Source organism: Somniosus microcephalus, chromosome 17, assembly GCF_052327205.1.
Source record: "Somniosus microcephalus isolate GS21.2 chromosome 17, FLI_Smic_1.0, whole genome shotgun sequence".
Taxonomy (NCBI): Eukaryota; Metazoa; Chordata; class Chondrichthyes; order Squaliformes; family Somniosidae; genus Somniosus; species Somniosus microcephalus.
In genome coordinates, this window is record NC_141003.1 from 55,423,435 (window position 1) to 55,567,613 (window position 144,179).

Consider the following 144,179-nt stretch of genomic DNA (forward strand, 5'->3'; position numbering starts at 1 on the left):
GGGTTTAGGGAGGGAATTTGAGTGTGGGCCCTAGGTGGCTGAAAGTATGGCCACCAATGGTGGAGCAAAGAGGGAGGGGAATGCACAAGAGGCCAGAGATGATCAGCTTCTGCTATCTCCACCCTAGCTTCCCTCAGTAACCTAGGATGCATCGCATCCGGACCGGGTGACTTGTTAACTTTGAGTGATGCCAACCTGTTTAGCACCTCCTTTCTATTTTGTTTTACTATTCAATATCGCTACTCCTTCCTCCTCTACTGTGAGATTAACTTCATCCTATTTTGTGAAGACCGATGCATAATACTCATTCAGTACCTCAGTCATGCCCTCTGCCTCCACAAGATAATTCCCTTTTTGTCCATAATCAGCTCCACTATTCCTTTAACTATCCTTTTACTATTTATATGTTGACAAAAGAGTATTGGGTTCCCTTCTAATTTTTTCTCTTACTCTTTGCCCTTATTTTATCCTTTCAATTTCCCCCTAGGCTCTCTCTTCTGCCTAGTTTTCTGTACCTGACATTTGTCATAAGACCTCCCTTTCTGTTTTATTTTAACCTCTATTTCTTTTGTCATCCAGGGAGCTCTAGCTTTGAATGCCCCATATTTCCTCCTCCTGGGAATATGCTTGGATTGTACCTGAACTATCTCCACCTTGAAGGCCTGCCATTGCTCACTTACTGTTTTCCTGGCCTATCTTTGTTTCCAGTCTCCCTGTGCTGGAACCCTTCTCAAATCACTGAAATTGGCTCTCTTCCAGTTGGTATTTTTCCCTTTCTGTAACTGCTTTAAACCTAATTATATTATGATCACTATTACCCAGATGTTCTCCCACTGAAACACACTATACTCCCCTACTTCAATCCCCAGAATTAGATCCAACACTGCTTCCTCGTTGGGGGGAGGATCACCGCACCTTTTCTAAGGATGTGAATTTTAAATTGGAGGCATTGGGTGACCGGAAGCCAGCGTAGGTCAGCAAGGGCAGGGGTGATGGGTGAACGGGACTTGTGCAAGACAGGATACAGACAACAAAGTTTTGGTTGAGCTGAAGTTTGCAGAGGGCGCAGGATGGGAGGCTAGCCAGGGAGCATCGCAATAGTCAAGTCTGGCGGTTATCTCAACAATCAACGAATGTGTTCCACAGTGTGATCGCTGTGTCTGCAATTATTTGCTTTCAGTGCCACAAGCCGAACCCTGCTCCATTAGCAGGTACAACGTCCTTGCAGTTTGCACCTTCTGCTGATAGTGTTATCCACTTATTGCTGCCTCATTGCAGTCACATCGCGTGCATGGACTAAATTTATCTTGCATTTACAATCTTAGATTGTAAATATATGTATTTTTTAAAATCTGGCCACGCGTTTCACAAAAAGCTCGACCTCCGTTTCACCCTCTTTACTCAACACTGAACTTGTGGCATAATTTAAAGGGCCAGTTTTATAAATGAAATCTTTTTCAAAATTCACACGGAAGTATGGGGCTTACTTTTTATATGCGCTGCTGGAGGCAGTTGTAACCAGGACAGCTGTCTGATAAATTTGATCCTGATCAATACTGTGAGCTTCGAAAGAGTTGGAAGGAATTCCCCCTTTTTGAGAGGCTTATGATTGGACGCTGTAGAGATTTCCTTTTCGTGTCCGAAAAGTTGTCGTTTCAATATTAGATTTAATTGGCCGGATGGTCTAAATCCCATCGCTCCTTATTGTGGGTTGTGAACAGTGGAAATGCCTTTTGTGTTTCTACAGTTGAAAAATCACAAAAGCTTAACAATATAATTAGGTTTAAAAACTAACATAGTGGTTATGTTACTGGACTAGTAATCCAGAGGCCTGGACTAATGATCCGGAGATGTGAGTGCAAATCCCACCACGGCAGCTGAGGAATTTAAATTCAGTTAATGAAATAAATCTGGAATAAAAAGCTAGTATCAGTAATGGTAACCATGAAACTATCAGATTGTCGTAAAAACCCATCTGGTTCACTAATGTCCTTTTAGGGAAGGAAATCTGCCGTCTGTCTGGCCTATCTGTGACTCCAGACCCACAGCAATGTGGTTGACTCTTAACTGCCCACTGAAATGGTCTAGCAAGCCACTTAGTTGTACCAAACCACTACGAAAAAGTAACTCCCTCCCTAACAGCACTGTGGGAGTACCTTCACCACACGGACTGCACCTTCTCGAGCAATTAGGGATGGGCAATAACTGCTGGCCTTGCCAGCGACACCCACATCCCGTGAATGAATTAAAAAAATCCGACAAAGTTAATTATAAACTCTCAAAAACGACATGAGCTGATGAGCAGAGTGTTTTCCTATACTTTTTCCCCCTTCTATGCTACTGACTGTAATTCACTTAGGATTTCATCTCTGAATTATCCCGTTAGCACTATTCTTGGACGTGAAAATCATATTTCACAGGGTGGAATTGAGTAGCCTCCAAAACACGACTTGAGACTGACCCTATCTCCCTTGTGGTGAGAAAGAAGATACTTGATGAAACTGTGCTCATCGCACATGAGTCAGCCCTGAATAATTTACATCTAACTAACACTGTTTAATGTTCTATCAAGATTTATTCACTTGTTTTGTTTTTCTTAAATGATCTCACTGTTTTTATTTGTTCTGCGGATGTGGGTAACGCTGGCAAGGCCCCATTTATTGCCCGTCCCTAGGTGGCCTGAGAAGCTGGTGGTGGGCGGCCTACTTGAAACGCTGCAGTCCTTGCAGTGATTGTGCTCCCACAATGGTATTAGGTAGACAATTCCAGCGATGTTGAAGGAATGGAGATGTATGTCCAAGTCAGGGTAGTGTGTGTCTTGGCGGAGACCTTGAATGTGTTGGCGTGAAATTGCAACACTTGACCACCTTGGTGGTAGAGGTTGCAGGGGAAGGAGCTGCCGTCGCGGTAATCTTAGTGAATTGCTCCGGTTCATCCTGTAGCTGGGACATGCTAAATCCACCGTGTATTGGTGATGGAGGGGGAAGGATCAAGCAAACTGGCTGGTGTCAAGTCCCCTGAGTGTTGCAGCTTCACCCATCCAGACAAGTGGTGGCGACTGACCTGAGCCTTGCAGATGGTGGAGAGGCTTTGTGGGGTCAAGAGGTGAACTCTCATTGTAGAATACGCACCCTCTGCCCTGCTTTTATAGCCAGGGTGTTACAACAACATTAGAAGGGAACTGAGTGGGTGTCTTGTCACCTGGGAAATGCTATTTCTCATCTTTCTTTACTGGAGGACAAAACAAGTTTATGTTTCCAGGCGTCTCCTGCTGCCCAACTACGAGTACAGAATGCTCCTTCTCATTCCTGATGAGCTGCATTCTTTAAAACAAATCTACCCTCTCATGTAAAATAACTGTAGAATCCCATTCAGGGCCCTTTTGCTGCTGTGCCTCTTGCAGTATGTTGTCTGTAGGTGCCAGGGCCTGCTTTGGGATTGCCAAACTTGCACCCAGAATCCAAAAAGAGGAAGGTGACGTACTGATTGTTTTTGCTGAACAACCAGTCACAGCATTTTATCTGGCTCTTTTCAGTTATTTAACAGATTTATGCTTAGACTCCACATGGTTGGAAGTAAGTGACTGAAGAATCAGTCTAGAATCAGGCTGGGGTGGTTCATAGAACCTTTCAACACTGAAGGAGACCATTCGGTCCATGGTGCCTGTGCCGGCTCTTTGAAAGCTATCCAATTAGTCCCACACCCCTGCTATTTCCCCATAGCCCTACAAATGTTTACTTTTCAAGTATTTCGCAAATTCTCTTTTGAAAGTTATTATTGAATCTGCCTTTTCAGTTGGTTTTGTTGCCGAGTTGACTTAGTCATTTTGCTCAGGAACAGTAACGTGCTTGGCTTGTCTGACAGTATTTGGCATTCATTTTGGTTGTGATTTCTTGTTTGTTCTTACTATTGCTGCTGTTGCAACTAATCTGATCACATACCTGTCCTACACTTGTGACTTGTCAAGTTCTTTGGAACCGAGGAGACTGAGGGGAGATTTAATTGAGGTGTAGAAAATTATGAGGGGCTGAGATTGAGTAGATAGGAAGGACCTATTTCCCTTAGCAGAGAGGTCAATAACCAGGGACCATAGATTTAAATAATCGGTAGAAGGATTAGAGGGGGGTTGAGGAGAAATGTTTTCACCGAGTGTGGTGGGGGTCTGGAACTCACTGCCTGAAAGGGTGGTGGAGGCAGAGCCCCTCATCACATTTAAAAAGTACAGTAAACTCTTTCGTATCCAGCACCTACGGGACCGGGATGGTGCTGGTTGATTTAAAAATTCCGGATAACGGAGAGGTATACCTACCAAGGTACGACAGCCCCGGTTACACGGCCACAGGTGCAGGAGCCCCGGTTACACGGCCACAAGTGCTAGAGCCCCGGTTACACGGCCACAGGTGCAGGAGCCCCGGTTACACGGCCACAGGTGCAGGAGCCCCGGTTACACGGCCACAGGTGCAGGAGCCCCTGTTACACGGCCACAGGTACTGGAGCCCCGGTTACACGGCCACAGGTACAGGAGCCCCGGTTACACGGCCACAGGTACAGGAGCCCCGGTTACACGGCCACAGGTGCAGGAGCCCCTGTTACACGGCCACAGGTGCAGGAGCCCCAGTTACACGGCCACAGGTGCAGGAGCCCCGGTTACACGGCCACAGGTGCAGGAGCCCCGGTTACACGGCCACAGGTGCAGGAGCCCCGGTTACACGGCCACAGGTGCAGGAGCCCCGGTTACACGGCCACAGGCGCAGGAGCCCCGGTTACACGGCCACAGGTTCAGGAGCCCCGGTTACACGGCCACAGGTTCAGGAGCCCCGGTTACACGGCCACAGGTGCAGGAGCCCCGGTTACACGGCCACAGGTGCAGGAGCCCCGGTTACACGACCACAGGTGCAGGAGCCCCAGTTACACGGCCACAGGTACAGGAGCCCCGGTTACACGGCCACAGGTTCAAGAGCCCCGGTTACACGGCCACAGATCCAGGAGCCCCGGTTACACGGCCACAGGTGCAGGAGCCGCAGTTACACGGCCACAGATCCAGGAGCCCCGGTTACACGGCCACAGGTGCAGGAGCCGCGGTTACACGGCCACAGGTACAGGCGCCCCGGTTACACGGCCACAGGTTCAGGAGCCCCGGTTACACGGCCACAGGTGCAGGAGCCCCGGTTACACGGCCACAGGTGCAGGAGCCCCGGTTACACGGCCACAGGTCCAGGAGCCCCGGTTACACGGCCACAAGTGCTGGAGCCCCGTTACATGGCCACAGGTACAGGGGACCCGGTTACACGGCCACAGGTGCAGGAGCCCCTGTTACACGGCCACAGGTGCAGGAGCCCCGGTTACACGGCCACAGGCCCAGGAGCCGCGGTTACACGGCAACAGGTGCAGGAGCCCCGGTTACACGGCCACAAGTGCTGGAGCCCCGTTACATGGCCACAGGTACAGGAGCCCCGGTTACACGGCCACAGGTGCTGGAGCCCCGGTTACACGGCCACAAGTGCTAGAGCCCCGGTTACACGGCCACAAATACAGGAGCCCCGGTTACACGGCCACAGGTACAGGAGCCCCGGTTACACGGCCACAGGTACAGGAGCCCCGGTTACATGGCCACAGATCCAGGAGCCGCGGTTACACGGCCGCAGGAGCCCCGGTTACACGGCCACAAGTGCTGGAGCCCCGTTACATGGCCACAGGTACAGGGGACCCGGTTACACGGCCACAGGTACAGGAGCCCCGGTTACATGGCCACAGGTACAGGGGACCCGGTTACACGGCCGCAGGAGCCCCAGTTACACAGCCACAGGTGCAGGAGCCCCGGTTACATGGCCACAGATCCAGGAGCCCCGGTTACACGGCCACAAGTGCTAGAGCCCTGTTACATGGCCACAGGTACAGGGGACCCGGTTACACGGCCACAGGTGCAGGAGCCCCGGTTACATGGCCACAGATCCAGGAGCCCCGGTTACACGGCCACAAGTGCTAGAGCCCCGGTTACACAGCCACAAGTGCTGGAGCCCTGTTACATGGCCACAGGTACAGGGGACCCGGTTACACAACCACAAATATACAGTAAAACTTAACTTTGGGTTCCTGAAGCTACTGCTGAATTTTGCAGGTTATTAGAGAATTCCAGATAATTAGATGCCGTTTAAATGAGAGTTTACTGTACTTGGGTATGCACTTGAAGTGCTGTAACCTACAAGGCTACGGACCAAGTGCTGGAAAGTGGAATTAGGCTGGATAGCTCTTATCGGCCGGCACTCATGATGGGGCTGTATGACCTCTTTCTGTGCCATACATTTCTCTGATTCTACGAATGTAAAACCAAACATTTGAAGTTAGAGAGTTTTCTACACCAAAAAAGGAACTGGGTGGTCAGCATAATTGGTCCCCTCAGTCTAATCACAGCTTAAAACTAGAGATTCCAGATATTTTATTTTTATGGGGTTTTTTTCAGGTAAAGGAAGAAAATGGCCAGAGTTGCATTCCAGACCGATTTGTGGCACAGCCCATTGAATCCGATCACTCCAACTTCACAAATGTGACTATCCTGAAATTGCTGCTCTGGCTGGTGCTACTCGGCCTCTTCATTGAGCTGGAGTTTGGCCTGGCATATTTTGTACTGTCAATGTTTTATTGGATTTACCTTGGAACGCGAGACCCATCCAAAAAGAAGCAAGGAGAAGTTAGTGCCTACTCTGTGTTCAACCCTGGCTGTAAGGCTATTGAAGGGAGCCTGACCGCAGAACAGTTTGAGCGTGACCTTCAGTACAGACCCCTGGCTGGCAGATGACTCGGGCCTGTGGAAAACATTGTTTTTTATTGTACTTGATACCTATTGGGGTTACATGTACCTATTGTAACCAGCACCGTTCTCCGTGTGTTAATGCAGTCTCTTTCACTACGTAGGTCAACGGCTAGTAGTAGGTATCATCCACACTGCAGATTACCCCACATGTATCATGGACAAGGGATTTTGGTGGTATTTAAATACAATAAAAGGCAATAATTAAACTGACATTCTTTATTTGCAAAACCGTTTGTATTTTGCTGTAATTCTGCTGATTCCAGTCTCCAGATTAATACTGGAATACTGTACAGATGGCATTGTCTCTCCAGTCTTTAAATGAAAGTGTGATTGCCTGGAAAAAGCCAGTTGTCTTCCAGTTTAGTTCTGTTTTAGTACGTAGATTGGGTTACAAAACAGCAATAAGTCGTCGTTCACATGACCTTATAAATCATGAGTGAAACTCAGGTAATTTATTGCTATTACCTGAGCCCTACAAAGCACGTTTCCACCTACGATGTTCTTTACAATAGCTATAGACAATAAAGGACATTTCTTGCCTTTTTCAAAACAGAAGTACGAGAAGTTGCAGATCGGTACAGTGAAAGTAGCTTTGTTTCAGCCAGATGACAAGCTCTCACCGCTATCGCATGATTCAAGCTGAAGTGATATGTCATGCACCTGACACCTCCGTGACATAGTTATATATCAAAGCTAGTGGGAAGCAGCACCTTCTAATGTTCACCCTCTAAATGTTGTGTAATATTATCCACACTGATTAGTTTCTCAAAAAAAAATAACATCACAAATTGCTTTTTAGATTGCTGCAGGTGTGCATCCACTTCCTAAATTGACCATCAGCAGAGTTAAATAGCAAATGTGACCCAGACTGTTATTACCCCAAAGGCCTCTTCTATTCTACATTCCATTCTCTTAACAAAGCTTTGTTTTCAGGCTACAAATGGCAAATGTCAGTGTGTAGGTGAGTTGCTGCTGTTCGCGTCGGCATTCTGCAACACATCACTCGGCATTAATAGAAAAAGTTCATGTTCAGATGCGACTTGAGGAAAAGCTTTTTACGCAACGAGTGGTTCGGATTTGGAATGCTCCGCCTGATAGGGTGGTGGATACAGATTCAATAATAGGGAATTGAATAAATATTTGAAGAAGAAAAAAGTGCAGGAATATGGGGAAAGAGTGGGACAAACTGGATTGGTCCTCGAAAGAGCAGGTACAGACTCGATGGGCCGAATGGCCTCCTGTGCTGTATTATTCTATGATTCATCTTGTCACTCTCCAGTAAGAGGAAAATAAGAAGGGACTTCCATTTCTATAGCACTTTGAAGTGTGGGCAACCGTGGCAGCCAATTTGTACACAGCAAAGTCCCACAAAAAACACTGAAATAAATGCCCAGATAAACTGCTTTTGTGGTGTTGGTTAAGCGATTAAGTGTTGGCCAGGACACTGGGAGAACTCCGCTCCTCTTCGACAAGAGCGAAGAGACCTTCTACATCCACCCGAGATGGCAGACTGTTTAATGCCTCATCCACAGTGCAGTACTACTCAGTACTTCACTGAAATGCCAGCGTCTAAGTGGAGCTTGAACCCACAACCTTCTGATGTGGAGGCAAGATGCTGCCACTGAGCCAAGGCTGGCACTCAAGTAAGAAAAGGCTATTCTATTATCCATCGTATGAGTGGAAAGACTTGCCACTACTAATATGCAGAAAATACTTAAGTTATAAGGTTCATTCATTCAATGATACACTCGATTGCTACAATGCAAGACAATACTAGGACTGTACTGGAAGAGGTACAAACCAAGCTTGGATGAAGTTGTACAGTTGAATCTTTGATTCAAGATTAACATAAGCAGATAAAATAAACGTAAACATGTTGTGTCCGTGTGTTAATAGAGACACTGAAGGCAGGAGTTGGTTTCACAGGTGTTTACTGAACAAAGTCTGGAGGTGAACTAACTGATACAACACATTATACAGGCTTATATAGCCCGAGTGGCCATTACCGGCATTACAGTACACAGGGGGCTCTTAAAGGCACATACACTACAATTCCTCCCCTTTTAGCCAACCAGTACATAATACTTTAAGTAATCATTAATTACATGTTACAAGAACAATAATCTACACATTGCTGCAGTTAATCAATTATAAGTCAGTCTCTCTGGAGGCTTCCTGACTCGGTCCGGATAACGCCTAGTTTCTGGTGGTGTAGTAGGTTCTTTTGGCAAGGCTGATTCGGCTTGAATGCCAGTATCGGGTTCTAGTATCACCAGATCGGAGGTAGATACTATGGGTATCTCTACTTCATCATTAGGTGTATAGAGTTGTGTAGGTTGTCCCTTTTCGGATGACTCTATGATTTGGTCAGCATAGCGCCTTATTATGCTTTCTCCAATGTCCACGGTATACATCAGCGGTCCTAGTCGTGTGCAGATAGTTCCAGGCTGCCATTTCTCGGTACGGTAGTCCCGGGCCAAAACTTGTTGACCTATCTGGAAGGTTCTAGTTGGCCTTTCATTCATGCCTTGAAATTGCCGGTTCTCCACGTCCCTTCTGATGTTTGGCTTGATCAAATCCAGCCGCCATCTTAGGCTTCTATTGAAGAACATCATGGTGGGAGTTTGGTTTGTAACCATGTGTGTTGCATTCCTGTATGCAAACAAGAAGTTATCCACCTTATGCTGAAGTTTTATGTCTTCATTACCCATGGCCTTCTTGAAGGTCTGGACAAACCTTTCAGCCAATTCATTGGTGGCGGGATGGTATGGGGCGGACATGTAGTGCTTAACCCCATTGTTTTTTAAGAACTTCCTGAATTCTTCGGACACAAATTGCGGTCCATTATCAGAACAGATCTGTTCAGGCAGCCCATTCCTGGCAAATATGGTCCTTAATACTGTGATGGTTTTTTCTGTGGTGGTGGAGGACATCTTTATTACCTCCGGCCACTTGGAGTGCGCATCAACCGCGATTAAGAACATTGAGTCCATAAATGGACCAGCAAAGTCGATGTGTACCCTTTGCCAGGGAGATGAGGGCCACTCCCATGGATGTAGAGGGGCTTGTGGTGGAGCGTTTTGGACCTTCTGGCATCCTAGGCAGCTCTTGGTCATTTCTTCGATGTCTCCATCGATACCTGGCCACCATACAAACGCCCTGGCTAGGTTCTTCATTTTCACTCCATCCAGATGCCCCTCGTGAAGCTCCTTTAGAACTTTATCCTGGAGTTTGGGTGGAATCACCACTCTGGATCCACACATCAAGGTTCCTCGGCACACTGACAGCTGTTCTCTCCTTTGCGAGAATGCTGGCAACAGTGGTTCGCCATGTGCTGGCCATCCCTTCACTGTTAAATCGTAGACTCGTGAGAGAGTCGGGTCATTTCTAGTTTCCCTTTCAATGGCAGAATTTGTTACTGGTAGACATTCGACTATGGTAGAGTGGAAAATCTCCACTGGGTCTACGGTAGGTGCCTCTTCTACCATTGGCAACGGTAGGCGCGATAAACCGTCAGCATTCCCATGCTGTTTTGATCCTTTGTATTCTATGTTATATTGATGTGCCCCTAGAAAAAGGGACCACCTCTGTAGCCTTTGTGCTGTCATAATGGGAACACCCTTTTTAGGGTTGAATATGGAGATGAGGGGTTGATGGTTAGTCAACAAGGTAAATTTTTGTCCGTGTAGGTAATGGTTGAATTTCTTCACTCCCCATACCAAGCTGAGTGCTTCTCTGTCAATTTGGGCATAGTTACGCTCAGCTGAGTTCAATGAGCGTGACGCAAAAGCTATCGGCCGTTCCGAGCCATCAGGGAACCTATGCGATAATACCGCTCCTACGCCGTAAGGGGATGCATCGCACGCCAGTCTGATTGGCAGTGATGGGTTGTAATGAGCCAAAACTTCTTTGGACGTGATTAAGTCTTTGCATTTATGGAAGGCACGTTTACAGTCTTCGCTCCATTTCCAAATTACTCCTGTTTGTAGCAGTTCATTAAGAGGGTGCAGAAGAGTTGATAAGTTCGGTAAAAATTTATGATAGTAATTTATTAATCCCAGGAACGACCTTAATTGTGAAACATTTTCAGGTGCTGGGGCTTTTATGACCGCTTCAATTTTTTCAGGTGACTTATGCAACCCTTATTAATTATGTGGCCACAATATGATATTTGATTCTGGAAAAATTCGCACTTGGGGCGATTTGCTCGTAGGCCCCGTTCTTTCAGCCTAGTGAGCACCTGCTCCAAATTGGCACGGTGCTCGTTGTCGTTTTCTCCTGTTACAAGGATGTTGTCTAGGTAGCATTGAGTCCCCGGAATCCCTTGGAGGACTTGCTCCATAGCTCTTTGCCAGATAGCTGGAGCGGATGCTACTCCGAAAACCAGTCGATTGTACTGGTACAGGCCTTTGTGTGTATTTATCGTGAGATACTTTTTAGAGGCCTCTTCAACCTCCATCTGTAGATATGCCTGTGCCAAGTCAATTTTGGTGAAACGTTTTCCTCCGGATAGTGAGGCGAAAATATCTTCTATCCTCGGAAGAGGATACTGTACCGTGTGAAGGACCGGGTTTACAGTCACCTTGAAGTCTCCACAGATGCGAATTTTTCTCTGTTCTTCAGATTTATCATTATTCAATGTTTTTTTCATGACCGGGACGATGGGTGTTGCCCACTTGCTCCAATCTATTTTGGATAATACGCCTGCCTTTTCCAAATTCTCCAGCTCTGCCTCGACTGCTGGACGAATTGCGTATGGCACCGGTCTTGCCTTAAAAAACTTGGGAATTGCCGCATCTTCCACTTTTATTGAGGCGGTGATGCATTTCAAGGTTCCTAGTTTCTCTTGAAACACTTCCTTGACGTTGGCCAAGATGTCTTTTAATCGTTCAGGTATGACGTCATCATTTTTTTCCTTACTGGTCACCGTCAGTGCCTGAATGGAGTGCCAGTCTAAACGTATTTTCCTGATCCATTCACGTCCCAACAGCGGTGGACCACCATCTTGTAGAACGTATAAATGCAACTTCTGTATTTCCTTGCCGTTGTATACAACAGGCACCCTTATTTTTCCTTTGGGGTATACTTTCTGCCCCGTATATGTTTTCAAGATAATGGGTGTGTTTTTTAAAGGTATATGCGGAAATAGCTGCTCGTAATCCCGTCTATTTATGACGGTCAGCGCTGATCCTGTATCTAGCTCCATTTTAACTGGGGACCCTGCTATCGTGAGGGTAACCCAAATGGTCTGGTAATCTTCTTTGGCAATTACATTATGTAATTTGAGACAGCTGTGTCTCTTGTTCTCGGAGTCGCTATCGCTCTTCTGGTCTTCGGAGCTACTGTCCGTCATCATTTGTACCTTTCTGTACTTTTCTTTATTGATTTTTTTTTACTGTCCGTGGATTTTTTTTGTCCAGATCGGCATACCCGTGCAATGTGTCCAATCTTTCCGCATTGCCTGCATGCTTTGTCCTTGAACCAGCAGTCCCTCTGGTCATGGGTGGATCTGCCGCAGCGATAACATCTCTCGAAACCCTGTGTCATTTCATGGGTGCCGAAGTCCTGTGTCTTTTGTTGTATCACTGCAGCTCCTCTTGCGGCTGCTTCGTATGATACAGCCATACTGAAAGCCCTGTCCAGTGTCAAATCTTTCTCAGAAAGCAGCCTTTTCTGTGTTCCTTCACTTAGGAGACCGCAGACGAATTTGTCTCGAAGATAATCTGCTAGTCCTGCCCCGAATTGGCAGTGCTTTGATAGCTTTCTTAATTCGGTGAGGTAATCAGCGTTACTTTCATTCTTGTGTTGATTTCTCTTGAAGAATTTGAATCGTTCCGCTATCAGCAGCGGTGTTGGGTTTAAGTGCTCCGGGTATCAACAATTTCCTTAAAATTCTTGTCCTTTGGTTTGGCTGGAGTGATTAAGTTTCGTAACAGCCCGTATGTCTTTGCGCCCATTAGATTTAGAAGTACTGACGCCTTTTTATCATTTTCTGTTCCATTTGCGGTGCAATATACCTCCACTCTTTCCACATATGTGGTCCAATCCTCTATATCGTTATCAAAAGCATCAATATTGCCAGCCTTAGGCATCCTGGAAAAAAAATGGCGCTTCCCGCGCTTTTCTTTCTTTCCTGCAGAAAAGATATGGCACTTCCCGCGCTTCCCCGCCGCTGCTGCCGATGACGACGCTGTTTTCCGCATTTTTTTTTTTAATTTACAGGTGGAGACTCGTTCCCGCCGGACTCTCTCTGCTAGGTCTGAACGCCGACCTGCTTGCAGCGCCGGCCGTCTCCCGGGTGCTCCCTCCCCGTCTGTTACTGCTTGCCTCCGCCTTCGCTGCTTGGCCTCGCTGCAGAGCCAGCCGATGGAGCCCCAGCCCGACGCCCAGGAAGGATTATTGCAGTACCTGCCACCAGCTCGGCTAGCTGGTGAAACCACAGCTTTTTCTTTTTCTTGCTTTTCTTCGACTTTGGACGTCTGAGGAATCGATGTCCTTGAGGTGCTGCCGAATTGCAGGTAAGTCCGTTTCCAATTCGTCGCCACTGTTGTGTCCGTGTGTTAATAGAGATACTGAAGGCAGGAGTTGGTTTCACAGGTGTTTACTGAACAAAGTCTGGAGGTGAACTAACTGATACAACACAATATATAGGCTTATATAGCCCGAGTGGCCATTACCGGCATTACAGTAGACAGGGGACTCTTAAAGGCACATACACTACAATTCACATATACCCCAATATTTCATCAGAGAATTTAAAACCATGGAACTGAATTCGCTATCCGTGCTCAAATTCTGATCGCAACCAGCACAGTCTCTTGTTACTTTCAAGTTGTTTACTTAAAATCTCTGGATAACTAACATTTTGGGGGCACAAAAAATAACTGAATTAACAGGAGTAGACTGTATAATATACATGTTTAATTGAGGTTCTGGCTGTTCCTGCCTCTTGTCGCTCAAATGTACAGCCCAGGAATATTTTAGAAGGGCAGTATTTTGACAGGAAATGGAGGTGGGTGAGAATAACATGCACTCTTTTTTTCTCCAGTAGCACAGGTCAGCTTTTTAATGTGTTTCTGAATTTTCTCATTCATCCAAATGAGCCTGTTCCTCTTTTTTTGGAAGTGTTGTTCAACAATCTCTTCCAATCGGTTTCCTTTAGGTATTTCCTCATTTTATTGAATTTAACCTTTCTAAATTAATACACCTGGCTCCTGCACTTTCACATATTTTGGACTCTCAGATCAGGTTAAACTTGATCACTCTGTGGTTGCTGGCTTCCATTCCCTGCATGTTTCTAGGTCTTGGGTTTTATGAATACCAATGCTAAACTGCTGGAAAACTAGAGGAACCTTCTGCCTCTAATGTTTATAGGGAAGAGTTTCTGCTTTGGTGCACCTGATAAATCAGAGGCCAGTGCGCTGTACTTGATTGAAATTAACTAGCAAGCACCATAACAACTGGTATCATCACAGCAACCAATTATGTACGTGCTGTGACTGCCAGATATGAGCGGCTTTCCACTTCTCATCCAGATTTATATCTAGAATGGTATTTGCAGTAATCGTGAGGATGTAACTGATTGTTCAATCACACTTGTGCTAAGAGCTGGCCAGCCCTTTCAGAATTCTTTCTAGTAGTGGTTCTCTTGTTTCAACTGAAGTGTTCATGTGGTAGGATTATGGGAGAAGAGTACAATCCATCACTTCAGAGCATTGCATGCCAAGTGTCCTGATGTATGGCAGACAACAACAACATCTACAAAAGCAAAATACTGCGGATGCTGGAAATCTGAAATAAAAACAGAGAAAGCTGGAAATACTCAGCAGGTCAGGCAGCATCTGTGGAGAGAGAAACAGTTAACGTTTCAGGTCGATGCCCTTTCGTCAGAACAACAACATCGACGTTGTCCCTTCTGAAATGCTCAACTGTAGTGTCAGCCATGGCTCACTTGGTAGCCCTCTCGCCTCAGTCAGAAGGTTGTGGGTTCAAGTCACACTCCAGGGACTTGAGCACAAAGATCTAGGCTGACACTCCAGTGCAGTGCTGAGGGAGTGCTGCATTGTCGGACGTGCCGTCTTTCAGATGAGATGTTAAACCAAAACCCTGTCTGCTCTCTCAAGTGGATGTAAAAGATCCCATGGCACTATTTCAAAGAGGAGCAGGGGCGTTATCCCCGGCGTCCTGGCCAATATTTAACTCTCAATCAACATAACAAAAACATTATCTGCTCATTACCACATTGCTGTTTGCGGGAGCTTGCTGTGTGCAAATTGGCTGCCGTGTTCCCTACATTACAACAGTGACTACACTCCAAAAGTACTTCATTGGCTGTAAAGCGCTTTGAGACGTCCGGTGGTCGTGAAAGTCTCTATAAATGCAAGTCTTTCTTACAAGCTAGCTCTTTGGAAAGCATAAAATGTCATCTGGGCTGCTCTTGACAGTGATGGTAACAGCTCATTTCACCACTAGGAATATGGATATAACCTTTTGAAGGATCCTTTGCCTTCAGAGCATTGAAGTCATATGAATAGCAGTGAACAGGGGAGGAGTAATGCTTGCCTAGTTTCATGGCAAAATACATTGGGTCTATAATCTCTGGATCCTAAAACACTAGTAACACCCAATTGTTCAGTTGAAATGGAAATATTTACTTGGCTATAGGCAATAATCTCAGTGCTATATTCCACCTTCAAAGATATGCAGAGATGGAATGGTGATAACCCAATTTTACGATGGACAAAGGGCACCATTTCCCAGCATTGGGATGCCTAATCTGATACAATAAAGTGATCATTTATCACTTTTCAAAGCAGCCGAAACTTGGAAATGTAGTGAACAATGAGGAGGATAGTAACAGACTTCAGGAGTAGATAGACAGACTGATAAAATAGGCAGACACATGACAGATAAAATTTAATGCAGAGAAGTGCAAAGTGATACATTTTGTAGGAAGAATGGGGAGAGGCAATATAAATCAAATGATAGTTTTAAAGGGGGTGCAGGACTATGTTCCCTGTCATTTATTTTGGCTCCGCATGGCCCCTTTAAGCTGCTCCACGGGCCATTCAAAAAACCACGCATGCGCGGTTTCTACATTGAAATGCCGGCAGCGTGGGTTCAGGGGAGCAGTGCGCAGCTGTGCAGCTTACAGGGAACACTGGTGCATTAACAGAGAGATCTGGGGGTGAATGTACACAAATCTTTGAAGGCGGCAGGACAGGTTGAGAAATCTGTTAAGGCAGAAAATGCTGGAAATACTCAGCAGGTCAGACAGTATCTGTGGAGAGAGAACAAAGTTAACGTTTCAGGTCGATGACCAGTTCTGATGAAAGGTCACAGACCTGAAATGTTAACTCTGTTTCTCGCTCCATAGATGCTGCCTGACCTGCTGAGAATTTCCAGCATTTTCTGCTTTTATTTCAGATTTCCAGCATCTGCAGTATTTTGCTTTTTTGTTAGAAAAGCTTATGGGATCCTTGGCTTTATTAATAGAGGCATAGACTACAAAAGGAAGAAAGTTATGCTGAACCTTTAGAAAACACTAGTTAGGCCTCAACTGAAGTATTGTGTTCAATTCTGGGCACCACACTTTAGGAAGGATGTCAAGGCCTTGGAGAGGGTGCAGAGGAAATTTACTAGAATGGTACCAGGGATGAGGGACTTCAGTTATGTGGAGAGACTGGAGAAGCTGGGGTTCTGCTTAGAGCAGAGAAGGTTAAGAGGAGATTTGATAGAGTTGTTCAAAATCATGAATGGTTTTGATGGAGTAAATAAAGGGAAACTGTTTCCAATGCAGGAGGGTCGGTAACCAGAGGACACAGATTTAAGGTGATTGGCAAAAGAACCAGAGGCGACATAAGAAAGCACTTTTTTGCACAGCGAGTTGTTGTGATCTGGAATGCACTACCTGAAAGGGTAGTGGAAGCAGATTCAATAATAACATTCAAAAGAGATTTGGAGAAATACTTGAAGGGAAAGCAATTTACAGGGCCACGGGGAAAGAGCTGCGGCATGGGATTAATTGGATAGCTCTACCAAAGAGCCAGCACAGGCATGATGGGCCGAATGGCCTCCTGCGCTGTATACTCTATGAATGGCTAGAAGCAAGGGTGAAGCTGATCGGAAGTATAGGAGTCGATTTTATTGTCCCTTTCGCTAATTCAAATAATGGTCCTATTGCCATTTTAGGATGGAACTGGTTGGGTGTGCAGAATACACCGCAAGTGGGCGCAGCCTGATTTGCCTGGCACTGTTCTGTTGGTCCTCCTCTTCATCCAAAGAGCACTAGTAGAGAGGGATTTCTGTTGGGAAATCCATTGTGCCACTAAGGATGGCTAAAAGAAAAACAGCTGTGCTAAAATTTCTACCATGTCTCTTGCCCACCCAAACTGGAACAGCAGGGGGGAAAAAAGCACAATAAGAAATGTTAATATCCAAAATGCTCGCAGCAATCTCCACAGAGGATGATTCCTGTTCTGAGCAATTTAGTTCAGCCTGTTTCCTTTGAAGAAGTGACTCTGAGGTTGTCTAGTTGACATTTTCAAGATTCTGAAGGGAATTGTCAAAATTGATCCATGCAAAATTAATTCCAGCAAAAATTGATTCAGGGAATTGACAAAATTGACCTTGTTCGTTGTAGTGAAAGGATAAAACACCAGGGGATATGTTAAAAATTAGGAAGTTAGAAAGAACTTGCATTTATATCATGCTTTAAATTACTTAAGGACATTCCAAACCACTTAACAGCCAATTAAGTATATTTTAAAGCATAATTGCTTTTGTAATGCAGGGACTGACAAGTGAGTGTTTCAATATTTTCAAAAGTATGTTTCATCAACAGGTACCGGTTACTGTTGGTACAGTATTACAATGACAACATTTTGAACACTAAAGATCTTTGTAAAAACTTGAGGCTTCATTCTGTACTTGGTCAACATTTTCTACAAGATATTGTAATGCCAAGTAGAAATTCACTAGGGAAAAAGTACTACATACTATAGAAATCAAAGTTACAAGCAGGTATTAAAACAGCCGGCTATCCAAAGATTAATGAAAGCCCCAACAGTCCTGAACTACTTTTTTTATACAAAGACGGACATGTTGCTACTTGGGTACATTCTCACCCAGTATGTCAATGAATTAAGTTATTTGTTGAAGGAAAATTTTGAACAGTTAACGAGTTTGAAGAATGGAGTACAATTTACATATGACAATGCTAAAAGTATCAGAGCACTGCATCACCTACTAGTTAGATAGACAGTGGCAGAAATAACTTTCCAATGCTGTTAAACCCACCTTGGTATTCTGGAGAAGCTATTGAGGAGTTCTTGACTATTCCAAGTCTGGTTGCATTGGGATGAAGATTTAAGTCCATTATTGGGATCTCCACTGGCTGTCACTTAATTCATTATTAGGACTCCATGTGGAGCACGCTGGCAGCTGCCATGACACATTTATACTCCAGCAGTTGAACATCCTGTATGACTTTCTCATCTTTTGAAGACTGTAAACATGAATGTAATTGTACTGTGTTGACTTGTCTCGTATCCATAAAGCTTTAGTTAAAAGATTATGAAAAGAACGCCACAATTTTGGAAACTTCGTCACATTTGAGACAGTTAAATGTATTGCGTAAATCCAACAATATATCGCCGATTATCTACTGTTTTCCTTTTGCTTCTGTGTAATTAGAATTCTTGTAAATAAATTTGACTGAGTTTTAGCCTGAATGATATGGTCTGACAACGTGGCATTTTTCTCTTTTTATAATGGACAGGATTGTATGGCAGGCATCCTATCCCGAATGAACTATTGCAGTAAAAAAAGAATTGGTAATCATGTGGTATGCCTTTCCATTCACAGCACACGTGAGTGTAACTTTCAGATCATAGGAGATGCAGATCAGCTGCATTTGGAACATGAAAAAAGAGAGTATGGATAATGTCTGAATAAGTAAAAAAAATACATATTGTAACCTTTTACTGAGTAACAAAATGTTCCATTCTAGTAAGTGATGGAAACAACAGCAACAGAAGAAATGTTTCAATCACCAGGCAACATATAGAGTGCTGCTTCTGAGAGGCTGGGATGTGCCAGTATTGATTTCTCACATGTTTCTCCATCTGGATGTTGACAGATTCTGGTCACCATAATTGTGTATCCCCGTAATCTGATCCCAGTGTAACAGAAAGGAACTATTATTACACAGACTGCTGTGCAACAAAAGGTATTGGGCATAATCAACTTACCATCCACCAGAAGTGAAGCCGAACGCTCAGCCACACAGCTGTCAGTGCTGTAGCTTTAGAAAGCGGACAGGTACCAATTGTTAAATTTCCAAATTGTTTTGCTAATGTATGCCACCGGACAATTTTTGGAGTAACCTTGATATTCTATGGGAGAGATGGTGACTGCAGCCGTGAAATGTCATAGCCTTGATTATAATGTTATCACATGTTAAATTAGTAGTTTCAAGGTAATGGAAAAACAGATTTGTGCTAATAATTTTGAATGCTGATTTAATTCTAATGTGACAAATATCACCTTTTTTTATGATTCATTTTCGGGACGTGGACATTTATTGCGCATCCCTAGTTGCCTTTGGGAAAGTGGTGGTGGGCCGCCTTCTTGAACCGATGCAGTCCGTATGGTGAAGGTGCTCCCACAATGCTGTTAGGTAGGTTGTTCCAGGATTATGATGCAGCGATAATGAAGGAACGGCGATATATGTCCATGTTGAAAGGTCGGCAAAGATAGCGGCGTGCCGGTGGCAGGAGCTGCTGCAGGGAGGCATTCTCTCTCCAGTGGCAGCCGTCGCCCTCCTGCGAGGCCCGGCCAGCGGGGCCAGGAGCACGGTCGCCCACTCAGAGCGCCTTCCTCCAGCCTTACTGCGGCAGGAGCAACCTGTATGACCATGTGAGTGATGGCTACTCCGACAGGCCCCGGCTAGATATAGGCTCTGTCTGCAGCCACACCCGGGCTGTGCTGGACAATGTGCAGAAGTGCAAGGGGGAGCTGACCGGGGAGGAAGTGTCTGACATAGTAGGTTCACTTGCCTCTATTCCCCCTTTAAACCAGTGCATGCTTTCTAAGCAAGGAAGTTATGATGAACCTGTATAAAACACTGGTTTGGCCTCAACTGGAGTATTGTGTCCAGAATTCTGGGCACCACACTTTAGGAAGGATGTGAAGGCCTTAGAGAGGGTGCAGAAACGATTTACAAGAATGGTTCCAGGGATGAGGGACTTCAGTTACGTGGATAGACTGGAGAAGCTGGGGTTGTTCTCCTTAGAGCAGAGAAGGTTGAGAGGAGATTTGATAGAGGTGTTCAAAATCATGAGGGACCTAGACAGAGTAGATAGAGAGAAACTGTTCCCATTGGCAGAAGGGTCAAGAGCCAGAGGACACAGATTTAAGGTGATTGGCAGAAGAACCAAAGGCGACATGAGGAAAAGCCTTTTTACGCAGCAAGTGGTTATGATCTGGAATGCACTGCCTGAAAGGGTGGTGAAGGCAGATTCAATTGTGGCTTTCAAAAGGGAATTGAATAAGTACCTGAAGGAAAAAAATATTGCAGGGCTATGAGGAAAGGGCAGGGGAGTGGGACTAGCTGAAGTGCTCTTGCAGAGAGACGGCACAGGCTCAACAGGCCAAATGGCCCCCTCCTGTGCTGTAACCACTCTATGATTCTTTGTGGAACTTGGAGGTGATGGTGTTCCTATGCACCTGCTGGCTTGGTCCTTCTAGATGGGAGAGGTTGTGGGTTTGGGAGGTGTTGCTGAAGAAGCCTTGGCAACTTGCTACAGGGCATCCTGTAAATAGTACATACTGCAGCCACGGTACACTGGTGATGGAGGGCGTGGATGTTTAATGGATGAAATGCCAATCAAGCCGACTGCTTTTTCCTGGATGGTGTCGAGCTTCTTGAGTGTTGTTGGAGCAGCACACATCCAGGCAAGTGGAGAGTATTCCATCACACTCCTGACTTGTGCCTTGTAGGTGGTGAAGAGGCTTTGATCCTTTATCAACAGGCAGATTTTTTTTAAAGGCTTTCTTCTTCTCTTAGGCAGTCCCTCGGAACCAAGGATGACTTGCTCCCACACTAGAAATTAGTTCTCAGGTGACTGATGAGTCCAATGCGGGACCTACAGGGCTGGATTTTGTGAATGGAGGTGAGACAGCTGCTTGTCGTGTCAATGTCCCGCCTCCATCCTCACCTGACCAACCAGAGCGATTTTCCCCTGATTGAGCTTGTTAAGCCCGCCCTGCGGGCTCAGCAGGCCAATTAGGGAGGAAGTCACTGACAGATCACGTCAACGTCAGACGTGCTATCTGTCAAGACTTCTTGAAAAAAGAAATGACAGCGTTTGACAGCTCTGTGAAGCTGTCAAACACTGACATTCTCTTTAGTTTGATGAGTCCTTGTGTTGAGAACTCATCCAACCTTTCAAATTTTTAAATTTCACATGTCTGTAGGTACCGAGGTTCCAGCAGCCATTCTGTGAAACTGACAAGCAGGATGTCGGCTCTCCCCATCCAGCGCGGCTAAAGGCTGTAGGAAGAAAACAAGGTCAGTGCACACTTTTTTAAATTTATCACTCACCTTGCATACTTACAATTCCACACTTGCACCCATCACTCACCTCTACACCTTACTTCCAGGTGCCTCCGACCACCGCAGGCCTCCACCACGTCTCCTCCAACCCAGCGGGGTTCTCCGAGGTCGGGAAGCCTTCACCTGTGAAGGTAAAATGGCACTAATCCTTTTTTCTGCCTGTTAACTACCTGTTAACAGGCAGTTAAAAGGATTAAATGCCTTTCCCGCCTCCAGGAGACGGGACCCGAAGCTGCACATCTTCCCGCCTCCTGGCAAAAGGGCACGGAGGCGGGATGGGGGCGGCTTTGCCATCCGCCCCCACTTTCTCCGAGTTTACCGGCTGTCCCACCTCCATGCCCGCCTCCTCGGGGCTTGGAAAATCCAGCCCACAGTCTCTGTCACAGGTGGGGCAGACGGTGGTTGAAGGGGCGGGTGGGTGGGGTACTTGGGTTGACGTGCGCTCTTTCCGCTGTTTGCGCTTGGCTTCCGCTTGCTCCAGGCGAAGAGACTCGAGGTGTTCAGCACCTTCCCGGATGCTTCTCCACTTTGTGCGGTCTTGGGCCAGGGATTCCCAGGTGTCGGTGGGGATGTTGCACTTTTTCAAGGAGGCTTTGAGGGTGTCCTTGAAGCGTTTCCTCTGCCCACCTGGGGCTCTCTTGCCGTGTCGGAGCTCCGAATAGAGCGCTTGTTTTGGGAGTCTCGTTTCAGGCATGCAGACGATGTGGCCCATCCATCGGAGCTGATCGTGCGTGGTCAGAGCTTCGATGCTGGGGATGTTGGCCTGAGCGAGAACACTGACTGTCAATGGATTTGATCCTTTATCAACAGGCAGATTAAAAAAAAAGGTTTTCATCCTTTATATTTTTCAGGCATTTAAAGCATGAATGATTTGTTTTTTTGACACCTCTAAGTTTTGACTTTGCTAATACTTGACAGACATTACAAATACGTAGCTTGGACCTAAATAGCTAATGTAAATCTCCTCTCGCAGAAGCAACTTTGCACAAATTAACATTTCATAAGCCTGAGGTGCCAGGCCAGCTGTTGAGGGACAAAGACATAAATAAAAGCAAATACTTCAGTATCAAATCCTCAGTGTGTGTTTCCTGTCCATCAAGCTCTTGAATCAAGACAAAGGAGAAGGGAGGTCTTATCCGAGGCAGTAGCCACAGCTTACACTTTTAAATTAGTGTCTAGAGCTAGCTTTCATTCAAGTGAAAAGATACAATACAGAAATATTTTATAATTTAAAAGAGCACACTTGTTCTATCACAGTTACAAATTATTCTGGCAGGACAATTGTTTCAGGTGTTTAGCTGTTCTTGAATTATTTACAGAACATTAGCTGCTCTCATTTTTCTTTACTGTCCAGCTAAAGACAATTGGGCAGGAGAGCAATACATTAATGTAACTAAGGAACATCAAATTATTCTGACTTTACGCAAAATATCTACAATAAGTACACTGGAAATATGCAGTGGGTTTCTGTTGTTAAAAAGAGCATAATATCCCTGTTATATTACTGTCCACCTTGGTGTTATAGGGCTAGTTACCTGCTGCTAGTTATACTCATACAAACTAGACAAGCCAAATAGTTAAATTATTCAAAATGTTGTTTCGTTTGAAAAATCAGAGTGAAAGTCTAGTCTCAACCTCAACACAGATAAACTGTATTTTTATCTGTTATTTTTAAGTGTGCAATTAAAACTCTGAAAGAGCTACTAGTACAGGGAGATACAACATTTGCTTTTAGACCTCGGCTATAAGATGTGTTTAACTGTTCATTGGAGCTGGGTTAGCTGATAGAAAGATCTGAAGAAAAAAGACTTGCATTTATATAGCACCTTTCATGACCTCAGGATGTCCCAAAGTGCTTTACAGCCAATTAAGTACTTTTTGAAATGTTGCCACTGCTGTAATGTAGGACGTACAGTAGCAAATTTGCACACCTCAAGGTCCCACAAACAGCAATGTGATAATGACCAGATAATCTGTTTTAGCAACATTGGTTGAGGGATAAATGTTGGCCAGGACACCGGGGAGAACTTCTCTGTTCTTCCACGAAATAGTGCCATGGGATTGTTTACGTCCACCTGACAGGGCAGATGGGGCCTCAGTTTAACCTCTCATCCGAAAGACAGCATATTGACTTGGAGTTAGCCAAAAAAGTAAAGGAGCAATACTTGCAAGGTACTATTTAGTCTTTGTCATTTGCGTCGATTTCCACTGTGAAATGATGAAACCAAGCAAGTAACAAATTCAGCTTCAATTTTTCCTAAGTTATTTTCTCTTCTTTCCCCTGGTTTCACCACTGAGGTGAGGAGGAACGTGGTGATCTGATCTGAAGTGATCTCTAGGAGCTACATGAGAACAGCCCAGTGGTGATTGCCCCACTAATTTGTCACTCCTTTATGGCACAGCAAAGATCAAGTACTAAGTGATGTGGAAAACTGCAGTTGTAAACATCCAACCATTTTATACTGCCACACACTGGTGCTCCATAAATCCGATCATAATGCTGCCCCCAAACCGTTTTTATTTCTCTCATGGTTTGAAGCCAAATATACATTTCCCTATTTCCTGCTTATTCAAGTGTCATCGCCCATCACCCCTGTGCTCACTGACCTTCATTGGCTCCCAGTTCAGCAACGCCTCAAATATAAAATTCTCATCATTGTGTTCAAATCCCTCCATGGCCTCGCTCCTCCCTATCTCTGTAACCTCCTCTGGCCCTACAACCCTCCGAGAACGCTGCCTTCCTCCAATTCTGGCCTCTTGTGCTTCCCCATTGTTGTTGATTTCTTCCCCTCATTGGCGCTGTGCCTTTAGCAGTCTATGGGGAAAAATTGGGTATCGCCCATTTTGGGGTGTTAATTATCGCCTCCGACTGCAAAATTCACCTCTATTTGATTTGAGCGCTAAATCAGGAGCTACACACCTCTCAAGGCGCAAATGTCGGGGAGCGAGGCGCTACTTCAGAACGCAACCGAAGCTCAGGTGATGTCAGTTACCAGGGAAGCCAGACAGACTGGCGCTGTGCAGTTCTTAAAGGGGAGGGGCCATCTTGCTGGCCAGTCACACCTTGCTCATTGCAGCCTTGAATCTCGGCCTGGAGAGACCTCAAAAGCAATTGTGTTGGATGCACTAATGGATAGGCACAGGGAAAGAGCTTGGCGCTTAGGAACCTCAAAAGTGGTGCTGAGGATCAAAACTCCTTAGGACAGTGTTAAATCTTTCTGGACGTGTCTCTCTCTCTGAACTTGCGCGTACCAAAAACTTTGCCGACAAGAAAAGGCAGGAAACGCCCGCCTTTAAATAGCGCTCACCCAGCTGCTTCCCGATTTGAAAGTGTTCCCCTCTATCTGTCATTCCTAGCAGCAGGCGCTAAGGCAGGGGGCGCGACTCAATATCCGGTCCGGGGCACTACCGGGGCATTGCACGCTCGACTGATGTCATGATCTGCGGGCGCAGGAGATCATGGCGGTAGTGTTCAGCGCCGCCACAAAACAAGTGGCGCTAAAATCATTGTGCTCGGGTGCTGAAGTCCTAGCGCCCTGTTAGCGCCCTCCAGAGGTGCTAACGGGAGGCGCTAACCAACCACATTTTTCCCCCTAAGCCCCAAAACTCTGGACTTCCTTCCCTAAATCAATCCGCCTCTCTACCTCTTTAGCCAAGCTTTTGCTCACCTGTCCTAATTTCTCCCTATGTGGCTCGGTATCAATTTTGCCTCTATTCTGTGTAATGTACAGGACAACTTCTATAGGGTTACGTAAAATAACGCTCCTGTGAAGCACCTTGGAACGTTTTACTACATGAAAGGCACTATATAAATGCAAGTTGTTGTCTGCCCATTTATTTATTTATTGAATGTTTCAGCATGTCCACATTCACTGCAGAAGGGGGCAGCCTATTCCACAAGTTACCTGCCCCAAATGTTTAAGACATTACTCATTAGCTCAGTGCTTCCTTTGCTTTTACTGATGCTTAGTTATCTCCTAGTTCAGAAAGAACAGTTGCTTCACATCTAGCTGCTTTGCTTCAAGATAATAAGAAAAATAACTGCAAGTATTGTAAATCTTAAATATAACAGAAAAGGGTGGAAATACACAGCAGGTCTGTTCGTATCTGAAAAGGAAAAAAAGGAGTGTTAATGTTTACCTTTTATTTTTACAAATGCTGTTTTTATTTTTGATTCTCTTTATGATTTTGAAAACTTTAATCAGATTCTCCCTTTCGTCCTTTTTTTGTAATGAGACCAAAGTTAGCTTCTTAACTACTCTTCACCTTGAGCCCTTTGAAAAACCTCTATCTTTTATTAATTATCATGGCCAAGATTGGACATACTGTTCCCTTTGACTACCGAAAATACTTAAACACTCTTTCTGTTTGTTCGGACAGTTGTTTCCATAACAGTGTGGTCATACTTTAAATGTTTGATAAATTAGCACACACAAAATTGTGGCATTTTGTTTAACGATACCACCCTGTACTGTTTTAGAGCCATCAGCAGACTGTAGGTACAACTATTTTTCAAACAGCATAGCTTCCCCAAAGCATCATAAGGACAGTAATAGATCTTGTGGAAAATCATTATTCTTGATATTAGTAGTGATGCAGTACCATTAATAATATATCAACAAATATATATAATTCTCGCCATTTCTTGGGTAATAGCCCAAAATCACAATGCAGTAACTAGGCAATAAAGAGCAGAAAGACACTGATATGTCAAGGTTTGAGCATGTTAGTGATTACAGGAAACTCCTTTAACCGGCACCTGAATATCCGGAAATCTCTCTTAACCGGCAAAATTCAGGAGTAGGTTGTGGTAAACCACTGTTTGTTATTGTTGTTGTTGTTGTTGCACACTGTTGTGCCTATGCATGCCTCAGCTGACTCCGCCCCTGGCTCCACCCACATGCCCGGGTATAAAGGTGACTGCTCTGCAGCCCCCTGCCCTTTTAGATACCAGGCAACCACGAGAGGCATGCTCTGTTCTTTGCTAATAAAAGCCTATTAATTAACTCTCTGTCTTTTATGAGGAATTGATAGCGCATCAATTTTATTAGCAAAACAAAATGTCGGATCCAAATGCTGAACAGCAGGAGCTGCATCAACCGACGGTGCCAAACGCTGAGCAGCAGGCGCTGCTGCGAGCCCTCAGACCAACATGCCTGGACCTAGACCCCCAAGAAGCGGGTTCGGCTACCAAATTCGCACAATGGCTGCGTTGCTTCGAGGCTTACCTGGAAGCCTCAACTGTGACCCTAGACGAAAACAAGCTGAAAATCCTGGCCTCAAAGGTGAGCCACCAAGTTTATACACTAATCCAGGACGCAACGACCTACGTGGCGGCTATCGATCTGCTTCAAGGGCAATACGCACGCCCAGTAAATACGGTCTATGCCAAGCACCTCTTAAGATCCCGCAGACAGCAGCCCGGGGAATCGGTGGAGGCTTTCCTATGGGCACTACGGATACTCGGCCGAGGCTGCGATTGCAAAGAAGTATCAGCCGCAGCACACACGGAGGGACTGATCCGAGATGCTTTCGTTGCGGGTCTAAGGTCCGACTACTCCCGGCAGAGACTGTTGGAGAAGGGAGAAATAGACCTGAAAAAGGCAGTGTCCCTCTCGCTCGACGCGGCCCACAGGAATATGGACGCTTTCTCCCCTAACCGCTCCGCACCATGGACGCCGCAACCTTGGGTCATGGGACCGCCACCTCCAACTGCTGCAGCGATGTCCAAGGCACAGAAATGTTATTTTTGTGGCCAGGCAAAACACCCCAGAGCACGCTGCCCGGCGAAAAATGCTACCTGCTCCAGCTGCGGGAAGAAAGGACACTATGTCAGCGCCTGCAAAGGGAAAACCGCTAACGCCAGCAGCACCGCGTGCGAACCGTGGGGGCAGCCATCTTGGGCTCCCCCAGCCGCGTGGGGATCGGGATCATGGGCGCCGCCATTTTGTCCGCCATCTTGGACGCCTCCAACTTCAATCACGGGGGACCCGGACTCAACCACCGCCTCATCTAACGTCCACATCGACTCGCTTGACCATACGCTGGCCTCCGTGACGCTGGACCAATCTCTCCCTCATCAACTGTCCAGGTCCATGATGGACATTACGGTAAACGGCCGCGCCACTACCTGCCTTTTTGACAGCGGGAGCACGGCGAGCTTTATCCACCCCGACACGGTGCGCAGTTACTCTCTCCCGGTCCTGCCGACGCGCCATCGGATCTCTATGGCTTCCAAAGCCCAGTCAGCGGACGTCGGTGGCTACTGTGTAGTGACCCTTTCAGTATGGGGCACAGAATACAAAAATTTTAAACTTCTGGTCCTGCCCCATCTCTGCGCTGCCGTTCTACTGGGGTTGGATTTTCAGTGCCACCTTAAAAGTGTCACATTAGCGTACGACGGACCCCTCCCCCCACTCACAGTCTGCAGCCAGCAGCTTTTAAATCGCCCGCCGCGCACCATTTGCAGCCTCTCCACCCTTAAAGTCTCCCCCCCCTCCTTGTTCGCTAACCTCACCCGCGACTGTAAGCCCATCGCTACCAAAAGCAGGCGTTACAGTGCCGGGGATAGGAACTTCATTAAATCCGAGGTAGTGAGACTCCTGAAGGAAGGGATTATTGAGAGTAGCACCAGCCCATGGTGAGCACAAGTGGTGGTGGTGAAGACTGGCGGAAAACAGCGCCTAGTTATTGACTACAGCCAGACGATCAATCGCTACACCCAGTTGGATGCATACCCACTCCCCCGCATATCTGACATGGTCAATCAGATAGCACAATACCGGGTATTCTCGACGATTGATCTGAAGTCGGCATACCACCAGCTCCCCATCAGGGTTGAGGACCACCAGTACACAGCTTTTGAAGCTGACGGTCGTCTCTACCACTTCCTCAGAGTTCCCTTCAGCGTCACCAACGGGGTTTCAGTCTTCCAACGGGAGATGGACCGGATGGTTGACCAGAACGCGCTCCAGGCCACTTTCCCCTATCTAGACAACATCACCATCTGCGGCCGCGACCAGCAGGACCATGATGTTAACCTAGAGAAATTCCTCCGTACGGCCCAGCGGCTGAATCTAACATACAACAAGGACAAATGTATGTTTCGTACCACGCGCCTTGCCATTCTTGGCTGCGTAGTGGAGAACGGAGTCATCGGCCGCGACCCCGACAGAATGCGCCCCCTTATGGAGCTCCCCCTCCCCCACTGCCAAAAAGCACTGAAGAGATGCCTAGGGTTTTTCTCGTACTATGCTCAGTGGGTGCCCAACTATGCGGACAAAGCCAGACCCCTCATCAAGTCCGCCTCCTTCCCCCTGACAGCAGAGGCATGTGCAGCCTTCACTCTCATAAAAAGAGATATTGCGAAGGCCACAATGCACGCAGTGGATGAGTCCATCCCTTTCCAAGTGGAGAGCGACGCATCCGACTTTGCCCTAGCTGCAACCCTTAACCAGGCGGGGAGACCCGTGGCCTTTTTCTCAAGGACCCTCCAGGGCCCCGAGATTCGACACTCCTCTGTCGAAAAGGAGGCCCAGGCCATTGTGGAAGCTGTGCGACATTGGAGGCATTACCTGGCCGGAAAACGATTTACCCTGCTCACTGACCAGCGTTCAGTAGCTTTTATGTTTAATAATAAGCAAAGGGGCAAAATCAAGAATGACAAGATCTTGAGGTGGAGAATCGAACTCTCCACCTACAATTACGATATCTTGTACCGGCCCGGGAAACTCAATGAGCCCCCAGATGCCCTATCACGTGGTACATGCGCCAACGCGCAGGTTGATAGACTGAAGACCCTCCACAATGACCTCTGCCACCCGGGCGTCACCAGGTTTTTTCACTTCATCAAATCCCATAACCTGCCCTACTCCATCGAGGAGGTCAGGACCTTGACCAGGAACTGCCAAATCTGTGCCGAGTGCAAACTGCATTTTTATAGGCCTGACAGAGCGAGCCTGATCAAAGCCACGCGCCCCTTCGAGCGGCTGAGCGGCGATTTTAAAGGGCCCCTCCCCTTCTCTGACCGCAATGTGTACTTCCTCAATATAATTGACGAGTACTCCCGTTTCCCGTTTGCCATCCCTTGCTCAGACATGACCAGTACCACGGTCATTAAATGTCTGAATGACCTCTTCGCCTTGTTTGGTTTCCCTAGCTATATTCATAGCGACAGGGGCTCATCCTTTATGAGCGACGAACTTCGTCAGTACCTGCTCGCGAGAGGTATTGCTACAAGCAGGACCACCAGCTACAACCCCCGGGGGAATGGCCAGGTGGAAAGAGAGAATGCGACGGTCTGGAAGGCAGTCCTTTTAAACTTGAAATCTAAGGGCCTTCCGACCTCTCGCTGGCAGGAGGTCCTCCCTGCGGCGCTCCATTCCATTCGGTCACTGCTCTGTACAGCCACCAATGCCACCCCTCGTGAGAGAATGTTCTCCTTCCCCAGGAAGTCCACATCGGGGATCTCGTTACCGACATGGCTGACTTCTCCAGGACCCGTCCTACTGCGGAAGCACGTGAGGTCCCATAAGACGGATCCCCTGGTCGAGAGGGTGAGCCTCCTTCACGCCAACCCTCAGTATGCTTACGTGGTGTACCCGGACGGGCGGGAGGACACAGTCTCCATACGAGACCTCGCACCTTCGGGTGCTCCCGAAACACTTCCTTCGCCACCCACCACTACCCACGCCTACCCCCAGTATGCTTACGTAGCGTACCCGGACAGGCGGGAGGACGCAGTCTCCACACGAGACCTCGCACCTTCGGGTGCCCCTGTGACACCACCATCGCCACCCACCACTACCCACACCCCGACCCCTGTAGACGGCATGCCGCAGCCCCAGGACCCGCCATTGACTACACAACTTCTCAACGAGACGCCAGGTTCGGCGTTGGATGCTGCACCATCACCGCCGCTGCTACGACGATCAGGACGGCATACAAGGCCACCGGATAGACTTAATTACACGAACTTTTAGTTTACACGAACTTTTAGTACACTTCACCCCGCCGGACTCAATTTTAAACAAGGGGTGAATGTGGTAAACCACTGTTTGTTATTGTTGTTGTTGTTGCACACTGTTGTGCCTATGCATGCCTCAGCTGACTCCGCCCCTGGCTCCACCCACATGCCCGGGTATAAAGGTGACTGCTCTGCAGCCCCCTGCCCTTTTGGATACCAGGCAACCACGAGAGGCATGCTCTGTTCTTTGCTAATAAAAGCCTATTAATTAACTCTCTGTCTTTTATGAGGAATTGATAGCGCATCAGGTAAGTTTTACTATATATTAGTGGCCGTGTAACTGGGGTTCCTGGATCTGTGGCCGTGTAACCGGGGTTCCTGCACCTGTGGCCGTGCAACAGGGACACCTGGATCTGTGGCCGTGTAACCGGGGTTCCTGCACTTGTGGCCGTGCAACGGGGACGCCTGGATCTGTGGCCGTGTAACCAGGACTCCTGCACAAGTGCCGTGTAACCGGGGCTCTCGTACTTTGGTAAATGATGTAAAAAGACTACTGAGCACTTGGTTTGCGTATAAAACAAGGCTTTAATCAACTGTTTCAAAACCATGAGATTTCTAGTTACAATCACTAGTTCCTGGTTACAGAAACATCCTGAGCAAGCTGGGCCCACGCCCGAGTATTTATACTCCTTGGACGGCGCCACCAGCTGGCCGCCCAGTGTTACTTCATGAGTCATGATAAGATCTCTGTAATCCGGACTTTTTGATCAACCGGCACCACGCCGGTCTCATCGGTGCCGGATAAAAAAGAGTTTCCTGTATTTTGTTATGAGGCGAAGTTTTAGAAAAAGGACTGACGTAATAAAAAATGTACCTTTTAGTTTAACATTACCATTTAGTTATAGGGCTATCATTGAGCAATCAGGTAGTTGAATACATGTTAAATTTTCTACAGATTCAGACAGTTTCAGCATAATGCAGTCACAATAAGTCGAAAGTAGCAGCAAATAATATGGGCAAAAAATATATAATGCTTTCTGGCTGAAACTGAGCAGATACGGTAAGTTTTCCGTTCTTCTTTCACTAATCGGCATACAGCATCCATTCTCATCATTATGCTGTGCTGTGTTTATTTTGTGTAAAGTGAATATTATTGTCCAAATAGCAACCGTGACTTTGCATTGTAACTCGTTCCTGTTTATGTTTCTATTATTTGTCATAAACCTTTTATGTGAGTGGCTGGTAAATTCCTTTTTGTATATCAAGGAACCACAGTTCCAAAAGTCATTTCCCTAGACAATTTATATTTTGGTGTTAGCTTGGCCCTGCCAATTGTGTAATGTTTATACAGGGTGAGCTAACTGTTTTCCAGTAAATACCACATACATTCAGCCATTACGTTTTTTCACAATTTTTTTATATGCAAGCAATAATTCATTTGTTTTATTGCTGGTCAAATTAAAGGGGCATTGCATTAACTAAACCCTTTTGACAAGTTTTTTTTCTCTGTCTGAGAAGGGTGAAGCGTCATAAGAGCTTTGTATAATTTTCATTACAGTGACCTGATGACGTGTTTCAATGCAATTGACATTCTTTGTACATATTTGCCGATATGTGAAAAAAGGTCTGTGTAAAAAAAAATTCCAATGCTGCATTATTTCACACTAAACCTATCAAAATATAGCTGATTCCCTCATACTGAAAGTGGATTTCTCTTTTATATTAAACCTGTGGCATTTCATAAGAGGTCTTCCAGCTATTTGAACTGAATATTCAGTGAATAGTGGTTTGTTTCCTGTAATTTAAAATCTGTCTGACTAGCGCATGAATTGTAAGATTAAGTGGCCATCCTCTTGGTGGTGGGTATTCTCCTTTATTTCATTACAGGCGCCTCTGTTCTGCTGTAATTACATTTTCATTGAGTACGGGGGGGGGAACCGTCAGTACAATACTGGAGCCACTCGCCAAATGCTGCACGAGTGTTGATGTCCTTCAGTTTATGCCCAGCCATGGGCAGCGGCTGCAGCAGCAGAAGGTCAGAAGCCAGCAGAAAATCAAAAGCTATCGACAGACTACTACAGCAGGAAGGGCAAAAGGCAGCTGTGGTGGTGAAGCTTCTACTGCTTGGTGAGTAGTAACACTGTGATTAACGTGCTCCTTTCCATCCCTGTGGTAATCAACCTTTTGGTTAAAATAATAGGATGAAGCAAGTAAGACGACACTTAATCCATTGGGGAAGCATGTGGGAACAAGCGATTCATTCAATTATTTATTTTTAAGAAGCTTTTTTAAACAAAATACTGTGCTTGCTTGTATATAATTCAGTATTCGTGTTTTAATGAATTTAAGTGCAGTTGTATACACTAGGTCATTCTTCAATACTTATCTCTTTGCACATACAGATTGATATTTGTATTCCCTACCAATAAAAGTATTCCGGATTTATGTGCTCTCCAACTTCTTGCCGGCACCAAAGTTGTTTGAATGAGTTCTATTGAAAGATAATATTTTTGAATCAAATGGCTGAGAAATGAATAGTTGACATTGATGACATTATCCATAACTGAGTTACATAAACCTGTGTGTTATTTCTTGTAGCTGTTGAAGCTGAATCAGGATTTCAAGTGCTTTATACACAAGTGGCAAATTGTATGGCAGCCAGCACTATGTTAATACTGCAGAAAATGCATTCATAACATGCACTTTTGAGGTCCAGGTCAAAAATCTATACAGTAAATTATTGATATAGTAAGATCTATAATTATGCCTTAACAAAGTGTAAGTTAATTTGCAAATATGACAAGAAAAATAATTCACTGATTTCTGACCAGTTTGAATTGGGTCAAGACAAAAATCTGACTGAGGTTGGCCACTCACCCCAGTTTAGGATCTATATTTCTGTCAGGACTTCAGCAAAGAATAGTGATGCACTATGGTTCAGGAGCCGCCAGTGTAATCCACCAAAATAAACCTTGGCCATAGTTTCAGAACTAAGCTGGGTCATTTTGGTCCAACTCAGCCAGCATCTAGTCATAGCATTAAACAAGGACTTTGAAATTATGCTGTGCGATAATTTATTTAAATGGGTAAACTATAATTTCTAAAACTCCTGATATCCTGCTATTACTTGGGTGGAAAATCAGTGGAAACCCTGCAGAAACTATGTAAATGGCTGCGTACGCCATTTCTCCAGGGCTTCCACTGATCTCACAGGAGGTCAGGAAAATCCCAGCAGAAGCTCTATTCCAATGAACCCAAAGCAATATTACAAAGCCAAGATCGTGTTAAACAGAATTGAAACTACCCAGTTCCTGTTAAGATGCTTAGGTAAACTGACAAGATAGGCCACAACTGGAGTATTACGTCCAGTTCTGGTCACCACACTTTAGGAAGGATGTGAAGGCCCTTGAGAGGGTGCAGAGGAGATTTACCAGAATGGTTCCGGGGATGGGGGATCTTGGCTACAAGGACAGGTTGGAGAAGCTGGATTTGTTTTCATTAGAGCAAAGGAGGTTGAGGGGTGATTTGATAGAGGTGTACAAGATTATGACGGGTTTGGATAGGCTAGACGGGGAAAGGCTGTTCCCACTAGTTGATAGTACAAGGACTAGGGGACACAGATTTAAGGTTTTGGGCAAGAGATACAGGGGGGACGTGAGGAAAAACCTTTTTACACAGTGAGTGGTGATGATCTAGAACTCGCTGCCGACAGAAGTGGTGGAAGCGGAGACACTCAATATTTTCAAGGGGAGACTGGATAGGCACTTGAGGGAAATAAACTTGCAGGGCTACGGGGATAGAGCGGGGGAATGGGACTGACTGGTTTGCTCTACAGAGAGCCGGCATGGACTCGATGGGCCGAATGGCCTCCTTCTGTGCCACTATGACTCTATAAGAATGCCCAACATTTCTTATTGTTATTCAAGTCGCAGGACAGTTGTTATGTGGAAGATAGGAATATATTTTGTTGAAGACATATCCTCAAAAATGTTGAAGGGGACTGGCCCCAATTAAAATGATAAATTCCATTGGCTCCAATGGAAACAAAAACGGGGAGAGATATGAAATGGGCTGCCGATTCGCTATCACCCGTTTTACACTATCGCACACAGTTAAAATGACCTCTGTTGTGTTTTGTCGCGGTGTTATGTAACTCTCCAGAGCATGTTTTGGTTCACAAAAAGTGGCACATGGTTGTTTTTCAGATGAACTGAAATGATGTGCAAAGTTATACAGTGGTGAAGAAGTTAAACTTTCTGCAGCTCATTGGCATTGAGCCATTTCTTAAACGAAAGACTTTTCATGTTACACTACAAGTACAGGGCAGCTGTTTATAGTGAAAATAGCCAACCTTTGATGTTGCTGCTCTTTGAAGTCTTTACTTCATGATTCATTTCTAAAGTTCAGTTTATTTTCAAACATGGCTGTGAACAATATTAAGGAGAATCAAGATTATCACAGCTACAAAGCATCCCTCCCAATCTTTAATTCTGTAGACTACAAATATTGATTTCAGAAATGCTTCTGGATGTTGCATTTAGATAAGAAATTGGCTGACTGATCTGACATTCATGTAGGGGAAGTGAAGATTTTGATCACTGATCACCTTATTCCTAAATCTATAAATAGAGTTGTTTGATTTTGCTGTGTTTAGGATCATTACTTCTAATATTCAACATACTGTGTAATTTCCTTGTCATTTTTTCACTGAATTGTGACAGTACATTTGTTATTTTTCATTATTGGATTTTTCCATTTTACAACCAAGATACAGTGTAAAAGAAAAAATAAATTCACCCCTCAGATTATGACAATACATGTTGTGCTCTTTATTTAAAATTCATTACAATGTATTGCGTCTTGCTCTTAATCTATTACCACTTGCAGTTTGTCTTCTCCAAAACTACAATAGCAAGTGTTTACCAAGTGGGATTTTGTGTTCCTCAAAGAAGCTCTTGACATGAGTGTGTTCATCAGGTTTAGGTGCCAGCTCAAGACCCACTCCAGAGACCTGAGCTCGGAATCTAGGCTGACACCCCAGTGTAGTACTGAGGGAGTGCTGCAGTGTCAGAGGTGCCGTCTTTCAAATGAGATGTTAAACCAAGGCCCCGTCTGCTCTCTCAGGTGGATGTAAAAGATCCCATGGCACTAGTTCGAAGAAGAGCAGGGGAGTTATCCCTAGTGTCCTCAACCTACACCATCAAAAACAGAATATTTGGTCATTATCCATTGTCTGTGCACAAATTGACTGCCGTGTTTCCTACATTACAACAGTGACTACACTTCAAAGGTACTTTATTGGCTGTAAAGTACTTTGGGACGTCCTGAGGTTGTGAAAGGCGCTATAGAAATGCAAGCCTTTTTATGTTTGCAATTAAATCACCTTGAATCTTTTTTGCAGTGATCTCCCAGGTGGTCAGGAAAACCCCAGCAGAAGTTCCATTCCTATTAACCCAAAGCATTATTACAAAGCCAAGATCTTGTGTTAGGTTAAACAAAATTGAAACTACCCTGTTCCTTTTAAGATGCTCAGGTAAATTGATAAGGTAAGAAAGCCCAACATTGTTGCAGATTGTTAGAAATTTTTCATCACACTGCCCACTTAGAGGAAATTGCGAATACTTTTATCTGACTAGTATAAAGAGAAAATGATAATGAAGTGAAAATATGCTATTCAGACCAGAAAGGGACCTCCAGCATGAAGTGGGGTAATACTTTAAAGGCATATAGGCCCGGATTTTGCAGTCAGCGGTGAAGTGCTGGCGCTCGCCGCTGACCTCGAAGAAAGCTGCCCACAAAGATCTAGTGATGTCTGTGGCGTGGATTTCACCTTTCCCGACATTAATTTCATTCTGGCGTCACCTATGGGGGATCTCCAGCGTCCAGCAACAGTGATGTCATCAAGCAGGCTAAGCAGCCAATCACATTGAAGAATTCTCAGACAACAAACCAGGAATTCATTTTTCACCATTTTACAGCGAGCGAAATAAAGAAGCTGAAATATCATAAACAAACTTTAAAAAAATTAATCATTTTTATTATTTTTTAAATCTGAGAATTTGCATCATAATGGAGAAATTTGACATTCCACAAATATAAAATTAGTTTTTCAGAGCCAGAGAGATTGTTCAGCAGTAATTATGACTTAGTACATCGTTAAAAACTCGGTTACACCTCATTCAACAAAGCTTAACTTTTTCAGGGTTATTTACAGCAAGATTAGAGCGTAAAAATGGAAGTTCACGTCAATTCAAGTGATTTGTAAGATTTCCATCTGTGAGGACTTCAACAGCACACCCTAAGGAGGAGCAGGGTATCACTGACAGCAACTTCAGGATTTCCGTGTTTAAATAGACACTTAGAGGAAATTGCGAATACTTGTACTGCCACTTTCAAAGATTTGGATTGTACCATTTAGTTTATATCACCTCTCCTCATTCTTCCTGCCAAAATGTATCACTTCACACTTCTCTGTGTTAAGTTTCATCTGTCATGTGTCTGCCCATTTTACCAGTCTGTGTCTGTCCTCCTGAAGCCTGTTACTCTCTGCCTCATTGTTTACCACATTTCCGAGTTTTGGTTGATTTGAAAAGTGCTAAATGATGTTATATCCGTGTATCTTAATGTTGTGTCCTTCAATAATCAGACAACAGACTGCAGGGAACGATTCAACAGGTGTTTACTGAATGAGGGTTACTCTAGAACTAACTTTACAGATCACTACTCAGGGTTTATATACAGGTGTGGTCACTGCCGGTACTACAGTATACAGGAGCTGTAAAAAGTAGTTCTCTCCCTTAAGGTATATATACATTACAATTCCTCCCCTTTTAGATTAACAGTACCATAATACTCATTTAACAATTAACATTTTTAATATACAATGTTAGATGAAAATAGTCCATTCATATATTCAGTCTCCGGGGAGGCTTCCTGATTCTTTCTGGATAACGCCTTTCCCGAGTGTCTCGCTCTTGGTGCGGAGGCGATTCTAGAACCCTGTCGTTAGTTGATTCATCAGCTTCCAATGCTATTGTTTCTGAGGTAGATGCGACCTGTACGTCGGGTTCCTCACCAGGTACGTATGGCCGAGACATGGGGTTGACTCGTTCCTGTGACTCTAGGATCTGGTCAGCATGGCGTCTCACAATGTTCTCCCCAACATCCACTGTGTACATTAGTGGCCCCTGCCGTGTGCATATCGTTCCTGGTTGCCATTTCTCTGTTCAGTAGTCGCAGGCCAAGACTGGTTGCCCTACATTGAAGCTCCTTGTCGGCTTCTCATTGATGTGCTGGAATTGCTTACTCTCAACATCTCTTCGTACATTTGGTCTGAGCAAATCCAGATGAGATCTCAACCTTCGGTTAAAGAACATCATGGCCGGGGCCTGGTTGGTGACTGCGTGTGTCGCATTTCTGTAGGCTAACATTAAATTGTCCACCTTATGCTGCAATGGAATGTCGTCATCGCACATAGCCTTTACTGCTTTTTTAAAGGTTTGTACGAACCTCTCAGCCAATCCATTTGTGGCTGGATGATACGGGGCGGATGTGTAATGCCTTACCCCATTCCTTTTCATAAATCTTCGAAACTCTTCGGACACAAACTGTGGTCCGTTATCAGAGCAAATCTGCTCTGGCAAGCCGTTCCTGGCAAAAATGGTCCGTAGGACTGCAATAGTTTTCTCCGTGGTGGTGGAGGACATTTTGATCACCTCAGGCCATTTCGAGTGCGCATCCACGGCTAATAAAAACATTGAGTCCATGAATGGACCAGCAAAATCAATATGCACCCGTTGCCATGGAGATGAGGGCCACTCCCATGGGTGTAGAGGGGCATGTGGTGGTGCATTTTGGACCTTCTGGCATCCTGAGCAGCTCTTTGTCAGGTCCTCGATTTGCTGATCGATCCCTGGCCACCACACATAAGCCCTAGCAAGGCTTTTCATTTTCACCCCTCCCAGATGACCTTCATGAAGCTCATTGAGCACTCTCTCCCTTAACTTGGGCGGAATTACCACTCGGGATCCACACATCAAGGTCCCCTGGCATACTGACAGCTGTTCTCTTCTGGATGAGAATGCTGGCAACAGTGAGTCGCCATGTGCTGGCCATCCCTTCACCGTCAAATCATATACCCGAGACAGTGTCGGGTCATTTCGGGTCTCCTTCTCTATACCAGCGTTAGTTACTGGCAAGCATTCAATTATAGTTGAATGAAATATATCGACAGGATCCACTGCTGGTGCTTCCTCCGCAGTAGGCAGTGGCAGGCGTGATAGCCCATCAGTGTTTCCATGCTGTTTCGTGCCCTTATACTCGATTTCATATTGGTGCGCCCCTAGAAAAAGGGACCATCTTCGTGGCTGTTGTGCAGTCATCACTGGAATGCCCTTCTTTGGATTAAAGATGGAGACAAGTGGTTGGTGGTCAGTCAGCATGGTGAACTTCTGCCCGTGCAGATAATGATTGAACTTTTTCACTCCCCACACTAGGCTGAGGGCCTCCCTGTCAATCTGGGCGTAGTTACGCTCGGCTGAGGTTAGTGACCGAGACGCAAAGGCTACTGGCCTCTCTGAGCCGTCCGGGAATTTGTGCAACAGCACCGCTCCAATGCCATAGGGTGATGCATCACACGCCAACCGAATTGGTAGTGCTGGGTTGAAATGAGCCAACACCTCTTTTGATGTGATCAATGCTTTGCTCTTCTGAAAAGCTCATTTACATTCGTCACTCCACTTCCATGGTACCCCCGTTTGCAGTAGGGTGTTCAGTGGGTGTAGTACGGTAGACAAATTCGGCAAGAACTTATGGTAGTAGTTCACCAGCCCGAGGAACGACCTCAGTTGTGACACATTTTCTGGTGCTGGAGCCTTGACTACTGCCTCAATCTTTTCAGGGGACTTATGTAACCCCTCTTTATCAATAACGTGGCCACAATACGAGATCTGCTTCTGGAAAAACTCGCATTTGTGGCGATTAGCTCGGAGCCCATATTCCTTCAATCTAGTGAGCACCTGCTCCAGGTTGGCGAGGTGAGCACTGTCATTTTCGCCCGTGACCAGGATGTCGTCCAAATAACACTGGGTCCCTGGAATCCCTTGCAGGACTTGTTCCATTGCCCTTTGCCAAATAGCCAGAGCTGATGCTACCCCGAACACCAGCCGGTTGTATTGGTAGAGACCTTTATGAGTGTTGATCGTGAGGTACTGTTTCGAGGCTTCTTCTACCTCCATTTGCAGGTACGCCTGGGCCAGATCAATCTTAGTGAAGCGTTTCCCTCCAGATAGCGAGGCAAAAATATCTTCAATCCGCGGAAGCGGATATGGTACAGTGTGAAGGACTGGGTTCACTGTCACCTTAAAGTCCCCACAGATGCGAACCTTCTTTGGTTCCCCAGGCGTATTACTCAACGACCTCTTGATTACAGGAACGATGGGTGTAGCCCACTCGCTCCAGTCCACTTTGGACAGTACTGCTGAACGTTCCAAACCTTCCAGCTCTGCTTCGACGGATGGGCGGATCGCATAAGGTACCTGGCCTTAAAAAACTTTGGGCTTGCATTTTCCTCTATTTTGATCGTCGCTGTTATGCCTTTTAGTGTTCCGAGTCCCTGCTGGAACACTTCTTGTGCGTCAGTTAGCATTTTTGATAGTCGTCCAGGTGTGACATCGTCATCCTTTTTGGCATCTACAGTCAGTGCTTGTATGGAATGCCAATCTAGCTGTATCTTCCGGATCCATTCACGTCCTAGTAGTGGTGGTCCTCCATCTGGCAATACATATAGGTCCATTTTTGGTGTTTCCTTGCCGTTATATATAACGTTCACCCTTATTTTTCCTTTGGGGTAGACTTTTTGCCCCATGTACGTCTTCAAGACAATCTTTGTATCTCTCAAGGGTATATGTGAGAATAGCCGCTTGTAGTCCCTTCGGTTTATGACTGTTAGGGCTGATCCTGTGTCCAATTCCATTTTCACTTGGACTCCTGCTATCTTGAGCGTGACCTAGATAGTTTGGTGATCCTCCGTTTTGATCACATTATGTAGTTTCAGACAACCCAGCTCCTTGCTTCTGGAGTCTGTATCACTCTTCTGTTCGTCTGAACTACTCTCCGTCACCTTATGTACCTTCTTGTACTTCTCCTGTGGAGATTTCTTGCTGCTGGTTTTCTTTCCCGACCTGCAGACTCTTGCTATGTGTCCTACTTTTCCACACTGTCTGCACACTTTGTCCTTGAACCAGCAATCATTATGGTCGTGTGCTGTTCTGCTGCAGCGATAGCACTTCACTGTTCCGTATGACATTTCATTTGTGCCATATTCTTGCGGTCTCCGTTGTATCTCTGCAGCGCCCTGTGCTGCTGCTTCGTGTGATACTGCAATGCTGAAAGCCTTGTCCAGCGTAAGATCCTTTTCTGATAGAAGCCGTTTCTGGGTTCCTTCACTTTGAAGCCCACACACAAACTTGTCCCTTAAAGTATCTGCTAGTCCCGTTCCAAACTGGCAGTGTTTCGATAGCTTGCGCAGTTCCGTTAAATACTCAGCATTACTTTCATCTTTATGCTGGTTCCTTTTGTGAAACTTAAATCATTCTGCTATCAGCAGCGGTGTGGGGTTTAATTGGTCCTGTAGGATTGACACTATGTTTTCAAAATCCTTTTCTACTGGCTTCTCTGGGGTTACTAGGTTTCGTAGTAAGCCATACGTTTTTGCACCCATTGAATTCAACAATACCAGCGCTTTCTTGTCATCTGGCACTTCATTCGCCTTGCAGTATACTTCTATGCGTTCGACATATGTCGTCCAATCTTCGACTTCATTGTCGAACGCTGTGATACTGCCACTCTTCAGCATTTTTGGGTGTGGTTAGACTGGCTTAAAATGGCGTCTCCCGCACTTTCCTTTCTTCCCCGCTGCGGCTTAAAATGGCGTCTCCCGCGCTGCTGCCAACGCCACTCTCGGCGGTCCTCGTGGCAAATGGCGACACCCTGTGGGTTTCGTGCGCTGCTCCTGCGCTGCTGCCAATGCCGCTCTCTGCGGTCCTCGTGGCAATGGCAGCGCCTTGCGTTTTCCTGCGCGCCTCTCTCCCCCGTTGACGCTGCTCGGCCCTTGAACACCGCTGCGCTCTGCTCTCTCTCGTCTCTCTCCCCGTTGACGCCGCTCGGTCCTGAACACCGGCTGCGCCCTGTGCGCTCTGCTCTTTCTCTCTCCCCCGTCGACGCTGCTCGGCATTTTTCTGTGCCGCTCGGTCGGCTCTAGCCGCCGCTGTCCGGGAAGGGTCTGCGCAGTACCTGTTGCCAGCCCGTTTCGCTGGACCACCGTGACTGGAAAGCCAAGCCTGGCTCTCGACAGCCTCCCCTGCGATGCTCAAATCTCCGCTGGATGACTGGGCAGTTGCCCGTGGTCGATGCCCGTGCTTCTGGACTCGACCTCCTTCCACTGTTCTCCAGGAGCGAATCCCTGGGAGGTGATGCAGAGTTGCAGGTAGGTTCGAATCTGCATCGTCGCCAATGTTATATCCGTGTATCTTAATGTTGTGTCCTTCAATAATCAGACAACAGACTGCAGGGAACGATCAACAGGTGTTTACTGAATGAGTGTTACTCTAGAACTAATTGTACAGATCACTACTCAGGGTTTATATACAGGTGTGGTCACTGCCGGTACTACAGTATACAGGAGCTGTAAAAAGTAGTTCTCTCCCTTAAGGTGTATATATATATATACATTACATACATTACAAATGACAACTTTATTGTATCAGATTCGACATCCCAATATTGTAAAATGGTGATCTTTGTACATCATAAAATTGATCATTACCGTTCCATCTCTGCATATCTTTGAAGGTAGAATATAGCACTGAGATTATTGCCTGTAGCCAGGTAAATATTTGCATTGCAACTGAACAATTGGGTGTTACTCGTGTTTTAGGATCCAGAGATTATAGACCTAATGGGCTCTATTTTCATTGAGCCGTGGAGGTGGGCTTTGAGTCGGGCGGGGGTTAAAATAACAAAAACTGGCGTGCGGGACCACCACCACCACCCCCCCCCCCCCCCCCCCCCGCCCACCTGGTTCCCGACTCCGAGCAATTTTAACTCAGGCGTGTCTGATGGTCCTGACTCCGTCCCGCATCCAACAGGCAGGACTGGTCATTAAGGCCCTTAACAACTACCAAATGGCCTCTATAATCCTATTTTAAAAGGCCCTTGCAAATTTAACCCTTTTCCCACGTAAAACACGCCTGGTGGGAAACACAAATGTGAAACCTGGCGGGAGCACTATTGGATTGCTGACTATCAACTGCAGGTCAACCATTAAAGAGGAGATTTGATCAGCCATGATTTGCAGGTGGCAGGACTTAGTGGTCTCAGGTCTGGGGAAACTTTTAGAAGGCTTAACCACACCTGTGGAAGGTTGGTGCCTCACACCCATTTCCATTGTGACCTCCTGGGAAACCCCTCTCGCCACCTTCACTCAACGCTTCCTCAACGGAGGCATGTACCAGAAGCATGGGAGCCATTTATTTCCTTCCCATCTGGGCATTAGAAGAGCTCGAGCACCAGCCGCAGCAGCAGCAGAACCAAGAACAACAGCAGCAGCAGCAGGAGTGCCAGGCTGCTGCTCACCCACCTGAGGCTGCACAGGCCAGAAGGGGCCAGCGGCTGGAAGCCCGTCGGCACAGGAGATAGCCCCCAAACAGGGTCTACAGACACAGGGTCAGCTATCTCAACATGTCTGAGCAGCAGTGCCAAAGGCGGCTCCGACTTTCGCGAAAGGTAGTGAGTGACATCTGCGCAATGCTACAGCAAGACCTGCTGCCCAGAGGACCAGGTGGACAAGCATTACCAGTGGCCGTCAAAGTCACCACCGCACTCAACTTTTTTGCCTCCGGCTCATTCCAGGGATCAGCAGCAGACATCAGCGGCATCTCCCAGGTGGCCACACACACTTGCATCACGCAGGTAACCGATGCCCTCTTGGCCCTCGCGCACAATCACATCCATTTCACCAAGGATCGAGCAAGTATCACGGCACGAGTGGTTGGATTAGCTCACCTGGCAGGCTTTCCAAGGGTGCAGGGCATCGTTGACTGCACACATGTGGCCCTTAAGGCACCCCATCACAATCCAGGTATTTTTGTCAACCGCAAGGGCTTCCACTCCCTTAACGTTCAGCTGGTGTGTGACCACAAGAAGGAAATTTTGCATGTTTGTGCCATGTACCCTGGCAGTTGCCATGACTCCTTCATACTACAGTCTAGTGTGCCTCCGCTATTCAGTCCGCCAGACCAACTTAACGGATGGCTACTTGGAGACAAGGGCTATCCCCTGAGGACATGGCTAATGACGCCGTTGAGGAGACCATCCAACGAAGCTGAGGAGAGCTACAACTCCAGCCACATGTCCACCAGAGCCTTAATCGAGCAAACCATCAGTTTGCTGAAGATGCGATTCAGATGCCTGGATAGATCAGGTGGAGCCCTGCAGTACTCAGCAGCCAGGGTCTCCAGAATCGTCGTGGTTTGCTGTGCACTTCACAACATGGCACAGCGTCGTGGCTTGCAGATTGCTGAGGACCAAGTGGCTCCTCACATATCCTCCTCCTCAGAAGAAGAGGAAGAGGAAGACGAACATAAGAACATAAGAAATAGGAGCAGGAGTAGGCCAATCGGCCCCTCGAGCCTGCTCCGCCATTCAATAAGATCATGGCTGATCTGATCCTAACCTCAAATCTACTTTCACTCTCCATCCCACCCGAACCCATGTGATCTCCCGGGAGAGGCGAAAAACCAGATAAAAAACCCAATGGCCAATTTGGGAGAAAAAATCTGGGAAATTCCTCTCCGACCCATCTAGGCGATCGAAACTCATCCAGGAGATCACTCTGTCCCTGTATTTCCTGCAGTACTTACCTTCTGTAAGAGGTGATCTCCACCCCAGCCAGGAACAGGCCCAATTTACTCTTGAAGGACTCCTAGCTGGCAGCCTGTTCCCGAGGTCTCCACTAATCCCTGTGAATAGAACCATCTCCTGAAATCTAACACAGAATTAGAACACAAGTAGGAGGAGTAGGACCAGGCTACATGGGCCCGCTCCGCCACCCACAGGGCCATAACCGATCCGAACCTGGACTCATGTCCGATTTCCTACCTGCTCCCCGTAACCCCTAATTCCCCTTACTTCTAGGAAACTGTCGATTTCTGTTTTAAATTTATTTAATGATGTAGCTTCCACAGCTCTCTGGGGCGGCAAATTCCACAGACCTACCACCCTCTGAGTGAAGAAGTTTCTCCTCATTTCAGTTTTGAACGAGCAGCCCCTTATCCTAAGATTATGCCCCCCAGTTCTAGTTTCACCCATCATTGGAAACATCCTCACCGCATTCACCCGATCAAGCCCCTTCACAATCTTATATGTTTCAATAAGATCGCCTCTCATTCTTCTGAACTCCAATGAGTAGAGTCCCAATCTACTCAACCTCTCCTCATATATCAACCCCCTCATTCCCCGGGATTAACCGAGTGAACCTTCTTTGTACTGCCTTGAGAGCAAGTATGTCTTTTCTTAAGTATGGACACCAAAACTGTATGCAGTATTCCAGGTGTGGTCTCACCAATACCTTGTACAACTGCAGCAATACCTCCCTGTTTTTATATTCCATCCCCCTGGCAATAAAAGCCAACATTCCATTGGCCTTCTTGATCACCTGCTGCACCTGCATACTAACTTTTTGTGTTTCGTGCACCAGGACCCCCAGATCCCTTTGTACTGCAGTACTTTCCAGTTTCTTGCCATTAAGATAATAACTTGCTCTATGATTTTTCCTGCCAAAGTGCATAACCTCATACTTTCCAGTATTATATTCCATCTGCCAAATCTCTGCCCACTTACTTAGCCTGTCTATGTCCCTTTGCAGGTTTTTTATGTCCACCTTACTCACTACTTTCCCTCCCATCTTTGTATCATCTGCAAACTTTGATATGTTACACTCGGTCCCTTCCTCCAAATCGTTAATATAAATTGTAAAGAGTTGGGGGTCCCAGCACTAACCCCTGCGGAACACCACTAGTTACTGATTGCCAGTCTGAGAATGAACCATTTATCCCAACTCTCTGCTTTCTATTAGATAGCCAATCCTCCACCCATGCCAGAATATTACCCCCAATCCCGTGATTTTTTATCCTGAGCAATAATCTTTTATGTGGCACCTTGTCAAATGCCTTTTGGAAGTCTAAATACACTACGTCTACTGGTTCCCCTTTATCCACCCTGTATGTTACGTCCTCAAAGAACTCAAGCAAATTTGTCAAACATGACTTCCCCTTCGTAAAACCATGCTGACTTTGTCCTATTAAATTATGTTTATCCAAATGTCCCGTTACTGTCTCCTTAATAATGGACTCTAAAATTTTACCAACCACAGATGTTAGGCTAACTGGTTTATAGTTTACAGCCTTCTGTCTACTACCCTTTTTAAATAAGGGTGTTACATTAACAGTTTTCCAATCTGCCGGGACCTTTGCTGAGTCCAGGGAGTTTTGGAAAATTATTACCAATGCATCCACAATCCCTTCCGCCACTTCCCTCAAGACCCTAGGATGGAAGCCATCAGGTCCAGGGGATTTATCCGCCTTAAGTCCCATTATTTTACCGAGTACCACTTCCTTAATGATTTTAATCGTATTTAGCTCCTCCCCCCCAGAGCCCCCTGTTTGTCCAGTGTTGGGATATTCTTAGTGTCCTCTACTGTAAAGACTGATACAAAATATTTGTTCAGCGTTTTTGCCATCTCCATGTTTCCCACCATTAATTTCCCTGTCTCATCCTCTAAGGGACCAACATTTACTTTAGCCACCCTTTTTCTTTTTATATAACGATAGAAACTCTTGCTATCTGTTTTTATATCTTTTGCTAATTTACTTTCATAATCTATCTTCCCTTTCTTAATCAATCTTTTAGTTATTTTTTGCTGTCTTTTAAAGACTTCCCAATCTTCTATCCTCCCACTAGATTTGGCTACCTTATATGCCCTTGTTTTTAGCCGGATACTATCCTTTATTACTTTACTCAGCCATGGATGGCTGTCTTTTCTTTTACACCCTTTTTTCCTCAGTGGAATTTATTTTTTTTGAAAGTTGTAAAACAACTCCTTGAATGTACACCACTGATCATGTATCGTCTTACCCTTTAATCTATTTTCACAGTCCACTCTAATCAATTCCGCTCTCATACATTCATAGTCTCCTTTATTCAAGCTCAGTACATTTGTTTGAGATCCAACCTTCTCACCCTCTAATTGAATATGGAATTCAACCATGTTATGGTCACTCATTCCAAGGGAATCCTTTACTAGGACATTTTTAATTAATCCTGTCTCATTAAACAGGACCAGATCTAAGGTTACTTGCCCCCTGGTTGGTTCAGTTACATACTGCTCAAGAAACCCATCCCTAATACACTCAATGAACTCTTCCTCAAGGCTGCCCTGCCCAATTTGATTTGTCCAGTTAATATGAAAGTTAAAATCCCCCATAATTATAGCTGTTCCCTTATTACAAGCCCCAACTATTTCCTGATTAATACTCCGTCCAACAGAGTTGCTACTGTTAGGAGGCCTATAGACTACGCCCACCAGTGTTTTTTCCCCTTATTATTCCTTATCTCCACCCAAACTGTTTCATTATCCTGATCCTTTGACCCAATATAATTTCTCTGTATTGCAGTGATTCCTTCCTTTATTAACATAGGCACCCCACCTCCCCTTCCTGCCTGTCCTTCCTGATTGTTAAATACCCTCATATGTTTAATTCCCAGTCATGGTCACCCTGCAGCCATGTTTCTGTAATGGCCACAAGATCATACCCATATGTAGTTATTTGTGCCGTCAACTCGTCCATTTTGTTACGAATGCTACGTGCATTCAGATAAAGAACTTTCAAATATGTTTTGTGACACTTAGTTCCTGCTTTTTCCCTTTTTACTACTTTACTTTTTACTCCATACATTCTGTCCCTTCCTGACACTCTCTGGTTTTTAATTCCCCCACTGCTACCTAGGTTTATGACCTTCTCCGTTGTCATTTTTATTGTTTGCTCTCTGGAAACCTCCCCCCCCCACTAATTAGTTTAAAGCCCTCTCTACAGCCCTAGTTATATGATTCGCCAGGATTCTAGTCCCAGCACTGGCCAAGTGAAGTCCGTCCCAACGGAACAGCTCTCTCCTGTCCCAGTACTGGTGCCAGTGTCCCAAGAAGCAAAACCCATTTCTCCCACACCAGTCTTTGAGCCACGCATTTAACTCTCTAATTTTATTTATCCTAGCCAAATTCGCTCGTGGCTCAGGTAACAATCCAGAGATTATTACCCTTGAGGTTCTGTTTTTTAATTTGACCCCTAGCTGCTCATACTTCTTTAACAGAACCTTCTTCCTTGTCTTATCTAAGTCGTTGGTACCAACATGGACCACGACAACTGGATCCTCCCCCTCCCACTCCAAGTTTCGCTCCAGCCCAGAAGCGATGTCTTTAACCCTAGCACTGGGCAGGCAACACAGCCTTTGGGACTCCCGCTCTCGGCTGCAAAGAACCCTATCTATCCCCCTAATGATACTATCCCCTACGACTACAACATTTCTTTTTACTCCCCCCACTTGAATGGCCCCCTGCTCCACGGTGCTGTGGCCAGGTTGCTCATCCTCCCTGCAGTCCCTGCTCCCGCCCCCACAGGGAGTAAGAACCTCGAACCTGTTTGACAAGAGCAAGGGCTGCGGCTCCTCCAACACTACCTCCTGGATCCCCGTACCTGCCTCACTCATAGTCACACCGTCCTGTCCCTGACCACGGACTACATCTGAATTAATTAATTTCATAGGTGTGACTACCTCCTGAAACATAGAGTCCAGGTACTTTTCCCCCTCCCTGATGTGTCGCAGTGTCTGAAGCTCGGTCTCGAGCACATCAACACGGTGCCGGAGTTCCTCTAGCAGCAAACACTTGTCGCAAATGTAATCACCATGAGCCTCAATGGGGTCCACCGGCTCCCACATTTCACAGCAGTAACACATCACCAGCTTACCCATTCTATATAATTAATTACATTTCTTATTATTAGTTATGAAAACCCTCTGCCCCGATGCAGAGGCAGCATTACGCGAGAACATTGCTGCCTGGGATGCAAGGAATGCACTCATCCTGGCCAGATTTGCTTAGCCTAGTCAAACAAACACTTTTGTCTCTCAGCTTCTTACCAGAGCATTGACAATGGCCAAGAACCAGAGGATTCCTAGCACTCTGACCACCATACTGACAGTTGCAAGTATGCCTAAGCCCTCAATGTGGAAGTCCCACTAGCGAAATGACAGATGATACAACTGCAACATTTGCCATCAGAATTTTTATGGACAATAACGAAGTGATGGCATTTTTGCAATAAACACAAAATTGCACCCAAGTGACTACCCTTGTGACTATTTGTGCAGAATTTTCCTCTTATGCATGCTCCTACGTGGTGCCTCCCCTGTGGCTTCAGCAGATGTGGAGGCCCCTTGCTCACTTTGCTGCTGCTCCTGTCTCGACACCTTTGGTGGGCGTCCTCTGGGGTGGCGAGCCTGTGAGGGCTCGTCAACAGTCTGCTGCTCCTGCAGCTGTGCAGGGGTTGAGACGCCTATCTCACTTGGGTGTGGACTCCGGTGGGGCTCTGAACGAGGGCTCTGCAGTGGCATGGAAGTGTGAGCGCTTGGAGAGGAGTCCCCACTTCCTTGAGGTCTGCCACCAACCTCCCTCTCATGGGTCAGGTCCCCCACAGCGCCTGCAAGTGGCTGGAGAGCACCTTGCTGCACATCAGGGGGGCCATGGGGACCCGTATCTGCAATGGCAGTCCTACTCAGAAGGACTTCCATGAAGGTCTGGTTTCTCTGTTCAATAGATGCCCATCGCTTCTCAAGAGATGTCATTCTATTCTGAACAATGACCATGTTTTCCATACCCTGGCGACTAAGCTCCTCCATGGCCATAGCCATCCTCTCCTCTACCATAGCCATCCTCTCCTCTACGATAGCCATCCTTTCCACGGAGGTTGCCATCCTTTCCGTGTTGATGCGTTCATGCACCAATGATTCCACAAAGGATCTGCTCGTGTTCGCTATGGACTCCTCCATTCACTCCACACTCGCAGCGACCCTAGAGACAAAACCTGTCAGAGACTCCTGCATCTGTTCCTGGAGTTCCATCACCGCTGATCTCATGGATGGACCCAGAAGCAGAGGGTCGACATGCTGCTGAGCCGAGCTGGCAGAGTCCTGCACCCTCCGACTAGGACTCTCCGCTGTTGTCCCTGTCTCCACAATCTGCTGATGCTCACTTGTGAGCTGTGATACACCAGGTGACAATACTACTCTATGTCCCGAAGGTCCCACCGAGGTGTGAATGTCTGCGCTGGTGCTGGGTATGCAGATTTCTGGTGACGCTGCACCCTCAGAGGCTGCAGCTTCCTCTGAGGAGTCTGGCTGCTTCCTGGCTAGGGGGGACGGATGCTTGTGATGGACTTGTGGGGGAGTAAAGGAAAGAGTCAGAGATGTGATGCCAAGGCTACATGCACATTGCTTTTTGCAGATGCTCATACGTCCATCTGTTAGAGCTTCCCAATCATTATCAGCGACTCATGCAATGTCAAAGAGAGAGATGGGAAACTTTTCTGTCACCAGCTTGCTGTGTTGTGCCCGTCTGTCCGTTCCCCCACATGCGCATCATCCTCCAGTCCCACTATTTCAAGTGCCACCTCCTCCCAGAGGGTCAGGTGCACTATAGAGGCTGTCCCTCCTCCTGTCCTCACTCACTCTCTTTTGTTGTGAGCTCTCTTTTCCTGCAATGAGGGAGACAAGTGGAGGTTGAGTGAGAATGAAGGAGTGAGTCTAGAGATTGCATAGCATAGATACTTAGAAGGAGACAAAGATGGAGTGAGGTGGCAAGACCAAGGGCCCTCCCTGTGTGTTGTCAGTTGTTTTCAAAGCATCAGAGTGATAGGGAGTGTGAGGGCTGCATAGTCGAATAGTCATGTGAACTTGAGCATAAAGAGAGAGGGAATGGGTAAGGGTGCATGGATGTCAGTGTCAAGTGGGATGTGGAGGAAGAGATTGCTAAAGCTGAGTGCTGGTGAGGAAAGGCAATGGGGGTCAGATTGAGGGTGATGGGAAATTCCTGCACAGAATCCAGGTTCGCCATGTGACTCCCAAGGAGTTAACCTCCTTAGCCACCTGCATCCACACTGCCTTAGTCTGCTTGGGAGGCTTCTTCCTCCCTGAGGAAGGGTAGAGCACCTCCCTGTTGGCCCTAGCCCCATCCAGCAATGCCTGCAGGGCCACCTCGTCGAAACGAGGAGCTGATCTGGGCCTCCCGCTTATCATTTTTCCTGCAGGTCCCTCTTACATCAAATGAAGAAAGCTTGGAATCCTGCAGAAGAAGCAAGGCTTGCTGTGGACCTTAAATGCAGCAGCAATGATGACATCATCGGAGGGGACTTTCAGTCATGAGAAACCCATTTGCAAAGGCTTCCCACTCATTGGAAATCAATTGGCCACTTAAGTTAAAATTGCATCAATCTCCCACATCTATTTAGATTCGTGTGGGAAACACGAAATTCGGATAACACGACACCATCCCGCACCTGAGTTAAAATCCTGCCCAATGTATTTTGCCATGAAACCAGGCAAGCATGACTCCTCCCCTGTTCACTGCTATTCATATGACTTCAATGCTCTGAAGGCAAAAGGATCCTTTGTTCTGGACATTTTACATGCAGATAGCACCCTCTGGTGGTAGCTATTGTATAGCAGTGATGTTCTGGACTGATGAACCATTTTATATGCAGATAGCACCCTCTGGTGGTGGTTATCGTGTTAGCAGTTTGTATGAAACAGAGGTCATTTGGCCTTTCTTCCTGTGAGAGGTCATTTGACCTTTCTACCTTTTTTCCTGTGTGACTCAGGAAGCAGAATCCCAGGAAGTAGAATTCCAGGAAGAACCTGACTTGAGTAATGGAGAATCTGCCATGAGGGGTTCCATCCTCAATCCAATGTAATCTGATTTCATATGTTAGGCCAAGCGCAATATCTTTTCACAAATTTGTTCAAGTAAAGCTTCAAAACAGCAAACGGCTTCACGAGGAATTACTTTGAATAAGTGTTTAACTTGCTGGATAACTAGATAGGAGCACGTCTAGCGCGGCCAGTACATCCTTCAAAAGGTTATATCCATATTCCTAGTGATGAAATGAAGCTGTTACCATCACTGTCAATGGCAGCCCAGATGACAATCTATGTTTTCCAAAGAGCTAGCTTGTGCAACTGAGTATTTCAGAAGGAACAACCTAGATGTTGTGTTTGTCTGCCATTCATCAGGACACTTGGCATGCAATGCTCTGAAGTGATGGATTGTACTCTTCTCCCATAATCCTACCACATGAACACTTCAGTTGAAACAAGAGAACCACTACTAGAAAGAATTCTGAAAGGGCTGGCCAGCTCTTAGCACAAGTGTGGTTAAACAATCAGTTACATCCTCACGATTACTGCAAATACAATTCTAGATATAAACCTGGATGAGAAGTGGAAAGCCGTTCATATTTGGCAGTCACAGCACATACATAATTGGTTGCTGTGATGATACCAGTTGTTATGGTGCTTGCCAGTTAATTTCAGTCAAGTACAGCGCACTGGCCTCTGATTTATCAGGTGCACCAAAGCAGAAACTCTCCCCTATAAACATTAGAGGCAGAAGGTTCCTCTAGTTTTCCAGCAGTTTAGCATTGGTATTCATAAAGCCCAAGACCTAGAAACGTGCAGTGATTGGAAGCCAGCAACCACAGAGTGATCAAGTTTAACCTGATCTGAGAGTCCAAAATATCTGAAAGACCAGGGCCTAGAAATTCAGTATAGCCACATTTGGGGCGCGACAGCTGGGCGGCCGCTAAAGTTTGCGCCCGGCGCAACTTCGCGCCACCTTCGCCGATATTCCGTGGCATCGCCCCAAGAGGTTGCTGCTGCGCTAAAACAGGCGATGCACGACTATCATTAGGCGCTAAGCCGGCGGCCCGGGGCGATACCCCCGAGGGCGGGCGCAGTGCAGGTGCGGCGAGTTGCTGATTGACGGCAGACACTCTGGCGCCGGTCAGCTCTTAAAGGGGGAGGGTGGATTTGTTTGCCTGCCACGCCCTGCACACTGCAGCCCTGAAGCAAGGCCTGACCACTGCTGCTTCATCTGTGCAACGCCCAGGACTATGGAGAAGGCCAGGGAGAGAGCGCAGCGCTTCAGCGACGGCGACCTGAGGGTGCTGGTTGGCGCAGTGAAGCGCAGGCGCCATGTTCTGTTCCCTGAAGGTGGCAGGAGGCCGCTGCCCAGCGCCTATCGGAAAGCCTGGAGGGAGGTGTCAAACAGGGTGACCTCCAACAGCGTGGTTGCCAGGACTCCTGTGCAATGCCGGAAAAAGTTCAACGACCTCACTCGGGTTGTCAGGGTGAGTACCCTTTCCAGTGTCCTCCTCATCCCTGCATGTGCACCTCAGTTTATGGGCAAAGGGACCTGCAAGCCCTAATGCCCAGCCCTCATCCAGCAGCTATGGGACTGTCATGAAAATCACTTGCACATTCAGCACTTCACACACTGTACAAGCTATTCGACCATGGGAGGCAGTACAGCCAAGATCAGGGCTTCACACTGTCAGAGCTAGTCCACCATGGGAGGCAGTGCAGACAAGATCAGGGCTTCACACTGTACTTAGAGGCCATCCTTTCTCTTGCAGGCCAAGGTGGCGCACAACCGGAGGCAGCAGCGTGAGACCGGGGGAGGCCGTCCTGACCTCAAAGAGCTCTCCGACCTGGACCAGCGTGTGGAGTGCATTATGGCAGGCCGGCTGATTGGCCCCGTCACCAGTGGAGATGCCGACCCTGTTCTGGGCCCCAATGGTAAGGGCATCACCTTTTTGACCTCTCTTTCCACTTGCGCCTCAGAACAGCATCCTTTGCCACTGTCCGACCAATGCAGTGCATAGCAGCACCCATGCCTCCCAAGCTGCCGCCCTGTCCTCACTCTAAAGCAACTCTTGTGCCTCCCTGCTTTCAGATGGTGAATCGCCAGGTGAGGAGGCGGGCCCTCAAGCTGCCACTGTCAGTGATTCTGAATTCGAGGAGGAGGAAGAGGAAGCCGGCCCATCAGTGCCACCCTCAGCCGAGGCAGCCCATGCCGATGATGGGGACACGTCTTCCCTGGAGGGGAGCCGGGGGAAGGGTCGGAGGAGAGTGAAGCTCCGGGGCCCAGCGGCCTGCAGCAATGCGGGAGGGGTGGGGAAGCTCGGCGGACTTCTCCCCGGAGGGTGAGTACGGCCTCCAGTCCTGCGACGGTGAGCGCAGAGGAGGTGCGGCTCCTAGAGGAAATGGCCGCCCAGGCTGAGCGCAGGCACACTGAGCTCATGGCTGCAGTGGCAAGGATGTCTGACTCCATAGAGTCACTGTCAAGGAGTGTGCAGGAATTCGGGGCAGCACAGGCGGCTTCTAGCCAAGTGCTCAGTCGTGCCGTCCATTCACTGGCTGGTGTCATGCGGACACAGACCAGGGCCACACGGGCACTAACTGCTGCCACCCTCGCTGGATCGGCCAGGCATCGCCAGGGCAATCGCCGCGCCGCAGCAGCCCAGCAGTCTGTGCTTCAGCAGATTGTTGCGCATGCTGCAGTGCTGGCCCGTGCGAGTGCCACTGTCTCAGGCGACCAGGGAGTACCTGTGATCTGTCAGGTTGGCAGCATTCCTGCAGCCGACACTGCCACTCCTCCATTGCAGCTGCCACCAGCCGCTGGACAGAGTGCTGCCGCACAAGCAGAGTTGCAGCAGTCAGCAGCCGGCCCCTCCAGGGCCACAGCTGGTCCAGGCTGACCCCCAAGGGCATCTGCCGTCTCGCCATGTGACCCTCAGCAGCCTTCCCCCAGCCTTGCTGCAGCCACTGGGGTCCCATTGAGGAGGAGCTGCAGGGCGGGCAGGGGCCAGTCACGGATGCGAAAGGCAGCACCCTCGCAGGCCAAAAAGTAGAAGATGTGCCCAAATGTTTTGTTTCACATGCAAAGGCCGAGACTGTTCGTTTTGTGTTTTTTGAAAGGCTGAGACTGGTCGATTTGTGTTTTTTGAAAGGCCGAGCCTGGTCGATTTGTGTTTTTTGGGGGGGCTTCTCTCCATTAGTTTGTAATGTGGGAAGGGCAGAGGTTTCCAAGTAATAAATGTTCTTAAATCGCACTGTCCATGCTTTATTTTGGAAGTCCTGGTTGCCCTGCTCGGCTGAGGGCTTGTGGAGCGGCTACATTCATCTGGTGACATTGGCACAAGCCATTCCCTGAGAGGGGGCCTAGAACCTACGTTCAATAAGCCGCCGACGGGCGGCCCTTGCACTTTCTGCCTCCCTCCTGTGCTGGTCCTCCTCCTCATCCTCCTCCTCCTCCTCCTCCTCCTCCTCCTCAGGTGGTCCTCCAATCTCTGGTGGCAGTGGCTGAGTCCTGCAGATAGCCAGGTTGTGCAGCATGCAGCACACAACCACGAAATGGGAGACTCGCTCAGGCGAATATTGAAGGGCTCCTCCGGAACGATCCAGACAGCGGAACCGTTGCTTCAGGACGCCGATTGTTTGCTCAATGATGTTCCTGGTTGCTTGATGGCTGTCATTGTATCCCTCTTCAGCAGGGGTGCTGGGCGCACGGAGCGGGGTCATCAGCCAGGTGCACAAAGGATAGCCTTTGTCCCCGAGAAACCATCCTCGTGGGTGAGGCTGGGCCTCGAACATGTCTGCCACAGAAGTCTGGCGCAGGATGAAGGCATCGTGGCTGCTGCCTGGAAAGCGGGCATTGACAGCTAGGATGAGCTGCCTGTGGCCACACACCAACTGCACGTTGAGCGAATGGTAGCCCTTCCGGTTGCGGTAATCTTCGGCATTCTCCAGAGGTGCCCGCAAAGCCACATGCGTGCAGTCAATGGCGCCCTGCACCATGGGGAAGCCCGCGAATGCTGCAAAGCCCATTGCACGCTGTTGCTGCTTGACAAAGGCCATGGAGAAGGAGATGAACTGACGTCTCCTTCTGAAAAGGGCATTGGTCATCTGGCGGATGCAGCAATGCACGGCAAACTGGGAGATGTTGGAAATGTCCCCAGTAGCGGATTGGAAGGAGCCGGTGGCATAGAAGTTGAGAGACACCGTCACCTTCACTGCCACCGACAGAGACGTCCTGCTCCTCAGATGTGGCTGCAGATCTCCGCGAAGCAGGTGGCAGATCTCAGTGACCACCGCCCTTCGGAATCGCAGCCTCCGAACACTGCTCGTCAGACATGTTCAGATATGAGAACTGCTGGCGGTATACCCTGGGTGGGTAAGGCCTCCTTTGCCGACGCCTGTTGCCCCCTCTCCGTCTGGCCATGACTGCCACTCTCTCACGGCGTCTGTGAGCCCTTTGAATGCAATGGAGAAGGCCAACGTTTGCACCCATTGCAGCCCCCATTATATGTTTGCAATCAATGATTTGGCTCTGAAGTTAAAGACAAGTGGAAAGCTGTGGCCTGAAGCCACAAGTACCTGTGTGAGTGTTGAGCCAAACCATAAAGCTCTACCTTTGTCTCTCTGCAAAGATCCGTCTCTCACAAAGAAGGAGTGTTGCAAAATGGCTGCCTTTTCTACTGCAGGAGGAGTGCCCTTTAATTTGCGCCCCGCAGCGACTGAGAACCGTTCCCCTCTACCAGTCACTAGGGGCGCCAGGCGCACAATAGGCCGGCGCCACTGAATTTCCGGTTTGGGGCGAACAAAGGGCGTTGCACGATGAAATGACGTCAGGATCTGCGCGCGCAGCTGAGCACGCGCAAAGGCTTTGCGCCGCCACTAAATCATTACTGAAGTTGGGGAGAGGCGCAGATCGCACTGCGCCCGGCCGCTAGCCGCCTAGTGCCCAACATCTCCTCCTCCTAAGGCGCTAGCGGCTGGCGCAAACAACTGAATTTCTAGGCCCAGGAGTCAGGTGTATAACTTGGTGTTTAAATGCGCATGTTAAGCTTCTCTAATTGTTCCTCATTGATGGTTCATCCCTTTTACACTTGGTGTCATATTAATTTTCTATGAACCCTTCTCAATGCATGTATGTCTCTTTTGAAGCCTGGTGACCAAACTGGTAGAGGAGACTCTTTGAGCATGCTCTGACCAGCATAATATAAAGCCTCAATATAACCTCAGTAGACATGAGGCATGTGTTGGTATTTGAACACACTGCAGTTCTAATACTGCGAGACCCAGAACCACTTACAATATGATATACACATAAAAATGTATTTGCACAAACATCTATCTGCATGTCACTTTGTCAGAGGTTTGTGCAGTAAACAATGTTCATTGATTTTTTATCATAATTTCTAATTGCTATGTAATTGCCTTCTACTATATTGTATTATTTTCTGACAGTTTAATTTGCAGTTTGAAAGTCGTCGCTAATTATTCATATCCTTTGCAACTACAAATGTCAGCCGAGCATTTGTTAGGATATGAAGATATTAGGAACTTAACTCTCAAATAACAACAGGACTCATTCAATTAAGCTGAAAAATATATTTAGAGATCTGTTGTTTTAAGGGGAATTTCTCAGCCCAGTGATTTCATTTATTTTTATTTATTTTTTAATACCCTTACCTTTTCTAAGGTTGGGTAGTATGTCAAAACAGTGCAGCCAGAGACCGTTGGTGAAGATCGTATTTTGAACCTGCATGTTGCTAAGCAACAGAAACGGCAATCGCTGATGTTGATGGTGTTCACTGAGGATGCTGGAACAAGCCAGGTCCCAGTGATCCAAGGACAGCTTCTGACACGGGGTGGGGGGGCGGGGGGGGGATCTGCCCCTGCTTTATTGGTAGTGCTGAGATGCTATTATAAAAACCTGCTTATCTGAATATTTGCCTCCAGCAGTTGGATCAGTCATTTACACAGAAGAGACCTCTGAAAGATTGAAAGCTTGTGTATTGCAGAATATTGCCGACAGACTTTTACAGAAAGGACTAGATTTTGTGAATATCATCTTCTGTAATATTAGCTCCTCGTGCAGCTTGACAGTTCTACTCCAAAGGCCCCCCACTCTAGTGTAAGGATCCATCCTCTCACTCAAAGTTAAGAAAGCCAACCAGTTTAAATATAATGTGATGATGAGGGTACTGGAATTGGTCCTTATTAGTGGAGCAGGTTATTTGTTTTATGCAATGCTTTCTGTTATGAAAATATATCAAGAAAGAAACATGGCAACATGAAAAAGGCAAAGAAAACCAAAAATGAAGACAAAAATAGACTTTGTTCTTCTTTTCAAAAATTAAATAATTACATATTTCTTTTTACAGCTACATTGAAATACTTCAAGAAATCCTGCCTGTTTTAATATAGCCCAATATATTTTTCTCATTATATAGGTACCGTCATTTTCACATATTGAAACCTTATAAGAGTTTACCCCTCTCAGACCTGCAGCAGAAATCTACTGTGAATGATCACTTCTGTCATCTTTCTTTTACATCTCTGACACAGCACAGTAAGCTTTTTCAAAGGTACTTTTCATGTGTGAATATCCTGCTAGATTCCTTGGGTCACATGATGGATCAAAACAGACTGATCAGAAGGCAGGCTGCAGAAGTGGAAATGTGCTTAAGGCTTGACTTTTAATATCCACTCTTTGGAGGTGGCTGTGCAGGTGCCTGGTATAACTTGGGGTTTCATATATTCTCAGACTCGTATACAGCTCAGTTGGTTCAAAATAGATCCATTTAAATTATGGGAAGTGCAGCAAGCTCAGAAAGGAAGAAATTAGCCAGGAGATCTAAAGAACTGGAGAAGAAAATCCAAGAAGATGCAAAGAAAGATGCCAGGACAGTGAAGCTACTACTGTTGGGTAACTGAATTTAACACTATTAATGCTAACATTCTGGCAAAGGAGCAAACTGCTCTCAATTTACACCAATTTTGGGAGCAGATGATCTGATGAAGTCTAATTCCATGCAGATCCAAAGCAGTTTGCAGAATTCTGGGCACTTTCAGTAGCCATGAACTGAGAGCTCACTCTAATTTCTCTCAAGGTAATAAATAACAAGTTGCATGTAGCCATGTGAGTGCTAGAATAATATGAAGTAGAGTGCACAGAATTACAACGCAGGGTTATAAATTTTAAAAAGTCTTTCATCTTTTTAAAAATGATCTGTTTAATATATTATGTTTTTTATGACTAGAATGTAAATGAGAGGAACGTGATTACCATGAATTATTGCAAAATCCAGTTTTAAGAAATAAAATGCCTCAGTTTAAAAAAAAAAAAAATTCTCTCCCTCCCCTCTTCACCCAACCATTATTAATTTGTGAGAACGTCATAGTGAGTGCCAGTAGGTTCTTTCAGAGTTATAGTTGAGTCTGATCTGTCCTCGTACGGTATCCATACACAGACACTTTGAGCAAGGGCAACTGACTAGCGATGTGGAGCAGAAACTCTGAAGTGATTTTCCTCTCCCAAGTCCCGGGTGATTGAGGCCAATTGCAGCACCCTCACAGTGATGACTGCTAATTCAATATAGAACGGAGATCAAATCTGGGATCTTCCTTGTCTGTGTGGCTGTATTACTCATTGGATGAAGTCTCTGAGCCACAAGGTGAGCCTTAAGCTGTGGCTATGGCTGGAACTAATGATGATATGTGCTGTACCTTTACCTGTTAACTTATATCTCGGCCTAGGGCTACTGCTCTCCCACCTACCCATTCCTTGATTGGAATGCATCTCCAGTGGGGGGGGGGGGGGGCTTCTACTTGCCCCGGCTGTACATCTGGCCCTGGGGTCATTTGGAGGTGGGCTCCCTGGACACTGCTGGAGAGTCACAACAGTAGGGAAAGAAAAGAGGAGGAAAGAACTGGCATTTATATAGCGCCTTTCATGACCTCAGGATGTCCCAAAATGCTTTACAGCTAATGAAGTACCGTTGAAGTGTTGTAATGTAGGAAACACAGCAGCCAATTTGTGCACAGCAAGCTCCCACAGACAGCAATGAGATAATGACCAGATAATCTATTTTAGTGATGTTGTATCAGGGATAAGTATTGGCCAGGACACCAGGAGAACTCCTGTGTTCTTCTTCAACTAGTGCCATGGGATCTTTTACGTCCACCAAAGAGGGCAGACTGGGGCTCAGTTTAACATCTCATCCAAAAGATGGCAGCTCCGGCAGTGCAGAATTCTGTTAGTACTATACTGAAGTGACAGCTTCGATTATGTGCTCAAGTCTCTGGAGCAGGAAGTGGAAATGGAGACTTGCTGTGGTGGACCTGTTTAAAGTTTTCTCTTTGCTCACCATCTTGGCGATGGGGAGAATATGGGGTCAGGAAACTCAGCTCAGGGTCAAAAAGGACAGTGGAAAGGTTGGGGGATGGAATCAGTGGCAAGGGAGCAAGTTGACGGTGGATAGGCAATGGCAAACATTCAAAGATCGCATGGATGAACTACAGAATTTGTTCATCCCTGTTTGGCATAAAAATAAAACAATTAAGGTGACTCAACCGTGGCTAACAAGGGAAATTAGGGATAGCATAAGATCCAAGGAGAGGACATATAAATTGGCCAGAAAAAGCAGTAAACCTGAGGATTGGGAGCAGTTTAGGATTCAGCAAAGGAGGACAAAGGGATTAATTAAGAGGGTGGAAATAGAGTATGAGAGTAAGCTTGCAGGGAACATAAAAACTGACTGTAAAAGCTTTTATAGATATGTGAAGAGAAAAAGATTGGTGAAGTCAAGCGTAGGTCCCTTGCAGTCAGAATCAGGGGAATTTATAATGGGGAACAAAGAAATGGCAGGCCAATTAAATGCATACTTTGGTTCTGTCTTCACAAAGGACACAAATAACCTCCCAGAGATGTCGGGGAACATAGGGTCTAATGAGAGGGAGGAACTGAAAGAAATCAGTATTTGTAGGGAAATGGTGTTAGGGAAATTGATGGAACTGAAGGCCGATAAATTCCCAGGGCCTGATAATCTACATCCTAGGGTACTTAAGGAAGTGGCCCTAGAAATAGTAGATGCATTGCTGGTCATCTTCCAAAATTCGATAGACTCTGGAACAGTTCCCATGGATTGGAGGGTAGCTAATGTTACCCCACTATTCAAAAAAGGTGGTAGAGAGAAAATGGGGAATTATAGACCGGTAAGCCTGACATTGGTAGTGGGGAAAATGCTAGAGTCCATTATAAAAGATGTAATAGCAGAGCACTTGGAAAACAGTGACAGGATCGGACAAAGTCAACATGGATTTACAAAAGGTAAATTGTGCTTGACTAATCTACTGGAATTTTTTGAGGATGTAACTGGTAAAATAGATACGGGAGAACCAGTGGATGTGGTGTATTTGGACTTTCAGAAGGCTTTCGATAAGGTCCCGCATAAGAGATTAGCGTGTAAAGTTAAGGCACATGGGATTGGGGGCAAGGTACTGACTTGGATAAAGAACTGGTTGGCAGACAGGAAGCAAAGAGTTGGAATAAACGGCTCTTTTTCCGAGTGGCAGGCAGTGACTAGTGGGGTACCGCAGGGATCGGTCCTAGGACCCCAGCTATTCACAATATATATTAATGATCTAGGCGAGGGAACTAGATGTAATATCTCCAAGTTTGCAGACGACACAAAGCTGGGTGGGCATGTGTGCTGTGAGGAGGATGCCGAGAAACTCCAGTATGATTTGGACAGGTTGGGTGATTGGGCAGAAGCATGGCAGATGCAGTATAATGTGGATAAATGAGAGGTTATCCACTTTGGTGGCAAAAACAGGAAGGCAGATTATTATCTGAATGGCAACAGATTGGGAGAAGGGGAAGTGCAACGAGACCTGGGTGTCCTTTTGCACCAGTCGCTGAAGGTAAGCATGCAGGTGCAGCAGGCCATTAAGAAGGCAAATGGTATGTTGGCCTTCATAGCGAGAGGGTTCGAGTACAGGAACAAGGATGTCTTGCTGCAGTTGTACAGGGCCTTGGTGAGACCACACCTTGAGTATTGTGTGCAGTTTTGGTCGCCTTATCTGAGGAAGGATGTTCTTGCCATGGAGGGAGTGCAGCGAAGATTCACCAGACTGATACCTGGGATGGCAGGAATGACGTCGATTGGGCTTATACTCGCTTGCGTTTAGAAGAATGAGAGGGGATCTCATTGAAACTTATAAAATTCTAACAGGACTAGACAGACTAGATGCAGGAAGGATGTTCCCGATGGCCGGGGAGTCCAGAACCAGGGGTCACAGTCTAAGGATAAGGGGTAAGCCATTTAGGACAGAGATGCGGAGGAATTTCTTCACCCAGAGAGTGGTGAACCTGTGAAATTCTCTACCACAGAAGGCAGTGGAGGCCAATTCATTAAATATATTCAAGAAAGAGTTGGATATATTTCTTAAGGCTAAAGGGATCAAGGGATATGGGGTGAAGGCAGGGACAGGGTACTGAATTTGGATGATTAGCCATGATCTTATTGAATGGCGGAGCAGGCTCGAGGGGCCGAATGGCCTACTCCTGCTCCTATCTTCTATGTTTCTATGGGCCAAAGACAATGGTTTTGGTCTTCCCAATGTTTAATTGGAGGAAATTGTGGCTCATCCAGGACTGGATGTTGCAGAAGCAGGCTGACAACAACGAGATAGTGGAGAAAAGAAGCCAGGGAACCTTGTCCAAACAGTGAAGATTCTATTATCACTGGAATTACCCCCACCCTTCCCCCCCAATAAAATCAATGGCGAGGTCCAATTTGCTGGAGTCACGCTGCTTTGATCACCTCTGTCACTTAGACTGAACTAAGACTGCATTGGTGATCTGGCAGAGAAATGATTTATTGCTCCGAGAGCGATTTCCCTTAAACAAAGACGTCTTCTTACTGAGCTTTGTCGATTTATTTAGCTAATGTAAAAATAATTATCTGTCAGACATTCTAGCTCGCCGGAAAGTTTCCTGTTAAATGGAACTGAATTTTTGAAAGGCGTTTAATGTTTGTATCGATTCACTGATCTCTGGTCCCTTAACAGCGTCAATCCCTAATTTTAACATCGATCCAAATATGTGTTTCTTTTGGAATTTATATTGATAAATACAGTACTTTCAATTCCGCATCAATGGGATAGTGCATCAGTAAATATTTTGTTGAGGGAATAAATGTTAAATTGTTCTATTAAAGAGGTAAGACGATCAATAGAGACCATATAGCTGGTCTGAATTTAAAGGCAGGTTATCTGAGAAATGAATTATTAAATAGTAACTTCCTACAGATCTTGCATTGAGTTTTTAATATGTTCCCCCTGCAAAACACAGGATGCATGCTTTGAAATTAATTTGCCCACCAACATCTGAAAACAATTACAATTTAGAAGCCTTTAATGAGCTTGGTTGACTGCAGCCACACGTTCTGGACTAACTTTAGAAAACAAGATAAATAATCCGACTAACGGATTGGTGGTAAATTCTCGAAATGGGTCTCGTGGGTCGAATGCGCGCTTTTGTCAACCAGCATAAAAATTGGACAAACAATGCGATACTGTTCAAGTGATTGAAATCGGAATTGATAGCAAATATTTGTCAATGGTTGTTGACTGTGCTGCTTCTGAATCGCCACTAACCTCACTGTGGTGGATTCGAATGAGCTGCCCAGCACATTTTGCTGTAAATTTGATAAGAATCTAACTTATGGTATTCAGGGCCAAATGCGCCATTCCAGCAAGTTTCAGGCCAATATTTCATTTAAAGTAATGGAACCTATGGAATAATCAGTCAATATACTGTCGTCTGATAGAAAAATCTAGACTGATGTTTTTTCTTGAAAGGTGATGTCGGGTAGACTCTTGCAGGAGTGATTTATGGAAGACGGCCATCAAAAGCTGCAGCTGATTTTTAATATGTTATTTTCTAATATTCTCTCCTGAAGGCCACTCATGTTGGATTATGTTTCTATGGGCACTGGCACCCAATCTTAATGTACGATCATCAACAGTGAGCGCCCACAGGCTATTTGCATGTCAGCAACATAGCCGAACCTAATCTTGCCCGCCACTAGAGTCGCAGAGATTTACATTTTCCAGCAAAGGATACCTGATATCGACCCTTTCCCTTATCTAGTGGATGCTGAGGCCAATTGTAGCATCGCACTATGACCTCCGCTAAATCAGCCCAGGCCAGTAATTGAATCTGGAACTTCCCTGCTCTGTGTGGCTCAGTTCCACACCATATGGGGTATTTAACTATTGTGGATTTAACACCAAGGCCTAGAAATTCAGTTGGTTGCGCCAGCCGGTAGCGCCTTAGGAGGAGTAGATGTCGGGCGCTAGGCGGCTTGCAGCCGGGCGCAGCGCGAACTGCGCCTCTCCCCAACTTCACTAGAGATTTAGCGGCGGCGCAAAGTCTTTGCGCGCGCTCAGATGCGCGCGCAGATCATGACGTCATTTCCTCGTGCAACGCCCTTTGTGTGCCGCCAACCGGAAATTCAGTCGCGACGCCCCATTGTGCGCCCGGCGCCCCTAGCGACTGGTAGGGTGGAACGGTGCTCAGTCGATGCGGGGCGCGGGGGGCGCAAATTAAAGGGCACTCCTCCTGCACTATAAAAGGCTGCCACTTTGCAGCACTCCTTCTTGAGTGACGGATCTTTGCAGAGAGACCAAGGTAGAGAGCTTTCTGCTTTGGCTCAACACTCGGACAGGTACTTGTGGCTTCAGGCCACAGCTTTCCACTTGTCTTTGCCTCATTGACATATCATTCTTTGCTAACATATTATGGGGGCTGCAATGGGTGCAAACGCTGGCTTTCTCCATTGCATCCAAAGGGCTCACAGACGCCGTGAGAGAGTGGCAGCCCTGGCTAGACGGAGAGGGGGCAACAGGCGTCGGGAAAGGAGGCCTTACCCACCCAGGGTATACCGCCAGCATTTCTCCTATCTCAACATGTCTGACGAGCAGTGTGTTCGGAGGCTGCGATTCCGAAGGGAGGTGGTCACAGAGATCTGCCACCTGCTTGGCGGTGATCTGCAGCCACAGCTGAGGAGTAGGACGTCTCTGTCGGTGGCAGTGAAGGTGACGGTGTCTCTCAACTTCTATGCCACCGGCTCCTTCCAATCCGCGACTGGGGACATTTCCAACATCTCCCAGTTCGCCGTGCATTGCTGCATCCGCCAGGTGACCAATGCCCTTTTCAAAAGGAGACGTCAGTTCATCTCCTTCTCCATGGCCCTTGCCAAGCAGCAACAGCGTGCAATGGGCTTTGCAGCATTCGCGGGCTACCCCATGGTGCAAGGCACCATTGACTGCACGCATGTGGCTTTGCGGGCACCTCTGGAGAATGCCGAGGATTACCGCAACCGGAAGGGCTACCATTCGCTCAACGTCCAGCTGGTGTGTGACCACAGGCAGCTCATCCTAGCTGTCAATGCCCGCTTTCCAGGCAGCAGCCACGATGCCTTCATCCTGCGACAGACTTCTGTGGCAGACATGTTCCAGGCCCAGCCTCACCCACGAGGATGGCTTATCGGGGACAAAGGCTATCCTTTGTGTACCTGGCTGATGACCCCGCTCCGTGCGCCCAGCACCCCTGCTGAAGAGGGATACAACGAAAGCCATCAAGCGACCAGGAACATCATCGAACAAACAATCGGCGTCCTGAAGCAACGGTTCCGCTGTCTGGATCGTTCCGGTGGAGCCCTACAATATTCGCCAGAGCGAGTCTCCCATTTCGTGGTCGTTTGCTGCATGCTGCACAACCTGGCCATCCGCAGGACTCAGCCACTGCCACCAGAGATTGGAGGACCACCTGAGGAGGAGGAGGAGGAGGAGGACCAGCACAGGAGGGAGGCAGAAAGTGCAAGGGCCGCCCGTCGGCGGCTTATTGAACGTAGGTTCTAGGCCCCCTCTCAGGGAATGGCTTGTGCCAATGTCAGCAGATGAATGTAGCCGCTCCACAAGCCCTCAGCCGAGCAGGGCAACCAGGACTTGACAAAAAAACCATGCACAGTGCAATTTAAGAACAATAATTTATTGCAAACCTCTGCCCTTCCCACATTACAACCTCATGTGGAGAAGCCCCCCCAAAAACACAACTACCAGTCTTGGCCTTACAAAAAGAAAGAAAGACACCAGTCTCGGCCTTACAAAAACACAACTACACCAATCTCGGCCTTACAAAAAGCACCAGGCATTTGTGCAGAGCTTCTACTTTTTGCCCTGCGAGGGCGATGCCTTTCGCATCCTTGCCTGGCCCCTGCCCGCCCTGCAGCTCCTCCTCAATGGGAGCCCAGTGGCTGCAGCAAGGCTGGGGGAAGGCTGCTGAGGGTCAGATGGCGAGACGGCAGATGCCCTTGGGGGTCGGCCTGCACCAGCTCTGGCCTTGGAGGGGCCGGCTGCTGACTGCTCCAACTCTGCCTGGGCGGCAGCAGTCTGTCCAGCGGCTCGTGGCAGCTGCAATGGCGGAGTGGCAGTGTCGGCTGCAGGAATGGTGCCAACCTGGCAGATCGCAGGTGCTCGCTGGTCGCCTGAGACATTGGCACTCGCACGGGCCAGCACTGCAGCATGCGCAGCAAACAGCTGAAGAACAGACTGCTGGGCTGCTGCTGCACGGCGGGTGCCCTGGCGATGCCTGGCTGATCCAGCGAGGGTGGCAGCAGTTAGTGCCCGTGTGGCCCTGGTCTGTGTCCGCATGACAACAGCCAGTGAATGGACGGCATGACTGAGCACTTGGCTCGAAGCCGCCTGTGCTGCCGCGAAGTCCTGTAGACTCCTGGCCTGTGCTGCTCCAAATTGCTGCACACTCCTTGACAAAGACTCAATGGAGTCAGGCATCCTTGCCACTGCAGCCATGAGCTCATTGTGCCTGAGCTCAGCCTGGATGGCCATTTCCTCCAGGAGCCGCACCTCCTCTGTGCTGACCGTCGCAGGACTGGAGGCCGCACTCACCCTCTGGGGAGAAGTCCGCCGAGCTTCCCCACCCCTCCCGCATTGCTGCAGGCCGCTGGGCCCCGGAGCTTCACTCTCCTCCGACCCTTCCCCCCGGCTCCCCTCCAGGGAAGACGTGTCCCCTTCCTCGCCATGGGCTGGCGCGGCTGAGGGTGGCACTGATGGGCCGGCTTCCTCTTCCTCCTCCTCGTCTTCCGAAGGGCTGACAGTGGCAGCTTGAGGGCCCGCCTCCTCACCTGGCGATTCACCATCTGAAAGCAGGAAGGCACAAGAGTAGCTTTAGAGTGAGGACAGGGCGGCAGCGAGGGAGGCATGAGTGCTGCCATGCACTGCATTGGTCAGACAGTGGCAAAGGATGCTGATCTGAGGCGCAAGTGTAACGAGAGAGGTCAAAAAGGTGATGCCCTTACCATTGGTGCCCAGAACAGGGTCGGCATCTCCAGTGGCGACGGGGCCAATCAGCCGGCCTGCCATAAGGCGCTCCACACGCTGGTCGAGGTCGGAGAGCTCTTTGACGTCAGGACGGCCTCCCCCGGTCTCAGTTCGTTTCCGCCGGTTGTACGCCACCTTGGCCTGCAAGAGAAAGGACGGCCTCTAAGTACAGTGTGTAGCCCTGATCTTGTCTGCACTGCCTCCCATGGTCGAATAGCTTGTACAGTGTGTAGCCCTGATCTTGTCTGCACTGCCTCCCATGGTCGAATAGCTTGTACAGTGTGTAGCCCTGATCTTGTCTGCAATGCCTCCCATGGTCGAATAGCTTGTACAGTGTGTAAAGTGCTGAATGTGCAAGTGATTTTCATGCCAGTCCCATAGCTGCTGGATGAGGGCTGGCCATTAGGGCTTTCAGGTCCCTTTGCCTATAAAGTGAGGTGCACATGCAGGGATGAGGAGGACACTGGAAAGGGTACTTACCCTGACAACCCGAGTGAGGTCGTTGAACTTCTTCCGGCATTGCACAGGAGTCCTGGCAACCACGCTGTTGGAAGACACCCTGTTTGAGACCTCCCTCCAGGCTTTCCAGTAGGCGCTGGGCAGCGGCCTCTTGCCACCTTCTGGGAACAGAACATGGCGCCTGCGCTCCACTCTGCCAACCAGCAGCCTCAGGTCACCGTCGCTGAAGTGCTGCGCTCTCTCCCTGGCCTTCTCCATAGCCCTGGGCGTTGTGCAGGTGAAGCTGAAGTGGTCAGGCCTAGGTTGAGGGCTGCAGTGTGCAGGACGTGGCAGGCAAACAAATCCACCCTCCCCCTTTAAGAGCTGACCGGCGCCAGAGTGTCTGCCGTCAATCAACAACTCGCCGCACCGGCGCTGCGCCCGGCCTCGGGGGTATCGCCCCGGACCGCCGGCTTAGCACCTAAAGATAGTCGTGCATTGCCTGTTTTAGCGCAGCAGCAACCTCTTGGGGCGATGCGACTGAATATCGGCGAAGGTGGCGCGACTTTGCGCCGGGCGCAAACTTTAGCGTCCGCCCGACTTTACCGCCCCAAAAGTGGCTATACTGAATTTCTAGGCCCAATTGTTTTAATGATGCAGTTCAATAGCAGCAATCAAGTAAAGTTATTCTCATTCCTTTAGATCACTTAAATTAGCATTAAGACCTTTGGGATGCAATAGCTCCTGGATTGCAAATTGTTTTTCATTACTCCCTTTTATTCCATTTAGCCTTTCAATATAATCTGTTGCAGTTATCCTTCTGATTTTTCTTTTTTTTTACTCATATAGGTGAGGGTATTAGTGCTGGGGAATGGAATTCTTCCAATTTCAGATGCCCAGTGTCAGCAGCAAGCACTCCCTGGTCAGATGCACCATAGCCAAGCTCCCCTTACTCTGCCCCAACACCATGCCTCAGCCACAATCTCAGAAGAACAACTCCTACTGCACCAGGCTGACATTTTCTCCTTGACCCACACCAACCCTCCTGGGGTCTCACTGAGTGAGATTACCAAGCAATGCCTGAATCAGGTGCAGTTTGGTGCTGGAGGCCGAGGCCCTCTCAGATCTGGGCTGAGACTGCCGAACTCATTTCACAAAGCATCCTTACAGCCAGCAAACACAGGAATTGAACTCGAGTCCCACAGGAGAAAGGCCAGTGTCTGACCCATTGGAGCATCCAGTTCCCCAAATCCTCCAAGTTTTTAGAAAATGTCGCAACTTTTAAGAACAAGTAAAGGATACTTGGGCAAAAAACCTGCTGCTTTTTCATTGATTTTAAGCCCAGCTGCCTTCTCACTACATCCATCTATTCTTCCTTTCTTTATCAACACGTCTTATCTTTATCCTAGTCCCTTGAATCCCCTCATATTATTTGTAGCAGTAGCCGATAATTAGAATTTTTTATACCTTTTCACAGATTCAGGCTCCCTTATTTGCTTTGCTCAAATAAGAACAGTGCTAGCAAAAGAGGGAGCTTCTCGGCCTCACCGGAACGTACATTGGAGATTAATATATTAAAATGAGTTATTGTCTTGTTTATTTTCTTCATTTCATGTTACAGGTGCTGGTGAATCGGGTAAAAGCACAATAGTCAAACAGATGAAGTAAGTAGAGGAAATCAAATGTAATTCTGTCACTCAATAAATGCACGTTGTGTATTGTATTACAGTGTAAATAATCTATTCACTAGTTACATTTATAAAGGTTCTTGATCATGTGAAGATTTCATCAAGTTATCTGTTCAGTAAAGATAAGAAAATGATTCAATCTTCTATCAAATATCCAATTATCCATAGTATAATTAGAAAGGTAATTAAAGAGATGGAAACGCCACAGAGAAAGGGGATCACAACAATCCCAATGGCATAAAGAAACACTGTACAAAATAGTCAATGCTTTGAGGCAGTTGAAACCTAAACTGTAAATTATTATCAAATTCTGCCAATGTTCAAAAACTGTTAAAGCTTCACATTTTCAGTTTCTGATAACAACAACAACTTACATACTATAGCACCTTTAACATAGTAAAGCATCCTAAGGCACTTTACAGGAGCGTTATCAAACAAAATTTGACACCAAACCACATAAGGAGATACCAGAAATGCGAGGGTACACCTATCAGGAAAGGATGAACAGGCTGGGTCTCTTTTCTCTTAAAAAGAGAAGGCCGAGGGGTGACCTAATAGAGGTCTTTAAAATTATGAAAGATTTTGATAGAGTGGATACAGAGAGAATGTTTCCACTTGTGGGGAAGAGCATAACTAGAGGCCATCAATATAAGATGGTCACCAAGAAATCCAATAGGGAATTCAGCAGAAACTTCTTTACCCAAAGAGTGGTGAGAATGTGGAACTCGCTACCACAGGGAGTGGTTGGAGCGAGTAGTATAGATGCATTTAAGGGGAGGCTAGATAAGCATATAAGGGAGAAGGGAATAGAGGGTTATGTTGATAGATTTAGATGAGGAAAGACAGGAGGAGGCTTGAGTGGAGCATAAACACCGGCATGGACTGGTTGGGCCGAATGGCCTGTTTCTGTGCCATATATCCTATGTAATCCTATATATTCGGACAGATTCGTCAAAGGTTTGGTCAAAGAGGCAGGTTTAAAGGAGGTGAGAGAGGTAGAGAGGCGGAGAGGTTTAGGGAGGGAATTCCAGAGCTTAGGACTGAGGCAGCTGAAGGCACGGCCATCAGTGGTGCAGCGATTAAAATCGGGGATGCGCAAGAGACTATAATTGGAGGAGTGCAGAGATCTCAAAGGCTTGTAGTGCTAGAGGAGGTTACAGAGATGGGGAGGGGGCGAGGCCATGGAGGGATTTTAAAATTGAGGCATTGCCAGACCGCAAGCCAATGTAGGCTTGGTGCGAGTTAGAGTCCGGGCAGCAGAGGTTTGGATGAGCTCAAGTTTATGTAATGTGGAAGATGGGAGTCCAGCCAGGAGAGTGTTGGAATAGTCAAGTCTAGAGGTAACAAAGGCATGGATGAGGGTTTCAGCAGCAGATAAGCTGAAACAGGGGCGAAGTTAGGCGATGTTATGCAGGTGGAAGTAGGCAGCCTTGGTGATGGAGCGGATATGTGATTGGTAGCTCATGTTGGGGTCAAATAAAACAGCAAGATTGCAAACAGTCTGGTTCAGCCTCCGACAGTCGCGATGGAGTGCGATGGAGTCCATGACTAGGGAACGGAGTTTGTGGCGGAGACCAAAGACAATGGGCTGACTTTTAATGAGGAGGACGGGTTGGGGGTGGCAGGGGGGCGGCATTTTCAAGACTTTAACAGCAGGGCCTGAATTAAATGGGAAGCCTCTGTTTCCCACCTGCAGCCTGCCAGATTGAGAGGCTGGCTGGCTGCGGGCGGGTAGGCCTGTGGCACTAGACCGCAGAGAGGAAGGAGGGATGGATTGAGTGGGGGCCGGGGTGTGGTCGGAAAAGCATGAGGGGGGCATTGGATGAGGATCGTCAGCCAGGGGAAGGCTGGAGAAGCAAGGGAGGGCCTTGGATGAGGATCATGGGGTGGGCAGGGACCAGCACGGCATGGGGGGGGGCGTCGCTAATGACCTGGGGATGCGAGGAGGATCGGCGGCCTGGAGCAGCATGGTGGGTGGTCCGGAGCAGCGGGGGGGGGGAAACAGCGCAGGGGCTGTTCGGAGGCCTGGGGTGGGTGGGGGGCCTCGTGGTGGAGATTGTTGGCCTGGGGGGTGATCGGAGGCCTTGTGGAGGGGTCTCCAATCATGGGGGGTGGGTTAGGTAGGGACCCTGGATCCAGGAGTTAGGTGTAAAGGCACTTACCTCCTCGATCCAGCAGTCTGCGCCTTGCTGTAGCTGGCCAGTTTTACAAGGCATCCAAAACCCGACCAGCTACAGTTAAACACAAAATGGTGGTTAAAGAAGCAGCTTCCAGCCTCATTATAATATTTAAATAGATGTCCTGCCTCCTGTCAACGGGTTGGCTGCCTGCCCCGTCCTGCCTCCGTTAAAACCCGAAGTAGGCGGGTTCAGGTTGGGATTCCGATTTTTAACACTTTAACACCCCCCAAACCCCCAACTCACCTGTTTTTTAATGTTAAAATTCCCCCCCCCCCCCCCATGACTTTGGTCTTCCCAATATTTAGTTGGAGGAAATTTCAGTGCAGTACTGGATGGTGGACAAGCAATGTGAAAAATCAGAGACAGTGGGGGGGTTGCGTCGAGAGAGGTGATAGTGAGGTAGTGCTGGGTGCCATCAGTGTACATGTGGAATCTGACATTGTGTTTTCGGATGATGTTGCCGCATGTAGATGAAAAATAGATCTTAGGAGGACCCCAGAGGTAATGGTGCGAGAGCGGGAAGAGAAGTCATTGCAGGTGATTCTCTGGCTACGACTGGATAGATAAGAATGGAACCAGGCGAGGGCTTTCCCTGCCAGCTGGGTGATGGAGGAGAGGCATCGATGGAGGATGGTGTGGTCAACCATGTCAAAGGCTGCAGACAGGTCGAGAAGGATGTGCAGGGATAGTTTACCACGGTCACAGTCACGTAGGATGTAATTTGTGACTTTGATGAGGACTGTTTCAGTAAACCTGATTAGGGCGGAAACCTGATTGGAGGGATTGAAACATGGAATTGCTGGGAAGTTGGGCATGGATTTGTGTGGTGTCCCACAGGGATCTATTTTGGGGCCTCAACTATGCACTATATTTATTAACAATTTGGATGAAGGGATAGAGAGCCACGTATCCAAGTTTGCTGATGACATAAAGATAGGTGACATTGTTAGCCGTGTAGATGGAAGCATAAAATTACAAAGATATTCATAGATTAAGTGAGTGGGCAAAACTGGGCAAATGGATTTCAATGCAGGTAAGTGTCCAGGGCCCCAAACACCCCTTCCAGGTGAAACAGCGATTTACTTGTACTTTTTGCAATCTAGTATACTGTATTTGCTGCTCAAGATGTGGTCTCCTCTACATTGGGGAGACCAAGCGCAGATTGGGTGACTGCTTTGCGGAACACCTCCGTTCAGTCCGTAAGGGTGACCCCGAGCTTCCGGTCGCCTGTCATTTTAATTCACCGCCCCATTCCCACTCGAACCTCACCGTCCTCGGCCTCTTGCATTGTTCCACGGAAGCTCACCGTAAACTCGAGGAACAGCACCTCATCTTCCGATTAGGCACTTTACAGCCTTCCGGACTCAATATCGAGTTCAACAATTTCAGATCATAACCTCAGCCCCTATTACATTTTTACTTATATCTTTTATCCGCACTTTTGTTTTGGCCCTTTCCCCCCCCCCTTTTTTTTCTCTCCCACATGGCAGCTGTCTCCCATTCTGCCAGCGCATTTCACACCTAATCTAGAGCCGTCTTTTGTCTCCACTAGTCCTATCACCATCTCGTCTCATTTTGAATAACTCTTAATGTCTCTTCACTTCTCTTTTGTTCTCTCCCAGCCCCCATACTGGCCTTTTAATCTATTTCATTTCCTGTGCTTCTTCAGTCTTGACAAAGGGTTTACCCGAAACGTTGACTCTATTTTCTCTCCACGGATGTTGCTTGGCCTGCTGAGTTTTTCCAGCATTTTCTGTTGTTATTTCAGATTTCCAGCATCTGCAGTATTTTGCTATCGTAAGTGTGAGGTCATTCACTTTGGATCAAAAAAGATCAGAGTACTTTCTAAATGGTGAAAAGCTAGAAACAGTGGAGGTCCACAGAGACTTAGGGGCCCATGTACATCGATCATTAAAATGTCATGGACGGGTACAGATAATTCTCAAAAAGGCTAATGGAATGCTGGCCTTTATATCTAGAGGACTAGAATACAAGGGGGTAGAAGTCTTGCTACAGCTATACAAAGGCCTGGTGGACCACACCTGGAGTACTCTGTTCAGGTCTGAGCACCACGCCTTAGGAAGGATAGATTCGCCTTGGAGCATAGATTTACTACATTCGAGATTTATGTGAATGATACCTGGACTCCAAGATTAAATTATGAGGAGAGGCTATGAGGAGAGGTTGTATTCCCTGGAATTTAGAAGGTTAAGGGGTGATTTGATCAAAATTTTCAAAAACTGATGATAGATAGAGAGAAACTATTTCCGCTGGTTGGAGAGTCTAGGAGTCGAGGACATAGCCTAAAAGTTAGAGCCAAACATTTCAGGAGTGAAGTTAGGAAACATTTCTACACGCAAAGGGTGGTAGAAGTTTGGAACTCTCTTCCGCAAATGGCAGTTGATGCTAGATCAATTGTTAATTTTACTTCTGAGATTGATAGATTTTTGTTAGCCAAAGGTATTAAGGGATATGGGGCAAAGACAGGTATATGGGGTTAGGTTACAGATCAGCCATGATCTCATTAAATGGCAGAACAGGCTCCAGGGGCTAAATGGCTTACTCCAGTTCCTATGCTCCAATTTTGGAGGCGACAATACATTCAGGGACTTTGAAGAGAAAAGGGAGGTTGGAGATTGGGCGGTAGCTTGCAGGGACAGAGGGGTCAAGGTGGGTTTTCTAAGGAGAGGGTTAATGACGGCAGATTTGAAGGGGGCGAGGGCGCGACAGCACCCGAGGAGAGGGAACTGTTAACAATATCAGCTAACATGGGGGCCAGGTTGGAGGGAGTAGGGTCGAGGGAGCAGGAGGTGCATCTCATGGATGAGGTGAGCTCAAGAGTCCATGATGGGAAATAGGAGAGAAACTAGAGAAAGATGCGAGTTCAGGGCTAGGGCAGGGGGGAACCTATGGGAAGTTTGCCCCGGTGGGCTAGGGGAAGGGAGGGAAGCGGCGGAGGCAGCTGTGTGGATGGTCTCAATCTTAGAGACAAAGAGGTTCATGAGAACCTCGCACTTGTTGGAGGTGAGGGTGGAGGAGGCAGTGGAGAGGGGTTTAAGAAGACCGTTTGCAGTGGAGAAGAGAAGCCGGGGGTTATCTTTGCATTCTAGGATGATCCTGGAACATTGAGCACCAGAATCCTTATAATTCCTCGTCAAAAATGAATTATTTTATTTAGAAATCAATGAATGTATTGTTATTTGGATATCCTATATACAGAGTGAACACTATGGGGGTGATTTTAGCTCAGGTGCGAGCTGTTGTCGTGTTATCCGAATTTTGTGTTTCCCACACGAATCTAAACGGATGTGGGAGATTGATGCAATTTTAACTCAGTTGGCCAATTGATTTCCAACGTGTGCGAAGCCTTTGCAAGGGGGGTTTTCATGACTAAAAGTCCCCTCCGATGACATTATCATTGCTGCTGCACTTAAGGTCCACAGCAAGCCTTGCTCCTTCTGCAGGCTTCCAAGCTTCCTCCATTTGGTATCAGAGGAACCTGCAGGAGAGATGACAAGCGGGAGGGCAAGAGCAGCTTCTCGCTTTGTCGAGGCAGCACTTCAGGCACTGGTGGATGGAGCTAGGGCCAACAGGGAGGTCCTGTTCCCTTCATCAGGGAGGAAGAGGCCTTCCACTCAGACCAAGGCTGTGTGGATGCAGGTGGCTGAGGAGGTCAATTCCTTGGGAGTCAACCGCAGAACCTGGACACAGTGCAGGAAAAGATTTCATGACTTTCAGCGCACTGGAAAAGTGAGTATGAATTTCCCATCACCCTCAAGCTGATCCCCATTGCCTTTCCTCACCAGCACTCAGCTTCAGCAATCTCTTCCTCCACATCCCACTTGGCACTGATATCCATGCACCCTTACCCATTCCCTCTCTCTCTATGCTCACATTCACACAACTATTCCACCATGCAGCCCTCACACTCCCTCTCACTCTAATGCTTTGAACACAACTGACAACACACACGGAGGGCCCTTGGTCTTGCAACCTCACTTCATCTTTGTCTCCTTCTAAGTATCTATGCTATGCAATCTCTACACTCCTTCATTCTCACTCAACCTCCACTTGTCTCCCTCATTGCAGGAAAAGAGAGCTCACAACAGGAGAGCGCAAGCCAGGACAGGAGGAGGGCCACCCTCAATAGCCCACCTGACCCCCTGAGGAAATCATTGGTATTGAGGATGATTCGCGCATGGGGGACGGACAGACGGGTGCAACACAGCAAGCTGGTGACTGAAAAGTTTCCCATCTCTCTCTTTGACATTGCATGAGTCGCTGATAATGATTGTCAAGCTGCGACAGATGGACTTATGAGCATCTGCAAAAAGCTATGTGCATGTAGCCTTGGCATCACGTCTGTAACTCTTTACTTTACTCCCCCACAGGACCATCACAAGCATCTGTCCCCCCCTAGCCAGGAAGGAGAGGCTGAGCAGCCAGACTCCTCAGAGGAAGCTGCAACCTCTGAGGGCACAGCATCAGCAGAATTCTGCGCACCCAGCACCAGCGCAGACACTCGCACCTCAGCGGGACCTTCAGGACATAGAGTAGTGTTGTCACCTGGTGTATCACAGCTCACAAGTGAGCATCAGCAGATTGTGGAGACAGGGACAGCAGTGGAGAGTCCTAGTCGGAGGGCGCAGGACTCTGCCAGCTCGGCTCAGCAGCATGTCAACCCTCTGCCCCTGGGTCCATCCATGAGATCAGCGGTGATGGAATTCCAGGCACAGATGCAGGAGTCTCTGGCAGGTTTTGTCTCTAGGGTCACTGTGAGTGTGGAGCGAATGGAGGAGTCCATAGCGACCATGAGCAGAGCCTTTGTGGAGTCATTGGCGCATGAACGCATCAACACATGAACGCATCAACATAGAAAGGATGGCTACCTCCGTGTTAAGGCTGGCTACCGTGCAGGAGAGGATGGCTATGGTAGAGGAGAGGAGGGCTACGGCCATGGAGGAGCTTAGTCACCAGGGTATGGAAAACATGGTCATTGTTTAGATTAGAATGGCATCTCTTGAGGAGCGATGGGCATCTATTGAACAGAGAAACCAGACCTTCATGGAAGTCCTTCCGAGTAGGACTGCCATTGCAGATACGGGTCCCCATGGCCCCCCTGATGTGCAGCATGGTGCTCTCCAGCCACTTGCAGACCTGACCCATGAGAGGGAGGTTGGTGGCAGACCTCGAGGAAGTGGGGGCTCCTCTCCAAGCGCTCACACTTCCATGCCACTGCAGAGCCCTCGGTCAGAGTCCCACCGGAGTCCACACCCAAGTGAGATAGGCGTCTCAACCCCTGCACAGCTGCAGGAGCAGCAGACTGTTGACGAGCCCTCACAGGCTCGCAACCCCAGAGGACGCCCGCCAAAGGTGTCGAGACAGTAGCGGCAGGAAAGTGAGCAAGGGGCCTCCACATCTGCTGAAGCCACAGGTAAAGCACTACTTAGGAGCACGCGTAAGAGGAAAATTCTGCACAAGTAGTCACAAGGGTAGTCACTTGGGTGAAATGTGTTTATTGTAAAAATGCCATCAGTTGGTTCTTGTACATAAAAATTCTGATGGCAACTGTTGCAGTTTTGGCGTGTGTCATTTCACGAATGGGACTTTCATATTGAGGGCTTAGGATTACTTGCACTTGTCAGTATGCTGGTCAAATAGCTAGGAATCCGCAGGGTCTTGGCCATTGTCGATGCTCAGGTAAGAAGCTGCGAAGCAGAAGTGTTTGATTGACTAGGCTAAGCAAATCTGGCCAGGATGAATGCGTTCCTTGCATCCCGGGCAGCAATGTTCTCGCGTAATACTGCCACTGGTTGATGGGCCTCTGCAGGATCTTCGTTTTCGCCCTCCTCTGAGGAGGAGGAGGAGGAGGATATGTGAGGAGCCACTCGGTCCTAAGGAATCTGTAAGCCACGACGCTGTGCCATGTTGTGAAGTACACAGCAAACCACGACGATTCTGGAGACCCTGGCTGCTGAGTACTGTAGGGCTCCACCTGATCTATCCAGGCATCTGAAGCGCATCTTCAGCAAACCGATGGTTTGCTCGATAATGGATCTGATGGAAATGTGGCTGGAGTTGTAGCGCTCCTCAGCTTCGTTGGCTGGCCTCCTCAACGGTGTCATTAGCCACGTCCTCGGGATAGCCCTTGTCTCCAAGTAGCCATCCGTTAAGTTGGTCTGGCAGACTGAATAGTGGAGGCACACTAGACTGGCACAGTATGAAGGAGTCATGGCAACTGCCAGGGTACATGGCACAAACATGCAAAATTTCCTTCTTGTGGTCACACACCAGCTGAACATTGAGGGAGTGGAAGCCCTTGCGGTTGACAAAAATACCTGGATTGCGATGGGTTGCCCTAAGGGCCACATGTGTGCAGTCAACGATGCCCTGCACCCTTGGAAAGCCTGCCAGATTAGCTAATGCAACCGCTCGCGCCGTGACACTTGCTCGATCCTTGGTGAAATGGATGTGATTGTGCGCGAGGGCAAAGAGGGCATCGGTTACCTGCGTGATGCAAGTGTGTGCGGCCGCCTGGGAGATGCCGCTGATGTCTGCTGCTGATCCCTGGAATGAGCCTGAGGCAAAAAAAGTTGAGTGCGGTGGTGACTTTGATGGCCACTGGTAATGGTTGTCCACCTGGTCCTCTGGGCAGCAGGTCTTGCTGTAGCATTGCGCAGATGTCAGTCACTACCTCTTGTGAAAGTCGGAGCCGCCTTTGGCACTGCTGCTCAGACATGTTGAGGTAGCTAACCCTGCATCTGTAGACCCTGTTTGGGGGGTACCTCCTGCGCCGACGGGCTTCCAGGCGCTGGCCCCTTCTGGCCTGTGCAGCTTCAGGTGGGTGAGAATCAGCCTGGCGCTCCTGCTGCTGCTGTTGCTGCTGTTGTTCCTGGTTCTGCTGGTGCCACGGCTGGCGCTCGAGCTCCTCTAATGCCCAGATGGGAAGGAAATAAATGGCTCCCATGCTTCTGGTATATGCCTCCGTTGAGGAAGCGCTGAGTGAAGGTGGCGAGAGGGGTTTCCCAGGAGGTCACAATGGAAATGGGTGTGAGGCACCAACCTTCCACAGGTGTGGTTAAGCCTGGTAAATGTTGCCCCAGACCTGAGACCACGAAGTCCTGCCACCTGCAAATCATGGCTGATCAAATCTCAACATTAATGGTTGACCTGCTGTTGATAGTCACCAATGCAATAGTGTTCCCGCCAGGTTTCACATTTGTGTTTCCCACCAGGCGTGTTTTACGTGGGAAAAGGGTTAAATTTGCAAGGGCCTGTTAAAATAGGATTATCGAGGCCATTTAGTGGTAATTAAGGGCCTTAAAGACCAGTACCACCTGTTGGATGCGGGACGGAGTCGGGACCATCAGACACGCCTGAGTTAAAATTGCTCGGAGTCGGGAACCAGGCGGGGGGGGGGGGTCCCGCCCGCCATTTTTTGCGATTTTAACACCCCGCCCACCTCAAAGCCCAATGAAAATTGAGGCCCATGTCTGTTATAATGACAGAAAACGCTGGAAAAACTCAGCAGGCCAGGCAGCATCTGTGGAGAGAGAAACAGAGTTAATGTTTCAGGTCGAAGACCTTTCGTCAGAACTGGAAAAAAGCAGGAAATGGAATAGATTTTAAAGCAAGTTTAGGGGCTGGGAAAAGGGGGAGGGGATGAAAGAACAAAAGGGAAGGTCAGTGATAGGATAGAAAGCAGGAGAGATTAAGAGACATTAAGAGATATTCAAAGCAGGGGAAGGTGGTAATGAGACAGGCTAAGGAACAAAGGATGGCTCTAGATGAAGTGTGAATTGCGCTGGCAGAATGAAGGACAGCTGCCATGTGGGAGGGAAGAAAAAAAGGGCCAAACAAAAAGTGTGGATAAAAAAATATATATATATGTATATATATATATATAATATATATGTGTGATAGTGGCCGAGGTTACGATCTGAAATTGTTGAACTCTATGTTGAGTCCAGAGGGCTCTGTTATATTAGGATCATCATGACATTATAAACTGAGCTATTACTTCCTAAGATTACCACTCACTCTTTAAAAACAAGAAAAGCCTTTTATGCTAATGTGTTGCATCTAAGTATTAAACCACTGATTAAAGTGGTTATTCGCAGCAACACCATTGTAGATTTACTGTCAAACCTGTCCTCTGCACTGAAACTGATATTATATTACTTCCCTCACAGAATCATCCATAAAAATGGCTACACAGACCAGGAATGTATGGAATTTAAAGCTATCATTTATAGCAACACTGTACAGTCCATGCTGGCAATTGTGCGGGCAATGTCCTTATTAGGAATTGGCTATCAAGACCCAGGCAGGAAAGTAAGTCATTATTTTCACTGTGAGTAATGTTCAAGGCTAACGTAGATAACACCAATTACAATACTTTCTTAAATGAAAGTAAAATTGCTCTTCTTTACTCATTTTTTTTTTTAGTGTTCTTCTCACTACTCACTTCACAGTTATTTGCAAATTCTCTGCCTGGTTTCACACTATAGACTTGGGTATTGTTGTCCCACAGGAGCAGGGTGACAACTACAACTCCCACAATCCATTTCTCTTTCACACATAGGGTGAAACTTTCAACTTTGGTGGGCGAAAGCCAGGCGAGTGGGCAGTTAAAAACGAGCAGGTTTCTAACCCACTCAGATCCCAACCATTTTCAGTTGAGGGTTTTGCCGGAGGGTGAGGGGCCCACCTAAAGAAGATGGGAGCCTCAAATTTATGAAAATCAGGGTCCTGTTACATCCATAAGACCCTAGTGCAATTTTAACCGGGGCCTGAGCAGGGAAACTGCGACGGCATTCCCGCTTGGCAGAAGCAGGTCTGAAGACAGAAGAAGCCCTTCTGATAGTCTATATCTTTCTTTGTGAGGCCAGGAGGAGCAGGAGTTCTTCTCAGGGCCCCACAAGTAAAGTCGCTGCCTCCCTTGCCACGGTCTCCCCATCCCTCCCAATATCCCCTCCCTGCCACTTACTTGGGGGTCACCCGACCTTCATCTGCTAGCAGCCGTTCTACACCCTGATCACGCTCGTTCCTGGTTAGAAGGGGACCAGCGGCACTAAAATGAGGCCCAGGACTTGAAATACCGCAGGGCCTAAAATTTAGGTCAGCAAGTGCGTTTCCCACTAGTTCCGTCCCCTCCCCCTCCCCAACGTGAAGCCAACTCCAGGTTAAAAATGTTGTGTCTTCAGCAGTGTCATTCGCTCACAACACTTGATAAAATTTGAATTTCTTCAGCAGAGCTGAATGGTTCTATTTACTGTATCTTTTCTTCTTTTTCGAATCACATCTGTGCAATCACCTGAAACCAGTAAAAGGAATTGGCTTTTAAATTGGGCACTTTTATCTTTTTTCAAACTGGCTTCATATCAACCATCAGCAGAAAGAAGATTAATTTTTTTTTTTAAATCCTGTATTTCAATTTGACTACCCAATAAAGAATAGACTGTGGGATGGCAACCTTACCACGATAAATCATTGGAGTTAGAGTGGAATTAAGGTTCTGCATATTTCTGCAATGAAGTCGTTGGGTGAGCCGGGCACCAAAATTGGGGGAAAATCAGCACTGTTTTGTTTAATTTATTAGCAGCTAATCCACTGAAACATCTGTAACGTTAATCTCGGGGGAGGGGAAAGCAGGATCTTTCATTGTTAAACGTGACAGTGTTATGAACTGAACATAGTTTTCTGCTGATTGACAGCGGTAACACTTTAAAATCTTATGGTTTATATGCAGTGCAAGGATTCTTCTAAACTGCCACAATAACTCCATCTGCTACAACTCTTTGGCAGCTCCATTTTAAAACCATCCATCTTAGTAGCTTCAGTCGTTAAGACTTTCCATTTAGGACCATTGAGCCAAGTAATTGTACAACACAGAAGGAAACCATTCAGCTCACCTGTGCTAGTTCTTTGAGAGAAACAATCTAAATCAATCCCATCGCCCTGTATCTTTTTCTGCTTCAAATGTTTTATCAGATTGAGTAGTTTTGTGATGCACACTGTCCTCCATTTAGAACTAGATTGAGATGAATGAAGCATGTTAAATTTAAGATCCTTAACTGTCAAATGGTCAAGTCTTTCATCTCATCTGTAAAATGCTCTCAACAAATTATTCCATAAATTTGATTCCTCTGGATTATATCCCAAATCGTGCAGTTTAAAGATTTACTAATTCACAATACCACTCAAGCCGCTTTGATTATGTTTTATTCAAACTAACATAAGAAAAGGCTCATTGTTGCTCTTGCAAATTAGCTGTGAAAGCTTACTCCTTCTGTTGATCGATGCACCTACATTATTCACATCACACAAATTGTCATTCACTTCCCAAGATCGTCATCTCATCACAAAAATGACATTGGGTTGCTTGTGCAAGATATTTTCCTGACACATGTTTCTTATGAGCTTCTTCAGTCTCTAAAATGACCACGATCCTACTTTAAAGATTCAGGATAGATTTTTTAAAAGGTTAAGTGAACTGTTGAACTCTCCAGATAAGTGTCACATTGCGCAGTCAACTGAAGAATGAGACTCTGTTCTAGAGAATCTATTTTACACGTTATCACATACTTTTTCAAGTAAGATCACAGTATATCCAGCTTTTTCTGTGAGAGGGCAGTTTTTTTCTTCTGGTATACACTGAAACATTTTTAATTTAGGTTGCCGAAGCAACGAAACAATTGAAGTAAGATGTTTTCTGCAGGTGTGCTCCAAACGACTAAAATAGAAATGCGTTTTATTTTGTTTCTCAAGTATTACCAAAGCTTTTGAACAGAACAGGGGTTTTAAAGTTGCCTTCGTTCTAGGATCAACAGAAAGTCTATTCCTCACATTACTGTTAGTGGGAGCTTGCTGTGCGCAAATTGGCTGCTGCGTTTCCTACATTACAACAGTGGCTACACTTCAAAAGTACTTCATTGGCTGTAAAGTCCTGAGGTCTATGTAAATGCAAGTCCTTTTTCTTTTCAAATTGTATTCCAAGCACAGCCGATTATTTTTCAATCTTCTATGTAATTGAAAACAAGGGGCTGATAATATGATGCTGAGTGCCCAAAGTGCTGATGTGCACCTTCCACAAGCGACACCTGTGTCAACCTATTAAACTAACACAGCCTTAAAAAGGCTACCATCTCAAAAAACTGAAAATCTTCACATATTTTGGTTCATTTTGTCCCTGGGTTTTCTTTTCAGTCAGCAGTGTTACCTGTCATTGACTATGAGAAATACAGAGCTGTTTTCTCTGCCTTGTTGATCTACTTGCTCTGGTAAGCTGTGCTGCAGCTATTGTTCTCGTAAGCCACTGGGATCAGGGGCGGATTAACATGCGGGCCCAGCCAAATATAGGGCTTTCTGTAAAACGCACCATAACTAGGGTTGCCAAACCTCTTAGATTTTCCTGGAGTTTCCAGGAATGAAAGAATAAACTCCTGGGCATTTTACTGCACATTTGTGTTTTAATAGATCTTGGGGGCAGCTGAAGGGGTTGTTGAGGGGCCTTGAATATTCATAAGAACGTAAGAAATAGGAGCAGGAGTAGGCCATTTGGCCCCTCGAGCCTGCTCCGCCATTCAATAAGATCATGGCTGATCTGATCTTGGCCTCAACTCCACTTTCCCGCCCGCTCCCCATAACCCTTGATTCCCCTGTTTTTCAAAAAATCTGACCATCTCCGCCTTGAATATATTCAATGACTCAGCCTCCACAGCTCTTTGGAGTAGAGAATTCCAAAGATTCACAACCCTCTGAGAGAAGAAATTCCTCCTCATCTCCGTTTTAAATGGGCGACCCCTTATTCTGAAACTGTGCCCCCTAGTTCTAGATTCCCCCACGAGAGGAACATCCTCCCTGCATCTACCCTGTCAAGCCCCCTCAGAATCTTATATGTTTCAATAAGATCCCCTCTCATTCTTCTAAACTCCAATGAGTATAGGCCCAACCTGCTCAACCTTTCCTCATAAGGCAACCCCTTCAATTCAGGAATCAACCTAGTGAACCTTTTCTGAACTGCCTCCAATGCAAGTATATCCTTCCTTAAATAAGGAGACCAAAACTGTACGCAGTACTCCAGGTACGATCTCACCTACGCAGTTGTAGCAAGACATTCCTACTTTTATACTCCATTCCCTTGCAATAAAGGCTAATATTCCATTTGCCTTCCTAATTACTTGCTGTACCTGCATGCTAACTTTTTGTGTTTCATGTATGAGGACCCCCAGATCCCTCTGTACCGCAGCATCCTGTAGTCTCTCTCCACTTAAATAATATTTTGCATTTTTATTCTTCCTACCAAAGTGGATAACCTCACATTTTCCCACATTATACTCCATCTGCCAAATTTTTGCCCACTCATTTAACCTATCTACATCCCTTTGCAGACTCTTTGGCCTAGAAATTGAGTGGGGTTAGCGCCCAATTAGCGGCGCTGGAGGGCATTGCGCTGGAATTATAGCCGTTTCTGAAATTGACTTGGGCCTTACCATCGGCGTTAGCCGGTAGCGCTGCGCCGGCACCGATGTCGTCATCGGTGTGTGCAGCGTCCCGGTTGCCGTGGTAACCCGGCCCCAAGCCCAAATTCAGTTGCGCCCGCCTCGCCCGTGGCAGGCGCAACCAACGATTGTGGAAAGGGTTCTTACATGCCTTTGCGCCGGCGCATAAAGGTGGAGCGGCGGCCGGCCGCGTTCCCGGCGGCCGCCTGCCCGCACCTCCCTTCCCGGACTCCTGCATCACCCCCCCCGCGGCCCTGATGTGTGTGTGCTGCGAGCCCGGCACTTCCCCGAGGTGCCGGGCTCAGATGTCGGGGGAATCCGCCGGTCAGTTGTCGGCTGCAGGCAGCTCCTCCTTAACAGAAGGAGGAGGCCTGCAGTTCCCCAGCCTGCCGCACCGCATCGGGTGCCGCAGCGGGGGATTAGCGCCGGAAAACCCAATTGAACGCCCGTTTTGAGGCGCTAAAACCCTCCTTTAGCGCCCGCCACCGTCTGGGCCCGGCGCAACCGAATTTTCGTCGGGCGCTGCCGCATTAACGCTGGCGCAAAATTTCTGGCGCTACAGCCCTGGCGAACCCACAACCCAATTTCTAGGCCTTTGTGTCCTCCTCACAACTTGCTTTCCCACCTATCTTTGTATTGTCAGCAAATTTGGCAACAGTACACTCCGTCCCTTCATCCAAGTCATTAATATAGATTGTAAATAGTTGAGGCCCCAGCACTGATCCCTGTGGCACCCCACTAGTTACAGTTTGCCAACCTGAAAATGACCCATTTATTCCGACTCTCTGTTTTCTGTCAGTTAGCCAATCCTCTATCCATGCTAATATATTACCCCCAACACCATGAGCTCTTATCTTGTGCAGTAACCTTTTATGCGGCACCTTATCGAATGCCTTCTGGAAATCCAAATACACTACATCTACTGGTTCCCCTTTATCCATCCTGCTCGTTACATCCTCAAAGAACTCTAGTAAATTTGTCAAACATGATTTCCCTTTCATAAAACCATGTTGACTTCATGGTGCCCAAGACCTCAAGAATTCTTAATTCGGCTCTGACTAGGATGAACACATCTGCTGTTGGGTGAACAGCAGTGAGCTAGTGCCACTTAGGTAAAGAAAGGAAACGTCAAAAACAATCCAGCTGGGTATTTACAGGATGCAGTCGTACAGTATCATGGGGAGATTGCAGGTATGTTCAATGGTGATTCCCATGAAAAGGGTGCAAGAGTTTTTTTGTTCAAACACGTGCATAACAAGTTCACCTAAAAGTAAAGGACTGACAATCAATTCTAATGCAGCCTCGATTCTTCCTCCTGAAAGGATTCTTCCTTCTAAAGCATTCTTCTTTCCCTATGCAGCAAAAAAATGAACGTGATTTGTGTCCAAGTTACAGTAGAATTGCTTTTCACAACAAAATACAAATAAAATGCTGAGTTATTTAAAAAAAAGTGAAAGTTAAACAAAAGTGTTTTATTAAACAGAAATTGAGTTGAGTACATTTAACTGATGCTGTTATTGAAATGTAGATGGAGGGCATTGCAGCATTATTTTTCAGTGAAACTTTAGTATGTATTAATAGTCATAAAATACTAGAATGGCATTCTTAACCTTCAAGTGTTTCTAGTCAGGCTAATGAAGAGAATCCTTTTAGGCTTTGTAATGGTTAATTAAAGTGTCCAAGGTAAGCCAGCGCAGGAGCCACAACCTTGGTGCACCAGCACTCAGAGTTCCATGGATTTACAGAAGTTGGCACATGTGTACAAACAACTTCTAGGGCATCTTGGGGTGAATCAACCTGGAATGCTGACCGCCATAAAAGTGCACATTTTATAGGAAACCACTGATGTGTAAATCGCACTCCAAGATCCTTGATTGCTCGTGTAAAACAAAATGGACAACCTCTTCTGGCTTGTGGTGTTATGTTACACAGCACATTGCACACCTCAGTTAGTCGAACAGCTGAAACTCGAGACATATTTAGGCCCATTTCTGTGACAATTTACACATATACTTTTTCTTAATATCAAATGATACTGTTCAGAAACAAGACTTATTTTCTTCACTTTTCTTTACAGGAAGATGCGCAGCACCTTTTTAACCTGGCTGATTCAGTAGAGGAAGGGAGCTTGCCAACAGAACTTGTAGAAATCATAGGTAGGCTTTGGAAAGATCCAGGAATTCAGGCCTGCTTTGAGAGAGCTTCAGAGTATCAGCTCAATGATTCTGCCCCATAGTAAGTGACAGCTATATTTTATACTCAAGCAACATAACATGGAAAAATACATGTGTCTAGCGTCATAATAATTAATTTTTTTTAAAGTGAACCAAAATCAGGCCCTTTGAATGCTTAATGCATTTGTATGAGATTGCTTTTCGTACTATCTTAACTAGCCAGTTTAAAATAAATAGGTTAAAGCATCACTTTCTTCATGTTAAGGGTGCTATATAAATGCAGGTTATTATTGCTGCAGAATGAATAGTGATCCAGTTTTATTTACTTTTGCAAAAGAATGGAATACCATTATAAAATCTGTAATTCTACGGTATTGTGTTTTACAGGAAGCTTAGGAAGTGTTTTTTCACAATCATGCAAGGCTCAGTGAGAAATTTGTGAATTAAGAGTGAAGAGCATTGCAATCACTGGTCTCTCTTTGTACCTCATCAGCTACCTCAATTCTCTGGAGAGGCTCACGGCTCTCCAGTATGTCCCATCAGAACAAGATGTCTTACGATCAAGAGTAAAGACAACAGGAATCATTGAGACTCAATTTACATTCAAGGATTTGCACTTCAGGTAATTCTTCAATCTGATAAAGTGAATTACCCAGGTGACCTAATGCTAGATTGCTTCAATTTTTACATATCAACATCTAGTTTAAACCTCACTTTGACTCAACATGTTTCTACTTGCAATCTGTCACAAAATCATTTTCTACCATAAAATGTCAGACTGATTGATATAGATGTTAAAATTATCTTGAATAAAGAGGAACGTGAAGAACAGGGACTTTTCATTGTTGTCAGTATGATCCTAAAATAATTCTAACTTTGGCTCATTATTGTAATGGTCAAAGCAATCGTGACACACCAGTTGTAATCGATTTGAAACTTACTGATGCCTGCGATTTATGATTAACCAAACAATAGAGTAGAGAGGTGATGAATTTCAACAGTTATTAACTGGCCATTTCCCTGGAGTAAGTGCTTCAGAAAAGGGGGAAAATAAGTTGCCACTTTATTTATCATCCCTTTTTACACATGGCTTTGTCCAACTGAACAGCAAAGCAGCACCGCTGCCATTACTCACAGTCCATCCAGCAGGGAGCACTATCATGTGAAGATACATGGAGGTGAGTGCCTGACATGTTGGGAGCCTGAAGAGTTGGAAAAGGCTATTTTTGCAAAACTCCACCTTGGCAGTGCCTACCAAACATTACTTAAACTGCCACAGCGTCCTTGGAGCAAGTGGAAAAGTCAGCCTTTGGGATTTTACATTCTAAAGTGACAGAAAGTGCTTGATGGTCAGTTTTGGCATCTTGGCTCAGTTGGTAACACTATTGCTGCTAAGTTGAACCTAACCGGCCGGGCGTAAAACTGACGGGATCGGATTGGCCGCCCGTTTTAAGTCAATGGAAAGTAAAATCGGGCGGGGTTTTTAAAGAAGGCACTTGATCTGATCCCTGTCCGTTTCCTGCCGGGCGGTTTAAGTTAAAATGACCCCGTGATTCTGAGTCGGAGATTGTGGGTTCAAGTCCCACTCCAGGACTTGAGCACATACGTGGTGAATTTCCATGGGGGTTCTCCTGATCATTTATGCTGTTTCTCCAGCGTTTCCATGGATCTTCTGCCGAAGTTACGGCAGATGATTGAGAGAATCTCCACGGAAATCCACCCCCATTTTCTAGGCTAACACTTCAGTGCAATATTGAGGGAATTGTTGGAGGTGCTATCTTTTGGTTGAGATGTGAAACTTGGGCCTTCTCAGGTGAACATAAAAGATCTCATGGTGCTATTTGAAGAAGAGCAGTGACTTTTCCTGGTCCCTCGACCAACATTTCTCCCTCAATCAACACCAAAAAAAACAACTGGTCATTCGCCTCATTTACCCTCCTTACCTGCCTCTTGACTTGCACCCTACATAAGCTACTATTTGTATAAAGCTCTGCCACCTGCATCCTATCCCAAGTTAAGTCCCACTTCCCTGTCACCTATGTCAACCCAACATCCATTGGTTCAAAACTCCCCCAAATCTGATTTCAGAATTTCTTGTCCTCACCCACAAGGTCTACCATCCTTCAGCCTGATCTGCGAGCATGCAGCCTTTGTACTTCCAACTTTTATCTCTTTTGCATCCCCTTTCCTCCAGTCCACCTTCAGCTGCAGTACCTTCAGTCACCTTGGCCCAGCACTCTCTATCCCGCTCCCTAACCACCTCCACCTTGCGACTCCTCTCCCCTCCTTTCAAAAGCCTGCTCAAAACTTTGACCATGCCTTTGATCTCTTCGCTGTAACTCTTCACCCATCATGCCTCCCTGTCTGGTATCATTTCTGTGAAGTGTTTTTAATGTTGGGGAAATGTTATTAACCAAAACGTTAGTTATTTTAAATGTGTACATGTATTGCACGTACACATTTTGCTTTTGCAAAGCACTGTATTTGTAACAGGGCCCGTGTTAATCCAAACTGTTTGTTAACTGGCTTTACTTCCTGACCATCATATAAGGTTTTCCTAGCCTCAGAATTTCTCAGGGATTCTGCCAGTCTTCTGCTGTAACTTCAGCGGGAGACTGATGAAGCCCCAGCAAAATGGCGGAGTCCCGGTTGTGCCAGGCCTCTGTCATTTCCAGTAGTTTCCTTAATGCTTTGTAAGAGATGGAACTTTTGCCCCCATCCCTTAGGAGGCAGACGATGGACAGGGGATGGACTGAGGGGTGGCAATTCATAAGCTTTAGTCAGGATCTGGCATAGTAGTGGCAGCCCATACATTGAGTGAGAGGAGGCATATCGGCCTCCACAAAGGTGTCTGCGGGCGCCCAAAGTGCTGATTTTTTAAAAAACATTTCATAAATTGGCCCCCTTGCTCAGGGGGGTCAATAATCCATGGGCAGATCTTGGGGGAGGTGGGGAGGGGGGTGTATACTGCCCCCATGGGCAGGCGGCCACCAGAGATATGCCTAAAGTCACGTTTGCAGTTGCCTCACCCTTGAAAGTGAGGTGCCCTCCTGCTAACTTCAGCAGGGTCAGCGATGGAAGGCACCAATGGGCATAATCCTGTTGCAGCCTGAGGAATTACAGTGCCACTCTTTTGGCTGTGCTTACAAAAATCTGGTATTGGATTCTTGACCCACAAGATGGTGCTGTTCAACTCTGTATAGAAAAGGTAAGCGTGCCTTAAGCAGGCAACGCAAAATCCATGTAGTATTTATCATTAATTTATTCTTTGCATCTTTTTCCTCAAACTTCAAAAAATAATTTGAATCTTTGATTTGCAACCAAAGTTTTGATTGTTTTTTTCACCTGATTGAGTAGTTGATATGTGGGACAGAATGAAAACAAAAACAGTTCATGTCATGTCAATGCTTAAAAATATATAGCTGCTCTGCTTTATAACTCTTGAGGCCAAGTTTCCTGCCCCTCTTTCTCCCCCCCCACCCCCCCCCCCCCCCAGTGCTGGACAGAGTAAACTCAGGCCTACAGCCATGCTTTCTGGCTGCTGATGGCGATATCATAGATTATAGAATGATACAGCGCAGAAGGAGGCCATTCGGCTCATCGTGTCTGTGCCAGCTGTTTGAAAGAGCATTCCCATTAGTCCCACTCCCCTGCTCTTTCCCCGTTGCCCTGCAAATTTTTCCTTTCAAGTATTTATCCAATTCCCTTTTGGAAGTTATTATTGAATCTGCTTCTGCCAACCCTATCAGGTAGTACATTCCAGATCATAACAACTTGCTGCATAAATTTTTTTTTCTCATGTCATCTCTGGTTCTTTTGCCAATTACCTTAAATCTGTTTCCTCTGATTACCAACCCTTTTGCCAGTGGAAACAGTTTCTCTTATTTACTCTATCAAAACCTTTCATGATTTTGAACACCTCTCTCAAATCTCCCCTTAACTTTTTCTGCTCCAAGGAGAACAACCCCAGTTTCTCTAGTTGCTCCACCTAACTGAAGCCTCTCATCCCTGGTACGATTCCAGTAAATCTCTTCTACACCCTCTGTAAGGCCTTGACATCCTTCCTAACGTGCGGTGTCCAGAATTGGCCTCAATACTCCAGCTGGGGTCTAACCAGTGTTTTATAATGATTTAGCATAGCTTCCTAACTTTTGTACTCTATGGCTCTGTTTATAAAGCCAAGGATCCCATCTCAACTTGCCCTTCAAAGACTTGTGTATGTACACCTCTAAGTCTCTCTGTTCCTGCACCCCCTTTAAAAATTGTACCATTTACTTTATATTGCTTCTCCTCAGTGAATCACTTCACACTTCTCTGTGTTAAATTTCATCTGCCATGTGTCTGCTCAGTTCACCAGTCTGTCTGTGTCTTCCTGAAGTCTGTTCCTCTCCTCCTCACTAATTACTACATTTCCAAGTTTTGTGTCATCTGCAAACTTTGAAATTACGCCCTGTATATCCAAGTCCAGGCCGCTAATATATATCAAAAAGACCAGTGGTCCCAACACCGACCTCTGGGGGGACATGACTGCACACTTCCCTCCAGTCTGAAAAACAACCGTTCACTACTACTCTCTGATATGATTGTATGCAAACTACGGGCTGGATCTTCCCAGGTCCCACCTACATGTTGCGGGGGGACCCAGGAGACAGTGGGAAACCCGGAAGGTCGGGTTTCCCGGCACGCAGTGGAGTAACTCCAGAGCGTGCGTATGACGTCAGGGGCGGGATCCCTGCCCGGAAGTCAGCCTGATTGACAGGCTGGTTTCTAGTCGTGCGGGGAACTCGGACAAGGAGGCAACAGCAACAGGTAAGTGCTGGGCCCAGAATGGTGGGTGGCTGGGGGGGGTCCAAGGCAGGAGGTGGGGTCCAATTCCCCCCCAGGGGTGGGGGGGTCCGATCCCTGCGGGGTGGGGGGCTGGTGTTCCAGGCCCAGTGGGGGTCTGATCCCTGGTGGGATGGGTCGGATCCCTGACCCTTGGGGGGGGGGGGGGTTGCGGGCTGATGGTGGAGGAGCTTGGGAGGCCAGAAGGAAGCACTCTTGCTCCTCCCGGCCCACAAGCATTGCTCCCTGAGGCTGAGGCTGAGGCCGGCTCATTGCAGCCACTGGGAATCCTGAGCCCCCGGCCACCTGCAGTAAAACCTGTAAAGCAGGTTAAAGTAGAGGCATCAGGCCTCATTATAGTATGTAAATTGCCAACCCGCCTCTTGGCAGTGGGTTGGCAGCCCAGCAACCACCACCTCCCCTCCTGAGTTAAAGGTGAAAGTGGGCGGGTTGGGGTCGGGGTTCACATTTTTTCAACTTTCACTCCCCCCCCCCCCCCCCCCCCCCACCACCACCCACGCCTCCAACCCACCGGCTCTTACCTCAGTAAACTCCGGCCTACCTCTCTGCATTGGGACTGTGTCTACCACAGATGCAGGTATAACTCCCCCTCATTCCTGGGAAGCCCGAGAAATCTTGGGGCAACATAAAGGGGTGCGGAGACTCGGTGAAACAGGCCTGCAGTCCTTTTCCTGAGCTTTGTGCCTGGGGAAATGGCATTCTGTCAAGACAAAGGTCAGAAATAATCAGGCCCCATTTTACTTTTTAAGGATGTGATGAGCTTCACTGATATTTGGTAAGTCTTCCTGTTTTGAAGCATTTGTCACAATCTCACTGAAGACTCATTGGTACTGAAGTGCAATTACTCAACCGATGCAAACTTGTATGGACCTTGCACAAATTGACTGTCGCGTTTCCTACATTACAACACTGACAATACTTCAAAATTACGTAATTGGCTGTAAAACGCTTTGGGACGTCCTGAGGTCATGAAAGCCGCTATATAAATACAAGTCTTTCTTTTTACTAATTGCCGCAGCAATTAAGAAAACAAAAGCTGAGTGACAGCATTCGAGGGAATTTTACGTGCAAATTTCAAGAGCATGCGAGAGCTGGAGTACATTCTATAAAAGCCAGCACATGCCCCGATTTTAACTCTCCTCATGTGGCAAGAATGGTGTAGGAAAGAGCATAAAATGGCGGCCGTGCAGAACCCGCAGCGTTCTCGCCCCCAACGATTTTATTTCTCACATTTTCAGGAGTGTAGAGAGGCGAGTGGGGGCCTCATAAATATTGGATTCTCGGGGTCAGACGATGTAATTTTAACACTGAAATGCATGATTCACACGCCATGTTCGCTGGGGTCAAGATGAGGCCCGGGCGTTAAAATCTCCTGGGCCTCACGCTGTGAAGGGCTGGACGGCTTCCTGTCCGCCCGCAGAACTCCCACTGGGAGTTCAAATTGGGGCTTTTGTATATAATATTTAGTTCCCTTTCCCTATCTGTGTTATGTCCGCTCATTGTTCAATGGGTCAGTCCTACACTCCACCACTGAAAACCATTCAGCAAAGGCTGGAGGTAAATTGGAACGGTTCCCTTTTAAGCATTGATGCACCTGGAATCTGCTGCCAGTCACAACTGTATTACAGTACATTGTTTCATTAGCACTATTGTTTGAATAGTACTTAAACCCTGGACTTCTTGAGAACACAAAAGAGCAATTCCTGGCAGACATGACATCCTGTGCTATTGTAAAAATAAACTTGCTAATGTCTACATTAATAGGTAACAAGGGGCCTCTAATCACCAAGCTATTAATGTCCAGTATGTTAACTTGAGCAGTCTCATCAACAAAAGTGGAAAACACATTTCTTTCACTTGTTTACAGTCAATTATTGACAAATGTTGACTAGTTCAGAAATTCTGTGTAAGTGTAAGTGATAAGCAAAGGGAATAATGATGGGAAATCCCAGTTGAGACGTTACCATGTGAAACCTAAATGTCTGTTGTTCCCACGAACACCCAGAAGGTGTTAATGAAGCAAAATCTTTTGTGTTGGCCAGTTCCTTTTAGTCAACTTTACCATTGTCAACTGATTTACATTTGGTGACTGAAGTTCCAGCCTCAATAATTGTTTTCAGTTAGTGTACCTGTAGTGACTGTTGGACAGTATCACTATTAGAGCAAGTTGAAGCTAGGTTAAAAGGGCAACCGAAGTAGCAGTATCACACAGGCACTACAACAACAACAACTTGTATTTATATATCGCCTTTAACGTAGTAAAACATCCCAAGGCGCTGCCCAGGAGCGATTACCAAACAAGATTTGGCACCGAGCCACATGAGATTTTTGCGCAGGTGACCAAAAGCTCGGTCAAAGAGAGAGGTTTTAAGGAGCGTCTTAAAGGAGGAAAGAGAGGCAGAGGGGTTTAGGGAGGGAATTCCAGAGCTTAGGGCCAAGGCAGCTGAAGGCACGGCCACCAATGGTGGGGCGATTAAAATCGGGGATGCTCAAGAGGCCACAAAGAGGCCGATATTTTAAGTGGGGGCGTTAATGTCCTTAAAATTATAGGTTAGCTTACCTTTTAAAGTAGAAGAGGAATATCATACACATGTGATAGTGTTCATACAGTAATTTCTAAACTATTGGATTCCAACATCGCAATCATTCCTCGCTTCCCGTGCCTCCTAAGTGCTAAATCCCTTACATATTCCTCCTCCTTGCATTCTCTCTGTTCTGAACTTAAGACTCATCACACTATCTCCTCAAAATCATGCTTTCCCAGGAGCTACAAATTGTAGAACTCCATATGTCCCTCAGTCTTCCCTTCCTCCTGCAATCTACAGGCTTTTAAAGAATAGATGCTTGAGTCATCTGCTACTTGAAATATCACTCCTAATCTTTTTAAACTGTGCAGTGTCCTGTATTATAGCCTTGGACCTTCAGCTACATTTCTCATTTTTAAAATATGCCATAACACCCACGATGCTAACATTACAACAGTGACTACACTTTAAAAGTACTTAATTGGCTGTAAAGCACTTTGGGACATCCTGAAATCATGAAAGATGCTATATAAATGCAAGATTTTCTTTCTACATTATTTCCCTGCTAACTTGATAGAAACATGAAGATAGAAATTACTGTTGGCAATAATAGCAGGCAAGTGTTGATGTGACATCCCTTATCTGTTATTTTATTGGAGGTATTAATCTGCTTAAAATAAATAAATAGTACACATTTCAACACATCCATGTCTATCCAGTAATATTATCACCAAATCTAGATATCCGCTTACACCCCATGACTGACCATAGTGTGATGCAAACAGGTTGATAGCAGAGTGAAGAATAGCAGTACAAAGTAATCATATCTGCTTCCTTTCCTCCGATTATATCCAATACCAGTGTTTTCCTCTGATGTGGCTGACACGGTTCATTGTTGGTATGCTTGACTCAGTTGGCAGAAACCTCATCTCTGGATCAGAAGGTTGTGCATTTGAGCACTTGATTTGGGGTAGAAGAGTACTGAGAGAGTACTGCAATGCTGGAGTTGCCAGTATCATCAGTACACCATTCGCCTAGATTCTGTTACAATCCTATCTGATTGTTCTGATTTTTAAGATGGCATTAAAGATCAATGACACTATACAAAGAAGAGCAAAGAGTTCTCCCGGTATCTTGGCCAATGTTACTTCCCCAGTCAATGCAACCTAAAAAAAACAGATTCATTCATTCATTCGTTTATTCCTGGCTGTCTGTGGGACATTGCTGGTGCATAATGAGGCCACATTTTGCTTGCATAACAACAGTCACTGAAAGTTTAAAAATAATTATTACATAAAGCACTTTCAGATGTTTTGACCAGGAAGGTCCCTTAAAAATTCAAGTAATATTATACATTAGAGCCTGGGTGCTACCTTGCTGATATTCCCTGTCCTTACCTTACTTACTTTGATACTGTTTCATTTATTGGAATCTGTTCTTGATGTCCAAGTTCTCGAAGAGAAAGAAAGCTGCAATGCAAATTATTAATTTCTTACTTTCTCGAGATGGTCTTTTCTTCTCATGTATCAGTCCTGCACCTCATTCTCATTATCTGCTGTAATTCCTTCTAATTTTATTTACATTTTCTCACCTTACCTTTTGGATCCAATACAGATTCAATCTACAGACTCCGTGTTGTAATTCATGAGTGCTGGTGACTTCAGATTTGCCTGTTGATTAAATACAGTATCCACCTAATTCCTGGCAATTATCCTCTAACATGTGGTAGAAAGGTGAACCCTGACTTCCACTGTGATGGTTCCAATGTGGAACAGCAAAGCAGCTTTAATTTATTATCGTAGCCGACAAAAAATATTAAAATATAGAGTATATTTTTTCAAATTGGAAGTATACTACAAATCAGCAGTGAGTTGGAACATATTTGAGTGGATATCTTAATTTTGTTATCCAGAATTCCCCAGTCAACCTTAGTTGTGGAGATCAGTTTTATATCAGATAGCTGGCCATGACATGTACCTCTGATAGTATTCATAATAATACCTCAAGCAATTGCCTTCTTTTGTTTATACATTAAGATTCTTTCCTTTTTCCTCAGAATGATTGATGTTGGGGGGCAAAGGTCAGAGAGGAAGAAATGGATCCACTGCTTCGAAGGAGTTACGTGTATTATTTTTTGTGCTGCTTTGAGTGCATACGACATGGTGTTAGTTGAAGATGAGGAAGTGGTGAGTGTTATGACATTAGAGCAGCACGTCATTGTTTAGAGCTACAAATCGCTTAGCTATTGTATTTCAGTTGTTTCCCTTGGACACCTTCCTGTTTCTAAGGATGTTACAGGATGCATATGACTTTGTCATGTAATAGGATCACAATCTTTAAAGGGGTACTGTTGCAATGGTGAGATGTTCTGCTAAACCCTTTACTGTGTCTTATATGCCTTAAATAAAACAAGATGTGGTTATATTTTCCTTCATTCACTAATTTTAGTGGATGTGATATAAGCTACAAATCAGGGAAACAAGTTATACTCACGTCTACTTTTACACTAATTTAGCAAGAGAAGGGCACGCTCAGTGAAGAAGTAGAGCTGAGTATAAAGCAGAGCAATCAATGTTTATCATATATTTATTATATATTTAATGCCAACAGCAGCTAAATGGCACATGAGTGAAAAGCACCGACGTTAATAGTTGTATGGTACATCTCAGCTGCGGATGGTACCGAAACAGTGCCGCCAATTGGGAGTTTGGGCACCCCACACCTTAAGGAAGGAGTCTCACCACTAGTACCTTTTATTTAACCATTCATTTAAAAGTTAAAATCCTTCAAAAGGCATATATAATTTTTTAAAGTTATGTGCATGATTATTTAATCAGTCACTTATCCCAAGGATCATATGGGTGATTGAATACTTGAAATGGAAGGTGACACCTTCCATCTGAATCACTGGAAAATATTTATTTTGGACATTGCCCACTATTGAGTGAAGTTCTAATTAATTTCTGCCACAGAAAAATGTGCTTGGCTTACAATTCATGACACAAACTATTTCTTTACAATTCACACAATTTTATGTCCATCCGCTCCATTTATTGTGCTGTGTGTTTTATAGCTCTTACAATCTGACATATCTAGGGCAAATAATACAAAAGGAGATCAAGCTGAATATAGAAAATATACAGGGGAAGCAAAAATCATTCTAAAAGCTAAGAGGAAGTATGAAAAAAGACAGGCAGGTAACATAAATGGAACTTGTAAAGATATGTAGAAACACACAAAAAAGAGATTAGTTAAAGAAAGGGTATATCCAATTAAGGGTGAAAAAAGAAATCCTTTTCACAGAATCTCAGAAACCCCACAGTGCAGATATGGAAGATGAAGGAATAGTAGAGATACTAAAATACTTTGCCTTGGTTTTCACAGAAGAGTATGATGGTGGGAATGAAAGGGTACAAGAGGAGGAGATGGCACAATTAGGATAACTGAGATAAGGAAGTAGTACTGGAAAATTGGTGAAACCCAAAGTGGAAAAGGCCCTGGGTCTTACCTGCAGGGATCCTAGAATGCTGAGAGAACATCAGGGAGGAAATAGCAGAGGCTCCAACCAGAATCTTTCAAATACCCTTGGATATGGAAGTTGTACCAGAGGACTGGGGGGTTGACAGTATAACACCAGTGTTCAATAAAGGAAGAAATAATAAACCAGCCAAACATTGATACTGGGTAAGTTATGAAAGGCCATAATACTGGCTAAAATTAATATTGACCCAGAAAAACATCAGTTAATTAAGGGCAGCCAACGTGGATTTGTGAAAGGCATGTTGCGTCTGACAAATTAATAAAGTTCTTTGAGAAAATAACGAGCGTATTAATGAAGGACAGTGGATATTGTATATATAGATTTTCAAAAGGTGAGGTGCCGCAATAAGGCTTGTTGATAAAATGAAGGCATATGGTATTAAAGGCACATGGAAAAATGGCTAGGAAGTTGGTTAAAGAACATAAAGCAGAGAACGGTGGTTAATGGATATTTTTTGAACTGGAGGTTTAGTGTCCCCCAGGTTCAATGTCGGGACCTTTGCTTTTCTCAATATATATGTAAATAATCTGGATTTGGACATAGGGTGCACGATATAAAAAATTGCTGGTGACAAAAAATTAAGAGCATGATTAGCTATGAAGAGTACAATAACCAACTTCAGCAAGACATACGCATGTTAGTAAATTGGGTAGATAGATGCTAAATGAAATATAATATGGAGTGTGAATGAGATGACATGCGCTAAATAGTTAAACTTTAAAAGGATTAGAAAGCCAGAGAGACAAGGGTACAGATACATAAATCTCCAAAAGTGGGAGGGCAAGATGATAAAACTGTTTTTAAAAAAAAAAAAGCATACGGGATCCTCGGTTTTATAAATAGGGGTATAGAGTCAAAATGCAAGGAGGTAATGCTAAATCTGTACAAAAATCTGGTTAGGCTGCAGTTGTGTCAATTTTTGGGTGCTTTAAGAAAAATGTTATGACCATGAAGAAGGTGCAGAAGAGGTGATTCCTTGCACAATAGGATTTGGTTAAGAGGAGAGACCAGATAAACTGGAGGTCTCTTCAATACAACAACGAGGTTAATGGGAGATCTGATAAAGGTGTTCAAAATGATGAGAGGTTTTGATCAGATAAATCAGGAAACGCTATTTCCACTCATCGATGGATCGATAACTAGAGGGCATAGATTTAAAATCATCACTAAAAGAACAAAGAGAGAAGTTAGAAGATTTCTTTTTATGCAGATGGTTGTTAGGATATAGAATGCACTAGAAAAAGTGGTAATCCATAAGAGCTTTTAAAAGGGAAGTGGATACATATTTGAAAAAAAAGAATTTGAAAGGGTATGAGAAGAGGGCAAGAGAATGGGACTAAGTGAATATTAATATAGCATAGGCAAGATGGATCGAATGGCCTCCATGCAGTCTCTGCAAAAACAATGGGTGGTTCATTTGGGGACAAGATGATCTTTGGCATGTTTTGTATTTATTGATAGGAAATAGGTGCTTTTGAAAACGTTTCCTTTTTGAAAGTAATGTTCAAATGTGTATGATATTTATCTGTGAATCATCCTTTGGTTTTCTGAAATCCAAGGGGCAAGAGGAATCTCTCCTCCTTAGTTATTCCTGTTACATTGATGTGGACGTGAACACGTGAAGGCTCAGTGGGATAGTCTCAACCTCACAGATACATTTTGAGTTACAGAAGCAGCCCAGGTTCAGGGCCCTGCAAACAAAGAAAGGCTGAGACATTTTCTTTTCTCAGAAGCTTTGTTAGATTGTAACCTTTATTTTTTCATAGAACCGAATGCACGAAAGCCTACGCCTTTTCAACAGTATCTGCAACCACAGATATTTTTCCACCACTTCCATTGTGCTGTTTCTCAACAAAAAGGACATCTTTGAGGAAAAGGTGAAAAAGGTTCACCTCAGAATCTGCTTCCCAGAATACAATGGTAAGGGTCTGTAGCTTTGCTTATAAGCTGCATTGAATCAGAACGAGTCTTAGCTTTTCCTGTGAAGGTTATAATTTATGATTTTAGATCTGGCAATAGGATCAGTTCAGGTTCATCTCTGGAGAACAACTTTCATCGTAGATGGATTTTCATGAATTTTATGCAAAGGATTCAGCAACTTCAATTTTACATGGGAAGCTATGTAAAACTGGATGAGCTGGCTCAAGCATGTAATTATACTTCAAATTTGACTTGGGCATCTATTTTTAGGATATTATTTTAGTCATTTAAATCAAATGGAAAAGGAATGAAGCAGATTTCTATGTCAGGCTTGATTTAGGCAACTGTTACTAGCACTGAAACAGATTATCTGGTCATTATCACATGGCCATTTGGGGGGCCTTGTTGTGCGCAAATTGGCTGCTGCGTTTCCTACATTACAACAGTGACTACACTTCAAAAAAGTAACTCATTGGCTGTAAAACACGTTGAGACTTCCTGAGTTCGTTTAAGGGGCTATATAAATGCAAGTCTTCTTTCTTGCTGTGAGAAACACGTGAAAGAAAATTTCAAGCTCGGCTGGTGATCGTCGCAGGTTGTTCCTTCCTGCTCCTTTCTGACTCGGTGCAGCTGCTCCCACAACCAGCCCGGATGGCATCTACACGCGTGGTTGCTCCACTCAACTGATAGAGTGGTTTCAGCAGCACAGGGCATTGTGGGTGTCTGCGTCACCATTGCGGTCTCACTTCAGCAACATGAAAGGAGTTCAGTTGGACGTGGGAAGAAATAATTAAATCGCAATCAAAACAGTCTCTGACTGAAAACCAGAGAGTGGCATTATCTCTAACCCCTCCTGGTCCAATGGTATAAACTCTAAATGGTCCTAAACTCATAAACCACCACTCGCACATCACTCACGTCGCATACGTTTCTCCACCCCGCCCCCCCACCACCAACACCCACCACCTCCCCACACCCACACTATCTCCCCTCATACCAAACAAATTGTTTCCCCTGAACAATTCTCAACTCTACCAATACCAACACCTCTGACATGCTCTCAGGCTGGATCCAACAAAAAGGTCTCCATCTGACTTCTAACCTCCCATTCTCCATTACATACTTCCCTGTCTTCCGATTGCATCAGTACTTTTATGATCATGTCAGCGATCTTGTTCCTTCTGAATTCCAGATCGGTTTACACGCTCTTTCTCTTGGGCTGAAAACAAGCCTTGTCTCCACGTTTCCCACTCTAACTCATCCTTTCCCAGGACCTCATTACTTTGGATTTTCACACCTGTGCACTATCTTCACCTGTTCATGGGCAGCCTTCTAGCTCTCAGAAGGTCTCACCCGACAACTGCTGGCCCAAGACCGTGCGCAAAGACACTCAACAACAATAACATTTGCAAACTGCGGGCGAGTGTCATGTGATCAAACCTCCAGGAACACATCCAACAAGAGTTGGCAACCCTGGGAGAGAAGGAAGCAAAGAAACCAGAATAGACAGGCGTTTTCAACGGCAAAGTACAGTAGAACTAAATTAATTGCATTGGTCTGTCCTTTGAGTGATTTGGAGATGTTCTTGGAAAATGGGACTTTATCAGCCAAGGGTAATTTTTAAAATATATGCTGCTGGCATGGAGCTTTTCCCATTGGGAGTGTATTATCAAGAATTTAGCTGCGTGCGCCCCATGATTTTCCTTCATTCATTTTAATGACTGGAAAATTGTAGTGAACACATGCTTGAATTTACGATATTGCTCCCAACTGGCAAAGCTCCACATAAGGAAAACAAATTTGTAAAATTACCACTGCCATGCCCACCCTCATGACAAATAGCAAGCTCAGTTATGAGCGAGGGAAGGTGCAGTGACTGGCATTGTCATATTAGAAACGTTTTCAATTTGTTGAAACTGACAATTGTAGGATGTTCCATTCCTTGGGTTTCTATCATAGCTGGTGGATTTTTTTAAGAGTCTTTCAAAAATGTAATTCTAAATGACATTCAGAATAATTGTTTATCATGAACTAAAACCATTGACAACACGACCGTGGTGCAACATTTCAATTAACAAAGATTCTGACATTGATCAGCTATGAGAGGAACAAATGTTTTTGTTTATTTGTGGAATCATCTTTAATTCTTCAATTTTAGCCTGAATGTGCCACCATATATGGGGGGGGGGGGGGGAATGTACCATCGTATATGGGCGGGGGAGGATGTGCCATCGTATATGGGTGGGGGGGGATGTGCCATCATATATGGGGGGGGATGTATCATCGTATATGGGGGTGGGGGATGTGCCATCGTATATGGGGAGGGGGAATGTGCCATCGTATATGGGGAGGGGGGGATGTGCCATCATATATGGGCAGGGGGGGATGTGCCATCGTATATGGGGAGGGGGAATGTACCATCATATATGGAGAAGTAAGGGGGCATGTTTTTTAAATTTGTTCCTGGGATGTGGATGTCGCTGGCAAGGCCTGCATTTATTGCCCATCCCTAATTGCCCTTGAGAAGGTGGTGGTGAGCCACCGCCTTAAACCGCTGCAATCCTTGTGGTGAAGGTACTCCACAGTGCTGTGAGGTAGGGTGTTCCAGGATTTTGACCCAGCGACGATGAAGGATCAGCAATATACTTCTAAGTCAGGATGGTGTGTGACTTAGAGGTGGTGCTGTTCCCATGTGCCTGCGGCCCTTGTCCTTCTAGGTGGAAGAGGTCGCGGGTTTGGGAGGTGCTGCCGAAGAAGCCTTGGTGAGTTGCTGCAGTGCATCTTGTAGATCGTACACACTGCAGCCACGGTACGCCGGTAGTGGAGGGAGTGAATGTTTAAGGTGGTGGATGGGATGCCAATCAAGCGGGCTACTTTGTCCTGGATGGTGTCGAGCTTCTTGAGTGTTGTTGGAGCTGCACTCATCCAGGCAAGTGGAGAGTATTCCATCACACTCCTTACTTGTGCCCTGTAGATGGTGGAAAGGCTTTGGGGAGTCAGGCGGTGAGACACTCGCCACAGAATATCTAACCTCTGACCTGCTCTTGTAGCCATAGTATTTATGTGGCTGGTCCAGTTAAGTTTCTGGTCAATGGTGACCCCCAGGGTGTTGATGGTGGGGGATTCGGCAATGGTAATGCCATTGAATGTCAAGGGGCGGTGGTTAGACTCTCGCTTGTTGGAGATAGTCATTGCCTGGCACTTCTATGGCGCGAATGTTACCTGCCACTTATCAGCCCAAGCCTGAACGTTGTCCGGGGCTTGTTGCATGCGAGTATGGACTGCTTCATTATCTGAGGAGTTGTGAATGGCACTGAACACTGTGCAGTCATCAGTGAACATCCCCATTTCTGACCTTATGTTGGAGGGAAGGTCATTGATGAAGTAGCTGAAGATGGTTGGGCCTAGGACACTGCCCTGAGAAACTCCTGCAGCGATGTCCTGGGGCTGTGATGATTGACCTTCAGTCACCACAACCATCTTCCTTTGTGCTAGATATGACTCCAGTCAGTGGAGCGTTTTCCCCCCGATTCCCATTGACTTCAGTTTTACTAGGGCTCCTTGAGGCCACACTTGGTCAAATGCTGCCTTGATGTCAAGGGCAGTCACTCTCACCTCACCTCTGGAATTCAGCTCCTTTGTCCATGTTTGGACCAAGGCTGTAATGAGGTTGGGAGCCGAGTGGTCTTGGTCATCATATATGGGGGGGAGGGGGGAATGTACCATCATATATGGGGAGGGGGGGGGTGTGCTATCATATATGGGGGAGGGGGGAATGTGCCATCATATTTGGGGAGGGTGCATCGAGGACTACATTTAATTGTTAAATAATCATCTGGTCTGGATCCTGATGAAGGAACTGATGGGGAACCAACACAGCTGCTACCACAAGGCCGAACCTTCATTGCCACCGTCCTCTCAGCTGGAAAGAAGCCAAAGAGTTTTAACTGTAGTGGAAGTGTTGCTTGGGTTTATGAAACAAAGAGCCAGTCTTGTAACAATGTGTGAGAGGTGGGAGAGGGGGCTGAGAGAGAGTGAGAGAAAAAGAACAAGAGAGTGAGAGAGAATGGGTAAAGCCCAAATTGAGAAATAAGAGAAGGAATGAAAGAAAGTGGATTGAGAGACAGGGAAATAGGGAATGAAGGAAAGCTGGAACGCATAAGCCGTAGATTGAATAAATGAAGATTGAGGTAAAGAGGAAACAACGGAAGGAACGAGGGAATGAGAGACAGAGTGAGAGAAATGGAGAGGAAGATAGGAAATGAGAAAGCGGGAATAATAGAAAGACAGGAATGAGAAGTGGAAAGTTAGAAATGAGATGGAGACAGGGAGAAGGAGAAAGGGAGGAAGGGAATGTGGGAGAGAGGCAATGAGGGATTGAAATCTGATTTAAGGTAAATAGCTGGAAACACCATGTTAGAAATCACATTGATGGGCTAGTTTTCAAAATTTCTTGCATAGAATATTTGTAGTTACAGCAATAATATCAGTGAATGTAATAGTTCAGTATATTTAAAACTTGTGGCTTCCTGTCAGTATACCATTTATTTTTCCATCTCTTGAGCTTTGAAAGGTTGTCCATACTTGCCCTACATATAAAACAAACGTCTGTAGCAATATATTCATCTATCACTATTATTACACAACGCTTCAGTCCATTCTCTGCACAATAACAGCAACAACAACTTACATTTATATAGTTCCTTTAATGTATAAAAACATCCCAAGGTGCTTCACAGAGGTGTAATCAAGACAAAAGTGGATGCCGAGCCAAAGAAGGAGGTATTAGGAGAGGGTGACTGAAAGCTTGGTTAAAGACATGGATTTGAAGGAGGAGAAAGAGGTGGTGAGGCGGAGGGACTTAGAGAGGGAATTATAGAGGTGGGGTTTGGGTGGTTGAAGGCACCAGCATCAATTGTGAGATAAATGGAGAGTGGGCGCACGAGAAGCCCAAGTCAGGGGAACAGAGAATTCGGGGAAGCTGTACGCTGGAGGAGGTTACAGAGATAGAGAGGGGCGAGGCTGTGAATGGATTTAAATATGAGGATGAGAAATTTAAATTGGAGACTAAGGGGACCGAGAGCCAATGTAATCAGCAAGGACGAGAGCGATGAATGAGCAGGACCTAGTGGGGGTTAGGATATGAGCAGCAGAGTTTTGGATAAGCTGAAGTGGAGGTTGGGAGGCCAGGAGAGCATAGGAATAGTTGAGTCTGGAGGTGACAAAGTCAGGAATGAGAGTTTCAGCAACAGATGGGCTGAAACAGGGGCAAAGGCAGGTTATGTTACAGAGGTGGAAGTAGGTAATCTTTGTAACGGAGAGGAAATTGTGTCAGAAGCTCAGCTCAAGGTCGAATAGGTTACAAACAGTCTGGCTGATCCTGAGACAGTGGCCAGGGATTGGGAATGGAATCAGTGGCAAGGGTACAGATATGGTTGTGGGGGCCGAAGATGATGACTTCAATCTTCCCAGTGTTGAATTGAGGAAATTGCAGTTTATCCAAGAATGTATGCTGGACAAATATTCTGACAGCACAAAGGCATTGGATGGGTCGAGAGAGTGGTGGAGAGGTAAAGCTGGGTATCACCAGCGTACATGTGGAAGCTGAGCCCATGTCTTCAGATGGTGTCGCCAAGGGACAGCATATAGATAAGGAAGAGGAGGAGGGTGGGTCAAGTATAGAGCCTTGGGGATCTAGAAATAATAGTGCGGGGGCAGGGAAAGAAGTAAGTCCTGCAGATGCTCTGGCTACGATCGGATAGGTGAGAGTGAAACCAAGCGAGGGAAGTCCTACTGAGCTGAGCAACGGAGGAGAGACTTTGGAGGAGGATGGTATAATCAAACCCTGTCACAGAAGATCAAGGAGGATGAGGAGGGATAATTGCACCATGGCCAGTTACAAATGATGTAATTTGTGACTTTGATGAGAGCCATTTCAGAGCTGTGGCAGTGACGGAAACCTGATTGGAGCGATTCAAACATGGAGATGTGGGAAAGATGGGTGTGAATTTGGGAGGAGACAACACGTTCAACAACTTTGGAGGGGAAAGGGAAGTTGTAGATGGGGCGGCAGTTTGCAAGGCAGAGAGGTCAAGAGTGGGTTTTTTGAGGAGGGGTTGATGACGCCAATTTTGAACAGGAAGGCGGCAGTACCTGAGAACAGGGAGGCATTTAGAATGTCAACTAGCATAGGGGTCAGGAAGCAAAGTTAGGTGGTCAGGAGTTTAATGGGAATGGGGCCAAGTAGCAGGAGATGGGTGTCATGGACGAGCTGAGCTTGGAGAGGGCATAAGAAGAGATAGAAGAAAAACTACAGAAAAAGGGGGATCAGGACTCGGGCAGGGGGGGAGCTGGAGGAGATTTGATGGGCAAGGAGACAATGATGAGGTGGGGGAGAGGGAAGGAAGCAGCTGAACGATGGTCTCAATCTTAAGGACAAAGAAGTCCAAGAACTCCTCGCATCTGTTGTTACAAAAATTCATTGCCAACGCAGTTTAACTCATAGATTTCCTAAACCTTATTTTAATGGCAAACCTACTCAATACATGAATAAAACCGACAGTTGCTTCCACTATTCTCTGCCTTATTCTCAGTCAAGCGTAGTGATCAGCCATGATCCTATTGAATGGCGAAGCAGGCCCGAGGGGCCGAATGGCCTACTCCTGCTCCTACTTATGCTCTTATAAAATGAACTTAAACACCCGTCGAGTGGGTACAAGAAAGAATAGTCAAAAGGTACCGTGGGTAGCTTTTCAACTTCCACCCTGGGCATAAAGCTAGCCTTGGACATCAATGGAATTGGAAATCGGGTGATTTCTCTGATGGACAGTCAATCTGCAGGGCTGGTTTTACGCCTGTACGGCAAGTTGAATATTTACCCCAATATGTCAGGAAATGAATTGAAGATGAGACAGCAGCTGGTAAGTGGCCGAGATCTTGGCTAAACTCCAAACGCAGTTATAAAAACACAGAATGATCTGTGGCTTCACTTCTATTTCTTTCCCTGAGTCACATGAAGGCACAATGCTGAATGGAAGAAAAGGACGTAAGTAAACCTGGAACAAAGGAAGCCATTCCTCCTATCGAACCCTGTACAGCCATGGACAGTCTACCAATCATATGCATACGGCTTCTTGTACTATTAGTTTTCGACCAACACAACCTGAAGTTAAAACAAAGCTGTAAGTGTGCAGTACAGAGGTGTTTGCTAACTCTTTTTATTCAGCTTCACCACTTGGAGGTTTTGCCATTGGCACATCAAGCAGCTAAACCGATTCACCAAAGTGTATCTCATCTCTCATCAAAAGGAAGCTGAAAAGCTCTGAGAAACACCAGAAAAATCACCTGTATAATTATAGCTTCGATGCCAGTCATGTTGGCACAGCTGCAGTGGGCCGGATATGTTTTCTGAATGTCAGACAAATTACTTCCCAAGTACTATTCTCCAGCCAGTTAATAACAGGAAAAGGGACATTAGGAGGTCTGAGGAAATGTTTCAAGGATAACTTAAAGCAAAGTCTTAAAGAATGTGACATTTATCCAGAAACCTGGGGGAATTTAGTCATAGGTTATCCAATCTGCTATGAAGCATAATGCCACACATTTCAAAGCAAGCAGTGTTAACAGCAGAGGAAAAGCATCATCACAGCAACCTAAGTCACCAACTACTGGCAAATGGACAATAGACATGTAATACATGTGGTTATCAGTGTGCTTCTCGCATTGGCCTACACAGCCTCTGCTGCAAAGATTGCTGACTATGGCCGGAATTTTGCCGGCGCTCAGAGGGCAGATTCGGAGGCGGGTCCGCTGTCAAAATAGAAAAGATTACAAGCGGGTCGGGATCCCGGTGTCCACCCGCTTCCATGTCAGTTTCCCAAGTGTTGGGTCTGCCTGTGCTTTACAGACCCGACACCAAAAAGCGGGGGAGCCAATTGACATAGTTAAGAGTTTGTTAAAAGATACTTAAACAGCATTTTACCATGTACTTACCATTTTTCCAGCTTTTTGACGAGTTTCAAGGTGCTCGGGGATCACGTCAGGTAAGTAGGTCAGGTTTTCAATGACTCTCCATTGCTGTGAATAGGTGACAGTTGCAAAAGTGGTATAAAAGCTACCATTTCACAGCTGTTCATTTTCCAATGTTAGAAGCTGGAGCCTTCAGCATTTAGAATACACTTTTCAGCTTTATGCAGGTTGGAAGTGTTTGGAGTAAACTCTCTATCTACTGACACCTTGGAGCAACCTCTCTCACCATTGACAGATTGCTTCTGTCATCTCAACTTCAGCTGCCATCTATTCCAGCAGCATCGGTACCCTTGAAAAAATCTCACCTTGGTCCTCAGAATCCCACCACGATCAGCCCCAACACCAACATCACCAGGCACACCAACATCACCAACAACAACACCAACCTGCTCCGCAATCACCTGATGCTGCACAGGACACAGGGCATCAGCCCCCGACCACATTGCTGCCCGGGAGGCCAGCGATGGCCTCACCATGGCCACATTTACTTCACTTGACGCTGTACACCTTGGCTGCCACATGATGCGCCAGGTTGGCACCACCCCACACCAGCACCATAAAGCATCCCTACAATGCCCAAGCCATTCCTTTCACATGTATCACCATTGCGGGAGGGTAACGTTATGTCTCACCATTCACTGCAACTCACTAAGCCACTTCCAAAGGTGCACACAAATCTGTCCAAGAAGGCAAAGTGTGGAAAATAAAGATTTCAATGTTTGGCAACACATCAACAGAAACTTTACATGAACATTGGCGAAAACACCCAAGTGCCTACCCTTGTGTGTTGTTAGTTGGTATGATTGGGCAAGGATGAGGGTGAGTGTGTGGTGTGGCTGGTGAGATGGGGATGTGATGATGTAGATAGAGAGAGAGGGATGGGTGGAGGTGCAAGGTAAATTGGTGTGAGTAAGGAGGTGCAGGAGTAGGGTAGGGAAGGCAGAGTGATGGGGATGTGATGAGTGGCACGGCAGGATGAGGTTGAGTGTGGCTTTGCAGTAACGTTTCATGATCCACTGAGATCATTGAAAGGTTGGCGCCACTGCAGCCTGGTCCTCCTGACGACATCCCTGCTTGTGTCTTCCTGTGCAATGTGCAACCAGGCTGTGTTGGTGTCCTGGGGAGGTCTCTTCCGCCCATGGGAATGGAAGAGGACCTCCCTGCAAGCTGTGACTCCTTCCATAAGCATATGGAGGCTGTCATGGGAGAGACTGGGTGCAGCCGTGCACCTCTGTACAGTGCTTGTCAGTGTTTGCAGCACCTCAATGCTGTAGAACACTGACAGCACAACTGTCAAAATGAATGTGGACATGGCTCCTTTAAGGAAACCAGATGATGACGCATCATCAAATGATGTCACCAGACCCGCTTCCTTTTAATTGGCTGAGAACCCTGCAGGGCGGGCTTAACAAACCCCATCAACGGAAAATTCTTCTCACAGAGCGGGATGGAGCTGGGAGCCACACTGAGCCCGCCTCGGTAGGTGAAATCGTGGCCTATGACTTTTTCCAAACTTTGTATGTTGTGGTCATTTTCATTTCAAAGTGATTTTTGTATTATTTTATAATATGCTATATTGCAGACTTGACCATACTCATTTATTCTCCTCTGTATAAGTACTCCCTCATTCTCAAACATAAATTCCTGGGCCCAATTTGTAGGCTTTAAGCCCCTTGAATATGTTAATTAGGGAGTCTAACGTCTGTTGAGGACCACGTGGAGAAGTTAATTTCAAATGAGCAGGCCTGCCCCCTTCAGGATTCTTCAGTGGCCCCTGCAGCCACCAACTAAAAGTAAATATGGAATTTTTTAAAAAGACCTTTTGTGGAGCCATGATTCTCCCGTCAGGCGAGCTGCCTGTGGAGGCGAGACCAGTGCCGGCAGCTATCTCCGAGTATACTGATGATGCACGTGGACCAATTTCTATCGATCCTCAGGCCTCTTGGTTTGGGCGTGCGTTAACTGCGCAACACAAAGTCTGGGCCCGAAATAAGGACGGCGAATTTTGACCCCAATGTCTCTGGTCCCTTCAAAATAAAAATGAAAATGGTGCTATAGCAAAATGAAGTTCTGTTCCTTTTTTAAGTCTTATCAAAGACATTCAAAGTTCCTTCATAAAGGAGTGCATGACGAACGTAGATGGCAACGTTCAAGGACCATACAGTTCCGATCATTTTTAATTTAGAAATCTAGTTGATGATCCAAGGCCCATAGCCTAGGTTTTATACCCCCAAGGTTGAAAAGAGTGGGGAACAAGGATGAAATAAATCAAGAAGTAGTGATGAAGATGATTTGTTGCAACATAGTGCATAGAATGGGGAGTCAAAGAAGCAAACTAAATAAAATAAAGGCAAGTAATGAGTTCCTTTATCATCTGGTTCTGCACATACTGCTGGTCTGCCACAGGAGATTTTTTTTTGATTCCTGATAGATTGTCTCAGGTGAGGTCATTTTCAAAAAGTTCAGTGAGAACCAAATGATTTTATAGTGAATTGAGGAGCTGACTCTTGAATTGAGGGTCATTTAGCATCTTGACAAAGATTGCAGAAATTGCCCTGAAAAGAAGCAATTTTATTCCATTGTACATGTGTGAAAAAGCACAGTGGCTGGGAGAACTGTGAATTTGACAGGTACTCTAAGTTCAGTTTCTGGGCTAAACGTGAAAGCATGTTATTGTGTTGCAGCAAAGATGAGCAGGATTCATCTCAGCTGCCCATTGTAAGACCCAAATCTGTAAGGGACCTGTCAATCTCTAAATGTGTATGGAGTGCCCTCTTAATCCTGAAACATATTGGAAAATGTGACTCAGCCAATTATGATGATACTGTAAATCCTATGGATAACAGGAAGTCTTAACCCCTGCCAATAAAAATATCCTCTTGTCTATTTCCCATGTCTTCAAAGGATTACCCTTTGATGTACATTTTGGTGTTTATCGTCCACCTGAGCAGTGGTCCTAATCCCATGTGCCTGCTCTGTCTCCATATCCTTTTAATCGCTATTCCATCAACCACCTCTCTAACCTACTCTTAAATGTTGACATGGCCTCTACCTCAGTCGCTAACTCTGGTAGTTTATGCCACAGTCTCACAACCCTCTGTGTAAAATGTTTCTTTTGCTCTCTGTCCTAAATCTCTTGCATTTAATCTTATATCTATGTCCCCCTTGTTCTAGACTGCTCCACCAGTCTGTTTCTATCAACTCTATCCCATCCTTTCATAACTTTAGACAACTCTATCAAATCATCCTTTAATCTCCTCTGTTCCAATGACAACAGCCCCATTTTTTCAAGTGCCTCCGATCCGCAAATAAAATGCCTGAATACCTGGTGGTCCGGGGGGTACGGAGATTCGCGGTCCTGGGCCTCTCATGGTACCCGCGGGTTGAGGCCCACATATCTCAGGAGCACAGGCAAGCGTCCCTGGGATCACCTGGGCCAGCCCAACGAATGACAGAAGGGGATCCCCATTCTTACTTATTGGGATTCTGTATGTACGGAAACCCCATTAGTATGAATGAGAATAGCCCAAAAAATACATCTACACATCAAATACATTTTTAAAAAATTAAACATTTAAAATTAACTAAAATGCCATTTAATTAAACAATTTAAAACAAAAATTATTATTTGAAAAATAAATGTAAATGTTTTAAAGGGGCTAAAAATAAGCTTACCTTATTGTACAGGTTTTTTAATGTATAAATGATTGAAAAAAAATTATTTTAATTTTTTTTTAAACTCTTTCGCTGGTAAGAACATAAGAATTAGGAGCAGGAGTAGGCCATACAGCCCCGCCATTCAATAAAATCATGGTTGATAATCGACCTCAACTCTACTTTCCCGCCCGATCTCCATATCCCTTGATTCCCTTAGAGTACAAAAATCTATCTCAGCCCTGAATATACTCAAAGACTCAGCATCCACAGCCCTCGGGCAGAGAATTCCAAAGATTCACAACCCTCTGAGTGAAGAAATTCCTCCTCAACTCAGTCTTAAATGGTCTATACCTTATCCTGAGACTATGCCCCCTAGTTCTAGACATTCCAACCAGGGGAAACAACCTCTCAGCATCTACCCTGTCAATCCCCTTCAGAATCTTGTATGTTTCAATCTGATCACTTCTCATTCTTCTAAACTCCAGAGAGTATCGGCCCATTCTACACAATCTCTCATCATAGGACAGCCCTCTCATCCCAGGAATCGATCTAGTGAACCTTCGTAGTACCGCCTCCAAGGCAAGTGTATACTTCCTTAGATTACACCTGCTTTTACCAGGCGTAAGAATTTCACGGGCATTCACTGGGCAGAAGTTGGGCAAATAGCCCAACTCTCCGCCCGTGGATGTCCTTTTCCTGGGGATGGCTACGATCTGTCAAGAAAATTCTTGACCGATTGCAAGTTCTGGGTTTTTGTCCATGCGCTTCGCACTGCTAAATAAATGTGCTGGAATCCTATGAGCCTCTGGAATAACAACATATGACACTTGGGTTTCGTTTGGATAACCCTTTTCAGAATGGCCAAAAACTCACCACAAACCACTTTCAATTTCTTTATTCCTAAGATGACAGACTATAATCCTCACTCCATTTTCCTGGAAGAATCACTTGCTGACAATTTATTATTTTTCTCTGCATTTTATGTTAGTAGGAGTGATCACAAGGCAGTAACTTTGATCTCAGGCTACAAATTTCATAAGCCATGAGAGCAAAGCTCAGTCTATAATTGTCATCTGAACCCCAGGATCGATTCACTGTTTTAAAATCACTCCACAGTGTCTGTTTGTCATTTCTATTTGCCACACCAACCATTGCATGAACTACACCAGCAAGGATAATTTCTTTGTACAGGTATGTTGCTGTAAGTATTGTTACTGGGCTTCTTTCTGACCATGCTTAAATTATGAAATTTGAAACCTGAGATCTAAGTCACTGTCTTGTGATCACTCCTACTAACATAAAATGCAGACAAAAAAGAAATAACTGTTCCCAAATAAACTGGCAAGAAGAGGTAGTGAAAGGGGTACAGGGAATGGAGTTTTTACAATGTGTGTAGGATTCCTTTCTTATCCAGTATGTAAAAATGCCCAACAAGGGGGGTAGCACTGTTGGATCTAGTAATAGGAAATGAACCAGAACAGATAGGAGAAGAAAGTGTTGGGGAACATCTGCGCAATAGCGATCACAGCATAATAAGGGTTAAGATAACGATTGAGAAGGACATAAATAAGACAAAGACCAAAGTAATAAATTGGGGGGGGGCGGGGGAAAGCTGATTTTAAGGGGTGAGAATGGAACTAGAGAAAACAAGCTGGATAAATTTACTGACAAACAAAGAACACAAAAGGGAAAGATTAAAAACCGTGATCAATAGAGTTCCAGAGAAATATATTCCACTAAAAAAGAACATAATACTGTAGCCAGTAATGACACACTATGGATGATTAAAGAAATAAGGGCAAAATTGAAACTAAAGATAAAGGCATACACTAAGTACATAGACAACAGAGGAGAGAATGACAAAGGGAATACGAAAAGGTTAGGAAAGAAGTCAAAAAAGCAATTAGGAAGACAAAGAGAAACTACGAAATTAAATTATCAAGAAATATTTTTAAAAGTAACGTGTTCTACAGACACACAACTAACAAAAGAAAATTCAAGAGAGGGATAGGACCACGAAGGGATACACAAGATAATCTCACAGGTAATGACAGTGAAATGGCAGAATTATTAAATAATTACTTTGCCTCAGTATTTACCAGGGAGACTAACATGGTGGACATGACATTAGAAGAAGAGTTCAAAAAATATATAAAGACATTTAAGATAGAAAGGGGGGTGCAGACAATTGGTAAACTAATTAAACTTAGGGAGGATAAAACCCCTGCTTTGGATGGATTGCATCTGCGCATGTTAGAAGAAGTTGGGGAAGAGATAGAAGAGGCACGATTACATATATATAAAAATTAATTAGAAAAGAAACTAGTGCCAGAGGACTGGCACACAGCTAATGTGATTCTTATATTTAAAAAGGGAGATAGAACAAGTCCAGGGAACTATAGATAATGGAATCCTTACTCAAAGATGTAATAGAAAAACATCTAGATACTGAAAATATAATAAAGAATAATCAGCATATATTTCAAAAGGAAAGGTCCTGCTTGACCAACATTATTGAATTCTTTGAAGATGTAACAGAAACGGTAGATAAGGGTAATGTAGTAGATTTCAAAAGGCATTCGATAAGGTCTTTTGGAGAATTTACAAACTGGCTCCATCTCTCCCCCCGCCGCCCCCCCAGCCAGTCTCTCTCTCCCGTCTCTCTCCCCCAGTCTCTCTCTCCCCCCCGGTCTCTCTCTCCCCCCCGGTCTCTCTCTCCCCCCGGTCTCTCTCTCCCCCCCGGTCTCTCTCTCCCCCCCCGGTCTCTCTCGCCTCTCTTTCCCCCCCCCCCCCCCGGTCTCTCTCTCTCTCTTCCCTCCGGTCTCGCTCTCTCTCTCTTCCCCCCCCCCCCCCCCCCGGTCTCTCTCTCTCTCTCCCCCCCCCCCCCCCGGTCTCTCTCTCTCTCTCTCTCCCCCCAGTCTCTCTCTCTCTCCCCCCCTGGTCTTGCGCGCGCCCTCTCCCCCCCCCCCAGACTCGCACGCGCTCTCTTCCCCCCCGGTCTCGCGCGCACTGTAGACTCATGGCTAATGTCAGAACATGTGGAATCGCGGCAAGTAGCAGAATGGATAGCAAGCTGGCTACAAAACAGAGAGCTGGGATTAAAGGTAGTTACTCAGACTGGTAAAAGGTGGAAAGTGGTTCCACAAGAACTGGTGTTAGGACCTCTGTTGTGCACCATTTACATAAACAATTTGGAATCAGAAGTACAATTTCAAAATTTGCAGATGACACCAAATTGGGGGGTATAGTTATTACAGTAATCTGAAATGTCTCGCGCAGGCCACTCACCAGCTTTTCCATTGTAAATACCGTGCATGCGCCGAGATTTAAAGAGACCGCGCATTAAAAGGAACAGGCCGTGCAGAACAAAGTGCAACTTACAGGGAACATTACTGAGAAGTGACCTGATAGAGGTCATCAAGATTATGAAAGGGTTAGATTTAGAAAAGGTGCCTCCACTTGCAGGGGATACCAGAACTAGGGGCCATAAATATAAGATAGTCACTAATAAATCCAATAGGGAATTCAGGAGAAACATCTTTACCCAGAGAGTGATTAGAATGTGGAACAAGGTACCACAGGAGTAGTTGAGGTGAATAGCCTAGATACATTTAAGGGGAAGATAGATAAACACATGAGAAAGAAAGAAATAGAGGGATATGTTGATGGGGTTAGATGAAGAAGGGTGGGAGAAAACTTGTGTGGAGCATAAACACAGTCATGGACCTGTTGGGCTGAATGGCCTGTTTCTGTGCTATAAATACTATGTAATATAAGAATATTTTCAACAACCTTTACAAAGACAAATCCCAATATATAAATAAAGAAAGAAGTTGCATTTATATAGTGCCATTCACAACTTCAGGACATCCCAAAGTGTTTCACAGCTAATGAAGCACTTTTTGAAATGTAGTCAGTGTCATAATGTAGGGAAACTTGGCAATCAATTTGTGTACAGCAAGGTCACATAAACAGCAATGAGATAAATGAGCAGACATTCTATTTTAATGATGTTGTTTGAGAGATAAATATTGGTCAAGACACCAGGAGAACTCATCATCGAAGAGCGTCAAGGGATCTTTTACCTCCACTTGAAGGGCAGACAAGGCCTCGGTTTAATGTGTCTTCCCAAAGACAGCATGTCTGACAGTGCAGCACTCACTCAGTACTACACTCAAGTGTCAGCCTAGATTATGTACTTAAGTCTCTGGCATGGGGCTAGACCCATGACCTTCTGACTCAAGCGAAAGTGTGACCATTGAGCCATGGCTGACACCTGGTGTTGTTGCCATTTGAGTTAGCCACTGTTGTAATGTTACAACTGGACAATCCCTGCAAAATTATTCTCACTGGCATGATTCACACTGATAGATTAACCAGTAGAATGCAGCTTACAAATCAGTTTTCTAGCTTGTAGCAACCGATGACCAATTTCCATTAATCCACATTTTCGTCTCATGTACTTGGACAGAGTATATACTTCCCTCGGCTGTGATATTTCAACGGCAAACCACGATGCAGTATGACTTTAGGATATGTACAATTTTTTTTTTTGTGCCTCATTGTCAAAACTAGGAACAAACAGAAGCATGAAATCATCCTTTATTGTAACATTGTGCAGACAAATATGCGGGAGAACCAGAGATTGCCAACTTGCAGTATTTAATATGGAAAGTATGAACTTTTCAGTCTGCCTGATATTTCTGGCAAGTTCTTCTGAGTTTTCAAAACTCCTGTCTGACTCACAAAAAAGACTGACTTCACAGACAAGTAAATGATTGAAATCGGAACCCAGTGCAAGTCATTTATTTGTTTACTGTTTCATTTACGAAGATTTCTTCCAATAACAGTAAACTGACTTGCAAAATCAGCAAGAAACGATTTGACTGACAGCTAAAGCTTTTGAGCATTCAGGTGTGCGTGAGTTTCGTAGAAACACAGCGGAGTAAGTAGTTGTGAGAGCAGATTAAATTTGAAGATGGTGGAATAATTTTTTAATATAAATGCGGATTAGGTTGCTCTGCTTTCGAAAGCTTATTTTATTTATAACTTTAAAACTAGAATGTACTCATTCATTTTGAAGTTTCTTGGAATTGAAACCTGGTAAAGTGTTGGCAGCAGACCACCATTAGGTTGCTGCAGCTGATAGGCATTCCAAGAGGGGAAATCCATTGCAGATTTTAAGAGTAAACTTTACATATTGAATGGTTTTGAAAACTAGAGCATTTAAAAATATGAACTGAAGTCTTGCGTACACTCGAGTACAAGCCACAGACTTTCTTTTTATTTTCATCCGGTTTTGATCACTTTTTATTGTTATTTTGCCCCTGAGAATCCCTCAGCAAGTGTGACAGGAAGCGCTCCTGAGGAAAATAGGTCGCTACCACTCGCATTTAAAGCTCCCTTAGGTTGCAGAGCCTGGGATTTTCCTGGTGTTCATTTCTTTCTTGCCTGTTGTAGTGTTGAAAATTAAGGACATATGGCGAGGCTTGTTGAGATGGAGATAGTGGACATCAATAGTGTGAACATGACGGAATTAAGAGAGCTGTGTGGTTCAGGATTGACAATAAATGGGAGAGAACTATTGACCAGCCGGAACCCAGGGGTCAGATTGACACACCGGGTGCAGGAGAGAGACAGAGGGTACGAATTTCAGTAGGTTAGTGCCCCCAGTAAGCACCTGGCGGGAGCTCTAATGGGGCGCTCAGGCTGTAGCGCCGCGGTGGGGTGAATCCCGTGCCGCACAGCAAATTCGCCAGCCCCGTAGCGCCGGCGATAACAGTTAGCCCTTTCGCCATGCAGATTGTGACATCAGTGAGTGTGCAACACTCGCTGGGCACCCGATCTGCAAACTTCAGTAGCGCCTACCGCCTCGTGCCGACAGCGCCAGAGAGTGGAGGCATAAATCAGCCAGCTGATGGGGCGCTACTTACAGGAACGCACCCCAGATGTCAAGGAACTTCCATTCCAAAGGTCAGTTATGAGTGGCAGACAGCACAGGATGTGTCTGCAGCCAAATACAGACAGCGTAGTCCCCGGAGTGCTGCAGGTCGTCAAAGGACTTTGCATTTCACCCCACAGCATATCGCCATTCTGCACTCCCCGAATCATTGGGGGCTGGTACGCAGACTCAAGTGACCCTCCCCTTTAATGGCTGGAAGGAGCCTGCACCAATGCTCATTCCTGATTACACAACACCTCATATTCATTATCGCTTACAGCCTAACGTCACTCAGCTACACCATTAGCGCCTGATTTAACTCTCCCCTGCATTCTTTGAGCGCTGAGACTGAATTTAGCAGGCAGCAAGATTGATTAGCGCCTGGCGCTAAACTTCCAATTTCTCAAAAGTTAGTGCCCTTTCCTGGGCACTACTGAATTTCTCCCCCTCTAGCAATATACAGAAAAGAGATGAGGAGGGCAGGGGTTAGTATAAAGTACAATAAATAGGAGTATATACTTTGATTCTGTATGAACTGGTAATGTGCTCATATTTAATTTCCTTTTGCTATTTTATGCAAGCTTTAGCCTGTTTACTTTAAATGGGTTAACATGTACCTAAAATAGCGCACAGATGAATGTAGTCCAAACAGATTAACTGTTCATATGTGAACTTCACCGTTGTCAAAAGATACCTGATAATCTCAATATTTTTATTGTTGACATCTCTGCAGAGCTCATTTTTTGCAAGATTGAGCTCGAGATACAAGCCTGCAGATGAATCTGAGGCATATGTCAAATATTGTTGGAATAAATAAACCCTCTTTACTGCTGCGCACTATAAAAATACATCTCCTTGGTGTTTTTTTTTTCTTCTTCAGGCTCTAACACATTTGAAGATGCTGGAAATTATATCAAGACTCAATACCTGGATCTCAACCTGCGACAAGATATTAAAGAAATTTATTCACATATGACTTGTGCTACAGATACACAGAATGTTAAGTTTGTGTTTGATGCCGTAACAGACATAATTATCAAGGAAAATCTGAAGGACTGTGGCCTGTTCTGATTCCTTCCATTTCTGCTTCCTGCCAGGTCTCTCTGTAGTAAAACCACTACATTAATATCAATAATTATATAGATGCAGTAATTGCCAGTATTTGTCACTATATAATTATGACTTAGCTGTGGATTATTGAAAGTTTACGTACATTGAAGATTTTAATATATGCTTTGGAAATAAATTATAATATTTTAAACAACTGTAGGCCCAGTCAAGGCAGGTGATTTGGGAACCTTTTATTTCATGATTTATTGCCACTTTGTAGGTAGGATTGTTCTTCACTTCACTTTTACACTGGCCAGACATTATTGTTTGAACTTTAGCCTGAGAAAAATAGTTCTAAGAAGTAATAAAAACACGAGCTGTAACAGGTCACCAAGGATCAGATTCAGCAAGAAAGTAAGGGAGAAATGCAACGAAAGAAATGGAAGACTGTAAGATAAATGCACCAATGATACCTGCAAATTAATGAGTTGCTTTGTTTTTCAGTCCACCAGCCGAAATAGTAACCGAGTCGGGCGCATTGCTGAGAGAACTCTTCCAGCCCAGGTTATGTGGCTGTGCCTTCAGCTGCCGAGAACCTAAGCACTGGAATTCCCTCCCTAAACCTCTCCGTCTCTCTACCTCTCTCTCCTCTTTTAAGACGTTCTTTAAAACCTACCTCTTTGACCACCCTTTTGGTCATAAGAACATAAGAACATAAGAAATAGGAGCAGGAGTAGGCCAATCGGCCCCTCGCGCCTGCTCCGCCATTCAATAAGATCATGGCTGATCTGACCCTAACCGCCAATCTACTATCACAGAACCATCTCCTGAATCTAACAGAATTAGACACACGAAATAGGAGCAGGATCAGGCTACACGGCCCCTGGGCCCGCTCCGCTACCCACAGGGCCATGTCCGATCCGAACTTAGACTCATGTCCAAATTCCTGCCCGCTCCCCGTAACCCTTAATTCCCTTTACTTCTAGGAAACTGTCTATTTCTGTTTTAAATTTATGTAATGATGTAGCTTCTACAGCTTTTTGGGGCAGCATATTCCATGGACCTACCACCCTCTGAGTGAAGTAGTTCCTCCTCATCTCAGTTTTGAAAGAGCAGCCCCTTATTCTAAGACTATGCCCCCTAGTTCTAGTTTCACCCATCATCGGGAACATCCTCCCCGCATCCACCCGATCCAACCCCTTCACAATCTTATATGTTTCAATAAGATCGCCTCTCATTCTTCTGAACTCTAATGAGTAGAGTCCCAATCTACTCAACCTCTCCTCATATGTCCATCCCCTCATCCCCGGGATTAACCGAGTGAACCTTCTTTGTACTGACTCGAGAGCAAGTATGTCTTTTCTTAAGTATGGACACCAAAACTGTATGCAGTATTCCAGGTGCGGTCTCACTAATACCTTGTACAACTGAAGCAATACCTCCCTATTTTATATTCTAACCCCCTAGCAATGAAAGCCAACATTCCATTGGCCTTCTTAATCACTTGCTGCACCTGCATACTAACCTTTTGAGTTTCGTACACCAGGACCCCCAGATCCCTTTGTACTTCAGTACTTTCCAGTTTCTTGCCATTAAGATAATAACTTGCTCTACGATTTTTCCTGCCAAAGTGCATAACCTCACACTTTCCAGTATTGTATTCCATCTGCCAAATCTCTGCCCACTTACTTAGCCTGTCTATGCCCCCTTGCAGGTTTTTTATGTCCTCCTCACTCACTACTTTCCCTCCCATCTTAGTATCATCTGCAAACTTTGATATGTTACACTCGGTCCCCTCCTCCAAATCGTTAATATAGATTGTAAAGAGTTGGGGACCCAGCACTGACCCCTGCGGAACACCACTAGTTACTGATTGCCAGTCTGAGAATGAACCATTTATCCCAACTCTCTGCCTTCTGTTAGATAGCCAATCCTCTATCCATGCCAGAATATTACCCCCAATCCCGTGATTTTTTTACCTTGAGCAATAATCTTTTGTGTGGCACCTTGTCAAATGCCTTTTGGAAGTCTAAATATACTACGTCCACTGGTTCCCCTTTATCCACCCTATATGTTACTTCCTCAAAGAACTGCAGCAAATTTGTCAAACATGACTTCCCCTTCATAAAACCATGCTGACTTTGTCCTATTAAATTATGATTATCCAAATGTCCTGTTACTGTCTCCTTAATAATGGACTCCAAAATTTTACCTACCACAGATGTTAGGCTAACCGGTCTATAGTTTCCAGCCTTCTGTCTACTGCCCTTTTTAAATAAGGGTGTTACATTAGCAGTTTTCCAGTCTGCCGGGACCTTTGCTGAGCCCAGGGAGTTTTGGAAAATTATTACCAATGCATCCACAGTCCCTACCGCCACTTCCCTCAAGACCCTAGGATGTAAGCCATCAGGTCCAGGTGATTTATCCGCCTTGAGTCCCATTATTTTACCGAGTACCACTTCCTTAGTGATTTTGATTGTGTTTAGCTCCTCCCCCCCCATAGCCCCCTGTTTGTCCAGTGTTGGGATATTCTTAGTGTCCTCTACTGTAAAGACTGATACAAAATATTCATTCAGTGTTTTTGCCATCTCCATATTTCCCACCATTAATTTCCCGGTCTCATCCTCTAAGGGACCAACATTTACTTTAGCTACCCTTTTTCTTTTTATATAACTATAAAAACTCTTACTGTCTGTTTTTATATTTTTTGCTAATTTACTTTCATAATCTATCTTCCCTTTCTTAATCAATCTTTTTGTTATTTTTTGCTGTCTTTTAAAGTTTTCCCAATCCTCTATCCTCCCACTAGATTTGGCTACCTTATATGCCCTTGTTTTTAGTGGAATACTATCCTTAATTTCTTTACTTAGCCACGGATGGCTGTCTTTTCTTTTATACCCTTTTCTTCTCAGTGGAATATATTTTTTTTGGAAGTTGTAAAATAACTCCTTAAATGTACACCACTGATCATGTATCGTCTTACCCTTTAATCTATTTTCCCAATCCACTCTACTCAGTTCCGCTCTCATACCTTCATAGTCTCCTTTATTCAACCTTAGCACGCTTGTTTGAGATCCAACCTTCTCACCCTCTAATTGAATATGGAATTCAACCATGTTATGGTCACTCATTCCAAGGGGATCCTTTACTAGGACATTTTTAATTAATTCTGTCTCGTTACACAGGACCAGATCTAAGGTTGCTTGCCCCCTGGTTGGTTCAGTTACATACTGCTCAAGAAACCCATCCCTAATACACTCAATGAACTCATCCTAAGGCAGCCCTGCCCAATTTGATTTGTCCGATTAATATGATAGTTAAAATCCCCCATAATTATAGATGTTCCCTTATTACAAGCCTCAACTATTTCCTGATTGATACTCCGTCCAACAGAGTTGCAACTGTTCGGAGGCCTATAGACTACGCCCACTAGTGTTTTTTTCCCCTTATTATTCCTTACCTCCACCCAAACTGTTTCATTATCCTGATCCTTTTGACCCAATATCATTTCTCTGTATTACAGTGATTCCTTCCTTTATTAACATAGCCACCCCACCTCCCCTTCCTTCCTGCCTGTCCTTCCTGATCGTTAAATAACCTGGTATGTTTAATTCCTAGGCATGGTCACCCTGCAGCCATGTTTCTGTAATGGCCACAAGATCATACCCAGATGTAGTTATTTGTGCCATTAACTCGTCTATTTTGTTACGAATGCTACGTGCATTCAGATAGAGAACTTTCAAATATGTTTTGTGACACTTAGTTCCTGCTTTTGCCCTTTTTATTACTTTACCTTTTACTCCATACCTTCTGCCCCTTCCTGACATGCTCTGGTTTTTAATTTCCCCACTGCTACCTAAGTCTATGACCTTCTCTGTTGTCATTTTTATTATTTGCTCTCTAGGAACCTCCCCCCCACTAGTTAGTTTAAAGCCCTCTCTACCGCCCTAGTTATATGATCCGCCAGGACTCTAGTCCCAGCACTGGCCAAGTGAAGCCCGTCCCAACGGAACAGCTCCCTCCTGCCCCAGTACTGGTGCCAATGCCCCAGGAAGCAAAACCCATTTCTCCCACACCAGTCTTTGAGCCACGCAATTAACTCTCTAATTTTATTTGTCCTAGCCAAATTCGCTCGTGGCTCAGGTAATAATCCAGAGATTATTACCCTTGAGGTTCTGTTTTTTAATTTGACCCCTAGCTGCTCATACTCCTTTAACAGAACCGGCTTCCTAGTCCTATCTACGTCGTTTGTACCAACATGGACCACGACAACTGGATCCACCCCCTCCCACTGCAAGTTTCTTTCCAGCCCAGAGGAGATGTCCTTAACCCTGGCACCGGGTAGGCAACACAGCCTTCGGGACTCTCGCTCTCGGCTGCAGAGAACTCTTATCTATCCCCCTAATAATACTATCCCCTACCACTACAACATTTCTATTTACTCCCCCCTCTTGAATGGCCCCCCATTCCACGGTGCTGTGGCCAGGTTGCTCATCCTCCCTGCAGTCCCTGCTCCTGTCCCCACAGGGAGTAAGAACCTCGAACCTGTTGGACAAGAGCAAGGGCTGCGGCTCCTCCAGCTCTACCTCCTGGATCCCCGTACCTGCCTCACTCGTAGTCACACCGTCCTGTCCCTGACCATGGGCTACATCTGAATTAATTAACTTCATAGGTGTGACCACCTCCTGATACACAGAGTCCAGGTACTTCTCCCCCTCCCTGATGTGTCGCAGTGTCTGAAGCTCAGACTCCAGCTCATCAACACGGAGCTGGAGTTCCTGTAGCAGCAGACACTTGTCACAGACGTAATCACCGTGAGCCTCAATGGGGTTCACCGGCTCCCACATCTCGCAACAGTAACACATCACCTGCTCCATTCTATGTAATTAATTATTTTTTTTAATTGTTATTTATGGACACCCTCTGTCCGATTTTAGATGCTAGTATCCCCTTTAATTAATTGGATTTAAATTAAATCAATCCCTCTAGTTACACCAGTTAAATGGTTTACCAACAGTCACTCTGCACCAGAAAGGCCTTATTAACTATAACCCACAGAGTTAACGTTTGAAAAGAGCACCTAACACCCCACTTACCCAAACTCACACTTACCCAAACTCACAGCACTCTTTGATGACTCGCACTCAGTGCTTGCTCGCACTAGGACTGGTCTTTTTATACTGTTTGTTTGTTTACTGCCAAATGAGTCACCCCTGCTGATTGGTTAGAAAACTGGTTTCCACTGCCTGCTGTGCCAATTTACTCCTACTGTAGTGTAACCTTGTTTTACTCTTAAACCAATAGAATCCCAAATATTTAACTTTTTCCCTTTACTTAAACTGCTTAAGTAATCTTACCAAGAATGATTTAAAGAGAAATAACAATTAAAGAACTCTCACACTTACCCAAACTCACAGCACTCTTTGATGACTCGCCCTAATATCTCCTTATGTGGCTCATTGTCCAATTTTGTTTGACGCTCCTGTGAGGTGCCTTGGGACATTTTACTACATCAAAGGCACTATATGAATGCAAGTTGTTGTTAGTTATTTTTGATATATTCTGGTAAATACATCGCAAACTGGTTAACATGATTATCACCATGCCACAATATGCATGACAGCATAGATAAACTACTATCAAAAGATGTGTCCACCTTTGCTCACAACACCTACAGGCATTCTCCATTATCGGATGCGAGAAAACCACAATCAGAACAGAATTGCTAGTATGTTGCTGTTATTATCGTTGAGGTATTTTCCCCTTTCTTTGGGCCCCACTTGCACCAACACTGGCGAGGAGCAATTTGTTCCCAGGTCTCTGCCAAGACTGTTCTAAATCTGATCAACAGGAGGTATACAAGTGGGGCCTGATCTGATTTTCGTGCCCTGTGGGGATGTGCTTGGCTTCCATTTAACACCTAGTGGAAATGTAGTGGAGGATTGTGGGCACAAATCCTTGACTAATTCCACTATCGACATCTATTGTTGCAAAAAGGTACAGCTGCAAGGTAGAAAAGGAAACATTTCCATGAAAACAGGGGCTAGCTTCACCCATGGATGTTCGAACTGAGGTGTTGGCAGAAATGAACAGACCTAATTGTATTGGCAAATTCCCAATCTGAGATTCCAGACTCAAAGCTCTGTTTGTTCATTATCTTCAATTCACTGCACTTCCTCCAGCATCAGTTCCTTGGAATCATAACACCTGCACTACACTAACTGGCCATTGGTACTACTTACGAGTGTTGATCTCAAAGAGAAAATTTGGAAACATCAAAATTTTCCTTTTTTTTTGGTTACGTATTTGATTTCCAGCAGCAATAAATATTCAGTAGTAGGAGTGAAGGTACAAAGGTCTCACCTGCTAAAAATAAAGTTTACACATTTTCAAAACCAGACTGTACCAAGCACATAAAGAATAAATGTTTCATTTTATGTTGTCTCTGTAAATGGCTACCAAATTCACAGACACAGTTATCTTTATTCTCAGTTTATATCAAACCACAAATTGCAATTCTGAGCTGTGTTTGGTCCCGTCCAGTTTGCAATAGTGGCATTCGACTGCATTTCTCGTTACCACATCCCACCTTTAGTAATAGCACGATCAGTAGTCTGTGCCAATGGCACTGGTACCTCAAGCATCACCTTTCCTTTAGAAGTTATTTTCAACGAGAGATTAAAACCAAACTTCTTATTAACCAGTTAGTGATGAAAAGAAAGTCTTGTGGTAAATTACTTTATTCTTTATTACTTAAATGTTGGGTGAACAAAGCTGTTTTAGAATGTGAATGTTAATAAGATCATTTTTTGTTGCGCATCCACTTTTGCGAGGTACAGTTTGGAGCAGTTAAAGGAGGCTGCACCACTGGGATGAGTGTGCCTTCTTTACATACTTAACTTACTAATTTCTGTGAAGAAAATCAGGCCGACTATATAACAAACGACCCATCCGATATTGCCCGTTTTACACCCATGCAGCAGTTGAAAGATCCGCCTGTGATCTTGTTTGCTGCGGAGGATGAAGAAGACGGAACAAACATTCTTCACTTCCATCACTCTAACATCATGTAAGAACAACACGATGATGCTTTTGTGATGCAGTGACAAGTTTTGATGTAAATTGTGTCATCATACCGGAGTGCGCAATATACGCTGAAAAGGTTTTCAACAAAGGAAGTACCACTTTAATCAGAAAATGAGTTCTACACTTCCGAAAGTCCTTTGGCCCTTTGCATTGTAGAGCATCACTGTAAAGAAACTCTCTGATGAAATATAAAATCTAATTTATACCTAGCCAGTTTCAATTTGTCACAGCCAGAAGAGAATCCAGTTTTTCCCCTATCTTAAGTCAACTGATTTGAAATAGTCTACAGTGTATGGCCATTTGTCCTCTGTTAACAGTTTTCTTATTACTGTTGTGATACCACAGCAGTATCATTCATTTCATAAGGCCTTTGGGTTGTACGTTTTTGAAATGGATTAAATTACTATGGTGAAGGTTGGGATTGTGATAACAGACATGAAATACGTTCTATTAATAGTTTCTTACCAAGTAGAAGTGCTGCTGGCCGGCCTAGATTCTAGTGTAGGGACCACAGGACACAGTCAATCATAGTGAATACAGCACAGAAATAGGCCACTTGGCTCAAAGTGTCTGAGTCACTGGTAGTTCTTCAACTGGATCTATCTATTCAAATCCCTTCTCCTCACCCTTTCCACATCCTTTTATATTCTTTGTTTTCAAATACTTATCCAGTCCTCTTTTAAATTATATTATAGTCTCTGCTTCAATAGCCATTGGTGATAAAGCATCGCATGTTCTGATAATCCTCTATGTGAAAAATTCTTCTAACTTCCCTCTTCTTCCTTCTAATGATGATCCTGAGCTTATGATGATTTGTCAACTGGTCGTAACAATCTTTTATTATTTAACCTCTGAAAACCCTTTTATAATTTTGAAATTCTCTATTAGATTCCTCTTTCTTTTTCTCTGTTCCAGTGGAAACAGCCCGAATTATTTTAGCTTTTCTTCATGCTATAACCTCTCATTCCTGGTATAATTCTAGTGAATCGTAGTTGTACCTTTTGTCTTCTTTCTATAATACGGTGCCGAGAACTGTACGTAATATTCCAACTGTAGGCTAACCAATGTCTTGTACAGATTTAACATCACTTCTCACTTTTAGATTCAACACAATTGAAGTATTAGAAAGAGGAAATTAAATATGTTCTGGGATTTATTTTTTCTTTGGGAGACGGTAGCAGATTTTTCCCAGATCAGAGAGTAAGAGGACTGTTCCTGGCTGAGATGGGAAAAAGGAGGAAAAGGACTTCACCTCCACCAATGGACAAGAATGCTTCAGCACGTGGCAAAATCACAAACGTTCCATATTGTATATATTCAGGTCCCATTCAGACAGCAGCCTGAAATAACATGAAAGAGAGAATACTGGACATGTAACAGACTTCTATTTCAGTTTGGGTTGCCAACCCTCCGGGATTGCCCTGGAGTCTCCTGGAATTAAAGATCAATCTCTCCTGGACGCAACTGCCAGCAAACTGAGAGAAAAATCACAGGGGCATTATAAAACATTTCTTTTTTCATTGAAAGCCTTCATTTATTAGTTATAAAAATATTGCATTATCGAGAACAGTAGCATAATGGTTATGTCACTGGACTAGCAATCCAGAGGCCTGGAATAATGATCCAGCGACGTGAGTTCAAATCCCACCACGGCAGCTGGGGAATTTAAATTCAGTTAATCAAATAAATCTGGAATTAAAAAAGCTAGCATCAGTAATGGTGACCATGAAATTGAAGGAAATCTTACCTGATCTGGCCTATACAGGAAACTTTCGTTTATCCAGAGGTTAAATGTCCGGAAAGCTCTATCCACCGGCAAAATTCAGGAGTCGGTTCAGATAAGTTTTTTTTCTTTTCGTTGCTTTTTTTCTGCAGTCGAGGCTCTGCAAGGTCTAGCTGAAGCTGTTGCTTAGCTACAGAGATGCTTGCAAGCTACGCCGACTGTTTTGAAGCTGTTGCTAAGCAACAGGGTTTGTTGCTTCACACGGAGCTCAGAAGCTCCGTATGTTTTAACGTTAGCGCTGGTTTCTACGGCAGTTTTGATGGGATGGCAGCAGCTCGGTCCTGTCAGTGCTGGATACCAGAAAGTTTCCTGTATGTGGCTCCAGACCCACTGCAATGTGGTTGACTCTTAACTGCCCTCTAAAATGGCCGAGCAAGCCACTCAGTCGTAACTGCTACAAAGATGTATCACCACATGGACTGCAGCAGTGGCTCACTACCACGTCCACATCCCGTGACCGAATAAATAAAAAAAGATGGGGAAACAAGCTGTTCGACCATGCTGGGCGGTTGAAGGTAGGAGGTCATGTGATGAATCCTCCAGGAATATGTCCAACTAGTCACACAACACCAGGTTATAGTCCAACAGCTTTATACAGACCCCAGCATCTGCAACATTCGACCCCTTGTGACCCCACCTCATTGTTCTTTGATGTAATGTTTTCCTGACTGACCTGTTTTGACACCATTCACACCTTTGATTGCTGTGATTATCTCTCTGCCGAGGTGTGATAAAGGGCAGTTAGAAAGATTACCTGTAATCATCTGACAGTGGTCTCTGACTATATATGCTGTGCCTATATGCATCTCTTCACTTCACCTGACGAAGGAGCAGCGCTCCGAAAGCTTGTGATTTCAAATAAAGCTGTTGGACTATAACCTGGTGTTGTGTGACTTCTCACATTTGTCCACCCCAGTCCAACACCGGCATCTCCACATTATGTCCAACTAGGGTTGACAACCCTAATTCCAGTGACAAAACCGCCCCCCCCCCCTAAAGTGCAGACTTCTGAAACAAAACCAAAAATGCTGGAAATACTCAGCCTCTGTGGAGAGAATGGACAGCATATTTGTTTTTATCGATATTTTAGTAACACAGATCATCAAGATCGGTAAGTTCTCGGCAATGATTCGTGACTAATTTAATTACAACATTAATTACTGGGCGAGATTATTATTTAAATGCTACCTTTGCTTTAGATAGAAAACCAACATTGTTTTTGTGTCACAGCTGTACGGCTCAAAGTAGATCAGCAAAGGTTATATTTTACTGTACAGCTAGAAATGGAACGGCTAAACTATTTTCTTGCTCTGTCAGCTTAAAATATACCAGTGATGCTATCAACTATATTTAGCAACAAAGCAGTTCAAGTTTTGAAGCTGTGACATGTAAGTTTCTTACCAAGACTGTCCCACCATTCCATTCAGGTGGTTTTAACACTATACAGAGTGATATCACTTTATCAAAAGCATATTTTGTATTATTTCTTATGTAATTTATAACATTCCCACTAATATTGTTCAGTCATGATATTGATAATAAATGATAGACACATAATTTTCACTGGATCATATATTTGCTGTAACATTATAATTGTTGCTTTGAAAAGCGAAGTAACATTAACCAAGGACAGTACTATTCTGAATAGTGTGATTTTTGGATTTGGCCACGAGCTCTATCCCAGCCTCTCACAAACCCATTTCCCAACATTCCAAAAAGATATTTTACAAACCGATGGGCAATGTAAATAGGAGGGAATTGGGAAATGCTGCCCAATATGGTGATGCAAGTTAGCTCTGAGTCTATCATTTGACTGAAAGATTGACTGTGCATCAGACGAATCCAAAAAGTGTTTCAGGATTACGCTGATATCTGATAGGAGAACCATGGCCTTGTACCCATGGGGAGATGAGATCATGTCTGTGGCTATCTGAAGATTGGAGCCTGAAGTCAGCCTCTCAATCACCATTCAAAAGAAAGGAAAAGCCGAGAGTAACAGGCACAGAAAATAAAAGAGAGACAGAGACATAGATAGAAAGAGGGTGAGAGGCATACAGTAGCGAGAGGAGATGGGAGGAATGAGAGATTTACATAAACAGAGAATATGTGGAAAACAGCAGTGAAAGCTGTACAGAGAGGAAAATAAAAAGGTAGATCGAGTTCAAGACAAACAGAAAAACAGGGAGAGTGGGATGGAAAGAATTAGATCATTGGAAACAAGCAGAGAAGGGCAGACATTTAATTTTGTCCATGAACAATGCTACAGGAGATTAATTATTTTAGATTTTTTTTCTTTTGTGAAAGAGTCCGTTGATTAATTTTGACTTCTTGATTGTGACAATGGACCTTTGCATCCTGAAAAGGTTAGTTATACATTTCTGCTGACACCCTGTTCATGACTCTCTTTCTTTTCAGTGTTCACAGTTGAGTTTGTGACAAACAGGAGCCTCATTTATGTAATCTGCTCCTGGGCATTGGGGATATAATACTGCAAAACAAGGTCCCCAGGAGAACTGTCACAGCAGCCTGTTTATTAATCCTTGTGATTTTAGCAAGCAGTTTTTCATTGCTGAGGAAGTGCAGATTAGCAAATGTCATTGCCCTCGAGTACTGTGTTATCAAACAACAGCTGCTTAATATAATGTTCATTGTTAAGTGCCTGTGGATCAGTCCTACACTAAGCACACACCGAAGCAGTCTACTTACTTGCAAGGAGTTAGCTCCATGTGTGTCCAATGATACTTAAAACATCTATAGTTCTGTCATATTACTACCTCTAAAGTTATATTTGATCTGACCCCTGTCAACAACATTTTTTTAAAATGGGGTAAGCTTTCACCTTCACCTCCTGGGTGGAGCGAGTCCTCAGCCATTGAAGAATCCTGTCCGATTCTCATCACATTGAAATGGGTGAGATGAAAATCAGGCAGGTTCTAAAACACGCTCCGTCAGATTAACACCTGGGCTGCGAAGGTGAAAATTACCCCTGGCAATTCTACAAATTTTCTTTTATAAGGTGGTTGCGCAGCACAGATAATTTCGGCAACTGTTGAGGGAAGAGTTGGGAATTTAAAGGACCATTGCTGCAGGAGCATATGGCAGTGGTGGGGGGAACTGTTATTTACAGGTTTTACTGTATAATATATTTCTATAAAGGATAAGGATGAAATAAACTTAATTCGAAACAGGAATGATTTATCCTTTTCCTACAGAATCCAACATAAGGACCAAAACATCCAAGCAGAGACATCCTGTCCATGTTACAGCCAGGAGCAGGGTGATGTGTGAATCCCTGATCTGCAGTGCACTTTCCCCATTTATGTTTTCAGTCAGCCTAATTTACTCATTGTGGATGAGCTCCAGGTACGAAAATTGCCTCTTATTGCGAGATCACTGTTGCTCATATCCTGCTGCAGGATTTAAAGCCTTTAGCAGCTTAATGGAGCAGACATCCTGATGTTTTAAATTTGGAAGACATCAAGCTGCTATAAAAGAATGTTTGTCCAGGGTAGGAGGACCATGACATTCAATGAATGCAGTGTACTAAGAATGTAGGGCATTTCTAGCCTTCTCCACCTTACGCTGTCCTAAAATACTTTCAAACCTTACCTTACCACAGCTAGAGTACTGCGTACAGTTCTGGTCACCACAGGATTGCACTAGAGAGGGTGCAGAGGAGATTTACGAGGATGTTGCCAGAACTGGAGAATTTTAGCTATGAGGAAAGACTGGATAGGCTGGTGTTGTTTTCTTTGGAACAGAGGAGGCTGAGGGGAGACTTGATTGAGGTGTATAAAATTATGAGGGGCCTAGATAGAGTGGATAGGAAGGACCTATTTCTCCTAGCAGAGAGGTCAATAACCAGGGGCCATTGATTTAAAGTAATTGGGAGAAGGATTAGAGGAGAACTTTTTTCACCCAGAGGGCGGTGGGGGTTTGGAACTCACTGCCTGAAAGGGTGGTAGAGGCAGAGACCCTCATCACATTTAAAAGGATTTGGATATGTACTTGAAGTGCCACAGCCTACAGGGCTACGGACCAAGAGCTGGAAAATGGGATTAGGCAATAACAGCAGTGATAATGACCAGATAATCTTTTTTTTTGTTACCTTGGTTGAGGGATAAATATTGGCCAGGACACCAGGGATAACATCCCTGCTCTTCTTTGAAATAGTGCCATGGGATCTTTTACATCCACCTGAGAGAGCAGACGGGGCCTCAGTTAAACATCTCATCCAAAAGTGCAGCACTCCCTCAGCACTGCAGTGTCAGCCTGGAGTGGGACTTGAACCCACAACCTTCTGACTCAGAGGTGAGGGTGCTACCAACTGAGGCACAGCTGACATCTAATGTGCTAACTGTTTGATGTATGTGTCATCGCACTCAGTATGGGCTGTGTGCCAAAAAATAGGTATTTTTGTGTAGTGACTCTTCTTTTAAATCCAGTTACACAACATAAGCAGTTAAAAAGATGACTGCAAGCTGCATGGCATCTTCCCCTTGGTCCCCTTGTACCACGCTTTCAAGACATGTTTCCAGTTTTATTGGTTACAGGCTGGAGTGAGGAATCATTCAAATTTAAACAGTGTAATTGATTTGGTTTGTGTATGACTGATAGCTCATTTTTAAAGTTGAGTGATGGGATATTCAAAAATCCAGGAAGTCCTGGTAACATTTTCTGGAATATAAAAGATTGATTCTGTCTGAATTAGGGCAGTTTGAAAAAAATCATAGAAACAGCACATCAGTTTGAAACTCTTGTTTAGATTAATTAGGTTCCCACAATGGTAAGAAATTCAAGGTAAAGAAATACTATATAATTCAATAGTTATTTACAAAGGGTTAGCTTAGTGTGAAATCATAGCTAATTTCCTTATTAATTAACTCATTGATTTGCTTATTAATGCTTACTTTATATAAACTCACAATTATGTAATCATAATTAACTCACAAAGCAAAGTAACCAATGATAACCAGCTTGCAGCATTGGTAGATGGGAAAAGAAGCTAACTTGACTGACTTTAATAAAACAGCATAGACAACAGAGCATTCAAACTAAAAGACATGAAGTCACAGACCTTGAAAAGATGGGAATTATAATAACTTGAGAAAAACAAGGTGCAGCTGGGACTGGTATCTATGCAACCATAGAAACTAGACTGATAAGGTAGCAAAACAGACAGATAAGAAAAAAAATAAATGTTTAAAAATAACTTAGTGGGAAAACACACAAGAATGAACCTGGTAAGATCAGGTGACACAGGAGACCCTATGGAAATAAAGAGGTTAAGTGTAAGTCAGCAATTGGTTCAGTAAGACTCCATGGGGGCGCCACCGAATTTAAGGAGCACTGCATTTAAGGAGCATCTTAAAGGAGGAAAGAGAGGTAGCGAGGCGGAGAGGTTTAGGCAGGGAATTCCAGAGCTTAGTGCCTAGGCAACAAAAGGCACAGCCACCAATGGTTGAACGATTATAATCAGGGATGCTCAAGAGGGCAGAATTAGAGGAGTACAGATATCCCAGGGGGGTTGTGGGGCGGGAGGAGATTACAGAAATATATAGATTTATTAAAGAACCGACATGTAATTACAGTAGGTGTTTCAATCGCAACATTAACAGTTCCAAAAACAGAAATCTTACAATTCTATTGTCAGAGATCCTTATTCTCAAATCTTAACTTCGTTACATTTTTACATTTCTTAGTCTTATTCCAGGATATCCACCAAAATCAAATACAGTACAATACCTTGATCCCCGAGATACAGAGAGTTGTAGACTTACAGAGCTTGCCTCTGAAGCCGAGAATCGCTTTGCCCCTTCAAGCGAATCTATCTTCCCATTTGAAAGTTCAATTTTTATACCCTTTCTCAGTGGTATTTCATTTGAAGTTTTCTGCTGATGTAAGCTAATTATCTCTAGTCATTTTTCTGCTGACCCCTGCTATTTGTACAGTTAGATCAGCTTGTAGCATTAAGAATTATGTCTCCTGTGTAGGTGTCTCAAGCTTAACACAAAAACAATGTGATGGCTGGTGCATCTATTTGATGTCATTCTTACCAAGGTCTTCTGTTTGTATCTTTTTACAATGTGTAAATTAAAAACACCTCAACCGGGTGCACCATTGTCTTCTTAGTTACCTCAGCTGATTGCATTAAGAATTATGTCTCTCATGTTTCATTTGATGCCATTTTTACGAAGGCATATGTTTCTTTAATTTATGTGATTCTTTCCAAAGTGTTGGTTTAAGACTCTTTAACTGGGTGTACCATTGTGTTCTTTCCAAACCTTCAGACTTTCAGGAACTTCCAACCTCCTGTTTCAATAAAGCTATTGATTCAGTGTCAACAACTTATCTTATCTCAATAGCCTGTATGCTGTTCACAGCTTCTCCATTGTTAGGTTTTCTGATTTTCAAGCCCAGTTTGTCATGTTTTAATAAAGTCAGAATTCTTTTATAGAATGGTGTATTTTTCTGAATATGGCTTATTTCTTCACAAGGCAAGGGCGGAGACAGGCAAAATAGGTGGAAATAGGTGGTCTTCATTATGCTGAAGATATGTGGTCGAAAGCTCATTTCAAGGTCAAATATGACACCAGGGTTGCGAACAGTGTGGTTCAGCCTCAGACAGATGTTAGGGTGAGGGATGGCGTCAATGGCTAGGGAACGGAGTTTGTGGTGGGGACCGAAGACAATGGCTTTATTGGAGAAAATTTCTGCTCATCCAGAACTGGATGTCAGACAATTTAGAGACTGTGGCGGGTCGAGAGAAGTGGTAGTGAGGTAGAGCTGGGTGTCGTCAGCGTACACGTGGATAGTGACGCTGTGTTTTCAGATGAAAAAGGAGCCTTCAAAATCCTGCGAAAGCCGGTGGAAGAGGGTGCTGGAGGTCGGAAAGGGGGAAGTTTACCCCAAGCTCCGGACTCATTAGCAATTTCTGCTGCTCCTCCTTCTACTCTATTCTCCAATTCACTACCTGTCAGCAAAACATGTACTTAAGTCATTTACTATATTATTCTTTTTACTATGTAAACGTTTGCTTATCAGGAGATAATTGTAATCTTTCTCTCTTTTTCTAGGCGTGCCTCAGGCAGGTGAGCCAGCCCTCATTATATCGGCTATGCTATCACTCACCTGCCTCCTACCCGGGGACCAGCTCAGATACATTCATCCCGGGGGATTTAGAGAGTGAATTAGAAGGAAGCGCACTGTGGGAGCATGAGTGAGCAGCAGCAGGCAGTGGTAGTAGAGGAGGAGGAAACTGCTTTCCGGAGGATCAGCTTGCATCCCAACTTGGCTGTTGAACCTGGGGATATGGTCCTCACAGGGCCTGTTGCTAAAAGAAGCATGCTGACTGAATGTTAAACACTGGTACAAACTTCAGGGACCTCACCATGTAGCCTGCAGATGGTGGCTCAGGTGGAGGAGGACCACTAGTCAAATGTATGTAGCCTTGCATGACAGTTTTGCAACACTGCAGTCTATAATAGTAACTATCTGCAGCAGGGCCCATCCCTCGCACCGCTAGAGGGCCATTTAACCCCAAGAGGGTCTAACGCATACACAGCAGCTAGCCATCTCATTACCATCCATCAAAGCCACCTATTACAGTGGCAGCATTTAAATGAAGGGCAATATTAGGTTTCGCAGGATCTGGGGTCACATGATCATCAAGGGGCAACATTATGAATCAAACAATAGGTACTCACACACACTTCGTGGATTTGATATTGAAAATCTGGTTGCACTGAAACTGTGAGCAATGTGTTCTTGTAAAGGATTGAAAGATGTTTCATCAGGTGGTATGAAAGTGATATTTGTGAATTGCCTGGAAGACCTAAGGCACTATAGGTAAAGGCATATTTATGGAGGACATAGGAAGATCACAGAATCACAGAATCACAGAAACCCCACAGTGCAGATAGAGGCCATTTCGGCCCATCGAGCCTGCACCGACACATATCCCACCCGATCCCCGTAACCCCTACACCAACACGTAACCCCACGTATTTAATCCCCTAACACTAAGGGTCAATTTATCATAGCCAATCAACCTATCCCGTACATCTTTGGACTGTGGGAGGAAACCGGAGCACCCGGAGGAAACCCACGCAAACACGGGGAGAATGTGCAAACTCCACACAGACAGTCACCCGAGGCCGTTCCGAGGGACTGCCTCGGAAGGCAGAAAAGGGAGGCAGGATTATGATTTTTTTTTAATTCATTTATGGGATGTGGGCGTCGCTGGCAAGGCCAGCATTTATTGCCCATCCCTAATTGCCCCTGAGAAAGTGGTGGTGAGCCGCCTTCTTGAACCGCTGCAGGGCTTCTTTGGCAGCACCTCCCAAACCCGTGACCTCTTCCACCTAGAAGGACAAGGGCAGCAGGCGCATGGGAACACCACCACCTCCAAGTTCCCCTCCAAGTCACACATCATCCTGACTTAGTATATTGCCAATCCTTCATCGTCGCTGGGTCGAAATGCTGGAACTCCCTACCTAACAGCACTGTGGGAGTACCTTCACCACACGGACTGCAGTGGTTCAAGAAGGCAGCTCACCACCACCTTCTCAAGGGCAATTAGGGATGGGCAATAAATGCTGGCTTTACCAGCGATGCCCACATCACAAATTTAAAAAAAGTCCGTGTGCTGATGGTACTCCCACAGTGCTGTTAGGTAGGGAGTTGCAGGATTTTGACCCAGCGACGATGAAGGATCGGTGATATACTTATAAGTCAGGATGGTGTGTGACTTGGAGGGGAACTTGGAGGTGGTGGTGTTCCCATGCGCCTGCTGCCCTTGTCCTTCTAGGTGGAAGAGGTCGTGGGTTTCTGCTGCCGAAGAAGCCTTGGCGAGTTGCTGCAGTGCATCTTGTAGATGGTACACACTGCAGCCACGGTGCGCCGGTGGTGGAGGGAGTGAATGTTGAAGGTGGTGGATGGGGTGCCAATCAAGCGGGCTACTTTGTCCTGGATGGTGTCGAGCTTCTTGAGTGTTGTTGGAGCTACTCTCATCCAGGCAGGTGGAGAGTATTCCACTTGCCTGGATGAGTGTGGTCAACATTTGCAAGTTTGCCAAGATTGCCAAATTGCTCATGCAGCTGTCATTTGGTTCCTCTCCACAGCCTGTTGCTCCTATTTTTGTCTCTTTGACGTGCCTGGGGTCTTTCTTCCTCTGAGGTCTCCATGGTGATGCTTCTTTGCAGAATGAAGTTGTGCAGCGTGCAGCATACAACAATCCTTGAAATCTTCTCTAGGATATACTGCAGGACATCCAATCCTGAGCCTGGGGCGGCTTTCCCATCTTAAACTTCATTTAGATGGTACATTTAATTTGGAACTGGAAATTGAGTATTGGCAATGTTCACCTGACACCCGAAAATCAGGCACAACTGGTCGGAAAATCAATGTAAGAGTATTCATAAACCAACAAGAAAATGTTTCCTAAATATACAAATGGTGATGTAAATCACATCAAAACATATCACTGAATCATGTTTGCATGATGCTATTGTGATTTAAATAGCACACAGCTCTGCAGCCCATTTTTCCTCCTCAAACAAATGAAGGTTTACTGAATGAAAATAAAGGTAATTAAATAATGTAACGATGGTGAATTCTGTAACTGCATATTCAGTGATGCTTTGCTATTTGACAACAGTCTTTGGCCAATTTTTGCTATCAGTTCAGTTATATTGAAGTTGGAAAAATGAACAATTTTCAATGGAATTAATGATCGCAATGTAATATTTAAGCAAATTGCAGTTGTTTATTGATTATACTGTAGCGGTACCACCGAGTGTCCCTTACTTACCGTACATAATTCCCTTTAACGTAACGATGTATATATGCAGTTTGCCTGTGCGGGGCGTTCCCCCTTTGGGAGCGCGGGCAAACGCGATGATGCGGGTAAACGCGATGACGGGGGCAAACGCGATGATGTCACGTCGCACATCACGTGACCGCCCCAAGCTTGGGAAAACACGATGATGTCACGCCACACATCACGTGACCGCCCCAAGCGCAGGAAAACGCGATGATGTCATGACGCAATCCCCGGGACTGACTACTCAGTCCTCGTGGCGTCTCCGTCTGGTTAAGACCTACTTAATGGCTCTCCTGTACCGATCTCAGCCAGCTGTTGGAATTCGATTATTCTTGCATTAAAGAACTATTTGATTGTTCTCCTGGAGTCGACCTCGATTATTTGATAGGCATTCGTCCAACACCTACAATTGGTGAACCCGAATACCTACAATACCAAACTTTGTCTGATTTATCGAATTTAGCCAGCATTCAAGTGATAACAGGCAACAAGACAACAAAACAATTGATTGACTTCAAACAATTACTAATCTAATATGAAGTTATAGCTAAACCAGTAAACATGTTGGCCTAGAAATTTGGGCACTTGGGCGCCTGAGGTACACAACAGCCAATCCCTGGGCCCGAATGGTGATGTCCAAGGTGCTTCTGATATTAGGCCTTGGATCTCATTGTAATGGAGCCGGTGTGGTGCCTCAGTCCTCCTAGAAGACAAGAGAAGAGTAAATAAAATTGGCCCTCAGCTAAGTAGGTCCGGAGTTCTGGTTGGGAAATGACGGGGGAGCAAGGCAATGCCGGGTCGTGCTGGGATCATCTTGAGGGGCATGGAGTTGTGTGGTTTGGGATCGGCTCAGGGAGCCTAGAGACACAGAGGTTGGGGTTGAGATCGGGGGCCTGGGAGCGTGGGTGATTGAGGGTCGGGAGAGGAGGCCAATGGGGAGGGAGGGTCATGGGTCGGGAGCAGCGGCAATTGCTAGGATGATAGCAAAATACTGCGGATGCTGGAAATCCGAAATAACAACAGAAAATGCTGGAAAAACTCAGCAGGCCAGGCAACATCCGTGGAGAGAGAAATAGGCCCCGATTTTCGGCTTGTGTGGGAAACGGTCGGGTTTCCCCGAATGTGGGGTTTCTGACACACATAAAAAAGTGTCAGCCAGCTCCATGCAATTTTCCCTCAATTGGCCAATTAATTCCCAGCATGTGGGAAGCCTTGCTAATTGTCCAATTCGTGTCAGAAATCCCCACAGTATGATGTCATCATTCGTGGTGCTTTCAAGGTCCACAGCAAGCACTGCATCCTCTGAAGGCTTCCAAATGAACGATACAGGATGGCAGAGGAGCCTGCAGCAGCTGTGGCCAGTGCCAGACTCCGAGCTGCCTCCAAATTCGACGAGGCTTCACTGCAGGCATTATTGGATAGGGTTAGGGCCCACAGGGAGGTCCTCTTCCCTAGGTCAGGGAGGAAGAGGCCTCCCACTGAGACCAATGCTGCATGGATGCAGGTGTCAGCAGATGCCAACTCACTGGGAGTCACCAGAAGAACCTTGGCATTACATCTCTAACTCCTTCCTTTACTCCCCCACAGTACCATCCAGAGCCCCCGTCCTCACTGTGGAGGAGGAAGAGGCTGTGCAGCCAGACTCCTCAGAGGAAGCTCCAACCTCTGAGGACACAGCGTCAGCAGAAGTAAGCGCACCCAGCACCAACGCAGACACTCACACCTCGGGGGACCTTCGGGACATAGAGTAGTGTTGTCACCTGGTGTTTCACAGCTCACAAGTGAGCCTCAGCAGATTCTGGAGACAGGGACAGCAGTGGAGAGTCCTCATCGGAGGGCGCAGGACTCTGCCAGCTCAGCTCAGCTGCGCTGCATGTCGACCCTCTGCCTCTGGATCCATCTGCAAGAGAAGAGGTGATGGATCTCCATGCACAGGTGCCGGAGTCTCTGGCAGGTTTTGTCTCCAGGGTCGCTGCGAGTGTGGAGTGAATGGAGGAGTCCATAGCGACTATGAGCAGAGCCTTTGTGGAGTCATTGGCGCATGAACACATCACCATGGAAAGGTTGGCAACCTCCATGCAGGAGATAACTCGCCAGGGTACGGAAAACATGGTGAGTGCTCTTAAGAGAATGACATCTCTTGAGGAGCGTTGGCCTTCTATTGAACAGAGAAACCAGATCTTCATGGAAGTCCTTCTGAGTAGGACTGCCAGTGCAGAAACGGGTCCCACTGGCCCCCTAAAGCCCCTTCTGGCCTGTGCAGCTTCAGGTGAGTTAGCAGCAGCCTGTTGCTCCTGGTGCTCATCCTGCTGTTCCTGGTTCTGCTGCTGCCGCCTCTGCTGTTGGAGATCCTCTAATGCCAGGAAGGGAACGTCCCAAAGGCCTCCCATGCTTCTGGCAGATGCCTCCGTTGAGGGGGCGCTGAGTTAGGGTGGTGAGAGGGGCTTCCCAGGAGCTCACACTGGAGAAGTGTGTGAGCCTCCAACTTTCTACAGCTGCTCCTAAGGCTTCAAAAAGTTCCCCCAAGCCTTGATCAACAAGGTCCTGCAGCCTGCAAATGCTGCCTATTTAAATCTCTTCAGCCCTCAGCGACCTGCTGCAAGCAAGCCAGCTGTTTTCACGCCAGCTCTCATTGGCGGGGTTCCCCGCAGGCGTGTTTCATGTGGGGAAAGCCCCAAAGTCACAACGGCCCCGGAAAATCTGCCTTAACAAGGTGATCATTGGTGATTAGTGCTCCGACGAGCAGTCCCGCCAGCGGCGGCCGGGACTGAAGCGGGGTGCGTGGAAACGGCGGTCCAAAAGTTGGATGGGGCGGGGAATCAGGCGGGGTGGGGTCCCGACCCGCTTTTTTGCCGATTTTCGGCCCCCGGCCGCATGAAAAGCCGCCCGACGGCGGCCAGAAAATCGGGGCCACAGAGTCAATGTTTCAGGTCGAAACCCTTCATCAAGACTGAAAAAGCACAGGAAATGAAACAGATTAAAAGGCCAGTTTGGGGGCTGGAAAATGGGGATGAGAGAACAAAAGAGAAGTGAAGAGACATTAAGAGGTATTCAAAACGAGACGAGATGGTGATAGGACTAGTGGAGAGACAAAAGACAGCTCTAGATTAGGTGTGAAATGCGCTGGCAGAATGAGAGACAGCTGCCATGTGGGAGAGAAAAAAAGGGGGAAGGGCCAAAACAAAGGTGTGGATAAAAAATATATATAAAAATGTAATAGGGGCCGAGGTTATGATCTGAAATTGTTGAACTCGATATTGAGTCCGGAAGGCTGTAAACTGCCTAATCGGAAGATGAAGTGCTGTTCCTCGAGCTTCCGCTGGGTTTCCGTGGAACAATGCAAGAGCCCGAGGACGGTGAGGTCTGAGTGGGAATGGGGCGGTGAATTAAAATGACAGGCGACCGGAAGCTCGGGGTCACCCTTACGGACTGAACGGAGGTGTTCCGCAAAGCGGTCACCCAATCTGCGTTTGGTCTCCCCAATGTAGAGGAGACCGCATCGTGAGCAGCGAATACAGTATACTAGATTGCAAGAAGTACAAGTAAATCGCTGTTTCACCTGGAAGGGGTGTTTGGGGCCCTGGACAGTGGGAAGGGGGGAGGTATAAGGGCAGGTGTTGCATCTCCTGTGCTTGCACAGGAAGGTGCCGGGCGAAGGGGAAGGGGTGTTGGGGGTGATAGAGGAGTGGACTAGGGTGTCTCGGAGGGAGCGGTCCCTATGGAATGCTGCAAGGGGAGGGGAAAGGAAGATGCATTTGGTGGTGGAATCATGTTGGAGGTGGTGGAAATGGCAGAGGATGATCCGTTGAATGTGGAGGCTGGTGGGGTGAAAGGTGAGGACAAGGGGAATCCTATCGTGGTTCCGGGAGGGAGGGGCAGGGGTGAGGGCAGAAGTGCGGGAGATAGAACGGACACGGTCGAGGGCCATGTCAACCACGGTAGAGGGGAATCCTCAGTTGAGGAAAAAGGAAGACATGTCGGAAGCACTGATGTGGAAGGTGGCATCGTCGGAGCAGATGCGACGGAGACGGAGCGATCGCTCGGAGGTTAAATGTGCGGTTGGGAGGAGCACTCCTGCTGCTCCCAGGTCCACCTTCAGGTAAGATACTTACCTTCTTTGTTTCAGGTGATCCCTAGGGCTGGTTTCCCTGTGTGCGGCTGGCAGTGGCGCTGGAATTGTGGGCGTGCTTCCTCCCTGCCATTTTGGGGCCTTTGGTGTCCCCACAGCGCCAATTTTTCTCGGACGTTATGTTTCATCTGAAAATCAATAGGATATCCTTTTGTCACATATACAAGGATATGACTTTAAGTGACCTACTTGGGATCAAGCAGGTACAAATGTCTTGCATCTAAGCTGTGCCTGTTACACTCCAGATGTCACACATTGTTACAGCTGCAACGCAATCTTAAAAACCAGAAGAAAAGCCTAAAATTTGCAAGCGATGTTTAACTGGAGGAATTTACAGAGAGTTTACCGCAATTTGGCCATTTCGAGGAGTCACCTTAAAATGACAGGCCAGATTAGCAACTAAACATCAAAACCATGCTCCAGTCCACAGATGGGCTTTTAGCACAAGGGATCAGACAGTTTGTAATTATTTCATAATTTCGACTATACTCCAAAATCAATGCCTAATTCAAATTAAAGGAAGGGAAGCAATACTTTGAGCAAGAACAGCAAGGCGTTTAAATTGCACATCAATTAATACCACTGGGACCAATTTTCAACTTCTGCTGTAGATCTGTTTCAAATATGGAAGAAGTAGTGCTAATCCCAACAGAATGGTACTTGTGCTAAAGGCACTCAATTTTCTTGAGTCAGCTCATTCACATAATTATTCACAGATCCAGGTGCAGATGTGGCCAATTGTGCAGCGCATGTCAATAGTGGAGCAGAAAATTGGATGCAAATGAAATTTGGAGGCAAATAAAGGGAAGAGTCACACTAGGGTAACAAACATTCTGAAAACCTTTACAAAGACACAGAAAGCATTTCGCCCCATTAGCAGCCTTTATCAAATCTGAAGTGGCGTAGAATTAAGAAGTGATTGGCAAACTTGGAGGGAAAGGAAACACAATGCGCAGCCACAGATTTGCAGACAGATAACTACTGCTAAATCAAAGACTGCTGTGGAGAAAAATGAGAACTAATAAAAACCAAGAATATAGGTTGCAATTTTCTGATTGATGGGTTAAATGCTGAGCGAGGTCACCATATACAGGACTGCACTGAGTTTAAAATCTAAATTTGTAATAGTAGACAATTGCATTGCAAGAGGAACAGATCGCATTCAACAAGTCGGCACAGGCTCGTCGGCCGAATGGCCTCCTTCTGTGCTGTAACCATTCTATGATTCTATGAGTGTTTAGTTTGCTAACTATAGATGCCTTTAAAAACAACAGGTGAATACCTCACATTTATTAAGAGATTATATTCTCAGCTCATTCAACAGTGTGGTTAGGGAGTTGGTACTGCAGATGAACAACAACAACTTGTATTTATATAGCACCTTAAACGTAGAAAAACGTCGCAAGGCATTTCACAGGAGTATTATAAAACAAAAAAAATTGACACCGAGCCACATAAGGAGAAATTAGGGCAGGTGACCAAAAGCTTAGTCAAAGAGGTAGGTTTTAAGGAGCGTCTTAAAGGAGGAAAGAGAGGTAGAGAGGACAGGTTTAGGCAGGGAATTCCAGAGCTTAAGGCCTTGGCAACAGAAGGCATGGCTACCAATGGTTGAGCAATTATAATCAGGGATGCTCAAGAGGGTAGAATTAGAGGATTGCAGATATCTCGGGGGGTTGTGGGGCTGGAGGAGATTACAGAGATAGGGAGGGACGAGGCCATGGAAGGATTTAAAAACAAGGATGAGAATTTTGAAATCGAGGCGTTGCTTAACCGGGAGCCAATGTAGGGTCAGCGAGCACAGGGGTGATTGGTGAACGGGACTTGGTGCGATTTGGACACGGGCAGCCAAGTTTTGGATGACCTCAAGTTTACGAAGGGTGGAATGTGGGAGGTCAGCCAGGAGTGCGTTGGAATAGTCAAGTCTAGAGGTAACAAAGGCGTGGATGAGCTGAGGCAAGGGTGGAGATGGGCGATGTTATGGAGGTAGAAATGGGCCGTCTAAGTTATGCCGTGGATATGTGGTCAGAATATGACACCAAGGTTGCGAACAGTGTGGTTCAGCCTCAGACAGATGTTAGGGAGAGGGATGGAGTCATTGGCTAAGGAACAGAGTTTGTGGCAGGGACAGAAAACAATGGCTTCGGTCTTCCCAATATTTAATTGGAGATCACCTGCAACACCTGGACAAAATAGACCCTGGTTTGAATCACTGGACAATGGACCTTTTGCTGGTACACTCGCAAAGTGAAACTTGAAAGTGGCTGCCCGGCTGGGTTATCTAGGGCAGATACAGAGCAAGATGCTTCACATGTGGAGAGAGAGAGAGTTAACCCACGCCCAGGCCACACATATGTATTGCCTAGTTACAGAGCCGAACTAGCTTTATTCACCTGTCCTCTTGCTGTGGGATGGGAAGATGGTCAAAGGGGATAAAAAAAATAAAAGCTTGAGGATTCAATTTTTTTTAACGAAAAGGAAATAACATATTCTAAAATCTGGGATTCACAGGTATCAGTTAAACTAAAATAAATGAGGTTGCGCTTGGGAAATGCAACCAAGAACTGACACATTTATCAAACAAGTAGCTAATGTTCTTGGCTCACCTTCATCTGGTCAGTAAAGGAACAGCTACAAAGAATATGAGGCACAATCTACCTACAGGAAACTTTTTTTTATCCGGCACGGACGGGACCGACGAGGTGCCGGTTCATCAAAAATTCCAGATAACCGAAAGCTATAATAAAAGATACGGAGCTGAGAGCTCCGTATAAAGCAACAAACCCTGTTGCAGCTTCAGAACAATGGCCACAAGTTGCAAGCGTCTCTGTAGCTTAGCAACAGCTGCAGCCACACCCTTGCACAGCAACAAATGGAGGAAGGCAAGTAGTAAAAGTTACCTGAACCTACTCCTGAATTTTGCCGGTTAACCGAGATTTCCGGTTATTTAGGTGCCGGTAAATCAAAAGTTTCCTGTATATACAAAGCAGATATAGAGAACTAATTTTGTCTTTAATTTTGGAAGTCTCAGTTTTGCAGCTTGATTACAATCTGGCAGTTCAGATGAATCTTTCCTGGATGTGCCCTACGGGTAGAACCTTAAAGTGACAAAGGTAACACATTATTATCCATTTTCTCTACTTATAAGCAGATGGATTGCTAGTAACTATTTACAAGCTGCCTAAAAATAGATGAACATTTTACTATCATTTGCTTATGACATTGCCATGTAGGTCATATGCAGCTCTGTTCTGAAAGGATAGTTGCATTTTTGCACAAAAACCAAAAAAAAAAGCAATGATCTAATTTAAACCTAATTTATTCAGAGACATGCCAATGAAGAAATATTCAGTCGTTGTTTAGAGTTTTCTAATTGTATTTCGTAACACAGAAGGGGGTCAGTTTTCTGAATCTAGTGGGGAGTCTTGATAGCAGGCAGCATAAATTAATAAATTCAGTATGCACTAATCACAACTTTGTGACTATTAAAATGAATGGTTGGAAAATCGAAGGCAATGTATGCCCAAATATCCGACTTGCGTTGCCAGCTCCTGGTCCCACAATACCACAAATTTAAAATTCTGATCCTTGTTTTTAAATCCTTTCATGGTCTGTCCATCCCTATCGCTGTAACCTCCTCCATCCCTACAACCAACCCTTCCACACTCTCTATTCCTCTGACTCAGGCCTCTTGTGCATCCCTCACCATTGGTGGCTGTACCTTCGGCTGCCTAGGCCCCAAACTCTAAACCCCTCCCTAAACCCCTCTGCCTCTCCACCTTCAAGTTCCTCCTTTAAAACCCACCTCGTTGTCCAAGCTCTTCATCACCCATCCTAATTATTGCCTTCGTTGGCTCAGCATCCATTTTTTTCCTTAATCCTCTGTGAAGCCCTTTGGGATGTTGTTTTTAGGTTAAAGACGCTATATAAATGCAAGTTGTTTTTGTCATTGTTGTTGCTGTAAAAGTATAAAGAGGGTGCCATAATTCCTTTGGGCTAAAAATTGAGTAGCGCCCCCTTTGGGGCGCTAACTTCGCCCTGAAAAAATTAGCACCCCA

General features: G+C 45.6%; 2 protein-coding genes across 3 annotated transcripts in view; both read left to right on the top strand.

Moving 5' to 3' along the window:
• The window catches only part of saysd1 (SAYSVFN motif domain containing 1), a 10,129-nt gene extending 3,108 nt beyond the window's left edge, over nt 1–7,021 (top strand). Inside the window, exon 2 of the mRNA XM_086010369.1 lies at nt 6,461–7,021. Coding sequence (XP_085866495.1) covers nt 6,461–6,796 — 336 coding nt within the window. The 3' untranslated portion in view covers nt 6,797–7,021. The remainder of the gene's footprint in view (nt 1–6,460) is intronic.
• Nucleotides 7,022–31,903: 24,882 nt separating this feature from the next.
• LOC147105731 (guanine nucleotide-binding protein G(t) subunit alpha-3-like) lies at nt 31,904–117,518 on the top strand. Of its 2 annotated transcripts, none has more exons than XM_086010370.1 (8): nt 31,904–32,520; nt 68,873–68,915; nt 79,312–79,453; nt 85,700–85,857; nt 86,290–86,418; nt 95,223–95,352; nt 98,474–98,627; nt 117,134–117,518. In XM_086010370.1, exons 1-8 carry the CDS (start codon nt 32,379–32,381, stop codon nt 117,322–117,324), a joined length of 1,089 nt encoding a protein of 362 aa, XP_085866496.1. In that variant the 5' UTR covers nt 31,904–32,378; the 3' UTR covers nt 117,325–117,518. The 2 variants fall into 2 exon arrangements, with proteins under 2 accessions (XP_085866496.1, XP_085866497.1); XM_086010371.1 differs by lacking the exon at nt 31,904–32,520 and adding an exon at nt 57,699–58,333.
• Nucleotides 117,519–144,179: the final 26,661 nt, after the last annotated feature.

Excerpts from the sequence above, each read along its gene's own strand:
- LOC147105731 (XM_086010370.1), top strand. The coding sequence starts at position 32,379 with ATGTCCTTCAGTTTATGCCCAGCCATGGGCAGCGGCTGCAGCAGCAGA. Across the intron at positions 68,916-79,311 it reads ACAATAGTCAAACAGATGAA|AATCATCCATAAAAATGGCT; the intron begins GTAAGTAGAGGA and ends CTTCCCTCACAG. Across the intron at positions 86,419-95,222 it reads TTCAAGGATTTGCACTTCAG|AATGATTGATGTTGGGGGGC; the intron begins GTAATTCTTCAA and ends CTTTTTCCTCAG.